Below are 144,179 nucleotides of genomic sequence, written 5' to 3' on the forward strand. Positions count from 1 at the left end.
CTGCATGCTGCCTTCCGAGGGTGGAATCGGACAGTGAAACTAGGCTTCCTGTGTTATGCGCTGCTGCTCAGATCGACCCAGTTTTGCTGTTTGGGTATTCAAGGCTGATCCCATTGTTTATATCCTTTTGTAACTTTGGGCTCTTTGGGACTGCTTCCAATGGCACTGGTCTAAGCCCCTCCTTTGCTCTAAACTGCCGGGGTTGCTCTGAGAATATGAAGGATGTAGGAGGCCCTCCGTTTGGATCTGAACATTTGAACTTCTCTTGGCTGCTTCTCTGGGAGCCTTCCTAATTTGGGATGTAGCTGTATACCCATTTCTATTGTCTCTTTTATTTGCCATATGCTCCTGTTCCTCGTTTTGTGGGGAGTGGGAGCCTCCTTGGAAAGATTGATTATTCAGTGGGGGGTCTTTGGTGTGAGTATTGGCAGTGCCAACCTTTAAGGCCGGTTTTGTATGTTGTCGGGAAAAGATTGAATAAAAGGTAGGTGGGTTCTCTGTAGTTTTCTGATTGCGCCGTTTCCTTCTCTGCTGGTGTCGCTGTTTGGCGTTTGGCTTCAAGGCATACGTTCCTTCTTGGGGCTCTGTCGTCGCATCTTTGTGCCTTCCTGGTGACCCAGCAGATACCTTGGTGTTGGGTCCTGTCTGCTGGTTATGGTGATGCAGCTCTCCGCTTGGGGGGCTTGCTTACGGGTCCAGTTGTTGCAGTCCTCATGTCCCTTAGCAAGTTGTTTAGCACTGAGGGACGAGTAGAAAGTTTGTCAACTATATAGCTGCATCTACAATTGAGTTGAGCCTCAGATGGGGCTCTCTTTATTAGACCATTCAGGGCCCCACATTTCTCATCAATGATTGTTATTGGAGCACTTCAACAGCCAGCTGTATGGTGTTTAAGAGGGAGGCCCAGGTGCTGCTGGCTTGCTCTTTAAGGTTCTCTCCCCTCTTAGGGTCATCTTTGTTCACATTCCTAACCGTTTGACTGAGGCTTTGGGAATACAGTTGAAACTCCTTGGCCGGACTGGCTTTCTGTTGCTGATCAGGTAAGTAGACAGCAAGTATTTCCTCTCATTCTTGTGTGTTCAAGTAGGAAAGGATTGCCCTCCTCCTCTTGATGTATCGGGTCAGCAGACCCTCCTGTCTCTTCGAATGGTCTGGGAGGGTGAGGTGGAGACCAGGGTTTGCTGGTAGTGGCACTGGGGTTGATGCAATTGTTTTTTTATAGAGTTTTATATAGCGCAAACTACACCCGAGACATCTGGTATCAGAGCGCTTTACATAGGTCAAAGCTGTGGACAATACTCCTTGAAAAGGGACTGGACCGAGCACTTGTGGATTTTTTGGCGCGTCTCCACAGTGATTTAAGGGCAACTATCCGCATGTCTCAAGAAGGGACCTGTACCGCTTTTTTTTAAATCGGGAAGGGGAGTGCGCCAAGGGTGCATTTTGGCACCTATACTCTTCTCCCTTTATATTAACTCACTGGGCGAGTCCCTAAAAACTGCCTCTGCAGATGTGCCCCACATGGGTGGTTCCGTGACGCCGGTACTTTTATATGCCGATGACACGGTACTGATGTCAAGGACCCCTAGGGGTCTTCAACACCTACTTAATACATTTGGGGCTTTTATGCAAGATCTGGATTTAGTGATTAATGCAGGAAAATCACATGTCATGGCTGTGGGTAATTGCAAGAGTAATACCAGAACCCTGTCCTGTAATGGTGCCGCACTTACCAAAGTTAAAACCTTCACATACTTAGGAGTGGTGTTCGACGAGAAAGGGACATGGGCACCACAAATCCAGAACAAGACCGCTGCAGTAAAACGATCATCTGCTGCTATATTGGGGTTCGCCAAACGCCTTGGCGGCAAACCACCAGAGGCTATACTATCCATATATAAAGCTAAAACCCTGGCAATAGCCAGATATGGAGCCTCTATTTGGGGATATAAGAACACAACCCACATTCAAAGAGCAGAGAATATATTTCTGCGATCCGTTCTGGGCTTACCAAAATCCACACCTGCTTTCTCAATACATATGGAACTAGGGGTGGGTTATATTGAAGATATGTTGTCTCTGGCACCATTAAGGGCATGGATTAAAACTTGGCTTAATCCCAACTTAACACTAAATCACAAGATTATTAAAGACTGCATGGGGCGGGATCGTGTGTCAGAGATTGAGTGGCTTTCATACATTAAGAAAATAGCAGAATATCTGGGCCGCCCTGATCAATATACTAACCCTGAAGGCCTAAAAAAAGATGATATTAGTTGGGCAAAACTGGAATATACAAAGAAAAGAGAAGCTGAAAGAGAATCATGCGAAATTACGAAGCCAACCGTGAGATCACATTTTTTGACAATTACATCTTTAGCTATCGAACCATACCTGGCGATAGTAAATAAACCTTTCCACCGGTGGCTTCTCACTAAATTTCGCTTCAATCAGGCTCACTTTTTGCTGGGTGAATATAGTAAATGGTGTAAGCCCCATAAGAACCCCCCCTGCAAGTGTGACGACTTCTCAGATCAGGATTCTCTGCATTTTTTCTTTTTTTGTCCATTATTCAGAAATGCTAGAGAGAAATACATTAAGCCTATATTAAAATATCAAATGTTTACCCAAGTCAAACCGGCTTTTCTGTTCTTACAGCTAATGGAAACACCTTTAATTATGTATGGGGTAGCAAATTTTCTTACAACGTCTATTAGGTCCAGACGAAAAAGACTTCAATCACCGACTAACTGATTTAGCCTTTGTTAAAAACTGTACGCTCAGTCGGGGTAGCACTACAAAATGATTGTATTATAGGTTTGTAAATATTACTGTAAATAGATCATCTAGCAAACCCCTTAGTACAAGCTGTATAAATGAAGTGAAATTTTGTAGGAAACTATAGACAGTGTAAATATGATGTAAAATTTTTGTAAAATCTTTGTAAATATACCTTGGTACTATTGAAATTTGTATATAATGTCTCTTGTTTTAATGTTATTTATATAAAAATTCTCTTGTATATCCCAGTGATCAACTTTGAATGTATAGCATACTTTTATGATTTTAACTTAATCGAATAAAGTGCTTTTGACTCTGACTCTGAGCGCTTTACATGAGCACCAGTTTTGTTACATGAGGACATGTTCATTTTTGTTAGACACGGGGAGATTAAGTGATTTGCCCAGAATCACAAGATGATGAGCGTTGTTGCCAAGACTCGAACCTGGTTCCCCAGCATCGAGGTTGACCGCTCTAGCCGCAAGGCTACATTCTCTCCTTGTGCCTGCAGGCTGCAACGGTGATGGAGGGATAATGTTCTTGCAGATCAATAGTAGGGGGCTGCTTTCTGGGAATGTATGTGATTACATCACATACCAATACGACGGGTGCCATTACAACGCGGGTATTACTGCGCGATGTCAATGACAACAACAAGCCATTACATCGCAAACTTTAACCACGACTATGCCTTTACCACGCATGCCATTGCAACGCAAAGGCATGTGTGGTAAAGCTAAACTCGTGGCTAAAGTGTGCAAGGTAAGTGACTACACCACCCCTGCACAACCCTCCCCCGACCCCCAGTCCTCTCCCTACAATAACACTACACTACCTTGCACGACCCCCCCAAACACTACCCTAAAACACAGCACTACACAATCACTACAACACTACCCTAAACCCTAAAACACTACACTAAAAAACACTATAACACAACCCTTAAACCTAAAACACTACACAAACACTACAACACTACCCTGAACCCTAAAACACTGCACTACACAAACACTACAACACTGCCCTAAACCCTAAAACACTACACAAACACTACAACACTACCCTAAAACACTACAACACTACCGTAAACCCTAAAACACTACACTACACAAACACTACAACACTACCCTAAACCCTACAACACTACCCTAAACCCTAAAACACTACCCTAAACCCTAAAACACTAAACTACACAAACACAACATTACCCTAACCCTAAAACACTACACTACAACACTACCCTAAAACACTACACAAACACTACAACACTACCTTAAAACACTACTCGAACACTACAACACTACCGTAAACCCTAAAACACTACACTACACAAACACTACAACACTACCCTAAACCCTTCAACACTACCCTAAACCCTAAAACACTACACTACACAAACACAACATTACCCTAAACCCTAAAATACTACACTACAACACTACCCTAAAACACTACACAAACACTACAACACTACCCTAAACCCTAAAACACTACACTACACAAAGACTACAACACTACCCTCAACCCTAAACACTGCACTACACAAACACTACAACTACACCAAACCCTACAACACTGACACTACCCTAAAACACTACACTACACTAACACCCTAAAACGTAAACACAACCCCACAAAACACAAACATTACAACACTACTTTAACACTACCCTAAACCCTACAAAAGTAACCCCCACCACAAGCGCAATCCCCCTTACCTCTCTTTCCTCGTGGTTCCTCTCCAGCGTCGCCGTCTCTGCTCCTGGTTCCTGCTTCCAGCATCGTCTGAGGGGCGGTGCACGTCCTTTTGAGGAAACAGCCTCAGTTTCCTCACAACTACTTGAATAGCCATTACAATGCATGCGTTATAAAAGCGCATGTGATGTAATAGTATGCGTAGTAAACTCTACGCTTTGTTTCATCGCATGCATTGTAACGCATGCGATGTAATGGCTACGCGTAGTAAAAACTGCGTAGTAATGGCTGTTTCCCCTTTCTGGACCTTGTTCTACCTGCGAGCACCTCGCAATACCTGTTGGACCTATAGCTCTGTTCTCCTTTTGTAACTGGATGGGGCTGTCCTCTGGGGCACGTTCTGAAGCACATTCTAGTTGTTTAGCCTGAGTGTTCCTTTTATGGCCAGTTCCTCTTGTGTGCCCTACAGGGTGTGGGAACGTAAGTCCAATGAGTGCAGAATGTCTTTTTAATATATTATATTTAATTTTTGTAAATATGAATGAGCTAGTATGCTCTTTTTTAGATAAAGTTGAAACGATCAATTGTGGATCTTACTATCTATTGGGCGGGGGATGAACTTGTAAATGTCTTTTATGATTGAAAAATATCGAATAAAGACTATTTTGATTTGATTTGAGTGCAGAATGTCTGTTTTTTTACTACATGTTTGGGGCTCAGCACTAAACCGAGTTTGGAAGGCCATCAATCAGAAGACCAGAGCTCTTAGGCCTTGCCAAACAACATGATTTCAGTTTTGCCAGCATTTAACTGAAGGCAATTTCTGTCATCCATTCGACACTTGCCTTCATCCCGGCTGAAAAACACTCTCAAGCTCTGGTCAGATCTTCATTGAAGGAGATTATTCCATAAGTATCATCAGCAGAAGATATAACCTCGAATCCAAACGCTTTAACGATCTTGGCAAGATATGTAAAAGCAAAGCCCACAAATGGAAAAGAGAAGTCCCGGCCACATGAAGACATCTGGTCACTATATCTGAGAAAGCATGCTTTACTTACGAACTGCTAAATAAATGTATTTTTAGTGCAAAAGACAGGTTGCTTATGTATAGCGACCCTGCCATATGCAACACTGTAGAGGTCTCTGATATATCCCAGGTCCATCCATGAGTAACTCATGTCAGTCACATTTCGTTTCTTTGTATTCTGGTACTTGTAGTCCTTTAATTTATAAACGCATGAATAAGACTACAACTATAAGAATGTAACAAACGAAAACTTGGAATGGATGCGTTTTAATGGGCGGGACCTGGGAAAATTCCAAGCTCTGACACATTCGGATTTACCTGTGAGGATTTTGAGTTAAACCTATTTTCAAAGTTAAAAGAAAGGTACGTCCTGTAAACTGAAAAACGGACCATGCACATATCAGATGGAGGTTCTTGGCATCTAGCTGGGAGACGGGGCCGAAAAGAAAGCGATGTTGGCCTGCCTGGAGAGATTTGTATTTCACTCTTAAATTAAATTATTCTCTTGTCCGATTTGAGCAACGAAAACTGCACCTTTTAATGAAAAAATGTAAAATACTGGTTGGGATTATATTCGTGTTTGTAATTCATGCAAAATCTATAAAAGGGAGGAGACCAGTCTGTCTTCCTTCTTGATTGTGCAGCAAAAGTTAACCGGATCTTTCTTGGAGCAAACTAACGCAATGGGATCAAAGGGCGGGCTACTGGCCGCCAAAGTTGGCTTGTTTCTTGTCATCGTGTTCTACTTGGTGAGAATGTCTCTAACATGTTAATACCTTTTTTTACGTTGTGTTCGATGATTTTTTCCGAAGTTCATTAGCATTTTTGGGACGGATCAGCTAATGGTAGAAATTAGTGGAATACAACATTGTTTGCGAATCAAGCACAAAAGCTGAGAGTGGCGTCATTACCCTGTAGCTTTCCCTTCCAAAAGAAACAAACGGTTTGAAATGTGATAGCTTCCGCTTGCTCTGAAATATTTATTTTTAAGTGTTTGGAGGGGGGTACCTTTCTTTATGCATACTCTTAAAAACGGCGCAGTTTTGTACAGTAATTTTGTCCCACCCAACTTGGTGGTAAGGTGTGCATGAAGGCGTCCTGTTACTTTACATTGTCTGGCTTCTAAATTAGGGGATTTTGTGACGCGAACTCTGACCGGGAGTGTGAAAGGGAAGATTCTAGTATGTCAAACAACAACTTTAAATACCTGTAAATGACCTGAACAGATATTTCAAGATCTGCTAGCTCGGCAGCACAAGCAAAGCGCATTTTTGTTTGTAATGCTGAAGTGCGATACAAATATTTTAACCTGATGAAAACAAATCAAGACCCTTTACTTGGAGATGGGCAAATGATTAATGTTTGTGAAACCCGTTTTCGCACGTTATCGTATGCGTGCTATAAACTGCTTTGCCTCTGCAAATCTTGTGAATATTTCAATGGAAGATGTGCGGTTTGTAAATCAGTGTGATACTACCACAAGTTGCTTTAGTAATATATTTATGGCAATTTACTCCAAAATGCACATCCAGCTACATACCACGCCCTTACCACACTCCTGATGAATGGGTGGCGACTCATTTCCTATACTTGTTATGTGTGCGCATTTTTCAAAATCACTTTGACTTCAGTGACTTACACTGATTTCAGCATCCTCCCCGCCCCTTCCATGTGAAAATTGTTCCAGCCCACAGCCATGCTGCCAAATCGACCCATGTCGAAAAGAACACTGTGTTAGTACTCGCTTTTTAGTGTGCTGGGAAAGCTGAGTGACTGTTAGAAATGGGGGTCCCTAGTTGGCAGAGGTAGGTACCTTAGTCCAATTAGGGAACCTTTTTTCTAGTCAGGGAAAGGAGGGACACACTCTTGGATAAACCCAGCTCACACTCTGGTAGCTTGGCACAAGCAGCCAGGCTTAACTCCAAGGCAATGTGTAAAGTATTTGCAACCACACTCTCATTAACCCAGTGATAACACCACAAATGGACACCACACTGATTTAGGAAAATAGCGGTATCTTTATCAAGAAGAAATACGACGAGACCACATGATTAAAATATCCAGCATATGCGTATCAGTTATATTTCACTGGGCCAGTTATTAAGCCAACAATCACTTGTAGGTTCTTGGGGTATTAACAAGCCGTTCACAATGATCTAATGCAGTCCTAATGCAATGCTATGCAGTTCGTAATGTAAAAATAAGACAGTCCTTAATGCAAGTACTAATGCGAATCGTAAAGCAAGAAATAATACAGTCCATAATGCAAGTACTAATGTGGATCATAAAAGCAAGTAATAATGCAGTTTGTAGTGCAAGTGCTCATGGAGATCGTAAAAGCAACTAATAAAGCAGTTCGTAGTGCACGTACTAATGCGGATCGTAAAAACAATTCAGCACCAATTGCGATGCTCGTGAACGTCTCTATGCCACTCCTGACTGACTCGCAGTCAGCGATGGCCAAAATATGCCCCCAATCCTGGTACAAAGGAAACCCAGTGCAGCTCCCCAATCCGACCCTGGTACTGCCACTCCTCGGCGAGTACGGGCCGCCATACTGACTTGAGCGGAGGCTCTCGCTGCAAAGATATGAAAGGCCGAGAGCGGTCCCTCCTAGCACGCACTCCGCCCCAGGTGGCGACATGCACGCTCACTGAGAGTTACCTGGGGGGTGCAGTCTCTCTCCTCTCCTCAGGACTTGGGCGTCATGCTGTGTGGCTTTGGGTTGGCGGTGGCTCCTCCTCGCAGTGAGGCGACGGCCTCACAGTGGATCGGCTCCCGGCGCTAGTCCTTTGATCTTGGGCAAAGGGACCTCGGACCCACGCTGGTGAAGGTTCACAGGTCTCTCCTTGGCAAAGGCAGGCTCGGGCCGGCGGCAGTAATTTCTCACGGCTCCCTCTTGGGATGACGGTCTGGGCCGATGGCGATAATTATCACAGCACTTCTGGTCACGCTGTTGATTGAAGCAGAGTGTAAGACTGCTCCAGGGCACATGGTCACGGGGCTATTCTCACGAAGGTCTCAGGCTGCAAAAAGCACACAGCATTCCTGAGACACACTTTGAAACTTTTATGTTCCTGAGTTTCCACAACAGGGAGCCAGCTCCTCTCGGGCCCTTGGAGACCAGTTACTTCAGGACATAGCACACAGCAAAGTCCTTTCAAGCAGAGGGGCACAGGACACAGCAAAGTCCCTTGTCCTCTCCTTAGTCAACTCAGCAAACTGCAGGCCAGCCCCAGAACACACAGCAAGGGCAGTCCTTCTCTTCAGTCTCTTCAGCTGTTCTTCCTTGACAGAGGTTCCTCTTGATCACAAAGTAGTTTCAATCCTTTTTCAGGCTTGAGGTCAGTCTTGATTTCAGGGGTTTCAGCTCTCACATTAATACCCCAAATTGCCTTTGAAGTCTTTGTGTTCAGGGTCTCTGAGCCCAGTCTAAACCAGTCCTGGGTGTCTTCCTGCCAGTGCACAGCCTCTTCCTTTGACAGTTAGGGTCTGGGCCCCAGACACTCCACAGGAGGTGGAGCCATCCTTTGGTGGCAGCAGCACAGCTCTTTTTACATCCAGGTGGCTACTCCTCCCCCCACATCAAATGCAGGCCATCCTGTTGCTGCCTCACCTACTCCTCTCTAGTGTCAGAACACTCCCCAGACCCTGTCACATCCAAACCCAGACAGTCCATACACAACCAGGCAGAGGCACACAGGATGGGTTAAGACAAGAAACCAGCCACTCCTAAAAGCGTGGTTTTTAAACACACATTTTAAACTCCATCTCTCCATCTTATGCCTATGGGAAGATATGCTGGAAACATGTGATACCAAAGGGGATGATGGACGGAGCGTTAGAGCAAATCAAACACTCACCCCCAGTCAACTGATCTTGGTTTAATCCATCATCATTCTTTAGCTCACTCCACCACCCAGTTCAGACATGTCTATATGCAAATCAGTCTGCCCTGTGCCTCATGGGAACACTCCAGCCCGAACTGCCAAGCCATGTCTTCCCTGGACCGGAAACTAGCATCCTGGGACCGGTTTCAGGTTCATAACCCTCCTCAGCCAGGCTATCTTGAATCCAGTGGCAAAGTGAGCAAGGGACCCACATCTGGGCATACCCTGCCAACCTAGGGCAAACAAAGCGATACCAAAGGACACACCATTACCCATTCTGTCCTATGGGCAGCAATGGCCTTGCAACAGTGAAAATTGAATTTGGCTATATTTCACTGTCAAGACATGGTACACACCTCAGTACATGTCCTACTTTTCACATACACTGCACCCTGCCCAGGGGGTACCTTGGGCCTACTATAGGGGTGACTGATGTGCATAAGAAGGGAAGGGTAAGGCCTGGCAAGTGAGTGCACTTGTCAGGACAACAAGGCAGCTAACAAACTGCGCGCAGGCTCTGTAGTGGCAGGCTTGAGATCTTTTTAGGGCTACTTGTGTGGGTGGCACAATTAGTGCTGCAGGCCCACTAGTAGTATTTGCATTACCAGTCCTGGCACACATAGTGCACTTTACTAGGGACTTTACTAGTAAGGCAAACATATCAATTGTGGACAACCAATTACCATAACACTTTATACAGGGAGCACTTGTACTTTGACACTGGTCAGCAGAGGCAAAGTGCCCAGAGTCCTAAAACCAACAAAAACAGGTCAAACAATACAGGAGGAAGGCAGAAAGTTCAGGGATGACCCTGCAAAAAGGACCAAGGCCAACAGTAACCATCCCACGATCCAATGCGGTTTAACTAAAAAAATATCAAGGGTGGATTAGAGTGACTCTCATGATGTGGGTATAGTTAAGTGTTTAATTTGTAAAAAGAAAAAAATAACTGCCAGGGCTCACGTCATGATGCCACTTCAGCTTGCACCACACATTGCCCTTGCAATAATGCCAATGATGGTAACACAACTACTTACCACCACACTCCTACAAGGGTGACAATTTGGACTATTTCAGTCTCACCAACACTATAAGAATGGTTTGGGTGGCACGCGATATCAATTTTTAATATATATTGAATGAATAACTAACTGTTATGGTCATCTCTAAATTAGTCAGACCGCACACCTTGTGGCAGACTGTCATAGTACTGATATTGACAATTACTTGCCGGTGCTGATCACGGGGAACCACTGGTTCAAATGAAGCTCTGTCTTGTTCATGGATCTGCTAACTTGCCATACCACCTGGGCTGCTGGGGGTATTTTAAAAATTAAATATCTATTAATATTTTTTTTTAAATCCAAGGGTCATGAAAGAAATTTGTTCAAATGTTGTTTTTCACCATTTAAAAAATTCCAAAGTTCCAAATGAATACTTGGAGCTGTGTGCGAAAAGCCTCATGGCGTTTGATTAGCTCCATGTCACGAGGATCAAAATAAGCCATCCTTTGTTTTTCAGCACCCATCATTATATCTGCTGGGAATTTTCGATTCACTAATAACTTTTTCCCAGATCTAGTATGAACCTACGTGCCCCACTGTATCTGCTTCCTGATTAGTCCAGCTTGGCTGCAGGTTCTTTTACTGTAAAGGGCAACTTGACTGTTGTGGATCTAGTCTTTTTGAAGCCGCTTTTCAATATGCGGTGACTTGTACCTTCCGTGGCAAAAAATCAAGGATAAAGTACCTAACGGTGAAGTATTAAAAAGGACAGAGGGCACTTTATGTTAAAAATCTTTTTATTCAATTACAAAAGAAGATCGTTACTAAACTGTTAGTATCACATTCAGTGAACCATTACCTTTTGTTTTACTATCAGACAGACCTAACTCCACCCTCCAGGGCTAGGCGACAGTAAGAATGCACATTTTGATAACACACAGGACATTAAACCCACCTCTCCTTCCCTGAACCACTAGAACTTGAGATAAAGGTGATAGGTGTGGGGTCAACCCACTGAGTGCTCACACTGATACGCTGACATTATCACCTAATAAGGATTACCCGTCTTTTTTGGGGAAAGAGCTATTAGTAAATGTAAATTACTAGAGCATAGACTGTATTTGAAATTTAGCCCATGTACCGAACTAGAATGATTAACATTAGTCATAGTAGTAAGGGTCTTAAGAGTAGGGAGGGAGTGTGTGTGAGGGGGCCGCGAAACTCCTATGAGTAAAGTGTAGTAATAGTTGCCATGGCATTGAGCCTGCTTTGGGACAGGGAAACCTTGAGTGATTTTGTTCCTGAACTAGCACAGGCACTCTGTTAAGCCACAATACTAGAGGGGAACTTCCTCCTTCAATAAAAGGGCAATGGGCCCCTGCCATATGCGTGGTAAGGGCCCAATCATTTGAAGTCCTTCCCTCTACATTGTCATGTCTAGTTTCAAGCGCTATTAATTGTGAGGTACCCGATATCGAGTAGCTTAGTGTTTTCCTTGTGGCTCAGAATCTCTTTCCAGAAAGTCAAACTCGCCACATGTCAAAATGTGTAGAAAGGTTCCCCTTTCCCTCTACCTTCGCCAGCATTTATCTGAATGGGTTGGAAAGATGTGACCCCAGTGAACCAGTGTCCAATGTCACTGGTAGGTTTGCTTATATGCTGATGCCCAACGTGGGTTGCTATGGCAAGTCTTTGGGATATCTATTCAGAGCTTTTCCCATTGCTTGTGCTTGATCTCCTTCCTTAGGTCTGTTTCTCACCTCTGTTGTAAGGTACGTTTATTGCCTTTTGCTACGTTTGAGTGTCTGCTATACCCTGGATATCAGTCCCTTCAGGTCCAGAGTAATTTCATATACATTTCTCAAAGGGCCACATTGGGCGGGTAAAAGGCCCAAAATCTTAATTGGTAATATTGTAATCGGTTTGATTTGGAGATAACAAATCCTTGTTTGCATTGCTTGAATTTTAATTCTGCAGAGGTTGAATATGTAATTACAAGTTGTACCGTCCCTTGTCTGCCCCCTAGAAATAAGGATCTCACTGACCTGCTGGTGAGTAGGTAGAGTTCTAGCTAGTTGGAGGAATAGGTGAAGTATATGTGATTAAGCCTCCTAGTGTTGCCACGTGGTGCCATATTTGCTGGACTCTTTATTGGGGTGGACACAAGTGTTGCATGGGCGATGGTTTTCTCAAGCCAGGGATATCACTGCCATAACCATTTATTTTCACTTTCCCTTACTGTCCATGCTGAGATTTGCCAATCTGCAAATGTTTACTTAATCGGGACGCGCGAGGCCTCACTGCTCCTTAGGTGCCATTATTAACTTTAACTGGTACTTGTGGTCTTTTATTTCCCCATTCAAATTCCATTAGTATCTTTTGTAATGCCTTTATATCAGTTAAGGAAGTGGAAATTGGAAGAGATTGAAAGAGGTACAGTACCTTGGGGAGAATGTTCAGTTTAGCAATGTGTATGGGACCCAGCCATGAAATTGATAGTGGGCGCCAGTGTCCATGGTCCTATAATATGTTTTTACGGAGAGTAGGCCAGTTTGCTCCTGGCTAGGTTTCTAGGTGGTTTGTAGAGTTTAATCCCATCTATCCTATTGCTTGGTTTACCTGCTGGAAGAAGGGTAACCTTTGTATGTTTAGTTTATTGGTCGGTGAGACCGCAGTCTTGAGTCACTTTTTATGTTTTTTATTCTAACTGGAATGTTGAAACCTCTTCACATTGACCTAATGTATTCACTACCATTGGTAATGATCTTTCTGAATCTATTAGAACTTGGAGAACTTTGTCTGCAAAGAGGCATACTTTGTGTACTTTGACCCCAAAAAGAAATTCCCCTGATGTCTCTACTAGCTCTAATATTGATACCTAGTGGTTCAACACAAGAATGAAAAGTAGATAGGAGGGCAGGCAACCTTGCCTGGAGCCTCTAGTCAGGGGAAAGCTGGATGAGCTGGGCATTAACTTCTCCTCAGGTTGTTAAAGCTTGTAGCCTGCCACAATCCAATCTTTAATTCTGCGACCCATTTTTAGTATGTATAGGACTGCCTCAAGGAATTTCCAGCTGAAACTTTTTAAATGCTTTTCCTGCATCTAAATGTAGTATGACTACTTGATTTCTTTTTGAGTTTTTTTTTTCAAGTGAGACAGTTGCCAGATCTTTTCATTGCCCTGTCTGTTTTTGATGACGCCTCCTGATTGGGACGATGAACTGGGGCAAGAGTCTTGAAGTGATAGCTAGGACTTTGGTGAAAATGTTTGCTTCTGAGTTTAACAGTGCAACCAGTCTATAAGATGCACACTGTCAGGGTTTTTTCATGAATACTCCGGATTAATGTAATCCGGCCCTGGGGTTTTCCAATTTGACATGAAGTTAAGCACTTGGAGTCACTTAGTGAGCTCTGAGTGTTTCTAGTGTTTCTTTTATATCCATAGGTGATGACTAGTTTCATGCTTTTAAGTAAATGTCTAAATTCCCCTCATGTTCTTACTCTGCTTTATAGAGTTTGATGATCTCTAAAAGCTTCTTGTTTGTCCCTCCCTTTTTTTATAATTTATTTGTTTGTTTTTTGTGGCCCGGAAGCCATTGATCTATTTACCCTTGATATGAGTGTCTTTGCCCTTTGGGGGCTGATATTTTTTGGCCAGTAAGGTCCCAATTGTCATCATAAAAGCCATTTCTAAATGTTCATGATCAGATATAGAAATGTCCAACTTATTACTTATATCGAGCAGAGTAAACAGTGGCAAATACAGAAATAATCAATTATTGAGTATGTGGTGTGCCTGTGGCAGTAGTATGAGATCTTTATGGTTTAGGTGGCGATACGTTCACACATCTATTAGCCCTATCGCTAAGATTTCTTTTTGAGCACAGCCGACATTTCATGTTTCAAAATAGGTACTTTTCTATCTATCCATATTAGGGTTCCAGGCTAGGTTAAAGTCCCAACCAACTGTTAGACTTTCCTTTATCCCCCAGTTCATCTCTCAATCAGACAGCTTCTTCTACTTTGTTTGGGGGGTGTATATGTAGAGAAGAATCAGACCAGAATTACAAAGGGATAGCGGTGCTGTAAGGCATCAACCATCCTTCTCTTCTAACTTCTCTCCCCTACAGTCCTCCTCCGACCCCATATGTGCTTTAGAGGATTGATCCCCCGAGAACCCCGATAGATATTATGTATGCCTCATGTGGAGATGGCCTCACTAGAGGAGATATTTTCCCTGATGAAAAATAGCATCTGGGTCCTCCAAGTTTTGAAATGTAGCTCCATATCTGACGTTTAGTTGGGTAATATATATCCTTCAGATTAAGAAATTAGTTTTTCAATTTTTTTCTAGTTTTGTTTGCCATCCGTTCTTCATTCCCTTTTTTGTGCCTTGCTCAGGGATTCTCCTTCCCTTCCCATCGCTTGGGGGTTAACTATCCCCAGCAAGTACTGACCAACAACCAGGGGTAAATTAAAGTGCCTATCAATCTTCAACAAGAAAATGGGAATATTGACCTCTGTAGATAGTAGCATCTCCTATAGTATAGGTATATAGTGAACGAGTGGATTGCAGGGCTTCGCTGTAAAGCCGTTCTCTCCTTTTAGGTAATGAGGTGTGAAAAACGTTTGGTCCCTCATCCTCCCCAGCCCGATGCTCTTACCAATCAGCACTACGCCTGGGTGCAAAGTCCTGGTTACTGAATCTCTTTACTTGTCTCGTGGTTTACATGTGTGCTGGAGTTTCCAGAGACCTAACATCTTTGGCAGCTGTCACTGCCTGCCGTTTTGTTGTTGTGGTCTATCCTGTTTCACTCTGTCAGCCAAACAGGGCGCTGCTCCATAAGTCTGATAGTGAGGTCGGCTTCTTACTTTGTGTCTCTCTTTACCATCCTTTTGATTGGATTACTTGCATCCTACCACTGCTCACATTCAGGGAACTAGTTTTTTCTTTAAGAGCTCGGAACTTTGATTTATTCACCTCTCCCTAGTGTGGTGTTTTGCCCCTCAAATACTGGCCCTTGCATACTCTGTTGCCCTTCTCCATAGCTCATTCATTACTTCCTCCTACCAAACTTTTTTGGTGCATTGTCTGTTTTTCCCTCGGCCTAAAACTCCTCCAATGCTCCCGCACTTGTGGTGTTTCCTCACCTCTCGCGGGTCTTGAAAGAAAAAAAAGGTTTCAACTTTTTGGAGTGCAGTGCAGCTGCAAGTTGCTGCTGAGCAAATCGTTTTTTAAAAAAAAAGTGGTTTGAGGCACGTTGACGTTACTTTATTAAAACTACATTTTAAAAAGACCGCTTTATCATGCCATCGGCATCCAAATGCTTGATGACAAATGCACAGGTTTTCCCTCTGAGCCACAATATCATTATGAGATGCACACATATACGCACGCTCACGTAGGCATCGCACTCATCGGTTATGTTTTGTGACAATGCTGCACAGCAACAGATAAATATTTTTGCTGATGCTTAATTGCCAAAGCAAAACGGTTAATCAATTCGAAAGGTGAGAAAGACCTAGTGTACTTGCCAACAATTTGTATTAAAAAAGAGGCTGAGGAAAGAGGTGAAATTGGCAAAAAGAATGATTAGAGGAAGATTATAAAGGTTAAATCAAACTCCGTATTAATGTATGAATAAATTAATGTCGTCGACAAATGAAATATTGAAAAGAAGGTACACAAAAAATGGAAAAAAGTGTTCAAGACTTGTAAACTGGAAATCGGGAGTATGGAGTTTGTGATTGCATTTGTTTTTTGAGACTTCACAATAGAAGGCCATGTACAAAATTCTTTGCATCATAAATATTTCCTACTGGGCCAACGGACCAGGGTATCTGTAGAAACCTGCCCCAACACTGAGCACCAGCCAAACTCTTTGATTGTCGACTGCTCATCTGATAGCAAACAATCCTTGAAATTAAAAGGATGCTGTGCAGCTCACCAAATTCAAGCATGAGGACAGAACGAAGTGCCTATGTGTATGTATGCTATGATTACATTCGGTAATCCCCATTACTCTTAGTCCTACTCGTCCTCGACCCAGTCATCACTCATGAGGTATTCCACAGACAGGAAACAAAACAGGAAACGCTTTTAGGCTCCACCCCCCCTCCTGCCAGGTGCTATATCAGACCCAACCACCAGAAGCACATCCTGACACACCAAGCAACAAAGGCCTGGACAGGGAGGGAGGGCGGGAAGTATGACTGGGTCGAGGACGAGTAGGACTAAGAGTAATGGGGATTACCGAATGTAATCATAGCATTACCTCTACGTCCCTCGTCCTCGACCCAGTCATCACTCATGAGGCATACCAAAGCAACGCCCAAACAGGCCTTTGGCAACCCAAATACAGCAAAACACAGACCAGACACAAAGGAGTGCAGCAAGCGAAAATCTTTAATACAAAAACAGAACTCAGAGCGGAGGGGGAACCCCCACAGCTTGCAACACCCCACGACCAAAATTGGTCCGGTCAGACAGGGCACAATTCAACCTGTAGTGACGCACAAACGTGGACTCGGAGGCCCAGGTCCCAGCACGACAAATCTCATCAAGAGACACTCCATGAAAAGCAGCCCAGGAGGCAGACACGCCCCGAGTGGAACGCGCCTGAACCCCCGCAGGACAAGGCAAACCAGCACCACTATAGGCAAGAGTGATGACAGCCTTAATCCAGCGACCCAAGGTGAGCTTGGAAGCAGCCTTACCCTTACCAGCCAAACCAAAGGTGACAAAGAGAGAGTCTGAAGAGCGAAACACCCCAGACCGAGTCACATAAATGGACAAGGCACGCCTCAGGTCCAAAGAATGAAGCAACAGCTCAGAAGGAGAAGAAGGAGAAGGACACAAAGAAGGAAGAACCAGCTCCTGAGAAGAATGGAAACGGGAGCGGACCTTGGGGACAAAACCAGGATCCAAGGAGAGCACAACAGCGTCATCCAGAAAACGCAAAAACGGGGGGGAACAACGCAAGGCCGTAAGCTCCCCCAACCGTCTTGCAGAAGTAAGGGCCACCAGAAAAACCACCTTGTAGGACAGAAACTTAAGGTCCACAGACTCCAAAGGCTCAAAGGGGGAAGATTGCAAAACACCCAACACCAAGGAGAGATCCCAAGGGGGCACCAGAGAACAAACAGAAGGGGAGGAAAGAGAAAAACTACGAAACAGACGAGAAACCAACAGGCCATCCGAAGAAAGAAAAGAATCCGGGTCCCGGAAGGCCCGGATAGCGGCCCACTGGCCCCTCAAGGTAGAAACAGCAAAGCGTTTCTGAAAGCCATCCAGAAAAAACTGAAGGATAGAAGACACAGGGCAAGAGGTAGGAGACAAACCAGAAGAGGAACACCACCCTGAGAAGGAAGCCCAGTGTTTCGAGTAGGAAGACAAAGTAGACGGCCTACGAGAGGCCTGCATCACAGAGATGATGTGGTCGGGCAGACCACGGACCCCAAGAGACAACCGTTCAACCTCCAGACCGCCAAGGAGAGGGGAACCAGAAGAGGAGACTGGGACCTCAGAGGAGACGGGTAGCGGGGCAGAAGCCAAGGAGGGCCCACTGTGAGGCCCAGCAGCAGAGGAAACCAGGACCTCCTCGGCCAGTGCGGAAGAACAGCCACCACCTGAGCCCCCTCCCGCTGAACCTTCAACAAGAAGGCAGGAATCAGAGGAAAGGGAGGAAAGGCATAAAGAAGCCAAGGAGGCCACCGGAGAGACAAGGCATCCACTCCCCAGGCGCCCACCTCCGGAGACCTGGAGCAGAACAGGGGAACCAGGGCATTGGACCGGGAGGCGAACAAGTCCAGAACAGGAGTCCCGAACCTCAGGCAAAGCAAGCGAAAAGTACGGGGATCCAGGCACAGGGACAGAGACGAAGGGAACCTCCGGCTCAATGAATCCGCCACCACGTTGTCCACACCCCGAATGTGCTGAGCAGACAGGGCCAGAAGATTCTCCTCCGCCCAGACCGATATGGAGCAGGCCACCAGATTCAGGGAAGAACTGCGGGTCCCCCCCTGGTGATTGAGATAGGCCACAGACACGGTGTTGTCCGACCTCACCAGGACATGGCAACCCCTCAGATGAAGATGGAAAAAGCGAAGCGCCCTCTCCACTGCAGACAACTCCCTCCAGTTGGACGACCTGCGAGACTCCACCGGGAGCCAACGAGCCTGCACAGGCCAATGGTCCAGAGTCGCCCCCCAGCCGGAAGCGCTGGCATCCGTTGTCACAACCAGAGGAGGAGGCAGACGGAACAACATCCCCACGGAAAGGTGGAGAGGATCCAGCCACCATTGAAGAGCAGACACAATATCCAGAGACACGGGCACAGGGACCGCATAATCCAGGACAGGAAAGGGGACCCACCGCTGCACATGCCACAGCAGAGGGCGCAGATGAACCCTGGCCCAAGGCACGGTGAAGACAGAAGCAGCCATGTGGCCCTGAACCTCCAGCCACTGAAGAAGGGGAGAAGAGGGCAGCGACAACAATCTCCTCAGCAAAGACTGGAGGCGGCGAATCCGGGCCTCCGGCAGGAACACTTTGCCCAACACGGAATCGAACACAGCACCGATGAAGGTCCTCCGAGTGGCAGGCTCCAGGTGGCACTTCGGTAAGTTTATCAAGAATCCGTGGTCCCTGAGTGTAGCCATGGTCAAGAGAAGGTGGCGAGACATGACCTCCAGGGACGGAGCCTGAACCATCCAGTTGTCTAGATACGGGAACACCGACACCCCCAGGAGATGGAGATGGGCCACCAAGGGAGCCACCACCTTGGTGAACACCCGGGGGGCGGAGCGAAGACCAAAGGGAAGGACGCAGAACTGCCAGTGCTGGCCCTCCAGGCAGAAGCGCAGGAAACGCTGATCCCCCACAGCCACCGGGACGTGAAGGTAAGCATCCTGGAGGTCCAGAGTGGAGAACACCCAACCGGACTGAATCAGCGGAATAATCTTCTGGAGAGTCTCCATTTTGAACGGGATCTTCCTCACGAACAAGTTCAGACCTCGAAGGTTGATGACCACCCGGAAGCCCCCGGTGATCTTCGGCACCACAAAGACAATGGAGTAGACGCCCAACCCCCTCTCCGCCACCGGAACAGGTACAACTGCAAGCTTGCTGACCAAAGAACGAACCCCGTCCGACAAGGCCAGACGGCGGGAGGCATCCCGCGGAGAAGGGGTCACCACCACCCCTGAGGGGGGAGGGGGGGACAGGAACTCGATCCGGTAGCCCCTCGACAAGACATCCAGCACCCATCTGTCGGTCGTCGTCAGGCGCCAAGCAGGAAGGAACAAGCGAAGTCTCCCACCAACCAGAGGCGGACCACCAGCGAGAACGTCCCCCAGGCTGGCATAGTCAGGAACGCTGCGGACCAGACCCGGCACCCCTCTGAGACTTCTTCTGAAACTTCCTGGGAAAAGACCGGCCAGGGCCTCGCTGACTCCGAAAGGAGGACTGCAGAAACCTGGAAGGCTGGCGAAAAGACCTGGCACCAGAGAATGACGAACCCCCACGGGGTGGAAGGTCACGAAAAGACAAAGAATGCTTGCGTTCCTTGAAGACCTTGTGCAGTTTATCTTCCAGCAAGTCACCAAATAGACGAGCACCAGTGAAAGGTAGCCTCAAAGCCATGGAACGCTGGGCTGCGTCCGTCTTCCAATCCCGCAGAAACAGGTTACGGCGGGCAGCAATAGAGGAACCACAGGACATAGCAGAAGCTCTCACAGTATCAAAAGCGATGTCCGACAGGAATTCTGCCTGGCGCTCCATAGACTCCAGCAACTCAGGACAACCCGCACCCACCTGCATGGATGCAAACAGGGATTTGAAATCGGTCAGCAAAGACTGGGCAACGTACGCCCCATAAACGCCAGAACGAATAGCCAGATGAGAAGCGGCATAGGACTTCTTCAGGGCAGAATCCACCTTCTTGTCCACCCCGTCCTTCAAAATGTTATCATCAGCCATGGAAGGGCGACCCACAAGACTGGCCACCACAGAGTCCACAGGAACTGAATCAGGCAAAGTGTCCGCCATATCCTGTAACGGATAAAGTTTCGACATAAACCTAGGCATGGCAATATGATCCGGGTCCTTCCACTCCTTCAGCAGAACATCAGACACAAAGGGATGCACCGGCAAGGAAGAGGCAACAGGTTTCCGAAACTGCGGCAAGAGCGAATCCTGAGAGGTACTAGGCGCAGCGTCATCAGGAAACCCCATGTTAACACGAACATGGGAAAGGACGTCAGGCAAGAATTCCCTGGAAATGTACTTTCCCTGCAGATCAACAGCAGCCAATGAAGAGTCATCAGAATCAGCAGAGGAGGAAATATCGGAATAAAGGGCGGCAGAACCAGAAAGACCAACAGCATCCTTCCTGGTCGCCTTGATATCAGAAAGAGTCTCCAGGATAAGGCGCTTAATCCGCTCATCATCAGCCTTCCTGGCTCGCTTCACAGGAGGAGAGGAGCCCCCACTAGAACCCGGGGAAGACGGAGGCACAGGAGAGGAATGCTTCCTCTTGCGATGATGTTTACCCATAACGTACACACCACGCACAAAGCAGGAACAAATGAATGCACACCACAAAAGCACACAAACACCCCCACAGAGGACGACTATATATACAGGGAGGACCGTAATAGGCCAAAAAACGGCCAAAACAACCAAGAACGCCTCACAAAACAACGAGGGAGGCAAGCCCACGACCCCCAAGCCAACCAACAAGCTAGGCCGGAAAGAGGGAGGGGCAGGCAAAGTAAAAAGAGAGAAGCAAACCGCCCCCGCGGCTAAAGCAGCCGAAATGAAGAAGCGACTCACCCAGGTACCGTCAGCGCCATCACCACTACCAGAAACTGGACGCAGGGTCGCCTGGTCAGGAGGAGGCGGCACACATCCAAAAATGGCCCTCAAGGACAGGAGCGCCCGGAGCCCACCCGGGCGTCCGTCAAAACAGCCTACCGGGAAGAAAGCCCACCGCGCATGCGCGGAAACAACCAGGCATCGCGAGAGTAGGCGGAAGCCCGGCCGGAGGTAAACAGAGCAGCGGCGCCGGCCAACCCTCGCCGCGACCAGCAGCGCCACCACACCGGGCCCCCACAACCCCAGAGGGGCCCGGGGGAGAAAGGGCAAAGACACGGGGAGGAGCGACGCATCCCAGCGCTCCCCCCATGGCCCCAAGGCAACGAAGCCCACACGCAACATCCCCCGGGTCCCCTTAACCATAGAGAGGCCGGGGGGGGGGGCGAGGAAGAACAAAGGGAGGAACGCGCAGACAAAAAACAGCACGCCCAACCCTTACCTGCCTTGCATCCAGGCACAGCAACAGCGAACAGGGCAGGAAGCAGAGGAAGACCAGAGAAGCCCAGCAGCCCCGGTCAACCAAGCCCTGGAGGAGACAGGGAAGCCCAGCAGCCCCACTCCAAAAAGAATCCCACGAAGGTCCATGGGAGCCCCTCAGAGCCCAGCAGAGGAGGATCCACAAGACAAAGATGGAGGTAAGTGCCCGGCACCCACCCCAGCGTCTCCCATCAAGTAATTCACCGACAGGAAACAAAACAGGATGTGCTTCTGGTGGTTGGGTCTGATATAGCACCTGGCAGGAGGGGGGGTGGAGCCTAAAAGCGTTTCCTGTTTTGTTTCCTGTCTGTGGAATACCTCATGAGTGATGACTGGGTCGAGGACGAGGGACGTAGAGGTAATGTGTTCTATAGCGCAGACCTAGCTTAAAAACATAGGTACGTTCTACAGGGTCGGTAGGAATGGTACGGTCAATGAGTGTCTTCAGCTCTTTATTAAACTGCAGTGGGATTCGGTCCTGGGTGCTTAAATAGACCAGTCCTCTTCCCTTGTTTTCTCTACATTCACTTGTTGAATTTTTTTAATGTTTAAATTTTTTTATTGTTGTACAGATATTCATTAGAACAAATTACATCTGAGTGTTGCGGAGTCAACATTCGGCCAGCGTCAGCTATGATGCAAAGTTTTACTGCAAAACATGAAACCCAACTATCCCCCCTCCCTAACCCTCACTCCTTGGGTGATTGTGTCTCATAGCCTCGTATCTTGTGTCCGTGGCTACAGCTGCGTTTTCTGTTGTGGGTTAGGTGTTTGGGTGATCTGTAAGTCTCAGTAATCTGAGATATCTAGGACATGTAAGGTCAGTAAATCTTTGTGATAGGAGTGTTATGAACGGACGCCAGATTTCCCGAAACGAGTCTCCATCTGCGCTAAGCGCTAATGAGAGCCTCTCCATCCCCAATGTGTCCCATACATGGTGAAGCCGGGCTAATTTCATTGGTGTCTTATTTGTGCCCCGTATTGCCAGTATGGATTGTTGCGCTTCTCTAAGTACTATAGTGATATGTTTACCTCTCCTCGATTTCAGAGGATAAGTAAGCGGGTTGGGGAGACCCAAGATAATATAGGTGGGGAATCTGGGAAGCTGATTATCCAAGAAGGTGTCAACCTCTGTGAGGACTTCGTCCCAAAAGCGTATCAGTTTAGGGCATTTCAAAGGATGTGGTTTAAGGTTCCAATAGATTCCCTGAATCTCCAACATTTGTCCTCCTTTTCTGGGTTAAATCTATGTATGCGCTCAGGGGTCAAGTACCAATATGTTATAATCTTTGTCGCTGACCCCGCACTAGCTGTGTTGTGGGCTCAGTGTCTGGCCCCATAATGGATATATCTCCACTAGGTGTATTTTTTTTGTTTTTATGTTTTTTTACGATTGAACCTTCACACCTGTAACTGAACTCTTTGTAAATAGTTTCCTACTGAAAAAGTAGGACTGGTGCCCATTTTTCTAAGGTTAGTTTAAGTTTGCCTTCTTCACAACGTGAGGTCTGGAATGAAAACAGCATAAAAGTGGCAAAGATGAGATGCAATGACCTATAACACTAAATACATGCAAGCAAATTATTATTTTATGTACTTTGACATGTTACGGTAAGAGGCATGAATTTCCTTCTCAATTGTATTTATTCTACATATACATTTATGAAGAAACAGCTGCGTTGCCTATTTACGGATGCTACTAAAGATTGAAAAATTGTAAGTCAGTTGATCTAATGACACCCTTTTAATAAAGCAGATGTGATTGCGCTGCATTTCACTTTGACTTAAAGCCCCTACGATCAGACTCATCTGACTGTATTTCAGGTAGCCCTCTTCACCGTCATTGAGGTCGCCATTTTAGATCATGGAGGTCGCCATCTTTCTCCCTTTTTTGTAGAATCATTGTCATGTCTGCCATTTGGTGCAGATGTCGTCTGATCTTATCTTTCTAAGAACTGACAGCGTCGGGTCACCCGATTGATGACATAGGTATAACACCTGATGCAACAGAAGTCTGGGTCGGGTGTCTACATATCACCATGTCTGGGTCAAATTAGAACAAGTTCAGACATAGAGTCCAAATAGTGTAGTCTGAATTAACATGTTCTTATGCCAGAAATTCCAATCTGATAAGATTTAGTATATAAGGACTGCCAGTTGACCACTTAATTGAGAGGTCCTGCACCCAGATTACTGCTGGAGATTCAGCCAGAAGACTGTCTCGCCTACTGCCAGCTTACTTCGAAAATGTGACATCTCACGGATGATTAAGCCAAGTCCAGGAGTAAGGCTATTGTAGCGCCAATGTGCCCTTCGCAGGGAACATGGTTTTCACGCCTCCACTCATAACGCCCGCTTTTGCTATCAACAAGGTATGCAGTGCATTACTGTAGTAAGAGGTGCTCTTATGATTTGGCACCCTATGATGACCCTCGACTCCCACCATTTTAACTGACTTTAGTGTATTATTTTACCTTTGCCTGGATATATGAGATGGTCCTGCATATGCCTGCTTCTCTTCTGTCTTGTAATCTTGTTGTCTTTTAGTGAGAGCTGTCATGGAGTAGAACAGTACATTTATATTATACGTTCTTACTATTGGCTTTGACCTGACTGCCTTGCTTGTTATTAGGAGTACTTACTATTGGCTTTCACATGGCCTCATTTCATCTTGCTTTTTGGCTTTGCTGATGAGTTCTGACTATTGGCTTTAACATTGCTTCATGTCATCTTGATTTCTGACTTTGCCTTACTTCTGCGTGCACAGCAGTGCTTGAGATTCATATTCAAGGTCTTTCTGCTTCTCACTTGTTTTTCGCACCTTACTGACCAGAGTGAACTGGATATTATCTGTAGAATGCCACTCTGCCTCGAAGTCAAAATACCGGAGCTTGGCCAGCCCCCATCTTGGCCTTGACGCAGACTGGTACAGCCTGCTCGTTTTTTTCCAATGAGAAGAGGGCGAGCTTTTCTAGAAGCTTCGCTCACGTTGAATAATGATATTTAAGCTGGGAGCCGACGGGGCCAGCTGGGAAGTTCACCAAAGAATAGATGTATTGCTGTGGAAGTGACAGAATTTTGAGTCCTGATTGAAACTCCTTCCTGGGCTGTTGACTGTCTTTCCTCAGCTTGAGCGGGCAAGGATGATTCAAATTCATTCGGTGAGGTGTTCCTAACCACTCTCTTGTATATATTTTCTACTCTTTCCTACTTGTGTATATTATTGCATTCTATTTCAATTGTTAATTTAATCATTCATTTGACATTTGGGAATCTGCATTTACTGATATATTTGGCTTACCTTTCTGAACATTGCATTAATCAATAGTTTTTTTGAGTCTGCCATGACTGATATATTCGGCCTGCCTTTTTAAAATGTTGCATTAATAAACTTGTGTGTTACTTTACCTACATTTGGGTTTGTTTTCTTACCTCCCCTTAAGGAAGTGCTGGGTCTTGCCTTGCCTTTTGGGAGTGTTGGGTTAGGGTGTGTTATTTTAGCGAAAAGCACATTCATTACAATCACTTCTCCCTGAAACTCTAGACTGCAAGTTGCTCTGCTTTCCATGCTCTGTGTATCACAAAGAAGTATATTTTAGGGTGCTAGTTGTTAATGAAATGTTAACCATGTTAGAAATGTTCATTTATTCTTGCTGCTCTCAACATACCTTCTTGCTGTTTTTGATATCCTGTGTGGTTTTAGTTCTGAGAAACCGGTTAATCTAGTCACAAACACTTTTACTTAGTGTCTATTCTATTATTATTATTATTATTATTATTATTATTATTTATAAAGCGCCTGGTTACACTGTACTAGTGTGTCCCAGCGTTATGGACTGCAGCGTTGAAGCCAATCAACTGCTGATACTACCCACTCGAACATACCCTAGCAGAGCCTGGCCCTACTCTTTAGGGAACAGGAATGTTTTCAGCTCTTTACGAAACTTGAGCTCTGATTTCTCCAGCCGGAGCTCCAGAGGGAGTTTGCTCCATTTCTGAGCAGCTGTAGGAAGGTGGCTACCTGACTATGGTTACCCCAGATTTTTTGCCTTGTGTTTAGCTGGTTTTCGACTTAGCCTCGGGCCCCGATTTGCAGGGAACCAGGCCAACTATCTGCTCTCTCTGTAAAATGGATTCCATGTACCCTAGGTGCATTACTAAATTGGCTTGGGTCACCTTATCAGCCCCTGTACAGAGCACTATAGGTGCCCAGGGCATAGGTGCATCCAAGGCCTACCAGGGGCTGCAGCATATCTTTTTGCCACCCCTGGCTGGCTATCCAAAATTGACACAACTGGCTGATCACTCAGCTGGGGCAAGGTGGTGTAATCACCCCTTGCTTAGATATAGTATGCCTATATCTAAACCTATCTGGACACCTATATACCTATCAGTCACTCCTATGGCAGGCCTTAACAATCCTGGAGGCAGAGTGCTTGGTTGTATGTGAGATGGTGCTCTAGAATGAGCTGAGCCTGTCTGCAGCTGTCGGGACCAATTCCCTAAGCTGTTCCGGGATAATGCCATACCATATACTATTGAGTGCATTATAATCCTTGCAGTTATATGTCAACTTTGGTTTGGCTTTATCAAAACATGTCGTGTAAGGTGTCATACGATTTGGAATACTACCCCCTCGCCAGTCCTGGCGACGGGGGTAGCATTCCACCCCTCTAGAGGGAGACAACATGTTACTTTGCTAAAACGCGGTTGATTTGAAAAGAGCCTCAGATCCATAAAATGGATGCTTCTGCCACAGACACGAGTCTGACCTCCTGCTGCTGACCGAAACTCTGCAGAGGAGGCCTGGACAAAGGCTTTCCTGTCGCAGGGAGGTGTTACACCACCCCAGACAGGAGATAGTGGATTGTAGCAGGGAGGTTTGAAAGAAACCAGACACTGCCTGGGGAGCACAAGGCTTCCCCTTGCATAATCCGGCCAAACCGGTTCTGGGGCACTCCAGCCCCAGTCCCAGCGCGGTCTGGATCAAAGGGAAAGGGGTGTATCCACCCCCTTCCTGAGTCCCACCCATAGGAGGGGACCTAGCAGGTAATCCAGCCCCCTAGATTGGTATAAGAATGGGAGCAGTGCCAACGCACTCAGATTATCCTGATGAAACATTTGAAACTAAACTCTGGACCCTTCGACATCCTACTCGACGTAGAAGACTGAAGAATCTCCCTTGTGGTCAAGGAGTGACCACCCTGTGCAAGCAGGCACTACCCAGCACCTCGACGTCTGCTTTGTTGCAGTTCCTGTCGGAACTCGAGCAACAGAGATCGACAAGATCAAGCTTGCCTGCCTTCTACCAGCCTGATCCATAGTCCCTGCAGAGCTGAGACCCGTGGAGGCGACCGGAAGCGTGGGGCACGCCATCTTGAAAAGGCCACAAGACGCTGACCGTGCAGCCCACGAGTGACCCTCGAAGCTGTACACCGGTGTTTGAGAAGCCCCAGCCCTGAGCCACTTTTGCACCGAAGCTCACCCCTCTACACTCGACGAGTGCTGCGTGGGGCCCTTCTGCTTCCTTTGGCTCAACGCGTTGGCCCGGTCAATTGCCAGCTGGCTTGTGGCCCCTGTGCCAACGAAACTTGAAATACAACTTGTGATTCTGGTTGCTCCAGACTTGCACCCGCTCCTCTGAAAAGGAGCACCCGCTCTGACCCTCCTGGTCTGAGTGAGAAAAAATCTTCCAGTCCTACATGGATTGCTCTTGCCAAGTGTTGTTTGCTCCAATCTTGAAGCAGACAGCGCCGACAGTGAGAGCCTTCAATGGACAGCTCGTGACCCGCTCCTGGATGTCGCAGATGCCCTAGAGCCCACGTGGCAGCGGAGAGAAGCTCCTCGACAACCACCTGATTGCGCCCGACATTGCCTGGTTCCGTCCTGGTTCCACCCTGGTCACTGCTGAGTGACCCAGACTCTGTCCCTTCTGCTTTCAGGTACTCTACAACTCTGATCCACCCTTGGATCACACCGGACACTTCTCCTTCACATCGCCTGCAGCATCTTCAGCTTCAAGCACCAACAACCTGCGTGACGAAACCCGACTCAACTTCGACCCTATGCACCCGCTTCCTGTGGGTGAGTTAACTCAACAACGCCGGTGTTCCCACACTGGTACACGCGTCTAGTGTATGTCTTGAATTTCGTCCTTCTAGGTTAAGCGGAAGTCTCCTTAAACAGTAACTCTAGAACTTTTACGCACCATTGACTTTGCATTGGTGCATGCGTGTGCTTTAAGCGCTGCACCCGAATCCCGCGGGCTTTTCCCGACTTCAGCATGCTAGTCCAGACTGCTCCCAGCGATTCCCTAGGCCCTAGGCCTAACCACTGTTCGATTGGTCTCTCTTATACCACTTTCTTAATGTATGGTTTGAGTGGCCACCCGCCCTCATCCATAATTGTGCAACTTTCATATATTATACTGTGCTTTTGTTTAAACGCTTGTGCCCCTTTGCTCATAAAGAGTACTGGGGATTATTCTAGTAATAAATACATATATTTTTATAATATATACTTGTGTGGTGTCCTTTCATTTGGTATTACAGGATTGTGATTGGTAAAACAGCTCGCTTAACACGACCTCTTGAGTTTAGCCTTTAAGGCTGCTTAGTCCATGCTACCACTAGGATAGCTTGTCTATAAGGTTGACTTACAACCAGACACCATAAGGGATTGTTTGGACTGATACAAGGTGGTTCCAGAATTGGAAACCTCACTTATCAGGCCAACTTCTCACAGCAGCCAAGACACGGAAGGCGTGACCTCCAATTCTTACTCTCCTGAACTTAGGCGCCAGCACCATTCCTGTCCCGCTAGATCTCAGTTGACGGGTCGGTGGTATGGCGTAAGCAGGTTGTGCAGGTAAGAAGGTCCTTTCCTTTGTAGGATACGGTGGCCAACACAAAGTGCTTTAAATACCACACGTTCCCTAATTGGAAGCCAGTGCAGTGTTCTCAGTGCTCTCTTGGAGGCGGCTCTCTTGGGCAGCATCAGAACCAAACTGACCGCCGCGTTTTGCACGTGCTGCAACCTCTGTAAGCATCTGGCACTCGCTCCCAAATATAGGACATTGCTGTAGTCCAGCCTAGATGTAATTAGTGCATGGACCATGGTCTTCCTCGTTGTCACTGGCAGATAATCCAATGTCTTCCTAAGGACCCTCATCGTGCCAAAGCATGTGCCTGCCACTCGTTTGGTGTGGTACTCGAATGAGATCTTGTCATCGATCCACACCCCTGGGTTTCGCACTTCATTGCTGGGATTAGGTAATGGACCCAGTGCTGTAGGCCACCATGCCGAAGTCCACACTGACGGAGCTCTACCAACAATCAAGACCTCGGTCTTGTTTTCATTCAATTTAAGACAGTTGTTGGCCATCCACGCCGCCAGTTCCTGCAGACCTGATCGGAAATTGTCAGCTGCCTGCTCCTTCGGCTGGGTCAAGGCCACCACTAGTTGCGTGTCATCTGCATATGACACGACTTCCAGCCCAAATTTTTCTATGATCTCGGCCACTGGAGTTACATATAAATTGAAGAGGGTAGGGCTTAGGCTGGACCCATGGGGCACCCCCTGCTTCAAGCAAATGGGGTTGGATCGAAAAGTGCCCAATGCCACCTGGAAACTACGGTCCGACAAAAAGGACTCCAGCCATTTCCATGGCCACTCCTCCCCTCCTTAAGCAATGTAATAGCGTGTGACAAATGCGGCACTGAGATCCAACAGGATCAGTGCCGCCGTGTGGCCTTTATCAGCATGTTTCCGCAAGGTTTCTGTGGCTAACAATAGTGCTGACTCGGTCGAGTGGAGTGCACGGATACCCGATTGAGTGGGATGGAGCAGTCTATTGGCCTTAATGTGGGCTGTCAACTGGTTATTGACAGCCTTCTCCGTGATTTTAGCGAAGTATGGCAGGAGTGAGATGGGGCGCAAATTCTTCATTTGCTCCATACTGATATTAGGTTGTTTTTTTCAGGGGGAGCACCACGGCCGCCTTCCAGGCTTTAGGAACCCTGCCTTCCTCAAAGGAGAGCTCTAGTAAATATCTAATATAAGGCTCCAGAGTCTCCACACTCCCTCTCGGTGTTTTAGGTGATGCAGGGTCTTTCGGGGAGCCTGAATTGATACTGCCTGCTATTGTACAAATGACCTCCCGAGAGGGAACAGTGAAGATTTTGAGGCAGTCCGTGCCTGCCACATTGGTAGAGATATCACCTCCCGGATGGCCTTCTCTGGCCGTTGCCGGAAATGAGGAGTAGATCTTCTCTACCTTTTGTGAGAAGAACTCTGCTATCCGGTTGCAGGACTCCACTGACCCAGTCACAGGAGCCGTAATACTAGAGAGACTGGAGATCTTTGTAAACGGAGAACAGCTCCTTTCGCTGAATTGTCTGCTCCCTCTATCCTGTTACAGTAATAGGATTTACGTGTTTTCCTAATTAAGGCATGGTATTCTTTCAGCATGCTTTTGTAGGCCGCCCTTTCTCCCTCGAAGAACCCTCTCCTCCATTGCCTCTCAAGACGTTTACAATCCGCTTTCTTGCCCCGAAGTTCCATCCGAACCATGGGGCAGACTTGGACTGCCTCCTCGGTGCATTATTCGACCGAGGCACCGTGCTGTCCAGTGCCTCCATGATGCGTTTGTCCAGCGCTGTACAGGCTACCTCAATTCCCCGACCTCCTGGGGGCCCACCCTGATTTAGGACCTTATTTAATGCCTCTGTAGAGAAGTTTGCCCAATTAATTAATTAATTAATTGTGGGTTTGTAATGCGCTAGAATCGACTCCTGAAGGAGTATCTCTGCGCAGTAGACCGCTGGGGAACCCGTCCTGGCTTTCCCTGTGAGATGGTCCCTACTGGGTATCTCCAAGGTGAAACCAGGCATCCCCGGCGTATGTGGGGGCCGTTGTGGAGATGAGGCAAGCTAATGCCCAGAGATGCCGAGTGTGATCCCTGGTTAGAGTAGGCACTGAGGTGAGAATTATCGAGTCCGCTGACCCTGGTCCACAACCCTGCCGCGTCGGGAATTGAACCCTGGTCCCGGGCCGTCCTCTGCTCTCGGGTCTGCCGCCTCTAACTAGTGAGCCACACCACACCATTCCTACTTCTAGTCGTTGTTCCCTGCATACTCTGGGTTGGGATTGCGGGTGTTCCTGCCTTAAAAGAGATCAAAAAGTGGTCGGACCATACCACAGGTGTAGGGGGCTCAATGTACAGCATCTCCCACTTTGCAAATATCGGGTCCAGGAGATGGCCATGGCAGTGGGTGGGCTTCTCTGATTTGAGTGAGTTGGAGTGCAGCCAGTTCCTGCCGGATTTCCTGCACCTACATGTTGGTAGTCTCATCAAAGTGGAGGTTCAAGTCTCCCAACAGAAGGATCCTCTCATACCTGAGAGCTGGCTGGATTACGTTCTCTCACAAGCTAGCAGCGAAGCGCGCCCCTGGTCCTGGTGGTCTATAAACCAGGAGTCCCTCGAGAATGTGATTCTTTGATGCTGAGATCGTAAAAAGACCAGATTCGCTGTCTACAACATCCGCCCTCTCTAGGGTGCACTGGATCTCGTGCTTACATATTATGGCAATCCCACCACCCCTACCTGCTGTTCTGTCAATTCTGCTGATTTCATAGCCATAAGGGAGAGCTTCTAAGATTTCGGGTGCCGAGGTGTCGTCATCAAGCCACGTCTCGGTAAGGAATAAGACATCCACCTGCTTGTCCCCAGATGGTCATGTATTTCCACCCAATGCTTCCTTAACGATCTGCAGTTGATCAGGGAGAGATTGAGCGTCTGTCCCCTCTCTCTGCACTTCAGCTTGCGGTTTATGGTGTAAGAGCAGTTAGTGCAGGTTTTACCCTGGTTCTCCAGGCTAATGCTATGCTTACACTTCTCCCCCAATCTGGGGCATAATTTTTAAAGCTGTTGGGCACTGTAACGAATTAAAGAAATCGAACCGTCAGGGGTGGTGGCCCCTGGCCTTGTTGCGGACGGGTGCAGACGGGCATGCCTTTGGCGCGCCTTCGGCGCGCCCGCTGCGCGTCCTTGCTGTCATCCGGTTTTATGTCAAAGGCAGGTCGCTCTAACACCACCTGCCCGTGCCGCCGGAAGTGCCTCCTCCCTCCACAACAATCGGAGTGCAGTGCAGTGTATGTGTGCAGTGTATGTGTGATATTAGGAATAAAAAAAAAAAAATGTTACCACGGTGCCCCTGATTCCTTCATAGGAATTGTTGGTAACCCAAAAGCAATAACTCTATTTCAATAATGTATTGGATGGGATTCTTTCACATTCGGCGCTTGTGCATTAAACGGAGTTCACTGGTGTCATTCATGGGTGGGGAAGCAAACCTTGTAGAACTGCCCCAAAGTTTGTTTATGCAACAAGTTCAGGTTCTGTCCTACATTAAGGCCATCCTAGGCTGCTAACATATGGGGCCTTTGCAAACAGCCAATAGAGGGTACTAGATCTCAAAAATAGCTTTGTTGCTGGAGGAAAGACTACCCATTCAGCAAAAACAATTTATTTGAGGCTTGGAAAATCCTTTTAACAAAGTGTGTATGGTTATCTAAGTATGTGACTCTTGGGATTTTTCTGAGCCTATAGATCTAGGCGGTCTGAATACAGGTATGGAAACCCTAATATGGATGATATAAGTAGGACCATTATATCTTAAAGCAGGCTCAGTTGCATCAGAAGGCTCAACTGCCTACCCTCGGTCAAGAGGGCGAACACCTTCACCTTTCACTCCAGTGTCATGTTGTGCATAGGCACTTGTTAGATGGTAGCGGTAACGAATTCCTGGAGGTCCTGGCCGGACTGGAAGCCAACATCAGCACAAGCAAACATGTTCAAATAAACTCTTCACTGCAGGAGGTTACTAATAGAAAGGGGTCATGGGGACGTTCATGGTTGGGTAATGGAATCCCAGCAAGATCAGAAATAAGCTCCAAGCCTGTAGTCCACTGGGAAATTTGTGAAAAGCCAGATCAGCCCAGACTGAGATGCTAGCATCACAGAGCAAGGTAGGCCAGCAAGAAATATGCTGATGACTAAAAAGGAGCACTTGAAAATTGGCCCTGATGACATGAGGTTATCTGACGTTACTGAGATGGTTAACCGTGGAAACACTAACCACAACTCCTACAGCTTTTAATGACCTGCTAGGGAACCCCAAGTTGTGGAACTCGGAGTTTTTGTAGTCAAGATGTTAGTACAGGCAACCACTGCTATGTTTTATGCCCTATTTGCAAGGAGGGAGGCGGTGTGGGGCACAAACACTCACATAAACACACTCAAGCATTCGTGCATACACACATCCAATCTTGACTCTCACTCCCCAATATTCATGCATGCGCCAAATATTAAAAATAAAACTATACTTACCTACTCATCTCTGCCTCTGATATCCCTGGAGGGTTGGGACTTCTGCCTTGAGGGAAGGCAGCAGTTTTACAATTGTCAAGTGGGATGGGGTCAGTTAGACTGCTGACCCCACCACACTCTGTGACGAGGTGTCACGGATTGATACTCAGCCCTCGGTACTTCAGGGCTTGGATCTGAAGCTCCCAGGTCCGAGGCAATCATTGACGCTCCCCTTAGTCATGAAGAGGAGGGCCTTAAGGTGCTTTTCAAGGCTGAAGATGTCCCGCCCACAGGAGCTGTGACTTCAGCCCAGCAAAGTTCAGCTCAGGCAGCCAGGAGCCGGCACATTTAGCACATGTCTAACTCCTGGCTGCCTGACTTTTGCTCAACGTGACAGGCATACTTTACTGTGGCTGAAAGGTGAAGAGGCATAGCCAATCAGTCCATTAGGACAGGCCGCAGCTGACATAGAGCCGTCCATTCCAAGTTGGATTAAACTTGGATGTTTACATTTATGTTGACCTACACATAAAGAAAGATGTAATGGTAATGTTATTGCAATTTATAGAGCGCAACTGCCACCCTAAGGTGTTCTGGCGTTGTGTGAAGTCCTATAGAGGCCCAAAAACAGAGCGACTATGAACGAAGTTTAAGTAGAGAATAACCACGTTTTTAAGGCCTTCCTAAAAGTAAGTAAAGTTGTCCTGCATCTAAGATTTAGCGGAAGGCCATTCCAGGGCTTCGCTGAGCAGGACACAAAGCTTCTGCTCCCCCCCCACCGCCCCAAGCAGGATTTACATACCCTGGGTACTGATATCCGTTTTGCTTCTGCTGAGCATAATTATCTTTTTGGTACATATCAATGAAATTGTTGTTTGAAAAACTCTGGCCAGAAGCTTGGATGGCTTTATAGACCATACACAGGGCTTTACACTGAACCAGTTTTCTTATCGACAGCCAATGAAGCCTTTTGATCTCAGCCGAGATAGAGGCATATCTTGGTATACCGGTGATGCAGCTAGCCACTGCATTCTGTAGGAGTTGCACTTTATTCATAAGTCCCTCCTGCAGGCTGATGTAGAGACCATTACAATAGTCCAGCCTAGACATGGATAGGGCAGTGATAACTGTTTGTATACTGTTTTTTTTTTGCATGATCTCAGGATGTAAGAGGTAGAAGAAACCACTGCATTCACCAGCTGAGTTTGTTATCCATCCATACCCCGAGGTTTCTTGCCTTTTCTTATTGAGGGTGGGAAGGGGACCAGTGTGTTCAGCCACCAGGCAGGAGTTCAAAAGCTGGGGTCATTGCCAAACAGCACAACTTCCGTTTTTCCAGAGTTAGGTTTAAGGCAGTTTTGAGCCATCCAGCCTCCCACGGCGGACATGCAATCTTGAAGCCATGATGCTTTTCCCAGCACCAACCCTGGCTTTAGCAGTACCACAATTTGGATGTTGTCTGCATAGGACGTCAGACTAAAGCCATATGATTCAATCAGTGGAGCCAACAATAACACAAGTATTAAAAAGCGTCTGGCTCAATGAAGATCCCTGAGGGACTCCACAGGGCTAGGAGAATGGTTTGGGAGAGAATAACCCAAGTGCGACCGTTTGAATCCTATTGGAGAGATAGGATTCAAGCAACTTCCAGGCGGTGCCCTGGATTCCAATCTATGGCAGTCTGTCCATCAATAAGACGTGATGGACCATATCAAAGGTCGCCGAGAGATCTAACCTGATCATCACAGCTTTGCCTCCTGTCTAGTATGGTCCTGATCTCTTCTGTGGACTAAATTAGGGCTGACTCTGTGCTATGCCCTCCTCTGAAGCAGTACTGGGAATGGCCCATTGCTTGCAATTCTAACAGGAACATACTAAGTTGTGTGTTCATGAATTTCTCTGACACTTTCGTAGGGAGAGGAGGCCTAGAGATCAGTCTAAAATTATTTGGATATTTAGGAACCAGAGTAGATTTCTTGAGCAGAGGCAATATTGAGGCGCTTTTCCAGACTTTAGGAAAGTATTCTTCAGAAAACATAGTATTTATGACGAAGGTCAGTGCCAATGTGACTGGCTCCGAGGCCAGTTCAGTATGGAAACTGGGCACGAGAACAAGGAGGTTGCCTCCGAAACGCGTCGAGTGACTTTGCTTAAAATAAAAACACACTGAAAAGGAATATTTGTGGCCCTGGCATCGTTTATGGGAAACCAGCTAAACGATTGTGGTTGATATAGATAGGTAGTTATAGTTAGGACCATGTTTCTATTCAAAAAGCGTTTTTTCTTTTCCCAATAACTATGGCGGCGGTTGCTGAATCTTCGCAAAATGTTCAAATCTAGTGGGGCGCTCCAGTCAGCTCCTACTTGAGTTTCGGGGGGATTCGGCAAGCTAGGGCCGAGGAAAAAAAGAGGGTCCCAAAACGTGTTTTCGCCATGTTAATTTCCACAGGAAACTTTATACACTCCTACAGCCCGAACTGCTGAACGGAATTGCACCAAATTTGGCAAAAAGGTAGCTCTTGTTTCAGAAAGAACTCGTTTTGTTAAATGGTGTAAATCCGTTCAGTATTTCCTGAGAAATTAAAAAAAGGTAAAAAAATGCATCTCTCATAGGAAACTTTAGAAACTACTACAGCTCGAACTGCTGAACGGAATTACAACAAATTTGGCAAAAAGGTAGTGCTTGGTTCAGAAAGGACACTTTTTTTTTCTTTTTTTTAAATGGTGTAAATCAGTTTAGTAGTTGCTGAGAAAATCAAAAAATAAGTTTCGATATATAGAGATACGGAGGATCCGCGCACCCTGCCGATCACGAGCTGCATTCTTATTGGCTGTCAACATTTCAAACCAGGAAGTGTTGGCAGCCATCTTGTGCCTCCGTAGAACCAAGGCACAAGAAAGCAGTACAACAAAAGCGCAAAACAAGAAAAGGATACAGGGTAGAAACACCCTGACCCCCTGCTCAGGGGGTCCCACAAGGACCCACAGGGCCCTTTTTGTATAATTTCTGCAGAATTCAAGCTGGGTGCGCTAATCGGCAGTAATTTTTAAAAAATGAATCGGGGGGGGGGGGGGCTCCCGTGCTTCATTTAATTGAGGCCCCCGGGTGGGCCAGGTCCTTGGGGCATTTTCAAAAATGTATGCGGGGACCCACGTGGGCCCCTGCAGCCCGGGACTTCCAGCACCGGGGCTTGATTAGATTTGCGGGGGCTCGGAGCCCCACCCACAGCCCCCAGGACCGCCACTCCCCGGGGCTGTGGTTTGGATGGGAGTGGGGCCACGTGCCCCCCCCTCCTGGAGCCAGTGATGGCCCAGGGGACTGCCACCCCCCAGGGCCGGCTCCTGCGGTGTCCAGGGGTGCCCACCCCCGGGACACTGCTGTTCGCTATGACAGGGCGGGAGCCTCGTGGCTCCCACCCTGTCATACCAAACTGTGATTTGGTTTTTGGAACAGAGAGAGCAGAGAACCTGCTCTCTCTTCCAAAAACCAAACCAGCTTGCTTTTCCACACAAGGAGCTGCATCTTAACAGCTCCCCGTGTGGAAAAGCTCCCCCGCAGGAGGCTGGGAGCCGGCAGGGATCGTGGGGGCATTGGGGCTTCCCCCACAGTCCCCAACGGAGAGGGCTAGCCCCGGGGGATGGGGTCCCTGGGGCTAGAAGTGACCCGGGAGGGGGGGCTACACGACCCCCCCTCCCCTACAAAATTTTTAAAAAACAAAGGCTGGCCCTGGGGGAATGGGGTCCCCAGAGCCATATTTGGCCTGAGGAGTGGGACCATGCGGCCCCCCTCCTCAAATTAAATAAATAACCAATGGCCAGGGCCCGGGGGATGGGGTCCCTGGGCCCAGAAGTGGCCAGGGAGGGGGGCCACATGGCCCCCCTCCCCCTCCATTAAAATATTTAAATTTACAAAAAAGAACGCGCAAAGGCCGGCCCCTGGGGATGTGGTCCCCCGGGTCATAAAGGGCCTGAGGAGGGGGGGCATCGCAGCCCCCTCCAAACAACAAAAAACACTGACCATGCCCCGGGAGATGGGGTCCCCGGGCCGAATATGTCCTCGGGAGGGGTCCACACTGCCCCCTTCCAATATTTTTTTGTATTTTTTTTTTAATAGGGATGAGGCCCTGGGGGATGGGTTCCCCAAGACCAATAAAATAGGAAAGGAAGAGGGGCCACACAGCTCCCCCTCCCTGCAGCACTCTGTAAACGTGCCCCCTGGCACGTTGTAAGATGGGGAACGAATTGCCCTTGAATACTGGGGGTCCCTGGGGGCACCTGGAACATCCAGTATTCGCCAGGAAACTGCGTTGCAGAGAGGTGTTCGAGGCCACTCCGCTTCTGCAGCGCAGCTCTGTGGTGCTTACTGAAGGTACCTGGTGGGCTAGTTGGACCCCAGGGACCCTCAGGATTCAAGGGGACTTATTCCCCCAACTTAAATTGTGCCCCAGGGCTATTTGTCACAGTGGTGAAGCGAGGGGAGGGGCCTGAGGATACATGTGTGCAAACACGCCCTGTGGTGTGTTTTGGGGAATTAATTTCTCTTCAATCCTGGGGTCCAACTAGCCCACCACGTACCTCCAGTAAGTGCCACAGAGCTGTGTGGCAGAGTTGTGTAAAAAGAGGCGTGGCCTGGGCCACCTCTCTGCAACGCAGTGCAATGGAGCTTACTGGAGGTACCTGGTGGTCTAGTTGGACCCCAGGGACCCTCGGGATTAAAGAGGAATTAATTCCATAACTTAAAACGCGCCACAGGGAGTGTTTGCACACATGTCACCTCAGGCCCCACCCCCTCCCTTCACCACTTACGTTATAAGTTGGGAATTGATTCCCCTTGAATACTGAGGGTCCCTGGGCGCGAACAACCCCACCAGGTACCTCCAGTATGCGACAAGGAGCTGTGTGGCAGAGAGGTGGGCCAGGCCACACCCCTTTTTACACCTCTGCAACGCAGCTCTGTGGTGCTTACTGGAGGTACCTGGTTGGCTAGTTGGACCCCAGGGACCGTCAGTATTTATGGGGGACTTAATCTCCCAACTTAAAACGGCCACAGGGTGTGTTTGCACACATTTCACCTCAGGCCCCCCTTCCCTTCACCATTAAGCAAACACACCCGTAGCGTGTTTTAAGAGGTAGTTTTAATACACCTGTGCTATTATGTACTAAGGCCTTACAGAGGAGGTCATGCTAATCATAGGGGTACCCCAACGCATAGTGTTCCATAGTGTATGTAGGTTTTTTCACTGTATTCTAAGTGCCTTTTAGCCTAGCACTGGCTCTAGGCCTGATAAGTCAGTCCGATACCACCAGTACCCGTCTGAAAGTTGTGGGCACAGGATGATTTTTCAACAAGGCCTGCTTCTGCTCCTCTGTTGGTTCTTTCTGTACATGTCTTGCTTCTTCATGCACTTTTCTGTGTCTTTGTGGACTTCTGTTGCTTCTTTCTGCATTTCTTTTGCTGCTTTCTGTGCGTTTTACTTCTTTCTTCACATGTCCTACCTCTGTAGGCATAGTTAGAAACTAGCATTTGAAAAACCTTTGAAATTATCTGAAAAAAACATAGGTTTCAGGCATGTTATAGTTAGAAATTAGCATTTAAAAAAACCTTAGAAATTCACTGAAAAAACAATAGGTTTCAGGGACGTTATAGTTAGTTGGACATTTCACTCATACAAAACCATAGAAATTCCCCCGTTATAGTTTGTTGTGCTAACTATAACTTGCGCCCCCGCAATGCACTGCTGATGACGTCACATATTACATCATTCATGACCTGGTCAGTGACATCACTGAGGACATCATGTTAAAGGCATGCAGGGTTTGGCACCGTTGTAAAGGCTGCTTCCCAGCCAAAGGCCTTAAGCTCCTCAAGTTCAATGTTGAACTTTCATGTAAGAGTTGTTTTGCTTTAATGTTTTCTCCTCTGCAGGTGCTGATACTTTGTTTCGTTAGAGTTAGATATTGTTTGTAGCGATAGCAAGGTATGGGAGGAATCTTTGGCAGTAAGATGTGTTAATGAGGTGTGAGACTAGTTCTCATGGCGGAAAGGGTCGCTTAAGGACTAATTCATGGGCTCGATTGAAAGTGTGGGAGAAGAGCTGGATGTTGCTAAATTCTACCTAGGAATATGGGAATACACTGGAAATTGATAACGCTAGTTACCTTGAATGCTCTGTGGTAATAGATGTTGTATTGTTAGAGAGACATTTAGGGTTTACTGAGGCACAGACCTCATAGGCGACTTCTTACTGTGTAGCTTCATGCTACACTATTCATACTGGAGTGCTTTTAGAAAAGACTCCTTCATGCTGACACCTGTTCCTTGTTTCCCATAGCTTGTCAGGAGTTCCCTGAAATGTATATAGGGTAGAAAAATTTCAATTTTATTTTGAAATACTAATGACTTGGTAGGAGGATCGAAATTATGCAAATAAACCTTCAGATTATTTTTCTTATCCTTTTGTTTTGCAGAAACAGAGTTTTTGGTATGCTTCCTGTTTAGACTGAATTTTATTATATTTAGACTTGTTCTTGTAATACTATATATTTTAGGATATGCTCTATCAGTTTGTTTCTCAGTCTGTAATAAAACACTTTAACTATCCTTGTAGTCCCTGTTTTATTGTGTGACTAATTGGTTACACTGTTAAGGTATGTAATGCATGTTTACTCCTGCTTACCTCTCTAGCAATGGATAAAGGTCCGCTGACAAAGGAGAAAACATCAGCAGGGTTATAGCGTTAACAGGTGTAGGGTGGTAAGTCTGATCCTCCAGGCACAGGTGATCAACATTGGCCTAGGACAGTATGAGTCATATCACATTTTTTAGATCTTCAAATAAAATAAATTTGAATACATTGAATTTAAGTTATTTAGCGTGGACCTAGTACCTAAATGTATGTGGGACCGCCCTGTTTTAGAAAAACACGCTGACCTCTTACACCAGAACGTTTGTGTTGGGAAAATTAAATCCTCAGCTCACCATCCATACTTTTTTTTCCATCTAGACCAGTTGGTCTCAAGACCAGTTGTTTTGAGATCTGGGCCCCCCATCACCAACTTCTGACTATTATATTATCCTTTTATTATATTGCTATCAGACAACATTTGATCTATTGGCTGCAGGTTATGCCAAGCATGGTGCAGGCTAATACCGATCGCCTTCCTTCACTTACCAAGCTTCATCACATAGTTGCTGTTACATTAGCCTTCGATGTTCTCTTTATGATCAATAGCAGTAAGGCAAGTGGGACAATGAAATTCCCTCATTCCTGCCCAATAAAAAAAATAAAAGGTGTGTATTTTTTATTTGTTTTCCTTTTTTGTTCAACTAAACTTTTGAGTTGGTTTCATGTTCACAATCACGGTTTCGAGCACTCACTACTCTGTCTTTAAGACACACCTGAGTGTCTCCGGCAATTCAAATAGCAGCACTCTGATGCCTTTAATATATGAAATGGAAAAAAGGTCATAATAGCTCAATTAAATATCTTGATTTTTATAGGAAAGCGACTGTGTTGTAAATGTGTTTTTTGTAGTCATTTTTTATTAAGAAAAAAAAAATCGGTTGGCACATTTTCGGCATCCTCTATTACTATTTAATGGAATGTGAGAGTGAGTACTGTTTTTTTTTTTAACTATGGAATGGTGAATTGATGGACTTAGCATTTCTTTTTGGAGTGTTGGAGGTGACCGATGAATCCTTTAGATATTTTTATTTATTTATAATTATTTGGATTATTTGTAAAGTTAAGTTTCCTGTTGTGTTGAACATTGCCCATTGACTAAGAATGCGCAATAGAAATCAGTACAGTATAAGATCACACTAGATTCGCCATCTGCATAATTTTTTTAGTCCTATCATATGCATGTATTTCCACCTCGTGTAACGTTATGAGAGCAGAACAGATCCATGTGTATTTTCTTAAATTAATGCTGTATGTTGTGGTTGCTTAACGTTAATGTTTTTCTAAATGAAAGATTGTCTTTGAAAGTTTACTTTACATTTTTTGCTCTCAATTATGCAACTTGTATCATGTGATCTAGGTGACCGGCATAGCATTGATGGGTCTAGGAGTGGTCTGCCAAATTAACCTCTCTGTTAACATAGTCCTCAATGATGGGTGGTATGGAGCCCCTCTGCTCCTCTCTGCTGTGGGCTTCCTGATTTTCATGATATCAACCTTCGGAGCAGTGGCCGTTTTCATAGAACATCAAGGAATGATCAGAACGGTAAAGTCCATATTTCCTTTCTTTTGCTATAATGGAGTGAGTCGTGCATGTTTTTATTTTGAGTTTTAATACAGATTTGTATGTAAATGTCCTTTATAAAGGTTTACAGCAACTTGTTTTTGCCCAAATAGAAGGTAAATTCCCACTATATTGCAGCAGCAGATCCCCCACAATGGTGGAGGAGCCTAGACTCACCAGCTCAGAGCCAGCAGCTGAAAAAAACGATATTTCACGATTTTATTTTTCAGCTGCTGGCTAAGCCAGTGTGAGCAGGGAGAGGTGGGCCCAGGTCATGGGAGAGGGGAGGAGTGGTGGTAGGTGCACTTTTAAATGAGTATGCTGTCTCAAGGCGGCTAAACTGACATGCGCACTTGTTTCTCCAACCCAGCTATATTCCACAGCTGGGTTGAAGAAACAGCACATATTACCTGAGCAAGCATTATTCCAGCCCGCTTTGGCCAATCCCCACGCAGGAAAATTAAGTGGAGTCCATTATGCAGCCCCAGGGCCTGCTGGGCAGCCGGGAGCAACAGTTAAGTCTTTTATTTATATTATAAACTAATGAAAAATCCAAGACCTCCTTTTTTAATATGTCATTCCTAAGTTGGTCATGTCGACCTCTAAAGCAGGGTGCTGTGTATTAAAAAGTAGGATACGTATTTTCGTGTCTTAACTTGTAAAATCCCAAAATTGTTGTTCCTACTATAAAAAGGTTAGTAGCCCCAATGGGTTACACACTGACAGCTCAGTTGTGCTTACTTCTAAATAGGACTATTAAAGTTGATATTTAAAGGGTTATATCTGTTGAATCCCTAGCCCTCTCACTTTTTAATCATGTCCTTGTGACCACCTAATAAAAATTAAGTGAATCTAGAGAGACCTTTTTAAATCACTCGCTTACTTACTTTTTCTGCACTCTGCACCTCATTCATCTGTATTCTCTTATGCCCATTTTTTCGGAAAACACCTCCGCTCCTACCCTCAGGAAGTCGTAGTCCACACAACGGTGTGAGGAGGGAACCCCCGCCAAGTTATGACACAGATCTGTCACCCAGCGACCCTGCAATCTGCCTAACGAGCTGCTGAGAAGGGCCCTCTTGGCAGCTTGGTGCTCCCTCTGGGTTGCTTCTCCATAGTGGCCTCTTGGACTGCGATCTCACTATGCGGCTGCCCAAACTCCTGCGCTGAGGACAGCCTTCTGCCCCCTGGGACGCATCCCTGCCCCAAGGTCTCTTGGGAAGACGCTCCTTGCTGATGCCCTATTAAACTCGGCCCTGTCTTTACTTGCACACCTGCTGACACCTGGGCATTGAGGTTGGGTGTAGGCGTGGGCGGAAAATCCGTTCCGCTCGCGGATTTTGCGGATTTTCGGGAAATCCGCAATCCGCGAGATTTGCGAATTTCCCGCAAAATCCGCAAATCCGCGAGCAGCGGATTTTGCTCGCACTGCTCGCACTGTTCGCGTGAGTTCGCGCCCCGCGAATAAGTGCAAAATTGCAGAAATACGATCTTAGCAAAACTGAAAGTAACTACTTACCAGGTTCAAAAGTTCAGGCTCATCATTAGTAGCCATTTCCTGGAGTGCTTCCTGAGGGGCCCCTCCAGAGTTCAGTTGCCAGTTGAAACTATTATGTGACCCTGCTCTGAACCTCAGAATAGTTACACATATGCCACAAAGGTCCTGAATTACAGCTAAGGGAGACAAGCAGGAGCCAGGCTGGAAGTTAAAATCCATTAATCAGCCCCTAATTCATTATTGTCAGTTGGGGCAGGGCAGGTGTTGTAACTAATTTTGCAACAATGAAAGCACTTAGCAAGTGCAAAAGATCACTAATCAGGGCGCACTAAGGAAGCAGGTGCCAGCTAAAAAAATATTCTGTGACACATGAATCAGCCCCAAATTAATTCAGGTCACTTGAGGCAGTGAAGGTGTGCTTTGCTTTGCCGAAAATAATGTACACTGGACAACCAGAGGGTGTGGTGATGAAACAGAGGGTGGCATGGGTGGGCCAGAGGGTGGCATGAGTAGTCAGAGAGTGGCAGTGGTGACAGAGAGTGGCAGTGATGAAGAAGAGTGTCCCAAACAGGCTGGACACGTAGAAACAACAAGTTCGCGAAACTTGCGACCCGACAGGTAAGTTCGCAATTTGCGAAAGTGTACAAAACCCTCGCGAACTGGCAGAAACACGGGCGAACACAAAAAAAAAAAAAATCCGCAAATTCGCGGGAATTCGCGGATTTTGCGGATTGCGAATCCGCAAATCCGCAAAATTCGCGAACGCGAGATCCGCAAAATTCGCTCATGCTTAGTTGGGTGGACAGCTACACACATAATACGGCGACAACTAACAACATGGCGGTACCTCCCATGAGGCCCACGGTCCCACGTCACCACTCCTGCACGACTATGACTCGTTCAAAGTTTGGGAAGGACCACTCGGCGACCCACAAGGAGGTTGCCAGCACAACCGCAGGGGATAATCCAGGGTCAGCCTCTGCTTCAGTTGAGATGGCAGTGACTGGAGGTCCCTCAGAACCAGTCATGCAAGAATTCATGGCGTTCTTTATGAAGGAACTCCAATCTGAAATTTGGTCCCTACGCAATGAGGTTCTAGCCTGCATCAAAGACCTCCGGAAGGATGTGGGGGAGCTGGGAGACTGAGTGGACGACTTGGAAACGACCCTGGATACTCGCACGGAGGACCAAGAGCACATATGGCAGTGCCTGGCCACCTTAGAAGAGCAGCACATAGAGCTACAAATTAAACAGTAGGATTTGGAAAATAGGGGGCGCCGTAATAACATACGCATACGGGGGTCCCGGCTGGTGCAGAAGGCGCAGATATAATGACCTTAGTGGCGGACCTGCTTCGTGACATCAGGGGGAGATGACGATGCCCCATCGCCTGCCTTGGACCGTGCGCATAGTGACTGGACCTGCAGGGAGACCTGGCCTCGTCCCTGACATTCATACTCTGGTCCATTTTTTCACCGAAAAGGAAGCGATTCTCAAGGCAGCGCGGGATAAACCCAAAATCAGGCTTAATGGGACGCCTATCCAGCTATATCAAGACTCCACAACACTTCGACGTCGCAGAGACTTTCGGCCCATCACTGATCTGCGAGTATTCCCCCCCCCCCCCACCATTGTTGCTTGGGCAGACTTCTGGGGACCTTTCAGCCACGTCCTGTCTTTGAAAGCTAGCGACGGACTAACGCACAACCAACATGTCCCTTTGCAACACACGGAACGCCTTCCCAGAAGTCTCAGTGCTCTCAGCCTTACAAAGCGACCACCTCACCTGGAATTGCTTCCACTCGGCCTGTGATACTTGCCATCCACGAGTCCATACCCCCCAGCACTAAACAATTAGCAGACACTTGAGACACTACACTGTGTGCCCGCTAGGAACTTCAGGAGGGTCCACACCGCAACTGACATGGGCGGAGACCTTCTAGGCTGGGCGCTCCCTTATAAAGGATTGTGACAGATCTTCTCTACTCAGTTGGCAGGCTATCCTACAATGCACAGGGTGCCCTGACCGAGACGTGTCGCTTATAGGTGGCCACAGCTAATTGAATCGCTCTGTCTCCAGTCGTCAGGCTGCATGACTCTCCTACGCCTAAAGGTAAGCTTTAACCCACCAATGAGGCAATGCAACAAACCCCTTTTGCTTTCTTGCTTTTCTTCAGAAGGTACTTTACTGGACATTTGGTGTACGTCACGACAGCGGCGGTCTGGGGCTGCATCCTGGACCTCTTGATCTACTCCGCAGCGCGATGACCGACCCCCACACCTATTTCTGGGACTGTGACATCTCCGGGACAGCCTGTGCTGGTGTGCCTGGCTACTCCCCGAACTGGATTAGGATATTGGCCATGTTGGCCATTACAATTAATACATTGTTTTCTTTGCATCTATCCTCCCCTCCTCCTTCCTCTCCTTATCTGTCACCTTGGCAGGGTGGATACCTGAATGCTAGGGAAGCCCTGTAGGGATTAACTAATTCTAGGGGCCATTTGCTAGCCACAGAGACACTACCCGACAGTAGTTTACGATGTCCTCTGTAGTCTGTTTGAGGGTCCTTTCCCTCAACGTGAAAGGGCGTAATTCCCCCAATAAGCGCCGCCAAATATGGCGCTACCTATTTTTGCAGAGCCCGGACATCTTTTTCTTACAAGAGACCCACCTTCTCAGGCGCGATGTCAAGCTCATGTCACACCCACGCTTTCCACACCAGTTTTGGTCTTCGGCAGTTACCAAGACAGAGGGCGTCGCCATTCTTTGTAGAGCGGGCATCCTACAGGGTGACACTAAAGTAGTACGGGACACAGAGGGCAGATTTCTCACAGTGGAGGTCAGGAGAGGGCATTGCCCACTCACCCTTTGCAATATGTACATGCCAAACCAGGGCCAAGATGCTTTTCTGTACAGGGTTCTACGTGAGCAGATATGGCCGGCGAATACGGACCTCATAGTTGGGGGAGACTTCAACTTGGTTTGGGATGCGGAGATTGATCGTAATGGGGGTGCCTTTCATGGGGTGGGCACTATGTCGGCGGCAACGAAAAACTCCCTTACTGCTTTAAACCTTATAGATGTCTGGCGTTATCATTCACCTGAGAATCGCAGTTACACTTACTACTCTCACGCGCACTGCTCTTACTCTCGCATTGATTTTCTCTTCGTGTCCCACTAGCTGATGGGGACACCCTTTCTGCCGACATCTGACATATCAATCTCCGACCATGCGCACATGGAATTACTCCTCCATGAGCACTTTGCATACCCCAAACGGCCTACAGGATGGCTGTTTCCGCCACATATTTTTAGGGACCCAGTGGATAGGGAAGAACTCCAATCCGCCATCATATCTTACTTTGAAACTAACGACCTCCCTGAAACATCCCTTCCTGTTTTGTGGGATGCGTTTAAAGCTATTTTGAGGTGTGCTCACGTCCCTTGCCATAGCGAAGGCGCGAGAAGCTCGCCTGTAGGAAGCCAAACTTGCGCGTGAAATCAAAACGTTGGAGAAACTGGATCAGGAACGGCCCTTGCCAAGCTACAAGCAATGCCTGGTGGTCCTCAGAGGTCAGCTTAGGGCTCTCAGGACGAATACGGCTGAACATGCCCTGCTTGCATTACGGCATCGCTATTACGAAGGAGGAGACAGTAGGAAAGGTAATGACACGTCGCCTGCGGGTGAGGGCAGCCGAAGCTCACATCGCGAAACTAAAGCTAGGGGACTGATCCTGGGCCACCATGGAAGCTGATAAGCTTCGAACGTTTCAAGATTATTATGAATCATTTTACGCTCGAGAGTCGCCCACCCCAGATCAGATATCCGCCCCCTTGGACGCTTGCGATTGGGATCCCTTGGGCGACTACCACTCTAAGCTCCTAGAGGAACCAATCACTCTGGTGCCTTCAAGGAACTTCCACTGGGGAATACACCGGGCCCCGATGGGCTCCCAGTCCTGTTCTACCGCACTTTCCTGCTGTATCTCCAAACGTACCTGCTGCGTCTTTTTAACTCTTTCATGGACACTGTCGGACCGTCCCCTGATATGGCAATGGCGGAAATAGCCCTCATACTGAAACCTGGGAAAGATCACAAGCTCTGCTCTTCTTTTCGCCCCATTGTTAAAAACGGATCTTAAATTATACACAAAAATCCTGGCTAAACTACTTAGCGTGCACTTACCTTACCTCGTCAGACCAGATCAAGGAGGCTTTATCCAACAACACCAAGGAGTAGATAACATGTGGCGAGTGGCGCATCTTGTAGGGAAGGCGCGGCATTGGGGGATCCCGGCCTGGCTGCTCTCTCTCGACGCCGAAAAGGCGTTAGACCGAGTGGACTGGGGATTTCTTCAAGCTGTCTTGCAGAAAGCAGGTCTAGGACCGTGCATGATGGCACACATCATGGCCTCTTACATTTCTCCCCTTGCTACGGTATGTGTTAATGGCTAACTTACACTGCCCATCTCTTTTCTCAGGGGCACCAGGCAGGGCTGCCCCCTGTCACCCCTATTGTTTGCCCTGGTAGCGAAGCCACTTGCTATTATGGTGCGCGGGTCACCGAACATCCGTGGCATTGCACTTTGAGGTATAGAGCATAAAATTGCCCTCTTTGCGGGCAATTTACTCCTTACCCTGTCTGACAGTTGCACTCACTTCCAGCAGTGCATATTTTGCTCCAATTCTATGAGCAAGCGTCGGGACTTAAAATTAACCACATAAAATCCTGGGCCCTTAACCTTACCACCCCGGCCAATGAGATTAAGACCCTGCAAGCCCTTGTCCCCTATCAATGGGCGACCAGTTCTGTACGCTACCTCAGCCATAACTTAACACCAGATCTAGCTACCTGGACCCAAGCCAATTGGCAGGAATATAAAAACTCAGTTATCGCTGATCTGCGAGCGTGGAAAGCCCTGCCACTCTCTTGGTTAGAATGCCTCAACACGGTCAAAATTTCTCTCTTGCCCAAAATCCTTTATCTGTTCCAAACGCTGCCGACACCTATCCCAGAACATCAGATCCAGGGGCTTCAACGCAAGCTCATCGCCTTTGTATGGGGGAAAAGAAACCATGATTCTATAGTAAAATAATGCTTCCAAAGGATAAGGGAGGACTTGCCTGCCCTAATCTGCTGGAGTATTATTGGGCACCCCACCTTTGCTATATACCGGAATGGGCGGCGTGGGAAAGCGAGAAAGTGTGGTTCCACATGGATAGAGCGGTCACTTGTCGCCCTCTCTGGGATCATGCATGGTTGCCCCATGAAGCGAGTCACTGTAGTGCATACAAGGCGGTTCCTACTAAAACGGTCCTTGAGGTTTGGGATAAATTGGCGGTCTGGAGAGGCCTCACTACCTTCCCGTCCCTGCATTCTTAAATTGCTCGAAACCCGCAGATCCCTCCTGTGTCCCGCCCGCCATACTTTGCAAACTGGACAGATCAGGACTGCAGAACGATAGGCTCCAATATATTTAACTTCTGCATTGGCTACAGGGGTCTTATTTATCACAGGTGGCCACACAACCTTTTACGCCGTTTTGAACGGCTAGCGCACACCTTTAGCTCCTCCAAGGGGTTAAAATCTGGTATATACCAGATTCTCCCAGACTCGCACCGTTTGGACCTTCATCCATACCAACGGCAGTGGCAATCTGGATCGGATGCCGACATCACTCCCTCTCAGTGGGCATGCCTTTGGCGTGACATTCCCAAAACTTTCCATAACATCCCCCAACAGGAATCTGCTTATAAGGTGATGACCCAGTGGTACTATACTCCATCTCGACTTCAAAAGATGTTCCCGAATGCATCCTCTGTGTTGGCGCTGTACACAAGCAGTTGGGGATTTTTCACATTTGGTGGGCATGCCCTCTCCTTGCTACATACTGAAAAGAGGTCCTTAGCCATATTAAGCGGGTGTTGGGCTACCCGTTACCTGAGAGTCCGCTCGTTCTCATCCTGGGTCTTAAGCCAGTGAACCTGCGAGCAATGACCAGCCGAGATCGGCACCTCAGTCTTCACATGCTGGGAGCTGCGAGGCAAACTGTTGCAATATATTGAAAGAAACCAGAAACGCCTTCCATTAATGTATGGTTCACTCACTTGTGGCACAAGGTGGCAATGGAACTACTCACGCGTGCCTACAGCTGTGGGAAACCAAATTCACGAAGCTGTGGAAGCCGCTGGTAGATCACCTAGGATGCCTGGAAAATGCTAGATTGCAACCGCCAAGACTTCGAACCCTACAGCTCTTTGACGACGCAGTATTTCCCATTGAACCGGAGGACTTTTGGAACCCCGCTGACTAGTCATGCAATGCAAAGCCCCAAGGTATGCTTCAAATTCAGGCACCTCCCTTCTTGTCGCGCTGGTCAATACTGTCATCCTTGACCCCCCTCCCCACGCACTCTCAGAGATACTGTTGGCTATTGCTAGAGTAGTGGTCCCAAGTGTTGTGAACAGACTCTGAAGATACATCAAGGCGCTCCTTACCCCCCCCCCCCCCCCCCCCCCCCCACCACCCACTGCCCCATCTTTCCCATTTTCCTCATCCCTCTCTTTGTCTATGAATTCTGGTTATGTCCTTGTTCTCTTTTGCCTTTTTGTTTTTTCTTACTAATTTTATTCATCATTTCCAGCGTATGGAAACATCACTGCATTGTACCTCAAACTAGGCATGTCTATTAGAAACAGAATGCTAAATTGCTAGATGGCGTTTTTGCCCTGTAGCCTCATGCCATCACTACTCTACAATCGAAGCTCTACGATGCCAGTCATTGACGTGAGTGCAGCTGTTGCAGTTGTATACCACTGGTAAGATAAGTCTGGAATATGCAAGGCGGGGACACCGGACAGCCTAGGACTGCCACGCTAACATTGATTGAGATAATATGGGGCCTTGAAGCTCTTGCTATCATTTCCCTCCTTGTGATGCCTTGAATTGTCTGCACAGTATTGCACTGAATATCATGATGTAATGCCGTTTTTGCTTTCCCTTCTGAATATTAATAAAAAAAAGTTTTGAAACAAAAAAAAGTAAATATACTGGCCACCACTGGAACTGTACAGTCAGTTGTTCAACGACCCTCTTCCCTTCAGAGGGGTTCCTATGCCATGAAAAAATTGTAATGTTACATTGTAACCATGTTAAATTGTTGTGAAACATTATACATTGTTTACTCTATTTGACTGTGTATAATCATGCTTACCAATGGTGCGAGATTTCAAGCTCCCACTCCATGCTCTTGTAGCATCTCGTGGTGCCCAGCTGAAAGGAGCATAGAGCATTGTGTCGAATATTATGCCAACTTAGTACATGCATGTTCCGAAGAATGAAGGGGGAACTAACTGGCATTGCTGTTTCCTCTTTTGTAGAGGACATGATTCAGTGTCAAGTCTCCTTGAGACTTTGTAGTGTGCTGTCGCTTCTGTGTTATGCATCTATCTTTCAATAGCCGGTGTGTCAGACCCCATCTTTGAGGGTATGTGCATTCCTAGCAGTTCTTGTCAACCCCAAGAACACTTGACGATAACGCTTTCTAATGCATTAGAAAGCATTAGTGTCAGGTGTTCTTGAGGTCTGACTACACACCGGCTATTGATAGACACATGACACCGAAGCAACTGTATACTACAAAGTCTCAAGGAGACTTAACACTGAATCAAGGCCCCTACAAAAGAGGAAACTGCAATGCCTGTTTTTACCCCCCTCATTTTTTGGATCAACATGTAAGTACTAAGTTTGCATATTATTAGACACCATGCTCTATGCTCCTTTCAGCTGGGCACCATGAGATGGTACAAGAGCAAGGAGAGCGAGTTTGAAATAGCGCACCATAGGTAAGCATGATTAAACACAGTCAAATAGAGTTCACAATGTGTAGTGTTTCACAACAATGGAACACGGTTACAATGTAATAACATTATCATTTTATCACAGTAAATTAACCCCTCTGAAGTGAAGAGGGTCGTTGAACAACTGACTGCCCAGTTCCAGGGGTGGCCAGTATATTTACCATTTTTTTATCACCTATGCAGAGTGACTATTTAGTTAAGGTCCTGATGAATGCCTCCGGATCCCTTTTTAGGGGACCAACAAATGGCAGAAACATTTTGACCTTGAACTAGGGTTATATTTGTTGAATCCCTAGCCCTCTCGCTTTTTAATCATGTCCTTGTGACCACCTAATAACTTCAGTGGATCCAGAGAGACATTTTTAAATCTCTCACTTACTTTCTCTGCACTCTGCCCCTAATTCATCTGTATTCTTACGCTCATCTTTTGAGAAAAAACACCTCGTATCCTTCCCTCTGGAGTCGTAGTCCACACCACAATGTGAAGGAAATCTATCCCGCCTTTTCCTTATACACTACACACTGTATTTTCCCTCTCCTCTTGTTCACATACAGCCAGGCTGACTTTTGTGTGTTTAGGATCAAAAGAATTGTCTCATTAAACCTAACTTGATGCCCAAGTCAAATTTAACTTTGGAATATTTGGAAATTTACAAATTTGCACTCTGTTGCCCCAGTTTTCCAGTGCCCATTTACAATTGCTGGCCACAAGACAGCCTTTTGCCCTCTTGAGGAGAAGTGTGAACGGCTCCCAGGAAAGGGCACAATAGAGGCCTGCCATTGAAAGACTTATCACCTCTACCTGGCAGAAAGCCACACTGAGTGCAAGCCCAAAAGGTGAGCATCAAAGGGCAACCTACCTTTTGAGAGGCAAATGGTGTTCTGGTCAGCAGGTTGGCTTTGGGGATAGGAGGAAACGGTTGCCAAACCAGTTTTCCTGTGGGTGTGCATCCCTAAGATATTCACACCTCTAGGGTGGGCTGTAAAGTTCCACACCAAGGGAAGAATTCTGCCATCTTGGGAGTGGGCAGAATATTGCACTCTAGGATAGTTAGACACCACACATTGCAGGAAGTTGTCATCAGGTGGGAGGGGCCTGGTAGCCCATTGGCTAGTCTTCATCCCCTCCCTTCCCCTGAGGGCAAGTTTTAGGCATGAAAGTCGCACTCCTAGCACAAAGACCTCTGCTCAGGTCTGTACTGAAGAGAGGTCCTAAGGAGTGTTATGCTGTTGCTTGGACCTGGGTAAGAGACTGCTCCAAAGACTGGACTGCACTTGCTGCTCCTGGGCTAGCAAAGAGGACTGATACTGTGCTGCCCTACTCAAAGAGGAGCCCTTCCCTGTGAACCAGGCAGAGAGGAACTCTAAGAATTAATTGGCTGACTTCCTGTTACCGACAGGAAGTCAGCTTTTATGTCCTGTTACAGGACATAAAAGCTGAACAAAAGCTACCAAGGCGAGTTGGCAGCCTCAACTGCTTAATTGTCACTGCCCACCGAAGCGCAGCCTGGGATGCCAAACTCTAACATTCCAAAGTTGCTCCCAAGTCTGCTTGACGCGGAGAGTTGTCCAACTGCAGTTTGCTCACTCAAGATGAAAACAGGCTATGGTGAAAAATCAGTGATTTTGCTGTGACTGGAGACTAGTAGAACCTGATTTTTGACTAGAATTCACCTGGACTTAAATGGGCATGGACCTCTGTGAGCAAAGTCACTCCATCGTGTTTGTGGATCGAGGGGTGGCCCCAGGAAGACCCTGTTGACCAGATCGGCACTCTCCGCTCCTTCAGCATATTGCATCCCTTGCATCACGAGCATTTCATTAATGTCAATGAAGGTATGCCTTAAGAGCCTGGAATTGCACTGGAGAAGGCTTTGACTGCAAGGTAACTGTCCTGCTAAGCCTTAATGGTTGTTTGGTTTTGCTTTGTTCGCCCTAAGTTGGCAGGGTATTCCCAGACGTCGGTCCCTTGCTCACTTTGCCACTGGATTCAGGCTAGCCTGGCTGATGACTGCTGATTAGCCAGAAACTGGTCTCGGGATGCTTGATTCTGGTCCAGGGAAGACCTTGCTTGGCAGTTCGGGCTGGACTGTTTCCATGAGGCACAGGGTCAAGGCTGATTTGCATATGGCCGTGTCTGAACTGGGGTGGCGGAATGAGCTAAAGAATGATGATGGATTAAACCCAGATCGGTTGACTGGGGTGAGTGCTTGCAATGTTTAACACTCCGTCCATGATCCCCTTTGGTTTTGCTAAGCCTTATTGGTCACCCCTGACTTGCTAACTACTGGAGTTGATTGGCCAAAGCGGGCCAGAGTAGTTGAACTCCACTTTACAAAAAAAGGTCAAAGTAACCGCTAAACATGGTAGTTGTCAACGCTTGTTTGTATTTTGAGTGAAACAAGGATTTGCGATTTGCTTAATTTATATCTCCGAAACCCTCTGGTGAATTGTTAGTTTTGATGCCTAAAAATGTATGACAATACCTATTTTCATAAACTGGGTTTGGATATCCTTTTTTGTTATTTTTTTCTTATTCAATTGTTTTGGTACTTTTAAATGCTTTGCATGTTTTTCTTTGTTGAAGCCTGACCGCTCAAAGCTGCAGCAACCCATGGTTGAGCTAAGGTTTTACAATCACATCTAACAAATGGGCTTTCCTCACACCTTCCATATGAGGAGATTGTGCTTGTTCATAGCATAAACAATGCCCAGTAACTAAACAGCCATAAACATAACAATGACTTTATACATAACCAGTTCATAATCCTAAACTGTTCTGAGTTGTATCTAAAACAAAGTGCCTTATGGTGCAGGCTGGCTCCTTAAAATTATTTCTATATTTAAAGAAATAAAATACTGATCTAATTTAGCCTGTTATGCATATGGAATGTGTAGCCTTTAGTACCTAGTATTAAGTAGAAACGGGCCGACGTGACTTTACAGATCAAGAATAATGGAATATTGCCTAAGCTTATCGTATTTTGCTGTAATGTTTTTTATCAAGTTTCAATAAACTTCTCGTACTATAGGAAATTTATTTTGTATCTTTATACTAGTTCACCGTGGTGCTAGCCATTGTCATCTTGTTTGAAATTCTTGCTGGTATCTCAGCCTTTGTTTTAAGAGATAAGGTAAGTACATTCTGGCGTGGATTTATAAACTAATTGTGCATTTTGTTTTATTGAAGTGGTGACCATTTGATGGGTGGTCGGCCTTGGGGTAGATAGAAAGAAATGATTAGTGATCCATTCTACAGTAAAGGTTCAATATGGGCCAGTTCCCCGATATTGTATTATGAGCTGGCTTTATTAGGGCAATGGGAGACAATTTAGATTTTCGGCTGTGTACCTAAATTCATGCTGCGTAGAAAAAATATTCCTTTGATTTATCAAAAATATTTAGAATGTGGTGCTGTAAAATAAATCATGTGGCCACATTTTAAACAAAAACACTTTGGGAGGATAGGGCTTATATCTTCCGAATTCACAGGGAGCAGCAGGCCTGCTCACTCTTTTTTGACAGATGATGCTGATATTAAAAAGATTACCACGGCTGTCTTTACCTCCTGGTTCAGCCTGTTTGAAGGACAAGGCGTGATTCCTAAGCCGAAACAGGTCAAGGGATTTTTTGTGGTAAAGGTGTTAAATTATTTTTACAACATTAACGCAATCCACTACTGTTTCTGGAATTTAGAATTCTGGAAGATAGGTAGTTCATGAGTTGCCTCATTTTCTTTTTACCTATTCAATTGTGACTCTTACCTTTTTTACAGTAACGCCTGTCCCGGGTGAAATGTTACTGGGTGGGTAGTATTATTGGTGAGGCTGTCAGACTGGCTCCATGAGTTAAAGGACTGGTGTTGAAACTTCATATAAACTGTAGTCCTGAAACTGACTCCTTGGGATACCAACAATGCCTTGTAGTACTTGGTATACACTGTACTGTGCAATGTTGCAACATAATTGAGCATTCACTACCGGTAACATTCTCTGATCTGCTTACCACACTTTTTCATGTGGAGGAAGTGTACACACCTGAACTGGCAGCCCATCTTTATCTCAAAATGGTTTTCAAAATGCAAAAGGCCCAGGAAAAATGACCTTTGTTACTACACGCACCAGGTCTCGTAAGAGGCTGTTTACCGAGCACGATTTTGAATAGTGGAGTTTGGTATCATCCCTTCTCCCTCCCTCCCCCCCCCACCACCATAACAAGCCTACCTGTTGCCAGTGCACATATGAGGAGATATTTACATAGAGATAACTGAATATTTTGTATTTTCATATGTCTCCATAATGCCCCTGCAGACTTGCTGTCCATTCCACAGCTTAGACTCTGGTCTAGTTGTCGAATGTGTACTAGTGGTACATTTCTGGGTGCTGACTCCATGGGCTCTGGAAATAGTCTAGGGACTTCAGCACATGGCATTATTTTCTTATTCCAGTGTATTTTTTGGGTGTGACCAACTGAGGGTCTTAAACCGTCAATAACCACTCGAAAATAAAAAAAAAATCTTTGAGGCGTGAGGTCTGTTCCTTGTGTCTTCTAATGCTAGCAGCAAGAAAGATTTCTCCATCAGCCTATCCGCCTTTGGAAAAGCAGCCTTCACTTTAGCTTTGAAGATCCAAAATCAACAAAAGGAGAAATTCCCATTCCAACTGGCAGGCCTTTCTCTTTTGTTAAACCCTTATTTTCAAATTGCTCAACAAATTCTCAGCAGACCAAAGATGCGCATTTTGGTTAAAGTTCTCCTTTTAAGCAAGTCTGGTGTAAATTTATTTTTTGACCTCCCTTCCTTTTTTCCCCCTGCGACATATATGTACAAAATTTGGCGAAAGCTGGCTTTTAACTGACTATTCCAATTGAATCAAATACACAACAAATATCCTACATTCCAAAAGGTACCAGTGTTTTTGAAAGTGGTACCTGTAACGGATCAGGACTCCTATATTTTTTTAAAGGCCTTCACTCACATTCTTAGAAGCACGCTTCATCTGGTCTCACCCTGGCCCTATAAACCAGGAGGGTCTCAATCATGTCGGAGGCAGCACTTTGATATTATCCTAACGTTATGTTATGAAGATAAAAATACCGGAGTCTCACCCCGGTTTTCCTTTATTTTGGATAGCAATGGTGTGGTTTAAAAGCTATGTATCTGGATGTTAATGGATCTCATTGTGCATATGTCCCCAGCACAAAGAATGGCTATTCAGTTACTGGTGCCGTTTTCCCAATACTGGGGGTCTCATTTGAGTTGTAGGGTATTTATGTATTTGATTTATTAAAGGAGAAAATATCTTAGATCCCTGTTTAAAAACTCCTCAATCCCACACTTTTTGATTTTGAATGTTTAAGTGAGAACCAAACTTGATGCAGATCTGTCTACATGAGCCAAAGTTATAGGGAAATCAAAAATGCTGGTTTAATGGAAAATGTGTCTGAACCATAACTACACAGTGATTACTGGATTGGATATAATAGATGTGCAGCTGCGGATATTGGAACATGCTATTTGTTACCATTGTTGCATGTGGGGAAGAGGCCATGATACTCGAGACAAATACTAACAGAGCTGATACCGTATTTTCCATGTATTTTTGTTTTAGCAAAAGGTACAGAATCCGGAACCAATGGGTTAAATTAGTTCAGGCGAAAGTCAGTCATTGGGATATTTGTTTTTCCGTTGTAAAATTATAGTTTTTTGACATCTGTGATATTAAACTGTTTTTATAATGTCAATTTTCTGTCCTGTGGTATTAAACTGACATTTTACCTTGGCACTGCAGTAATAAATGTGAGAAATTGATTTTTTTTGTAGTACAATTGGTCTATATAAATTGGTATTGAGTCCCATTTATTTTCACTGCCACAGCATAACTTATAAATGGTGACAATTGAAAACCAGTTAACGCAACTGGTGTTTTTTCAATTATATGGCTTGTTACTACACAAATTGCTTTATCTATCCCCACAGCTGAGCAAAATCATATTGAAAAAGTTCCAAAAGATAATCAACAATTATGGGGTTGATGATTATGTCACTGAAGGAGTTGATATTCTGCAGCAAAAGGTTGGTGTTCGTGATCGGTTTCTTTTTTCGAAGTGGTGAGCCCCCAGAAGAAATAATAAAGATTGTAATAATGATCTAATATCACTAAGTAATTAAGTAAAACTAAATTCACCAATGGTGCGACCTACAAAGTTAATGTTCTTTCCTAAAGCAGCATTCTGTTTTGCATGTTTGGTTACATTTGGGTGGAATGTGTTTGTCTTTGCATGTGGCATTTTAAGATTATCAACAGTCATAAATGGAAAGTCAGACCATGAGTTCGAAACCGGTAACAAGCTAACCATACCCATAAGTGAATAGCAACAATACACACCTAATCAAAATTAACCCCCGTGGGTGGAAAACCAACTGCTCATAGCATATGGGCCATCATTGTTTTATTTTTTTTTTAATTTTTTGAAAACCTTTATTGTGCATAAAAAGGAGAACAAATACGGGCCTACAACCGTCAGGCCGGCCACGATACATTAAGCACAGGTGCAAGCAATGCGGTTCCCCAGCGGCATCAGGCAAGATAGCAACAATTAGTAGCAGTTACACTGGACAGAGTCATGTCGCCAAGGAGAAGGAGCATTGAAGGTTAAATTTTTTAATTTTTGATCGAAATATAAATCAGTGAAGAATAGAAGCAAGGAGAACTGAGTCCGTACATTAGCTTCACAACATGAGCAGGCAGCATCAATAAGAACAGCAGTAGTGAGAACACCCCGCCAATATGGCAGTACAATGCAAAACAAAGGGGCTTCAGTCCACATTTACGTACCACCCACAGCGCCACCCACTCCCTACTAACCCCTATCTCAGACCCAGAACAGAAAACAGGACAAGAAAGCGCAGAAGTTTAGAAAAATAAGGCCCATAGAAACTAAATAAGGAAAACTAAATCTACCCCCCCACCCTACATCAATCCGGAGGCTACGGCCTACCCCCCCCGGCAAAGTGCCTGTCGCCCATTAAAGAACCCGAAATACAGACCAAGAATAGAAGAGAAGAAGGAAACGATAAAAAGAAAAGATTTTTCACTCTTGAAATATCGGGAGGAAGAAAAGAACAAGCTATTCTACCACTCCCAAAAAAGAAAGGAGGCGGGGAGGAGCCCAACAATAACAGAGCTCTCGGTCCCCCAGCCACGTGTAGCCCCTACACCAAGTGAAACAGTGATATCGAGAAGTACAATACCAGAAGGAGGATTGAATCCGGTGTACCCGGGTCCCCGAGTCAGTACTTGAATGACCACCCCGTCCATAAGGGTAAATAGCAGGATATGCACAGCCCCACCCCACGTGCGAAAGTACCAGGATAGACATCAGTAGCAGAACAAATGTGGGGAGCTACGACTACTACATTCGCCAGAGAGGCGGCACCATCCGAAATCGCACCAGCCAGTCCAACAAGAGTTAACCCTCGGAGACCTCCAGCTCAAATCAGGTCTCTAACGACCACTACACCATGACGCCCGACAGAAGCCCGCCCCAGTCGGAACAAAGGAACAAGATGGCCGCCTTAAGGAGCACCTAGACAAAGGAGAGCAAAATGGACGCTACCCTAAACAAATAGTCCCCATGTCACAATAAACTTCCATGACAAGCAGACAGGCACCAAAAAGAATGTGGCGGAGCCGATAGCTCACAATTTATCAGGATAGCCAGTATATGGTGCCGACTGCGCCATTGACAAAGGTCGCAATACACGAAGGATGCCTAGAATGTGAGGCAAAGCAATCACTAGCAATAACAGAGACAGGCAGGGGAAAACAATCAGCACTAAACACGTGATCCATGCAGCCACTACATACAGCGTTCTAAACCCAATCCCCGCCAGGCAAGAAATCAATACAACCACGAACCCGCCTAACCCTGTCCCGATCTCAGGCGCCCCCCTGATCCCAGCCCACGATGAATGCCACCCCTCTCCTCAGTGGAGAAACAAAATGGGCGCAGGGAAGGAAGAGGAGATTCATACATACAAAATGGTCGGTGCCAAATACCCAACAGTGCAGCAAACACAGCCAAAAGCGTCTCCAAGTTAAAAGACGGAGACTTCAACGAGAGAGTCTTGAAGGGAGCCTGAAGCCGCCGAGCTGGCAGCCTCATAGTCAACAGTAAAGGCGAATACAATGAATCAATCCCCGAGTGCGGAGACAATGTAGCACTGGCAGAGTCTGTAAGCGGTCTTCCACAGGCACCAGTCCAGGCATCACGGGTCTCTCCACCGCTGAAATCGCTCGGTAACACAGTAGCAGCCTCAGGCACCAGCAGGGGACAGTTCAACTGTTGCTGGGAGCAGCCTCTCCGTATCAGCTCCAGATCCAAGGCTACGTCGTCGAGTTTCTTGCCCAGCCTGTGGGAGTTGTGGAGCAGCGCTGATCTCAGTGCACAAAGGGCAGACAAGAGATTTCCGTAGGACAGGGCAGGCTGCGGTCCATCTGCGGCTGGGACAGATGTGGGTGAAGTCAGTGCAGACCCCGGCCCGGCCACGGTGCCGCAGGCACGGGGCGAGGGTGGGCAGTCATCTCCGTCCCATGGAACAACGGGGACATCCAACGCTCCCCCAAGCCGATCGCCAGTACGTGGGGGGGTGCAACAGGAGTCAGCAGTTGCCCCTTCTTCCATTGCGACCAGTATTAACCCAGCGTCTCCAGCAAGGGGCCTCCGCCGGCCCGAACAGGCAGTCAGGGCAAACGGGCGGTCCACCGAATCAGGGGACATCCCGCAATGGAGTACAGGCAGCCCTCACCCAGTATGTAACAAAGGAGCCGGTCGTGCAATATCGTCCGCCTTCCAAACCAATGCAGTCTCAGCGTCCAGCAGTTCTCAACAGGCGATGTACGCGGGCCGCGATCGAGAAGAAGCAGCTCCGCACAGGCAGTGGGTGTCCTGCAGGCAGGCTGGCCGTCTCCGCTCCGTCTAAGTCCGGCATCCGGCGGCGATGCACGCCTGAGTCATGGCGCAGTGCCAGGCAACGGTCTATCTCCGCAATCCGACCGGGCTGAGGTGTCGGAGGAACACGGTCGAAGTCAGCGCGCAGTCCCCATTCCAGCAGCCGGTAAAGTGAGCAGGATGGCAGGCAGGATAGGAACAAAGGGCTCAAGGGCTGGCGGAGCCGGGAGCTCACACGTCTGCTCCGGTCGCCATCTTGGCTCCTCCATGGGCCATCATTGTTGAAGAAGAATCTTCTAGATCAAGCTTCTCCAACTAGTAGCTTGTGAGCTATTGGTAGCTCGCTAGCTACCTGTGAGTAGCTCTACTGTGTGCAGCCCAGCCTACTAAATTAGAAGTTTTTCCTTGGTTGAATTAATATATGCATACCAAAATTGAGAAGAGTTGGCCTAACATCTAGGGCGGTCGACTTCGAATCTGTGGAACCGGGTTCGAGTCTCTGCAATGACGCTGAATATCCTGTGATTCTGGGCAAATCACTTCATCTCCTCGTGCCTAACAAAATATTAATGTGTTTTAACGCAACTGGTGCTTGTGTAAAGCGCTCTGATACCCAAAACCTTTGGGTCAAGTTCACGCTATATAAAACTCTGTTAAAAAAAAATGTCAAGTGTGCATTTGAGGGGAAAATGTGTGTATTCATAACTCATGAGCCGATGTTTGGGGATGACTTATTGCTAATATTAACTTGGTACGGGGCATTAGTGCAATGACTTATGTTTTAGCCATGTACAGGCATTCCACATTAACAAAGCATTTTTTAGCTTTCTACTGAGAACCATGCCTGATGCACTCGCACTGCTGGTCAATAATGTATCTTGTCTGATATGGTCCAAATTAAAAATCTAATATTGGTAGTGTAGGATGATTTTCATTGAACATAAGTAGCTCTTACAGCAGAAAAGGTTGGAGACCCCTGTTCTAGATTAAGCACATGCAAAGGGTAAAGAGTTTGTGAGCTGTGCCAATAGCTATACCAGTGGTCTTCAAACTAGCTGGGGCATTAATTGATCTGTGGGGTGGGGGGGTAGCAACCGGCTGTGGCCAAGAGGAATATACCCCATGGAACAGAGCCAAATATAATGCACACAACAATGCTGTGTATTCAGAGAAACATTGGCAGTGAGCCACGCTATAGTCTTCCTTTAACCTGTTGGCTGCTTCGAACATTCAGCTCCAGTGCTGAACGTTCGAAAAACGGGTGGGGCAGCGTCGGCCAACGGACGTGCGCAGCACTACCAAGGTAGTGCTCGCGACGACCGTTGGCCGACGGCAGCAGCCAATGGGTTAATAATGTCTTTCACTCACTACGTCCTGTCTGGATGTAGTTGTCAGCGTGTGGGAGGGATGAATGGTTCCAAATAGCCCTGAAAGCCACGCAACCCCCCGTAATCTCTAATAAAGGATCACACTGTGGACACCTAAGCCTATAGAGTCCAGGCTGCCACTGGCATGTTGGCAATCGTGCATTTGATAGCATTTATAAAAGGGATATGCTCAGAGCTGTTAACTGTATAGAATATTTATGAGAAAATGTTTGTCATTCTGGAGGGCCCATTGATTTTCTTTTATACGTGGAGGGATGCAGAACTAAAAAGTTTGAAATCCATTGATCCATGCACAGTTTGAGTAAATAAACCTGGACCAGATTATCTAGAACAAGTTATTACCTAAAGTAAAGGGTGAAACAATGTACATTTAGACTAGATGTCAAGCAGATTTGATTTCAAATTAAATGTATGTTAACAGTTTGGTTTAAGATGAGATGACCTAAGTATAAACTTGTTGGCAAACCTAGAGAATTCTTAATTGTTTAGGTCCAATTTATAGTTCACAAAGTTGTCCATCAGGCATGTTGAAGTAACCTAATGCAAACAAAGTAGTGGTTTCTTAAGCAACAAGATTAAGCACCTCCTAAAAAACTATTAAGACATTAATTGTTAGCACAGACACAAAGAATGGTTCTTGGAGACAAAATATAATTGCAAGTAAAGGTGATGGTGCATCTTCAGACACATTTAAGGAGCCAATGTGTTTTTATTGAACCGTAAACACATACAAACCACATTACATCAAGTTCCATAGCGCAACCACTCATAACTTGTGTAATATTCAGTATATACAGACTAGCTCTGGTTGCATGGAAGTACCTCTAAGTAATACATTGAATTTGCAGTTGAGAATTAGATCTGAGATGGTGTGAGGAAAAGATTGAGTATACCCAATATTTGGAAATCGTCAATTGACCACTTCTGTCAATATCAGATGAAAGGTGCTGAATAGGGCTTCATTTCCAAATGAGGGTGTAAGCAATAAAACTACTATAGTGGAATTCCCAGGTTTTGGTTGAGGCACATCCGTCAACCAGCCCTTAAATATAATCCTTCCAACTTAATAAACCTAATTAAATGCTTGATATAATAAGGCGTCCAATTTACTACAGAAATCCTTACCACTCTTTTCATTGTCTAATCTAGTTTCAGTGTTGTGGTGCTCAGAATTCTTCGGACTGGACTTCAAGCCCCTTTACACTGTCTAGTGGTTCTATTCCATCCTCCTGTTGCAAGAATAATCAGATCGCCTGCAACACAGCAAATGAAAATGGAGAATTTTCAAACATAAACACACAGGTTTGTCTGCACCAGCTATGAATAAAGTAATTGCACCCTTAATAAGATGTATGCAATTTAAGCTATGGAATTATCCTGTTTTATTTGGTCTAGTTTAGGACGACTTTGGGTGCTATTGGGCATCCCCTGAACCTTTTTTCCATTGTACCTTGCGCAACAACTGTGAATAATAATGGAATCAAACAGCGTATTCCAGTTTGTTTATCCTTCACTTGAGCAAAGCTTCGCGATTTGAAACCAGAGCTAGCAGGTATAGGTTTGAAAGATGTCATGTAAAATACTGAATATCATCTACACCAACTCCTCCTGTCACAAGCAGCTTGGATGAGATATTTTCCAGCCTCAAGTGGAATTTGAGGCGCATGGATAAATTTGATTTTTGGAGTAAATGCTAAAATCTGCAAAATCTAGTGATGGCATAATGGAGGAGATTCACTAGTTGATTTGTCATCTGTTTTCTGCATGTTTGTTTATGCATCACATGCTCCTTCTCAGATTCCACCACCACAACCAACAGACTAGCATCTGTAGTCTCTACGCAATGGTGTCTTTATACGGGCACTGACCTGGAAATGATCAGAATTGACCAAAACCAGGTGAGCATTTCTTTGCTGGATGAAGCCACTTCGCCAGCTTCTCCCAATGCAGACTTGCTCAAATTGTTAAAGTTAAGTTTTTTTTCAAGTGATATTTAATTTTTAGAGCTAAATTTACATTGCTGTCGTCTTCAGGTGTCTGCATTTCTTTTTAACGGTCTTAAACTTTAAAGGGACTATCTAATAAACCACTCTTAATTCCCCCAAACGGTAAACCCTATTGGAATTCAGTTACATTTATAGATCTAGAGATTCTACTTTAACTCTTTATTTATTTATTTATTTTGTCTATTTTTACTATTTTATATTCCTTTGGCTTGGACCTTGAAGTTATTTATTGCTGGCTTCATGGAATTGTGAACTTTGAATCAAGCACCCCAAGCTCCCATGTCAAGCCTTGGTCTTTAGTGGCTACATCGAACGGTCAAGAATATCATGGAGAGCCCCGCAGGATGTGAATGTTTTGGAAGCTCAAAGTGCGGAGTGTCCCGAACTTTTTTCTCTCCTCTCCAGTGACTTTCCCACAATGTCAGAATTTTGGTACTCAAATAAGACGCCTTCACGCTTCTGATCAACATATGTGTCTGTTACAATAAACAATAACATTAAAGTTTCCAAATGGGGATGATAGTGAATGAATCTTAACCTGTGTCTGCTACGAATATAATCTTGTGGAAATCTATGCTGGACAGAAGCCATGTTGTAATGTCCTTGAATAATACACTATATTGAATTAGTGTAAAGTTGGACACTGACCAATGATGTTTATCTTCCAGGGATGTGTTAGCAAGCTGAAGGTCTGGATTGCACAGAATGTTGGCTTTATCGGAGCAATTGGAATTGGCATTGGAATAGTGCAGGTATCGCAGTGTTAAACCTTGTTTAAAGTCATACCATCCTATTGTTAGAATTTGGTGTATAGCGTTTCAGCAACTAGGTGGTATTGGTATTGTATGGGTACAGCAGTGACACCGTTTACAGAAATGCCAATCTGCCCTAATAGCTGCCTACCTCAATGACCTCTTTGATTGTTATACTTTTTGTTTAGACTGTCACTAGGTGGCGCTGTTAGTAGTGATGGCTCTACCACTTGTCCTTTTTTTTTTACTGTACTTAAGTTCTAGTCGTCTTGCTCCAGGCATTACACAGTGAAGTTTACCTCGCCCAACAAAAAAGATATAGCTACCCTAGACTTTTGAGGAAAACCTCCAAATACACCTAGTCACAACTCTTAGTCTTTCATGCCAGAGTCCTACAAATAAAGATCACACTCTTAAGCCATCCTCATCAACACCAACATTGGTACCCTAGTGGTAACCCAAACGAAAGGTGGGAATGAAGGACTTTTTTTATGAGGAAGACTATGACTTGGAGTAATAAAGATTACTGGTACATAATTGGGTTACTACTTACTCTTTTTTTTCTTGTCACAGCCCATGCAACCAAATTCACCACAGGTAGTTGACGACAAAGTGAGGACATCTTCGAAGCAAACTCAGCAGAACAAGGGGCAGTTGAGAGATCAAAACCAATCCACTACAGATAGAGGGACATGAATGTCTGTGGAGAGACATCCATATGGTGCTTTGGTATATCCCTCATGAATGCACTATTGAAGGTCTCGAAGGTGGACACATTTGGTAGAAAGTTCTTCAGTTACACAGAGTTTAATACTCTCTGAGGCCTGGGGTGAAAGAGAATGTGAAAACTGGACCTAGTGGTGTAAGGTTGCCAAAACCAAAGTAGCAAAACCTAGTCCACTTGGCAGAAGACAGCTGGCCAGGCCTAGTGGGGGCTCTCATTCGCTATGAAAGGATCCCGATGGAAGACCAGCAGCATCTCCATAGTGTGTAAACAGCCAAAGGCACCATAGAAACACTTAGGCACTTAATGTAGAAACAAGAGGCAATTTTCAGTCCAACAAATTGCCCTTTTCTCTTAGCTGGTGCCTTGAGGATACTGCTACAAAAAAAAACCTCCATGCTTCTCCAATTTGAGGGTTATAGCTATCAAAGGAATTTATCACAATATTGTGAACCAAAGGCAGGGCTCAAAAGGTAATACGAGAAGGGAAGATAGTAACCCAATACTAAGAGGTAAAAGCCATTTGAGCAACTTGAGCAAAGAAGGCTTTAAAAGTGGATCGCAATCAAGCAACACATCTAGGAGAAGACAGCCATACTCCACAAGAACCTTTCATAAAGCTATTAGGTAACTAGATATTTTAGGAAAGTGGGTGGCAAGTACTCCACTTGAGGCTCATCAAGCCTACAAGAACAGCAGCCCCTTGGATAGTAGGAGATGGACTTCTTCAGGTTGAAGAGTCTATAGTCCTAGACCTCCTTGTAGGCTTGATACACAACCACTTGGACAAACTTCACAATGCTTCGGTATTGAGGTGTTCAAAGGAGCAAAGATCATTGAAAAGCCTGGGTGCCATAAAAACAATCCATACAATCCCAAAGAACCCTATGAACCCCAGCAAGGGATTAGGAATCTATATATGCAAAGGCATTGAGGGGTTCCATGGAGGCAAGGCAGATAGCTTGACATACAAATGCCTAAAGTAGAAAAAGGTGAGGAGATTGAAGAGAAGATGGTACCAGGAAAGAGAACAGGTTTATTAGTCAACCACCAACAACTAGGTCCCATGAGTAACTGCCTAGCCAGGAACCTTGGTGCCAAAATATTATCCCAGTTACTATGCAACATTAACATTTGCAATACCCAGAACCCCTCCCTCCATACCTTCACAAAATAACAAAATCAATGAGATATAATCTTATGATCTAAGCGTCCATATGAATGTGCAAACATGTAAAATACACAGTTGAGCTAAAATGTCCAATAATGTGGCAATACTGACAGAACAAAACACTCTTGTTACTACAACTTATACAGCAATTACATAACTGAATCCTTACATTTAGCAGCACGCGTTCTCCCTCTACGTGAAAACCATCATTGCCTGTGGTCATATGCCTTTGTTCCCTGCCCCATTGTGTTAACTACCAACTTTTCACATGCATGTGAGGAAATGGAGTCCGGAACAATTGTCACCATGCCTTTCGTTGCATTCTTGTGCCAAACATAGTCCTTCACTTCTCTCACTTGAACTGGCTTTGAATACTGAGAGAATCCCTTTTGGATATTAACTGATTTTATTATTCTCACTGAATCACCTACTTTCACTAGCAATTTTTTTGAAATTTCACCAACAGCAGCATATTTCTTTTGCACTTAATGTCTCTCATCCACCAAGCACCCCACCTGCACAGCCTCTACCACCTTCCTGTTAATCCATTCTACAAGATTAGACCCAGCCACCCTACCTCTTTATAAAGTTGACAGCGACACTCCTGTACTAATGAGGGATGCAGTCCTCAATGGCCAACCCATTTCCCTAATCAGACTTTCAATCCTACCCAATTACCAAATCTAACTGCAGTTATCATTGACATGGTTCATCCTTTCCCCAACCCATTACTTCAGGGATGATACAAAAATGACCTTTTGTAATTGATGCCATTGAATTCTAGAAAGGTTCTCATTTCCCTAAATACCAACTGGCCACCGTTAAGAGTGCCTATTTCTTCAGGATACTTCTCCATCAGAAATACCTCCTTGAAAAAAATTAATGATTCCATAGGAATGTCACATGTTCAACAAATGTAATTTCAGCCCATTTTGTAAATGAATCAAAAGAAAGGCATACTTCAGCACACTACCCAAACCTTTCTTATGGCCCTGAAACTTCGAAGGCTAATTTACACCATGGCAAGTTAGCTGTGACAATGGAAATGATAGGACTAGTTACTTGCCCTTTGTTACTAATAACTTGTGCACAACAATCTCAGACAAAATGTTCCACAGCCATGTCAACTCCAGGCCACCAAACATCTTCCCTAGCTCTGCCCCGAATAGCATGAATCATGTGACCTTCATGAACAAGGGTTAATACTTTGCCCCAAAGGTTTGAAGAAACCACCAACAAGCCACATCTGTATAAAACGCAATTCACTACTGATAACTCTTTTGAAACTTGTTGGTAGGGAATAGGATTTCCATCAATTTCTTTCGTAGTGGAGTTTGGGTTCAACACTTGCACACATGATGTACTAAATCTACCCCATCTTGAAAAAAATTACATTTATCCCTCCTTACAGGCAAACCACTGAATATCAAAATCTTAGGACACTCCTTAGTCCCTCATCATGCTCACATTTGACCTTCCCTTATACCTGAATGTTGTCCTGAAAATAGGCAACATCGGACATCTCTCTGCACAGATTGTTCCAGAATCTCTGGAAAACTGATCAACGGATGCTAATCCAAATGGCATTCATATACGATATGCCCCTTCTGGTATTAAAAAGAATGTAAGATGTGAGTGCTGACAAAATTAAACCTGATGGTAAGCTGCTGACATGATGTAAAAAAAAAAGAAAAGAAAGATGGCCCCTTAAAGGGTAGCTAGCAATTTTGTGGCTGTTGGCCAAAGGTTGATGATCCACCTATATATTAGCGTTCAAATCCCTAAATCAACACACCATCTTAAAGGTTTGTCTGATTTATGTGCCAATACCACAGGGGGAAGCCATTCAAAACTCCCTATTGGTTCAATGATTACTAATTTGCATAGCTACGCAAGTTCTGTTCTCAATTCAGATTCTAAACCCAGAGGTACCTTGTGTGTCTTACGCATAACTGCTTGGTCATTCTTTCAAAACAATCGTGTTGAAAACTCTACAATTTCCCTAACTCTTCCTTGACCATGTCCGTATACTTGCCTATTCATTCTCACTCAGATGGCACAAACAGGAGAAACTGGGATGATAACGTTTTTTTACCTAAAATTACTATATCAAGACAATTTAGGTCTAATATTGTGTTCAGATTTCTTTGATCATCCCCGATTGGAACCATCCTTTACAACATAAACTGTTCCCCTTCTAGAACTGCACTCCATTTCCAATATGGCATCAAATTTACCATCCAGCTTTACTCTTTTCTCTCCATATGCAAGTTTCTTGATGCATGATTCAAGAAATTGTCTATTCAAATTCAACAAAATCCTTTATATTAAGAAGTCTAAAAGGGGAACCTGATTCTGCCATGAATTTGACAATTTTTATTGTTGGCAGCTACCTCTCACACAGGAAGCTTCCTTCTGTGAACATCATACATAGTATATTTCTACAACTTCCTCCCAACCATGCTCTGTCGAAGACCACATCCGTAAGCAATTATCACATAAGTTTCATGACTTTACCATTGCAGAAGTATGGGGTTTTAACCCAGGTGCTGACCTAATCACACATGCAAAGTGACCTTATTTTCTGCCCTTGAAGCTAGTCTGATTAACAGCACCACTAAACTTAGCGTTTCCCAAATGTAACTTGCTACCACACCGAAACACAACATATACTGGCACATGCATCAACATAGGCTTTTGCGATTCCTTAATTGAGATTATTAGACTTTTGCGATTCCTTAATTGCGAATATTAAGGAATCGCAATTAAGGAATTGCAAAAGCCTATGCATGTAGGAATCGCTATAAAAATAGCGATCGCCACACATTCCTTAATAGAGACTCGCAAATTATGAGACGCAATTAAGGAATGCCATCACATTCATTCCTATGGGCCTCCACGCCCATGGGAATGAATTGGATACAGTGGGTTCAGTTGAGGGTTTTCTCGTATGCAGGAAGAACAGCGCCTTGACTGGTAACGGTAGATATATAGTGAAAAGCAACAGTAATGGAACGGTGCTACAAAGTCAGAGTAGATCCCAAAATCTCTGCAGGGAGTGGCAAGGGCCCACTCAGTAAATACAACAAAAGTCCTGTGCACACGTTATGGTAGGTATATGTAAATGTCATAACAAGCGAAGAACAATTCATAGTTAATTAAATTAGATAGACACATATTAATGTTTTTTTTTTTCAAAATTGAAATGTATTAGGCCTTCCTTTCTGGAAGGGTGACATCAAAGAAAACAACCAGCCGACACGTGTTTCGTCACGCCGGAAATGAGCCCATGACTCTTCAGGGCTGTATAATGTCAATGGGTAAAGGTTTGTGTAGCCGGTGATAATTCCTACCCGGCATTAAAGGGTATGTTTAAAGTACCAGTGAAGATGTATCAGTAAAAGCACGGGGGACGGGTGCGTACACCCGTCCAACCAGCAATCTGTAGTTACGCAAAGGAGAGACGGGTAGTGTCTTCCTCGGTGCTGGAGGCATTAATTTGTGTCTACCATGTTCAATTAACTACGAATTGTTCTTCGCTTATTATGACATTTATATATACCTACCATAACGTGTGCACAGGACTTTTGTTAAAGGAATGAATTGGAGATTGCATGATCAATTTACGAGTACCAGTACGTACTGGCAACTTGCTCATGCAATTTCAAGTGTGTCAAAATGACACCCTTTTGCACCCCTGTAATGGATCTGTGCACATATGTTACACACACACATGCCCTAAGGGCATGTGTGTGCACAACATGATACTTTGAAAAATTTACAAAAGTGCATTTTTCAACGTTTTTGCAAAATACTGTGAAGTTCAACTTCATGGTAATTTGCTCCCCCTATTAGCGAAATCGCTATGTACTTTAATGCATTGCATTTAAGGAATCTTAATTTGGGATTCATTAAAGGCAATCTCAATTAAAGTTATCGCAATTTAGAGATTCCTTAAAATTCAGAGTTTTGCATTTGGAATGATGCATCCCAAATACAAAAATACCGGTGGCAAAGGGGCAGATTCTGAGAATCTGCCAGTTTGCGACCGTTTTTTTTTTTTTTTTTGCTTTGATGCATGTGGGCCATAGTTCTTTTCACTGTTAGACTTGGTTTTGAGATTTACTGGTTTCTGTGGAAGCTTTTCACCTTCCATATTACATTTCCTCTTTTCTGAATGTTTAATAATTTATCTCACAGGATCTGGTGGTACCGCTAATCTTTCATACACAGATCAAAATATTCAACGTCTATAGCTAGTGCCAAGGCTGTTTCCAAATCAGGATCTTCCATACTGGAGTCTCTCTTGGACCCTACTATTTTTTGCTTCTTTCTATCAATTGGCCGTGAATAATTTTATCATTAACATCTCAATAATTGCACCACAGACAGAAGTGTAAATGCAGCCACGAAATCAATGTACTCTTCAGTAAATTGTACATGTTGTAAACCTGTGTGATGGCCCAACAGTGTTTTTTATTTGGACCAAGTCTTTTATCAACAGTTCTGATAATGGACGCGTATTTGTCCATAGTATTAATGACCTCACCAGATGCAGTACGGATGTTGACAACGTCTAGCGGAGGTGTTTTTAAAGTGCTCCTTCCTTCTGGACCCAAAGTGTTTTTTGTTTCTTGGAAGTGTTTGTCGATGGCCTCTAGATATTCCTCAAATACTTCCTTCCATTGTGGGCAATTAAGTGGAGGAGTGCCTGGAACAGGTAAAGAATGGTGTAGGAGCTGCAATTCTCTCCAGGAGTATGGCCTAGTGTGGGTGAGTTGCTGCCATCCTTCAGTATGCAACTACCTGTCATAAAGTATGGTACACAAATATTGCAGAGGTGTGCCTGTCACCGTGAGTGCAGGCTTTAAATGTACACATTCAGCAACACTGTGAACACTCATCTGGAACTGTTTAAGTAAATGTTTGGGAATTAAATTCTTTCTAAATTGCTCACAAATGGCTGCCAAAACATTGCGTCCATGAAGCCTTTACATTAGGTTGGTGACAAACTTAATGCCAACCTCCTTAAAATGGCCAGAGGCATAGCACACAGTTTTCTATGTGCAGTTGAGGATTAAGTCCATTCCAAAATGGTCGCTAAGGGCGTTATGTATGCACAAAAATGTCGGTTTATAAGGGAATTATGGCCAACTCCTTGCTCTTGGGCCGGCTCTTGAAACTCTAAAATCCTCCTGAACATCAGCAACATGGCGGAGCAACATTCGCAGCAGGGAAATTCAGTCGGGACTGCTGCCTAACGCAAACATCCAGCACACAACCAGAGAGAAGCGGTGCGTTACCAGGAAATGGAGCGGACCAGGTGCTGATGGCAAATAATTGCCAATGAAGAGAAGACGGTACCAAGTAAGGGAACAAGTTTATTTTTCAACCACCACCAACTAGGTCACCACAGCAGCTGCCTAGCCAGAAACCTTCTTGCCACAACATTCTCCAGTTACTAGGTGTTAGACCTGACATCATTGGCTTGAGTCTCTCCTCCATTTTTTCTGTTTGCCTCCACTGTGTTACGATGTTTTGCTGGTATATGCTTTGGGCGCCGTGTCACTGCTGATCAGTGCCATAGCGCAAGTGCTCCCTATGTTAAAATGATGTATCTATTGTATCCATGTTTGGCTTGTTTTGGTTTACTGTCAGTCCCTAGTCTAGTGCACCAGGAGTGCCGGGGCTTGTAAATTCAAATGCCGCTCGTGGGCTTGCAGCACGTGTTGTGCCACCCACAGGAGCGGCCTTGTAAAAGAATGTCTACGGGTCGGTCATTGCGAGACCCACGTGCAGTCTTGCACTGTCACGTCGGCTGCGCAGGTATACCTACCTGCCAGCCCCTCCAACCTTCCCTTAACTTCATGTTAGTCACCCCTATGGTAGGCCCGTGGGCAGGGTGCATTGTAAGTGTAAGGTAGGACAAGCCTGACCAAGTTGGCATGTCCTTATAGTGAAGCGCCGCCATCTTAGGGCTTCACTATTGCGAGGTAGCCTGCTCCCCGTTGGATAGAATGGGCCGCCGGGATTGTTAACGCGATAATCCTAGCTGGCTCGGGGAGCATGGTGCAATGTCGAGTTTGGTATCCCTGAACTCAGGGTTTAATTACGCATCCGTTGGTGTGGATGGTTTTTGGACTCTGGGTTCGAAAATAGCACTTTTAGAAAGTGTCTATTTTCTTGTCTAACCATATCTGGTCTCTGCTGGTCTTGCGTGTATGTGACAGGAGCTGGGTGGCTCCAAGAGGTCTGGATGAGTCAGTGTGGGATGAGTGGGACATTACGTTGAGAGTAGGGGGAGAGTAGTTGTTGATAGCCTGCCTTGCCTGATACAATGCTGGCTCCACCTCCTGCCGAGCGACTGATGGCTCTGTACCTGCCATGGACGATCCTGGCCCCACCTCCTGCCAGGAGGGCGATAGCTCTGCTCCTGCCAGTGTCAATGCTGGCTCCACCTCCTGCGGGGCGTCTGAGCACCCGGCCCGGCTCAATGAATAGGCCAGGTGCTACTGCCTAGCTCCACCCACCACAGACCCAGGGTGTTGGGAAACCCCCGGCATGGACAAAGGGATCAAAGACGAAAAGGGGTATAAGAGAAGGACCCCTGAACCAAGAATTTAGATCACTTCTGACAAGGAACCCTGTAACCAAGGACAAGAAGCCTGCTGATCTAAAGGACTGCTTACCCCTTCTGCCAGTGTGCTGTTGTTGGGGGAATCCTGCAGTGCTTCTTTATTTTTGCCAAGGAACCAGGAGAGAGGAACTTTGTGTGTACTCTCACGCTTGCTAAGAAAATCTCCAAGGACTGGAAGAGTGCCAGTCTCCTGCCGAAGTCACAGGGCTAAAGGACTTCACCTGCTAAAAAGTGCTATCCGCTGGAAGTGTGAATCCAGCACCTCTGAAAGAGCCAGCAACCACGACGATCGGACGCTGGGCCCGACCGACGCCAGCAGCAACGCCAGTGAGTAGGAGTACGGCTCTAACTCCAGAGGACCTCGGGTCTGCCCCGCTGCTGATCGCATCAACCGTGTGCCCCTCGACGCCGTGAGCGCTGCTCACTCTGTGCAACTGCATCAGCGACAACGCCTGCTGAGGCCTGATCGACACCGAAGACGCGACGCCGGATTGCTCGACGCCGCTGATCATCGTGTGCTTCATTTTCCTAAGGTACTGTGTTGTTGGGGGTCCGTGTGACTCCAGGCCCGACGCAGCGCTCCTCGCGGTCGACGCCGAACCTGTGGATTATCTCTGCCCAGCGTTGTGTAGCTCCCGTGTGAGTTACCCTGTTGCTAAAGAACTGTGTTTCCAAGAAGATTTGCTTGATATAAAAGACTCTTGTGCTAAAGAAGAACTACCTTTGAACTATCCTTTTTCCTTCCTAAACGTATTTATTCCGATTGTGTACAGTTTTGCCGTTATTTTGGTCTTGTGCTAAGCCTTATATAAAAATACTTATTTTTATAATACTACGGTGTCGTGTCCATTTGTAGTGTATTCACTGTATTACTGTATGTGGTCGTAATTGCTTAACACACAGCCTCTGAGATAAGCCTGTTCTGCTCTGCCAAGCTACCAAGGGGGTGAGCAGGGGTTATCGAAGGGTGTGATCCCCTTGCCCTGACTAGAGAAGGAGTGTCCCTATTTGTCAGAAGTGTATACCTCTGCCAACTAGAGACAGCCGGTTCTAACACTAGGTAACATTAGTATTCCACAATACCAACCCCACTCCACCAGCTGCAGAACCCAAGCATCTTTGACAGCTAAATGCCTGAAGCGAAAGAAGGTAAGTAGATGAGCTCCTCTCTCTGTGTAATTCAGTGCTGAGGAGAGTATTCTTTTAAAGGGGCTTTTAGACTATTGTTCCTTTTTTTGCACGTTTCAAACTCCCACACCACTAGCAAGCTTTGCTAGTGGTGTGTGGATTTTGAGGATGCAAAGAGACAAAGGGAAATATACAGATCAGGGAATGGAACTGCTTCCCAAGCTGCATGTGAATTAGTTTTAAATAAAAGGTCTGAGGTGTAATGTAGTAAAGGTAAAAAGGCTAGAAGAAACACTTCTGTCATGGGACAGAGAAATGAGAAATCTGAATAGGCCTGGAGCTGCATTACAGATCTTGCCCCAGGAAAACAGGAGTTTGCACCGGCTTCTTCCACCCCAGGGCACTTTGGTGTGATGCCCCTTATGTAATACAATGTGCCATAGCATACATTTTGCACCGGCACCATCACAATGAGTAATTCCCTCAGTCAGTCAGTCAAATACATTTTATTCGATTAATTAAAATCATAAAAGACATTAATTTACATACAAAAAATTGAGCTATTCATATATTTACAAACTCGGTGCAAGCCCCTTTAGAACAAATAAGCTACAGTTAATCAAGTTAAAATCAGAGTGGTTATTAAAAATCGATCAGGTTAATACATTTAATGGCACATTTTTCATTTTAATTCTAAATGCCGCAACTAGAAAACTGGCTACAAAAAAATGTTGCGGGTGCTACTCAACATCTGAAGATGAGTGAGAGCAGGTCTGACTTGAATAATGCCAGCCTCTCTCAGGATTGGTAGCAGATATGTTTTCCTTATTCCTGAATAAAACCCGCAGAACATAATGAAGTGCATTGTATCTTGTTGCGAAAAATTGTCGCAATTGCAGGGCGGGCAACCTTCTGGTTTGCCCCATGATTGATAAGTACCCAGGAAATAATGTATCAGGTTGAATCTAAATTTCGTCAATAGGACTCTATGAAAGGGTTTGGTCACTATTTTTAGATATGGCTCGAGTGAGGGAGAAATTGAAAGCATATAATGCGATCTAACTGTCGGTTTCAATAATTCCTGCTCCTCACGAGCCACTCTAGTCCTTTCTGCAAAGTGTAACTTGATCCAATTAACATCCTCCTTCCTAATGCAAGATGGGGTAAATAAAGCTCCGGCCGTCCTAACTGTTTGAATGTTTTTCTCGGATATTCTAGCCAGGGTACCCTTTAGCATGATCCAATGCCACAACATCGCTCAAAATAACATCAGTTATTTCTTGGTTGAGCCATGTTTTTACCCAGAATATTAATGGGGCTATTTTCAACTTATCTGTAACCTATTCCAAGCCTACCTCTGAGTGGATCAAAAAAGTAGGGGTAGACTGGGAATCTCAGAAACCTGTTTTCCACTATTTGAACCTTTTCATGAGATACGTAGCCCCATAAAGAAGAGCCATATGTGGCAATTGGGATGCATTTTGTGTTGTATAATTTTAAAAGGGCCTCCATGGGCCTGGCCCCCAACCGTTTTGAAAAGCCCATAAGAGCCGACTTAGATCTTGCCACCAATATGCTCTTGGCCTTAATTTGAGGGCCCCACGTACCCTTCTCATCAAAGAGAACCCCTAAATAGGAAAATACGGGAACCCTGGAGACCATCTCACCCTTACACAAAGATTTTAGATTTATACTTTTTTCTGTGATGACCAACCACCATTGATTGGGATTTTTTTGCATTAATCTTCAGATCCAACCGATCCATAAAGACCCCGAATAGGTCCAACCGTCTCTGTAGGCCCACCCCAGTACGAGCCAATAAGACTGCATCGTCCGCGTATAGGAGAGCCGGTATTATTGCATCTCCTACACGCGGTACGTCCACCCCTGGTGCATACAAGTGATTTCCCAATCCATTAATATAAATAGTAAAAAGGAGAGGGGCCAGAATACAGCCCTGTCTCACTCCCCTCTCTGATTTAAAGTAGCTTGTACACCTGCCCTCTTTAGTGACCCTGACCGTTGCAAATAACTCCTGGTGAAGGGACGCCATGAAGCTTACAAGTGAAGGGTCAATGCCAATCTCCAAAAGAATTGGCCACAACTTGGCCCTATTCACCAGGTCGAAGGCCGAGGAGAGGTTGATAAAGGCCAGAAATAATGACCCCTCCTTCGCAACAGTATACTTGGAAATTAAGAGATGCAGGTTTGAACACTGGTCCAGGGTACCTCTTTTCTCTGAACCCATATTGTAGGTTTGACAAGACCCCAAGGCTCTCTATATTATCCCTTAGTTTAAACAATAAGAGACTGCCTAAAATTCTAACCGCAGAGTCTAGCAGGGAGATGGGTCTGTAACAACCGGGATCATCACGCTGCCCCTTTTTAAAAATCGGTACGATGATTGAGGTGGCCCATGAGGCAGGGAAAATGTTACCATTAGCAGCATAAAAGACATTTGTTAAAACCTTAGCCCAACGTTTGGGTGAATGTCTATAAAGATCTGCAGGGACTCCATCCGGCCCCGGGGGCTTATTTTTTGAGGTCTCTAAAATTGCTCTCTCTACTTCGTCATGATTAAAAAGTAGGGGCGCGGACTCTGGCACCAACAATGGAACACTTGGGGAGCCGGAATCCGAGTCACCATAAACTTCCTTAAAATGAAGAAGCCATTTGTCGTCTGGAATGACACAGTCCATAATTGTATTTTCTGATTCAGAGAAAAAAGGCTGGTTTATCGTTGCCTAGAACTGACCACTATCTCGCAATATATCAATTGAGAATAGTTTTTCCCATGCTGCCTTTTTTATGTCATTTTTCCATCTGGTGATTGTTTGTACGCCCTCTTCAGATCAGCAACAAGTGCCTTATCTCTTGGGGTGTTAAGTACTTGTGCGAGGGCCCTATGGGCCCTCGAGCAATTAGAGTCAAAGCATCTAAGTTGATTGTTGCCCCCATGACGTGGTTTGGTGGTCAAGTCATTCGAGATATGTGCGCATATAGTCTCGAAGGCCCCCATAATTTCTTGATTAGTAGCGCTGGAGTACTGGCAAATCGCCATATTACCCTCACTTTTAGGCAGCAATTCCTCAAAAAAAGTTTTGGGTACTACTTTTGCTCACTTAAGCCTTCTCCTTTGATTCTTGGGGAGTATAGCGGGCCCCACCTGAGAAGAGCTGTTAATGCCCATGGGGTCGCCCCAGCACAACTCAAGCAGCACCGGGTTGTGGTCGTTGTATATCGAAACGATTACTTTGTAGATCACAGCCCTATGTATGATCCCAGGCGTCATAAAAATATAATCTATCACGTGCCGGGGTCAGTATCCTTATAGGTAACTGCTCTTGCCTCCCCCTCAGTATGGCTTGATTCAAATACATTAAAATTGGCCAGAAACTCTTCGAGAGCCTCTCCTGGCCTTGTGTGCTCAAAATGGGAAACCACTGAGCCAATTGGGCCCTCCTGCGTAACATAAGTCACTACAGGGATGAATGTTAAAATCGTCCATTAAAATGAGCTCGAAATTAGTGTTATGATTTTGACTGAAGTTAAATAAAAAGTTTTCCAGAGAGGCAATGTGTTGAGTGCCATCGTCCCTCTCCCAGGAATTATAAAAGTTAATTAGGATGATTTTACGGGTAGAAGAGACTACCCATTCTACTATTAAAAGATTTGGCGAACCAACCTCTACCACGTTTAATGTCCTCATAAGTTTTAAGGAGAAAAGGGAGATAAGACCACCCTTTGCTCTGCCTGCAGTGCTTGGGATGGCCGGAGCGACAAAGCTAATAAAACCATCCAGCCAGAAGCTGGCGGAAGGGTCCCAAGATTCCTGTATAGCTATTATATTGTGACTAGCTATAAAGTCCACCCAAGCTGTGTCTGCTCTCTTCGCTCTAATCCTGGCCACATTCCGGCTGATGATTTTGCAACCCGCTGTCACATCAGGGTTAGGGGCACTAAGCGCGACAGACCGAGTCGGGGGTGTCTGTCAATCATTTTCTTCCTTGTCTGAAAAGGGAGCAAAACGATTGCTCAATACCGGCCCACTACCCTCTAAAGATGTATAAGTCGTCTGGGGGTGGGAGGCCGCCGAAACACCTTGACCCGCCCATCGGAGGCTGTGGGCAACGTTTTCCAGATGGCCTTACGCCTCCAAAGTCTGTTCTCCATGCCTTTTTCATGGCTGGACGACGTGCTCCATAGGGTATATATGAGGGTGGGTAGAAAAATCCTAAAGGGACCCGTCTCATTTGCCCTGTTTGTGAAATTTCAAAACCATCCCAAAACAGTATCTGCCAGATCTGGACTATTAAAATTAACTACAATGCAGTCCCCCTCTGTTCTCTTTGGGCTCTTCCCAATACAAACCACCCTTCTCGCCATAATAATCTTGTTAGAAATGTTCATCCCTCCGCTGCAGGTCTCAGCACACCATACTCTGACCGTGTTCATCAAATCAGTAACTGATTCTGACTCTCCCTCTTGGAGAGGATCAACTGCAGTAAATGTAGCAACCAAGGGAGCAGCATCCGGGGGCAGATCCAGGATCATTTGACATCCCCTGGCCTGCGTAATGATAACTGGGCTTGGGGGCTCTAAGAGGCTATCTGGGGGGACCTAGCCTTGGGTGAATGGTGTTTATAGTTGTGGTCCCTGTATGAGAGTCCCGGGGCCTGCCATTATCAAAAGCCACCCCATCTATGAGGGGCATGGGTACTGAGGGTCTGACGTCATCCTTATCTCTATTACATAGGGGATCAATACCCGACCTAGGGAGTTCCTGGGCTACAATAGGTTTATTGACATGTGTCAATTAAAGCACATTTCATTAATAGGCCAGCAAGACAGGTATTTAAAGTTTCCCCAATGTCTTTCGCTATATCCACTAGCAAAGGCTCAATACGGGCGTTAAACAAGGCTTCTAGCTGCTCACCAAGGTTATCATTAGTCACAGTGACAGTGTTCGGTATAGCCTCAAATTTTTTCCTCATTTTTGTGTTCTTCTTTAGTTCTTGGCCAGTAACCCCAGTACGCTGTTTCAGTGGGGGGCATCAAGGTTTACCAGGCGAGGGACCAACAGTGGGTGCAGCAATGTTATTAGAGTTTGACAACCACCTCCGGCTCTAAAGGTATACAGGGCGCTTGGTCAGTCTCAGTAATGTGTGCTATTTGTAGAGGGCGAGGGGGCCAAGCCAAGCTCCTGCTCCGCATTAGCAATTTCCTTAGTGAGGGCCCCCACTGCAGATGATAAATGGGAAATGATGGACTCCGAATGTCTAGGCACCTTGGCCTTCTTCCCTCCCTCCTCTGCATTAGTTACTTTCTTGCGCTTACCCATTTGGGAATGTCAGAGGTCTGGCCCAGCCCGGCCTCCTTTGTCCTCCGATGGCCACAGACAGCCCGCCCTTTGCCCGGGCTTAGCCAGGCGGCTGCCCGCGCGCGTCCCTCGTTGCGGGAGACCGTGGGTGTTTAAGGCCTTGTGACGATGAGGTGGGAGGAGCGTCAGTCCCGGTGTCGGCCCGCTGTATCCTGGGCCTCCGAGTCCTTCCTTTCGACCCCAATGCTGAGATGCAAATGTAGCCCCCGGTGATGAGGGGAGAGGAGCGTCAGTCCCGGTGTCGGCCCGCTGTATCCTGGGCCTTAGAGTCCTTCCTTTCGCCCCCAATGCTGCGCCTGGTTGCACAGGCGATGCGTCTCCCGCGAAGCGGGAGGCGCGAGGTGCAAATGTAGCCCCCGGTGATGAGGGGGGAGGAGCGTCAGTTCCGGTGTTGGCCCCACTGTATCCTGGGCCTCAGAGTCCTTCCTTTCGTCCCCAATGCTGCGCCTGGTCGCACAGGCGATGCGTCTCCCGCGAAGCAGGAGGCGCGAGATGCAAATGTAGCCCCCGGTGAAGAGGGGGGAGGAGCGTCAGTCCCGGTGTCGGCCCCGCTGGAAGAAACACTTCTGTCATGTGACAGAGAAATGAGCAATCTGAATAGGCCTGGAGCTGCATTACAGATCTTGCCCCAGGAGAACAGGAGTTTGCACCTGCTTCTTCCACCCCAGGGCACTTTGGTGTGCTGCCCCTTATGTAATACAATGTGCCCTAGCATACATTTTGCACCGGCACCATCACTGAGTCATTCCCTCATTTGCATGGGACCTGGCCGCATGCAAATGGGGTAACATTTTGTCTATGTACCCATGCTGTATTACAGACTGTGGCATAGAGGCAAATAATGTATAGATGGTTAACTGTGAATAAAGCAGATGTTTTTCACCCCAGGATTTTTAATGACTTGATAAGAAAATCCTTTAGCTTTGCAGCTTGATACTCCGAGCCCCTCTCTTAAGATATCTCCATTATTTGTTACCCAGCTGTAATTTTACATATCGATGTATGCAATGCAATAGGGGCCTGGTATTGTGTTTAGAAGTGGTGACCTCACAACTAGAAAGCTTGCACCCTGGTGATGGGGTGTTTGTGCCAGAATCCAGTCCACTCCGAATTGCCCCCTTATGCCAACGCTCTAATGAATGTCAGTCACCTGGATAAGTCCAATCAAATAGGCCGGATAAGCAATGTGAAGAGACCATTGTCTGATATTGGGCTGCAGGAAATTAGGGACCGCACTGACGCAGCAACCTCCCCCTCAAAAGACCTCATGAAAATACGGTTTTGGGATTTGGTAGCACAAGCTGAGCTCAGCAATGCACCAAGGTGTGAGGCTTACAAATGAGTTTATGGACTTCCAACTGGATAGTTCCCTGGAGAATTACATCGATATTATCCAGGTACCATATGACCGGAAACTACACATCAAGTCTAGCGTCGGGACACCTCCTCTGAGGTAGCTGCGAGCTCTATAAATGTCTATTACATTGGTACACTTCCTTTAAATTCATTCACAAGTAGTTGGCATTGTAATCCATTGGCAATGCGATTAAGCTGTGGACGCAACACTGCTATCGAATCTGAGCTCATGTAGTGTTTGCTTGCACAGTTTATTTGCTCCCAAGAGCGAACTGGCTAAAACCAATTTGCCAACAGCTGGGAACACGTAAACCTGAAGCTAATTCCAAATTTTAAGATCAGACGGGAGACCTCTGTTTGCTTGCACTGTTGCCAAATTTCTAGGACACGTGTGGTATTGGGAGAAAAGTGCCAACGTTTAGAATGCACTAATTTTACCATATGATTGAAGATTGTACATTTTCGCATTTTATCTCCAGTAGACTGTTTTATATTCTCCTTTCTTTTTTAGCATTACTTATCAGGGCCTGTTTTTATTTCTTTCTGTAGATTTTTTAAATACGATACCAGTTGACATCCTGCTACTGTACCCTGAGTGTTATCGTGTTCTTGCATTATCTGTCTGCTCAATGAAGATTTTAAAACTCTTATGGCGTGTATGCCGAAATAAATATTAAACGTAAACGGGTATTTGTGTTCAAGCATTGTCAGTAAATGCTCTAAACATCTGTCCCATTTCCAAGCATAGGAAATTGATGTGCTCAAAATTGTTTTACCTTTAAGGTGACCTGTATTTGTTCTTTTTCCTTCAGAGTGTTGGAATCATTGGCAGCTGTTGTCTAGTGAAGTTACTGAAAGGAAATTATGAAGCAATGTGACCTTCAAAGACCTCAATTTATAAATTCCTCCGATGGGATCCAGCGTTGTGCTGCCTACAGCAAACATATATTTACCTATTCAGTACCACTGTAATACTTAACATCTATGGAAAGCTAATGTTAAGTTGCGGACTAGTGAAAAATAAAAGCGCAATAAAATAAGACCAAATCTCCTAGTTATTTATTATTTTTGTCCACTTTTTATATAGCGTGAGCTCAACCCGAATGGTCCTGGAGCGCTTTACATGAGCACCAGTAACATTACACAAGGACACATTCATGGTTTTTGTAGGCACAGGGAGATTAAGTGATTTGCCCAGAATTACAGGATGTTGAGCCGACGCCGAGCAAGACACAAGTCGAGGGTACATGTGGGTGGACGGCGTCCATCCTGCTAATAAGTTTGACCCAACTGTAAAATGTGCTGAACTCGTCGGGTGTCATTTTCAAACACCGGGGCATATTCAGCAGCCCCTGCCCTGTCTTCATTCGGCAGCGACAGCAACAGTGGAGACGACTTGGTTATTTTAATTTCCAGCTCGGCCCAAAGCAAAGGCCAAATAGAAGGGCCCAAAAGGCCTCCTTTTGTTCGAGTATCCTGTCTGGGAGTTATCTGAGCCTCACTGCTAGATGTAAATGCAGTGGGGGGAAACAAAGCCACACCGCTTGTTAGCATATCACACATACTTGAGAGGCATCCTTTTGACTTTGTTCATGCCTTGCATATAAGAGATGTTAATGCACTGTAAGAATGTAAAAATATCAGATGCGATGGTCCGTCCCAGTATTTAGTGAAAAAATGTTAATGCAACAATGTTTTATTTCTTTTGTAGCATTACTCATCCTAATGTAGTGTCAGAGCTCTTTACATCGCATGTATACATTATATATGACAAATCAGACAAGTTTGTAAATCATTGTACGGGATATGTTGCATAGGACAGGGAGGGTTACAAGATGTATGGTTTACATATCATCCTTTATAGCTCACTGTGCTATATTAAAAGGATTACAGTGTTACTGCAAGTAACAAAAGGATATCTGTTAAAAGCAGTAACCCTCTTACCTATCTAAATAAAACAAAAATCTGTCATCTGAATGTTACACAATGTGCTTTGTAGGAGACACATGAACCCTCCTTTCTATTTTGAGTCCAATCTCGAACTAGACAGACACAGATCTTTCTTGCAAATGTGTTGACCACCAGAGTTATCCTACTATTATTAATCCCTCACATTTACTGGAAATACAAAGATCTCTGCAGCAGGTGCCTTTACCCACAGAAGGTATGTTAAAATTGAGACAACCCAAAAGAAGTATATATTTACTGTCCCATTTCTCCTTGTCCATTTCTTTGCAGCAGAGTTTCTAAAAAATAAATGTACAAGGTGAAGCCCAGATTTTGCATATGGGTTGTGTCACTTTTCTGGCAGAACCCTGATGCAAAATCTATTTTGGGATTTATAGTGCCACACAAATCGTGTTTGTGTGGCTTTGTAAAATAACCTAACGCAAGGCAGGTCATTGCCCTAACTTGCGGTACATTATGTATGATGGGCGTTACATGGATGGTGCTTGGATGTTAGTTTTGTTAGAAGTTCATGATGGTTTTAAGAAAGTCAAATTGTATCTGCACTGTAGCATGTCAGTCAGAAAAAGTGGCCCCTAGGCCTGAAGGTCCAATTTTCAGTCTTACCCACTCTTGTTGGAGTGGAGGACCAGAGCACCCTCCCGGGCACACGCCTGTTGCCCATCAGTGAGCAGAAGTCTGGATGCTACTATAGAAATGGCAGGCGTCCACACCACCTCTGCGGTAAACCTCACTGAAACCAGGCACGGTTGGGTGCTCCTGAATTGCGGAGTAGTTGAATCGTTGCTCTTCCTCCACAGGTAATGGCTTGTTTCTCCTTCACAGCTGCATGCTGCTGCAGAGCGACAGCTATCTCACTTCACCACGGCCCCCCCTGGCATACAGGGTTTGAAACAACCCACACAGGGAAATGAGCCCTTCAGGTCAAAGCATTGCACAGGGTGACATCCCTCTTCTAGACCGAGAAATGCACTAGGGTGACGGCCCACAATCACCATGGCCCCCACCTGGCATACGGATTTCATGGGCAGTACACAGTTTCTTTGCATTCTCTTTGTGCAATTCAGTCACTAAATGGAACATCTCTTTTTTTTTTTTTCCTCCTTCACATCAAAGGTTCATATTTTGTCTTAAATTCTTGGCTCGTGAGGTTAGAGTGTGGCTGGCAGGCAAGTCACAAAGAAATTCAAGTGTCAAGTGCATCTTATATGTGGCCTAGATTCTGAATATACATGGTGCAAAATTACAGCCTATTAAATTTAACACAAAAGAGATTTGCTTAGGATCACACAATTTGGTCAATCTGGGAACCAGGCATTGATCCCAGATTTTCTGCTTTCACATTGTTCATTTCAGTCATTCGATGGACGTCTCTTTATTTTTCCTATTTCTTCTGTTTTACATTAAAGATTAATGCTTTGTCTTTAATTCTTTGCATGTGAGGTTGGAGCGTGGGTGGCAGGCAGATGCCGCAAATGTGCATTTTTCACTTAAAATAAGGACTGACTTACATAATCGTGCTTGCTCCTCCATGACTCAAAGATTTAAATTTTGTGCAGAAGTATCAAATTCACTCACATCAAAACAATAATTGATTTCCAAACATTGAAATTATATGCTTTATTTACCAGTTTCAATTTCTAAATGTAGAAGAGCTGTTTTCGTTGAAAGGAAGACGATTTGCTCTGGTAATTCAAGAGTGCTGGATATGGCAGCCTTAAATTGTGGCAAGTTGTTACACGGCCAAGGTGTGGGTGGTCCTGTTCTAGCCCCTTCTCACATCTACCTACTGCAGCAATGTGGCAAATTTTGAAATGGACTGTATTACAACAGAGTAGCTTTGTTAAGATGCTCTTTGGTCTGGGAGATTGATGTAATTCAGAGTTTGCTATGTATGAAATGAAAGATCATGTGTGCTTAGGGCTGGCTGCTTCAGGATGAGGTTACAGCGAATAGGTGAGCTCACAGGTATTGTAAACAAGTAGGCCATTACCAGTGCACAATGTTGGCAGTCTAACATATCTAGGTAATGTAAAGTTATTATGAGCAAGGATACTCTAGTGTATATTTTGATTTACTGCTCATGGTTTGTGGTGTATCTCACTGTTCCTACATCTCCCCTCTTGGAAAGGTTTTCTATGCAAACCAGCAATATTTTCGTCTGAAGGCCAATTTTTTTCTTGAAAGTGCTAGTTTGGGATTGGATTTGCTGGTGCCTTTTTCTTCTGAGTTAACTTTTCCACCATTTCCTTCTCCTTGAAAACTGAATGGCTTGCACTTATTTTGATATGGAGCGGATACCTCTTACTGTGAAATTTATAGCCAATTTTTTGTGTTGTGGTTGTACTGATTTCAGGGTGAACTGTCAGGTTGCACCCGTGAATGTGAGAGTAGTTTAGATCCGGTTACAGCAACAATGAGAACATGAGAGATGTCTGCTGCTAAATGTGGAGGTGGTATTTTGAGGGCAGTGTTTAATTTTGTAAAAACATAAATTCAAAGTCTCAAACCTTTTCATAAGGTCCTATTGCTGAATGCCAATGTTGCCATGATTTTTTTCTTTCACTACTCCACAGTTTTCCTATCACTTTCTCCTTGTATTTCTAGCTTGTTTTATTTCATGGTCTGTTGGTGAAAAACGAACCCCATTCTCCTAAAATGAGTGCAGGTGCCCAACACAGACAAATCAAGTGGTGGGTAGGGCTGAGTAAGCATGCATGGCATAGCAGAGCAGTCTCACCTCTGAAGAGCGTGGGCAACTAAAGGAATCATATCTATGTGGGAATGTGCTGCATATGGAATATTATGCCTGGTTGAGTAGGCTAGTGGCGGAATTAGGTTGTTCAATCCTTAGGTAAAAATCTACACGCTGACAAAAGGCAACATTGTTTTAATGTGTAGCTTACAAAAGTGTTTGCCTTCTGCCTAAATGAGTATTTTCAAGCATATTCATAAGGCGCTCAAATGTACTTATGATAGACCTGCTAAACATGTGTTAGGTCTTAAGATCAGATGCCGCTTCCTGTGATGTCACTCTGATGTCAAGCACTGTCATGTCACTTGCATACTGTCTAACTTGGTTAGTCCCTCGCATTTTGGGGAAAAAATTCTTTTTTAGGATTTGTGCCCTTACACATACTAAAATCTGGTTCCAAAGTAGGCCCCTCGTTAAAATTGCCATATGCACTTGAAACCTTAATACAAGGTAAACTTGGATAACTTGGACATGTTTTTTGGTGAATAAGTAAGCAAAACAATGTTGTGGTATTTTCGACAGCTGCAAATTAACTAGCCGCTTCTAATTTGCGGCGCGCTAAATTCTGGTGATTCACTTACTTTGTGCTGGAAAAGGTGGGTAAAAAGCCTTTATAATTCTGCACAGAATAACAAAGTTTTGTAAATCTGCCAAACCCACGTACCATGCAGAATTATTTGGCTGGCAGATTCCATGTACTTCGTGAAATGCTTGCCACCCCTTGTGCTGGGCATCAATGAAGTGGTCACCAGTAGCATCTGCTCCCTCTAACTTGGCATTGGGTACACTTTGAACTGCCTTGCTACCCTGGGCTCGCAAATCATCAACAAGTGCCCTAAGCATACTTCCTGTAGGTACTTTATCAGACAGCTTTATTTGTATTGTGTTGTAACAGCTACACTATTGCTATCCTCATACAGCTAATACCAGCACTCAAGACACCTGCTGCAAGCCAACTAAATACTGCTCACTCTTCTACAAAACAAAGTCACACTATTGCCAAAGCACATTCTCTAAACTGTCTACTAATAAATGCTTGTTCACTCTCTAAAAACAAACCTCGCATCTACTACCTTCTCACTGATTGCAAAACCAAACATACTAATTGTTAGAAATGGGATTTCTGGTTGGCTAGGGTCGCCGCCTTTAACCAGGCAGAAAACACCACTCTTATCAGGGCAAGGGAGTTGCACGCTGAAGATATCCCCTGCTCACCCTCTTGGTAGCTTGGCACGAGCAGTCCGGCTTATCCCAGAGGCAATGTGTAAAGTGTTTATGCAACACACTCCCACAGCAGTTACACACTAGGCACACCACAAAAATTCAGCACAAGGTTATATAAAAAAATATCATACAAAAACAAAGAAGGATGAGGGGGGGGCCCAAGGGGAAGAGTTATTTATAGACCAAATGGTATCTTGTCCCCCAACTATACAGTTAAACACAAGAGAGATGCCACAGGTCTTTGTCTTATTCAAATCTCATGCTGAACCCTCGCAGTATTCTGCATGCATAGATAGAACCAAAAGGTTACTATAGTTGAAAAGAAGCACAGGAGATAGATAGTTGTAGATATAGTTCAAAAAGTCAGAACCCATTGGAAAAGTACCCATCAGCCCACTCAATAGTGGAACTTCGTCATCTGGGATTTCGTATTTAGAATGTGGTGTCCAAGACAGCCCTTCCTCAAAGCAATCCTGAGGCTAGCTGTGGACCCAAAGGTTGAACCTTCAACCATAAAGGATGACTGAGTTTGAGGCTGATAGTGCTCAGTTGCAGTGCTCAAGAAAGTTGTGAAGAAATGTATATAGCAGATAGGAGAAAAGGTGATCCAAGTGATTAAAAATACCTAACTTGATGTCGATAAGAAAACTTTATTGGGTTTGCCCATCAAGTTGGTATTGTTAAAAGCAGAGTGATAATAGCGAGAAAAAATGCTTTTTCTCGCTATTATCACTCTGCTTTTAACAATACCAACTTGATGGGCAAACCCAATAAAGTTTTCTTATCGACATCAAGTTAGGTATTTTTAATCACTTGGATCACCTTTTCTCCTATCTGCTATATACATTTCTTCACAACTTTCTTGAGCACTGCAACTGAGCACTATCAGCCTCAAACTCAGTCATCCTTTATGGTTGAAGGTTCAACCTTTGGGTCCACAGCTAGCCTCAGGATTGCTTTGAGGAAGGGCTGTCTTGGACACCACATTCTAAATACGAAATCCCAGATGACGAAGTTCCACTATTGAGTGGGCTGATGGGTACTTTTCCAATGGGGTCTGACTTTTTGAACTATATCTACAACTATCTATCTCCTGTGCTTCTTTTCAACTATAGTAACCTTTTGGTTCTATCTATGCATGCAGAATACTGCGAGGGTTCAGCATGAGATTTGAATAAGACAAAGACCTGTGGCATCTCTCTTGTGTTTAACTATATAAAAAAATAGCCTTTGTATTGCTCATAAAACACACTAGATCACAAGCTCTCCTCCCCCCTACCCCTCCTTTCTGGGGTTCCGCACTCCTCCTGGGAGAGACACCCTCCGAACAGAAAACTGTGAGGGCGTTGGAATAAGCTCTCCCACACAATTCTCCCACCAGTTCAGGACTTCTGCCCTGCAACTGGTCTACCAACCTAGGATTTAAACCCTCGGGTTGAACCGGGGTCAGCGGCCAGGACTCCCATCTGCACCCCCTTTCAGAGTTCTACACCCTCCCACCTGGAGTGGTACCCCTAGAAGGCAAATGGTAGGGACACTGGTTACAGGTGTCTTCCCCTCCAGGTCAGGCAGAACCTTAACCTGGCCTCCCAACCGAGGTACTACACCCTGCGGCTGAGCACCCCCTTGGTACACTAATGCCCCCCATGGGTAACGCATAACTCATGTGTTGCATGACAGTCTACCTTGTGCTGATCCCCCGACCCCTGTCCATCTAACAGTGCGCGAAGACCCCCCAAAACAGAGGTGGTGTCACCATGGTCACTCCTAGGAGGCTCGGCCCTTATGGCTGACCCCTGACCCACTGGTTCTCCCACTGGGGACTGCATCCCCCTCTTACCCCTTCATCTGGACTTCCGTACCCTCCACTCAGGAGTGGCACCGCCAGACACCACAACTGATGGAGCTCCGCTTACAGATACTCCAAGTTCTCCTGACACTAGGAGATCCTCCCTCAATGGATGTCCTACCAGTATAGCCAAGGCTCCCCACCTGGTGTTCCCCGAAGGAACCCTCCAGGCCCTCAGACTGGGTTTCGGGCACCTTGGGACACATCCCATTCTCACTCCTTCTCCGTGGAGACAGGATGTGAGACCCTAAACCCCTCCCACTACACTGAGACCTATCTGGGCTACTAAGAACCTTGCCCACCACCCTGGGCTGGTAAATACCTGAGCTAATGCTCTTAGGGTCACTCCCCAATGCCTCCTCAGACCCTCTGGCCCTCACCCAGAGGTCTGCCTCCCATGCAAGCTCCTTGGGATCAGAGAACTCACACTCCAACAGGTGTTGGCGTAACCCTGGAAAACAACAACAAAACATGTGCTCTCTGACAATCCGATTAAACAGCACTTCAAAATTGTTTGCTGTACTACCCATCACCCAAACTTCCAGTGCATCACAACATTCATCCACCAACTCCCCCTCTTTCCTTAAAGACTGGTGAGACCATTTCATACTGCCCCTGAACCTCAACCTGTACCCTTCATGTGTGACACCCTCTTACTGGGAACTAGGTACCATGAGCTGGGAGTGGAACATCCTACACTGGACTCACCAAGACCCTTTCAGTCTCTAGCTTTTTCTCCTCCACACCCAGCTGCACTAGCTCCAACCTGAGCCTTTCCAATACCAGCTGATGCTCCCTTTCGTCCCTCCTAACCACCCACTTCTCTGGGGAGAGGGAAAGGGATGGGGCACTTAACCCAGCAAGGGACTCACTCTCTATGGGGTCCTCACTATCTACTGGTGTCACTGCCCTGTCATTTTATACCTCCTGCTCAAACACTCCAGAGCCACTGCCTTCTGGGGGTGCTGGTCGGGGACCCTCCTTCTCAGACCTCTTTGACCTCAGGGTCCTCCTTCCCAGACTCCTCCCTCATGCAGTTTTTGGGATGTCCAACATGGCCTTCTGCAGTTCCACCTTCCTGGCAGACCTACTCACGTGACACCCAAGACAGAATCTTTTTAGGTCCTTCACAGTATTCCTACCCAACATCCTTACGTTACACTTTAGGGGTGTCACCAAAATTTAGAAGAGTAGGAAAACACAATTAAAAAATGACACTTTGAGGAGAAATAAAAATTCTGAAGCAATCCCCAAACCATGTGATTATCTAAATGCAGAGTATGTAGTGCAACCATGAGTCACTGTGGTACTGCGCAAACAAGTCCTATCCTCACCGCTGACCACCAATGTTACAAATAGGATTTCTGGTTGGCTAGGGCAGGCGTCTAAGCCAGGCAGAAACCACAAGTCTAGTCAGGGCAAGGAAGTTACACGCTGAAAATAACCCCTGCTCACCCCCTTGGTAGATTGGCATGAGCAGTGAGGCTTATCCCAGAGGCAATGTGTAAAGCGTTTGCGCAACACACTCACACTGACGCGACAAGCTAGGCACACTACAAAAGAAACTCCACACACGGTTATTTAAAAACAGCCTTTGTTTTACTCCTAAAACACATTAGAATGCAAATCATATATACACTGTGCCACCTGGCGCTAGGTATGACATTACAGGGGATTATATACATCACCGGGCCAATCTGGCCACTGTTATAACCATTAGAATGCACAGTTAGCAAAGCAAGCAGTAATTACTGGCAATAGTACACTCAGCATAAACACATTAGGCAAACATCTTAATCATTGGGGCACCACACTAATGCCTGCCACAATGCACATCTCAGGAGGCATGAACATCAGGACAGTACTTGGCTTTACACTCAGCATAACATAAGTAGCAGTAGTGCAGTACATCAGGCCCACCTTAGGTCTATCCCTCATCCGCTACAGGCACCTATAGTAGCTCACCACAGGGGTCCTGTCCCCCCCCAAGCCAATGTTCCCCAGCAGGGGCCCTGTCCTGGGCTCGCCCCGCAATGCCAACAAAAAGGGGTATGAGGGGTTGCAACTCACCCTTGTCTCCTTCCCTGGAGAATGACCCCGGTGCTGTCCTAAATCTGTAGCTGCCTGCAATCATGCGGCGCAGCTGTAATAATGCTGGGAATGTGCGGAAAGAGACTGCCACCTCAGCACCCACAGGAAACTCTCCCATGTCCCCTCGTGCCAGAGAACCACAGTGAGGCCCGGGACGAGGGACACTCTGTCCCCCTAGGCCAGGGGTCTCCAAACCGGTCCTGGAGGGCCGGATCCATGCCAGATTTTTTAAATAACTACATGTATCTCAATGGGGATATCCAAAAAATCTGGCATGGATCCGGCCCTCCAGGACCGGTTTGGAGACCCCTGCCCTAGGCACTCACCTGCTCACTCTGGGGTGTTCTCCTGGGGCCCCTGTGGACGGTTCCGGTGGAGCCACCACGCATCTTAATGATGCTCCGTCAGCTGCTGCTTCCTGCCAGACTGGAGCAGAACCCAGAGCGAAGTCTCCGGCCTCGACGTCTGCGGAAGGCAGTTCCACCCTTAATCAGGCAGTAGCTGCCGGACTTCCTGGTAGTTGTGACAGGTTCCTCCCTGCACCCAGTTTATGCAGCCTGCAGGGCTCTCCCCTTCCTTCTGGGAGCCCTGCCCATGTCCAGGTATCCTCCACCTGTCTTCTACTTTGTGATGCGGCTGTTCTCGACACCAGAACCCTATCCTTCTCGCATACACGGTGTAGCAGACCATGCCACTCAGCAGAGCCCCGGCTGCGTCCACCGAAGAAAAACAGTGATAGGCAGCCAGGGAGAGGGGGAGCACTTCTCTTGGCTCAGCTTCCCTCTCCCGTCTCTCAATAGCTACAGGCAAGGGTGGCCCGGTAATAAAAACAAAAGCGCTTCATACGCTCCTTCCCCCTTAGGTTATAGAACGGATGAAGGAGCACCCTTGGGTGCTCCACACACTTCCTTTAAAAAAATAACAGGAAGGATGACAGCCCAGTCCTCCTTGTGCTTCAGGCAGGAGCAGCGTGTGCAAGTAAATTCACCCGTCACAGCAGGGCATCTTATAGCGTAGAGCTGGGCCCAGTCAAGCCAGCTCCAGCAGAGTGGGGATTCCTTTGTGGCGGTTCTTCCTGACGCCCAGCAGTCCTCCCGCTCCAAGTCAGCACAAAGTTCGGTAGACATGGGGTCACAGCCCCAATATTTATATTGCACATGTCTTTTGTTCTGCCCTGGCACAGGGTTTGGGTCACAGTTAAAACCAGTTCTGGGGGGCACTTAACAAGTGCACAACAGTCCCCATTAACCGTGTAGGTCCTGGTCCCAGACATAACACAGGGGGGCGAAACCAGCATTGTACAAGGCAGGCACAGACCTATTCAGGGGCTACCCCTCCCACTACTCCAAATGCAGATCAGGCCCATTCAGCCTAGTGCTGACTCACCCAGCCCCTCTGGAGCCACTGCACCTCCCCAGCCCCTGCAGAGCCGACATGCAATACACAACCGGCAGGCACAAAGACACATAGCACACAGAAATGCCCACTTCTAAAAGTGGCATTTCTAAAATAGTGATAATAAATCTGCTAACACCATTATGCAGCATTTGCTACCACTATTCCAAGCATGCCAAACGTAACCACTCTACTCCTCATGTCCGGAATTACCACTAAAGCACATATCCGGGAATCCCCAATGCATTCCTATGAGAGGGCAGCCTCATAGTAGTGAGAAACCAAAATGGCTGGCTGTCATTCCCAGGAAATGCCACATGGTTATGGCACATGTCCTACCTTTTCTTACATCACACCCAGCTCACAGGGCTAGCTAGGGCCTACCTCAGGCCCTGGGTATATGATATACCACTTTACAAGGGACTGATAAGTAAATTAAATATGCCAAACCGCTGTAGACCAATCTTACCACGTTTACCATAGAGGGCACATGCACTTTACACTGGACAGCAGTGATAAAGTGCCCAGAGTCCTAAAACCACCAACACCAGGTCAGAAATAATACCAGGAGGAAGGCAAAAAGTTCAGGAATGACCCTGCAAAAAGGGCCAAGTCCAAGACTATTCATAACTGAATCATAGTTAGGAGATGATATCTCTCGAGTCCTGCCTGAAGCTGTTCTTCTGGCCTATCAATCACCCGAAATCGTATAGGCAAAAAATGAGGTGGCCTAGCAGTTGTGGTCAGGCAAACAATACATATCACAAAAATTGATGACGTCTCCATAAAAAATTGTGAGGCTCTTTTTACCAGGTTCAATCCTGCACCATCTTCCTCCTGAACTGCCTGCTCCTCTACAGACCTCCACCTAGCAATGCGACATTCCCAGACCTGCTTCTAGACACTGTTTTAAACCTGATAACACTACACTTTAACCTATGTGTCCTGGTAACCGCAACATTTGGTTTGACAAACCGAATATGCCCCAAACAAAAACAATTGCTGGCCTAGATGCACTGAACCTGCATCAGATTGTCCATACATAATGCTGGACTCATCCTAGATGTCACATTTCTAATACTAAACTATAACTCCAGTCACATGGTCAGACCACCATTTGCTTGCTTTCCAACATAAAACACTAAGTGACACACCTAAAACCACCTTACATGCATCCACTTGGCTACAGGAAGCTTTTGATATCCTGATACCACTAAAAATCACACAACAGAATGAAAGAAAAACAGCACCTTGGAGAAATGGAGATAAAAGACATAAAACAACTTGTTAGAAAGCTGCAACATGCCTGGCGCAAAACAAACACCAATCAAGACAAACTTTGCCTACAGACAATTAAGACTATAGAAGTCTGCTATCAAAAAAGCTAAGAAAAGATACTATTCAGACAGAATTCAAAATGCTGAATGTGCAAACAAAGAACTCTATAATGTACTAAATGAATTTCTTAAACCAAATTGTCTAGAAGGAGCTCATCCTGTTACTCAAGATTTCACAAACAAACTGGCATATCAGTACATGGCCAAAGCAGAAACGTTGGACTCGTAGTCTTAAAACAAAGACAAAGCACCAGCAGTGACCCTTCTACAAAACAAAAATCTAAGAATACTCTAAGTCAACTTCTCCATTCCTTCCAACACATTTCACGCTATGAATTTGTGGACCTGGTCAATCCAAGCAGGGGTCGAGGATGAGTCAGTCGAAGAGCCCACACCACTTCCCTGGACAGACCATGCCCTCAAGTTCCGCATCCTGTCCCAAATTCTATGCACCACCAGCCCAGCTGGTCGAAACTGGAACAGCATCACTGATGACGACTCTAACACCTCTCTCAATACCCACCAACTCTGCCATAGCAACAGCCTCCCCAAAGCCATCAATTTCAATACATTGATTATCTCCTGCCTCAACTCCCTGGCACCCCTCAGGCACAAGAAGACCCACAGCCCAGACACCAGTTGGTACATTGAGGAACTAAGACTGATGAAACGCAACTGTAAACAACTAGAGCACAATGGAGAATAAACCAGGACAATGCAGACAGAAGCATGTTCAAATCTGCCCTGAGATGCTACCACCAAATGACCCGAACCACCAAACACACTGCTCTGGAGGACTGCATCGATGACCGCACAAACGGAAGCAAAGATACATTTGCCATTGTGAAAGATTTCACCTCCCCATCGGCCACTTACAACTCGATCACTCCCTCGCAGCACCTCTACAACAATCCCTCTCAATTCTTCAACTACAAAATGAATGTCATTTATAGCAACATTAGCCCACAACTGGATCTCACAGATCTCATCAAATGCTTCCTGATCTTATCCAAGAACCAATGCTAACCACATGGCCTGTCATCACACTAGAAGAATCTGCCACATTATTCAGTCCATCCACTCAGGGCCCCCGTTGGGCCACTGCCACGTCTACTCCAGAGGACTGTAATCCATCAGTGCCATGCTCCCACCCATTCTGAATGCCTCTATCTCTTTCATGACTTTCCCAGATGCTTGGAAACATGCAACTGTCCTCCCATCACTGAAGAAACCTTTGGCAGACTCTTCAACACTTGCCAACTACAGGCCAGTCAACTTGCTACGATTCCCGGCCAAGGTCTTAGAAAAAACATCAACAGACCCCTCACTTGATACCTCAATGATAGCCAACGGGTCAACACCAGTCAGTCTGGTGTCTGACCAAACCACACTTCTAAAGCGTGGAATGACCTACCGCTACGCATAAGAGCCTCCTCACTAGAACATGAAGCCGTATCTTTTCAAGTATTTCCACTGGGCCCTATGTGTGCCTGGACTTGTACTTGCTCAGCACAAGCATACCCTCCCAGGGGATAGTGCACTCTACAAATCTGCATAACAGCTTACTTAATCGTATTACTAGTTTTAAGGTGGTATTCATAGCAATTTGCTTTTATCCAATGCAACACTTGTATTGATATCCATTTGCTATGATCCATTGTACACTTTCATAAGTTTTTCATAGTCATGTTGGAAAAACACAAATCTTAAAACAAATTATAGAACTATTTTTGCTATCAACTGTGTTCTTCAGTTCGACCTAGAAGGAGGGCATGGCGCAGTCAGTTACTCTGTCAGGACAGAATCCAGTTTGATGATCAAAGAGTAGATTTTCCTTGAGGAAACTAGGCATCCGTAAAGGCTGCATAATTTGCAGAGGAATTGCCTGCTGGTTATTTGGTAATAATTGGCCTAGTCTTTTAGAAAAAAGGTTTAGCTTCTTCATGATGTGCTTGATGTGTGTGCTCTTGAGGCTTTTGGTACAGATGCCCAGTATTGTGGAGTTTATCATTTTAGTGGCAAATGCAGTGGTGGTGAATAGAATGTCATTGAAGTTTGTAGTGGCTAAATAAATCAGATTTTTAACAGGTCACATTACAGAAGCAGATTGGTATTACACTATATTGGAAACCATGAGTAGCTGAAGTTTTTTTTTGCTGAAATTTGGAATACCACTATGTATTGTAGCAGTATTGCGCTTACAAATCTGAAATGATAAACATCAGCAGGACAGGGATTCAAAATCAATAGGAATTCAAAAAGAACCTAGAGTTGGAGCGGCCTGGCAAAGACCGAGTTGAAGACTAAAAGATGGAAGAATTGATACAGTAGAGGAACCTGACAGACCGTATCAGACTTTCATTATTTATTGAGCTTTCTAGCTCTTTCTGATCTTAATACAGCTATTTAAGAACGATGCAATAGGATTAGTATGCCTAGGTGTTTTATGCAATGTCCATATCTTGGCTCTACCTAGGAATTGTAATTTAGCATTGGAGCTGCAAATAGTCAAGCATGTACAGTTCATACACCCATATGTGATGGGTGTTTGATGCATATGTTAGCTGCACCCTGAATCTATCATGGATTCATCCTAGTTGATATATGCATACCAGCTAAGATTTGCATATGCTTTAATAAGTGTATTGATATTTTTTTATAAAATTGTTCTACTTCAGTGTTGTATAAAATGTCACTTCCTGTGATTTTGTAGTGGGTCAATGGGTGCATGTTACTTTAACTACCTTGGCACTTAAGTTTGTGGTTCCTAGCCCAAAGATTGTCAAGCAATGCACAGGATCAAAAGGGAAGGTGCAGTACATGACTTTTTGGAGAGGTATCTGGGTTCTGAGAGTAAAGGTGGGATGTTAATTTGTAGTGATGCTTAGCTCTTAAGAGGTGTCTTTAGCAGCCTCCTAAATTAGGGCCTGGTTGGGGGCATAACTGATGGATTGGTTTGTCATTCCAGATTTAGGTACACAGATCAAGAAGGCCTCCTGCCTTTTTCTTTTTTCTCTTTTTGGCACTTCATCTCCAGTCTGGTGTTTTTATGGCAGTAGGTGGACTAAGAACAATTGGGGGTGGAACACATGATGGCAAGAAAGACAGGGATGCCAGTCACCATGCCTTTGTAGATAATGGAGCTGGTTTCGAACATGATATTGAACAGCAAAGGGAGCCATTGGATTTCTATCACAGTGTAAATAATGTGGTCCTTCTGCCCTTTGACCCTGCTGTGACATGACTTCAAGGGTGGTCAGTATGGATGCCGAGAGGATGTGGAGCAGATGCTGCCACCATTCAGGTGCAGGAGTACAAGGGCTTGAGTGGCAATTCCGATGTTGCTACCTGGGAGGATTGGTTGAATGTTCATTAGTACAGAGTTTGGGTCCTAGGATGTCCTGCTGTTCCATTTTTAAAAAAAATGTTTTATTGAAACAATTAACATGCAGTTACTGTATCGTGAGCATAGTACAAGCAGGAAACTAAAGGATAACCATAATTTGTGAGAGCTGTTACATCAGCCGAAGTCCTGTGAAGTCAATCATCAGTGAGCTGTGTGGTCGGCTGTATTGGAGGTAATCCCGGTGTTGCCACAACATAACAGTCTCATCACACATCATCATACGCTGCGTTATCTATCTCGCCAGAGCGTCCGGCACGCCCATTCGTGCAGGGGGCGCCCCTGAGCGGAGCTCCCCGAGGTGTCCCCAACCCTCCGTTAGGTGCTACATTGCGCCATTTGTTCAAGGAACCTACTTCGCCTGTCAGAGCTGTCAGTGTATTCAGTGCTATCGTGCTGGCGTCTATGTAAGCTTCCCGATTGTGAACTCGGTGTAATGGAGGGCTGCGGCCCAGGATGCCGCGTGGCGTGTATTCGTGTACATGTTCAGCTCGTTGCTAGAGTGCTGCACAGTCAACTGGGGGGCGACTATCTGCAGAACTAACCTTCGAATCAAGGGAGGAAATAATATTGAAATCAGGGGAATAAGGGAACCTGAGTTCCAAAGCGGGAAGGGGGTGCTGCGTTGCGGTTCCTATTGTCTAAGCCCCGTGTCCTGGTGTCGTATGTACGTGAAGTGATGATATGGTACACATGTGAGTCGGTGTGAGTGGATGAGTCGAGGGGGCCGCCAGCTGTAGGATAGTATTGCTTCGAGCGTGTCGGCTGCCCGGGGGGGGGGGGGAGGGTCCGCGGGTGGGGGGGGGGGGTGGGTTAAAGGCGGCGGCGTCCGTGTGCCCCTATGTGTGCCCGTCATCTCGCTCCCACCCTGTGTCCTACCTTCCTGCAGTGTGCTTCCGCGATGCTATGAGGGGAGGGGAGGGGGGGGGAGAGTCGCCCCGCCTGTGTTATCCCCTGTTCTTGGCAGGCCGCACTGAATGTCTGTAAGATGTCGTCCCAGATCTGTGCTATCGGGATGGCTCGGCGTCCCGCGGTCTCTTCCCTGAGGAGGACCGTGCTCTCTGCCGTCGCCCAGTAGATGAGAGAGGCACACCAGTGTTTCATCTGTGGTGGGTGTGTGTCCTTCCAGTGTCTTGTTATGAGTCGCTTGGCGGTGATCAGTCCCAGATCCCAGAACCTGGTATGAGCTTTGTTTTGTTTCGTCCTTTTAAACAGGCCTAGCACGCAGAAGTCGCAATCGTGCCGTAATTCAGTATCTGTCCCCTTAGTCAAGAGTGTGGTCACATCCCGCCAATACTCCCGGAGCCTAGGGCATGCCCATAGCATGTGCAGGAGGTCTGCATTGAGCAACGGGCATCGCGGGCAACAGGTGGTGTCCAGTGCGAAGTAACGGTTGATCTTGTCCGGGGACAGGTACGCCCTGTGTATGATGTAGAATTGTATAATCTTGAACCTGGAATTGCGGGGTATGTGACGGGGGCTTTCTAGGATCCTTCCCCACTCCTTGTCCGTCCAGTCCCTCCCCCTGTCGGCCGTCCATTTGTCCCTCAATGGCTGTAGCGTGCATGTGGTGTGGGATTGTAATGCTTGAGTTAGCCAATGTATCACGTGGGAGCCTCTCCCCATTATGTGGAGGTATTGTATCAGTAGGTGCGTCTGTGGTTCCTCCGTGATGTCTCCCCAATGTCTCGTGAGTTCCCGGACCATGGAGGCGTGTAATAGGAACTGCCCCGCCGGAATGCCGGTGTCCTCCACCAGGCTCTCGAACGGTATCAGAGCGCCTTCATTGTACAGGTCCGCCATCGAGACTATCCCCGCACTCTCCCAGCTGTTCAGCTGCGTCGCGGTGATCGCCCCTCCCGGCCTGGGCATGCCCAGTAGTGGGAGTGCCGGAGCATAGGGGGTAACCTCCCGCGTGAGTCGAAGCGCACGTCTGTAGCATTTAAGGGCCACCGCGAGATGCAGTTGTGTCCCACGGGCAGCCGTGTTTAAGGGGTGGAAAATCGCTAGAGCCCTGCGTGTGTCAGGGCCGGAGTCACCGAGGCCGTGTCGCTTAGGTTTCTTCCCGCTAGCCAGGCCACCACCCATTGAAGCTGCGCTGCAAGGTAATAAAGTTCCTGATTGGGGACCGCGAGGCCCCCCATTGATGTTGGGGCGTACATCTTCTTCAGGGCTACTCTGGGTCTCCCTTTGTTCCATATGAGTGTTCGCACCATTGACTCCAGTTCTTTAAAGATCCGGGCGGGGACATATACCGGTATGTTCGAGTAGTAATAAAGGAGTCTCTGCAGGACGATCATTTTCGTGAGAGTGATTCTGTCCGGGACATTTAACGGGAGTGTACCCCAGAAAGCCACCTGGGCCCGCAAGGATGATGTAGCCCTGACCAGATTGCCGTCCAGTACATCTGCCGGAGACCGATATATATGGATGCCTAGATATTTGAAGGTACCCGCGTGCCAGGCCAGGGTCGTGCCCCCTAGTCGGACCTCGCACTCTTGCATGTCGGGATGAAAGGGATAAACCCCGGATTTCCCCCAGTTAACTTTTAATCCCGAGTGGGCTGTGAAGTCTCGCAGGGTATCCGTGAGGCCCTGCGGTATCTGAGTGAGGTCTCTAACGTAGAGGAGCAGGTCATCCGCGTATAGCGAGACCGTGTGTGTGCCGTCTATCAGAGGGATACCCCAGTCTGTGCCCCGTCTCCTCAGCAGCTCCGCCAGCGGTTCCATTGCCAGGGAAAAGAGCAGAGGCGATAGGGGGCAGCCTTGCCTCGTGCCTCGCCTAACTCGTATGGTGTCTGATAGGAGGCCCCCAGTCCGGACCCGGACACTAGGTGTTTGGTAGAGGAGGCCCACCATTTCCAGGTATTCCTCTCCCAGGTCGAATTTTTGCATGACTGCTCTGAGGTACGGCCACTCGACTGAGTCAAACGCCTTTTCCAAATCTAGTACGAGGCATCCCGACCGTGGCCAGGGTTCCCTCGCATACTCCTGCACTCTAAAAAGCCGGCGGATGTTGCGCGACGTGCTACGTGCGGGGACAAAGCCGTTTTGATCTGTGTGTACCAGTGTGGGTGTGTATTGAGCAAGCCTTCGGGCCAGCGTGGACGCCAGTATTTTATAGTCGGTATTCAGGAGGGCGAGTGGCCTGTACGAACCCAACAGTGTCATCTTTTCCTGGTTTCAAGAGGGAGACCAGGGTGGCTTCATTCAAAGAGGGCGGCAGGGAGGAGTCCTCAATCGCCGACTCATACATTTTAATTAGTTCGGGAATCAAGAGGTCCGGGTACGCCTTGTAGAACTCCGCTGGGAGTCCGTCTGGGCCCGGGGATTTCCCATTGGAGAGCGCTGCTATGACTACCCTGAGTTCCTCGGTGGTGATGGGCGCCGCTAGGTCAGCGCGTTGTGCGTCTCGCAGCGGTATGCAGCCGAGGTATTCCTCCATGTCTGGGGCGGGAATGGGTAGTTAGGAGCGGTAAAGCATGTCATCATGTTCTATAAACGCAGAGTGTATTTCCTGTCGGGTGTGTAGGAGCGTACCATCGGCTCCCAGCACTTTCGTGACTGATCTTGTCTTCTCCTCCCTGCTGATGAGCCAGGACAATAGCTTGCCAGGCCTATCGCCTCTATCGTGAGTGCGCGCTGCATGGGCCGCATAGTTTAAACATCGCAGCCTCTCCAGTAACTTTTCGTGTCTCGCCTGCGCGGCTTGCAGTTCAGCGCCGTCGCCCTGCATGGAGTCCTGTTCTTGTTGCATAAGCTCCTCCTCGACCCCTCGTAGTTCTCTCTCTACACTCTGTTTAAGGTTGACCTGCGTGCCCAGACATTGCCCTCTTATGACCACTTTGAACGCATCCCATTCAATCCGGGGGATGGTGGCGGAACCCTCGTTCTCCTCAAAATATTGCACTATGTGTGTGAACAGTGAGTCCCGAAAGGGGGCGTCTAGCAGGAGATCTGGTTGCAGCCTCCAGGTGGGAATAGGGGGTGGTGTGTTCGTCCAGGAAACCGTCAACATGTGTGGGTTGTGATCCGAATGCGTCCTCCCCATGTAGTGTGCATCCGTCACCAGCGGGAGTAAGTCTTCAGTGATAATGTACCTGTCAAGCCGAGTATGTAAGGTGTGTGCCCCCGAGTAATATGAGTATATCTGAGTGGACGGATTTCGGTGTCTCCACACATCCCAGAGGTTCCAATGCTCAGCCCAGGCCCTGAGGGCCTTCATGGCACCCACCACTGGAGCATTAGGAAATGGCGGGAAGGAGCGGTCCAGTGTGGTATCCAGTACACAGTTGTAGTCCCCTCCCAGTATCCAGGGTATCCCATGCCGGAGGGATAGAACCGACGATACTTTCGCAAAGAAACCCTGCTGGTCCGTGTTGGGAGCGTAGACCGACGCCAATACCAATGGGCGCCCGTCCAGTCGCCCCTTGACAGCTACCAGTCTCCCCTCCCTGTCTATGTGGGTATCTTCAATGGCAAACGGGATCCCCGGCCTCACCCACACCAGTACTCCCCTCGCATAGGAGGAGAACCCAGTCGCATGTAACTGTCCGCGCCACCGTCTGCGTAGTGTGTGTACCTCAGACGTCGTCAGGTGGGTCTCCTGTAGAAGTGCTATTTGGACCCCGTGTCTCTTCAGGTAGGAGTAAATCATATACCTGCGCGATGGTGTGTGTATACCACACACATTCCAAGTGCAGATTCTAACCTCAGCCATCATAACATGTCAGATGGGTCACATCCTCCCCCCCCCCACCCCCCCAGTCCCACACAGCCCCCCGCAGAGCCACCCGCCTCAACAACATTTCCACAAACACCCGTTGGGCACAGTAATAAGTACAGCAGAGTTATCGCCAAGCTGTAGATGCAGCATGTTTTAACAGAAGGGAGAAGGAAGAAAACTAACTGGGGATAATACCACAGGGTCGGCTGCCAAACCTGCAGCCGTCCAAACACTCTGCCAAAATAGGCAACAATCAAGTCTGGGGGTTTGCTGCTCACCACGCGGGACGAATGGAATACAATCATGAAGCAGTGCGTGGGTGCGTGTACAATCACACATGGGGGGGAAATACGAGTCGCCAGCTGGCCATCTAGTGGCTCCCACCAAGGGCAGAGCAGTGCACCCAGTAAGTCATATTGGACCAGTGTTACCTAAATTCTGAGTGTGTCGGAGGGCCAGACCCACCCGGAGTGCCCCCCTCGGCAGCACGACCAATGAAGAATGGGCGCCTCTGGCCATCTGCCCGTCAGTAGTCAGCTGTGTAAATGTCTCCGTGTCTCCTCACTGCGTCCCAGGTGATGCTTCCGTAGGAAGGGCTGGTGGCCCGTCCAGTCCATCTCGTGCAGGCATACCATACCCCGTGCCCGCCCCCCCGGTTGCCTCCGCTCGTCTCGATCGGAAGCTGTGCGGGGGGGAGAGGTGGGGGGGGGGGCATTATGGACGGGTCGCTAATGCGTTCCGCTCCGTCAGCCGAACAGGTCCGACGTTTGCGGTGTGATATCAGGTAGGTCGCCTGAGACTTGCGAGTCCGGTATTCCATTGACCGCCTCATCGTCACTTGGTAGTGTTCTGGGGCTGTTGAGTGTCTGGGAGCGTTGAGTCGGCGAGCTGCTGAGCTCCGTGACCATCTTCAGAGCTTCCTGTTGTTCCTGGCGTATTTCCTCCTCGGGTGGGCTTGCGCTGAGTTGTGTACCACTTGCCGCTGGTGAGGGAGATCTGTTGCCGCGCCTCCGTTTAGATCCCCTGCGTCTCCTCGTCCGGGGTTGGTCTCCTTGCCTCTCCGTGGTTTTATCTGTCCCATTGTCCAGCCATGCTTCCACCTCCTCCGGTGTGTTGAAGAAATGGGTCTTTTTATTAGCTATGACTCTCAGCTTTGCCGGGAAAAGGAGGGAGTACGTGAGTCCGAGCTGGCGCAATCGCCTTTTCACTATCAGGAAAGAGTGCCTCTGGCGCTGCACCTGGATGGTGTAGTCTGGGAAGAACATAATGTTCGCATTATCCACCTGGATGGTGCCAAGTTTGCGGGTTTCTCTCAAGACCGTATCCCTGTCTCTGTAGTTTAGGATCCGGATGAGGAGCGGGCGTGGGTTAGAGCCAGTTGGGAGCGGTCTGGTTGGGACTCTGTGCGCCCGCTCAACCACAAAGTGGGGCGACAGGGCGCCCTCCGGCAATAAAGTTCGTAGCCAGTCCTCCACATGTGTTGTCGGGTCTCTCCCTTCCCATTTTTCAGGAAGTCCCACTATACGGACGTTGTTGCGTCTTGCCCGTCCTTCCGCATCCTCCGCCCTGTCCTCCAGAAACTCCACTCTGTTGAGGAGGTCCTTTATTTGTTTATCCGATTGTTTGACCCGGGGCTCCAGTTCCGTCACTGTTTGTTCCAGGGAAGTGGCGTGCTCAGCCAGTTTTTTGTGGTCCGCTTTCAGATGCGTCAGGTCTATGGCGACCCCGTCTATTTTCGCCTCGAGCGATGACCTAGTAGACTGTATGGAGTTCTCCAGCCGCTCCATGGCCGCCAGGACCGAGTCCAACCTGGCCGTCACCGGGACCGTGTCGTTCGATTTCTGAGGCTTGTCCATCTTGCCCTTCGAGTTTGTGCCCCCGGCTCCCGTGCGCTTTCCCGCTCCTCCAGACATGAGCAGAGTCCCGTGTCTTGATGCGGTCGACGGAGCGGTGTGTGGCGCTTTTGCTTGTCCAAGGCCCGGAGCCTGGGGTCGCCGGGCAGGGGGGATCCTCCGGCTGCAAGGTGAGGATTGTCGGGTCCGATCGGGGCGTGTGGGATGTCCGTCCCCGGCGCCCGGCCAGGCGCGGTCCGCCGCGACCCTCAGCCCCGGAGGTCGTGTCCGCTCGGTCTGTGGTCCGCTCCCGTGCTATTCCGCTGGCAGGGCAGGGATGTGGAGGGGGCCGGGTCTGGTAGGCAGCAGGCGTGTGCTTCGTGAGTACAGTGCCCCAGTTGTGCGTATGGTTCCCGGGCGACAAGGCTGCCCGTGGCCGTCTCCCCGTCCCGATCCCGGCCGGGGCGGTGCGGGGGGTCCCCCCCTACTGTGTGCCGTGTTAGACTCCGCACTCCGTGCTGCCGTGACGGCGTCTGGCGTCGCCGAGTGGTGTGCTCTCCGGCAGATGGCCAATGGCGGCTGGCGTGTGCGCGCCCCGCACCCTTGTGGCCCGTGCCTGGGTTCGACCCCGGCACTCACCGTAACTCGCCGTCCCTGTCCAGTGGCGTGAAGGCAGTGCTGTAACACCGAGTGCTCCCTGGTGTAGTGGCGCCTTCCCAGCTACTTGCTCTGGCCGGTAGGAAATGTCTGCAGGGTATGGCCGCCGGCCTGGGCTGTCACGTGGGCAAAGGTGTCTTTTCCGCGAGTTGAGAGGGTGCCCCAGTACTGTTTGTAAGCGTCCTCACGGCCCCCGGGTCCGATTCAAAGGAGCAGGGACCCCCAACGGGTGGGCCGGGTGCTCCTGGTCCCCCGGAAGTCCCCACCGGTTCACTCTGCCAGCAGGCGCGGGCAGGCGTGTAGGCCGCCGAACGGCCGGGTACCGCACGCCGTCGCCGGGGTTCGTTGCCGTGCTCCCTGGGGACTCCTCCGCTGGTGCTGTGGCCTGTGGGCGAGAGGGGGAGGGGTCTCCGTATGCCTCGGGGGCTCTGATAGCAGCCCGTGTCCCCGTCTGCGCTGGTCCCGGCTCTGCACAAAATTGCGCCGCCCGTGCGGAGGTGGCGGCCCCCGCCGGTCGCCACAGCTCTCGGTAGTTACCGGGGGTCAGCGACGGCCATCGGCAGCCCAGCTCCACTCTTCTTGCCTGGTCGCCAAGTGTCCCCGGCCTCCGCGGCCCACACTTCTGGCGCAGTCCCCGGACTTGCCTGGTGGGTGCTGCCCGTGGCATCGCTCCTTCCCTGGCCCGGCCAGGCCCCAGAGGACCGGTGCGGCCCCGGTGCTCGTCGGAGTCTGTAACTTGGTCCGCCGTCGGCTACCAATCTCGAGGTGGGTTGCCCCGAGTTTCGGCCTGCCAGCTGTTGAATTTATCGGATAAATCACCCCCTATGAGGAGGGTCACGCCGGAGCTTCTCTAAGACTCGGCCAGTCTCGCTGCGTGCGTAGCCACGCCCCCCATGTCCTGCTGTTCCATATGGTCACCTCTCTAACGGGCTGAGTGGTCGCTCCCAGTGTCCCTTGCAGACATCTGGTATCGTAGCGCTGCATTGTTCATTTAATTGCCATTTATTTTCGTGTGCTGTGTGCTGGCTTAGCGCTTTGCCGAAGTAGCGCTTTGTGTATTTAATTTGTGCTGTTTGAAATTGTATCAGCGCGTTTGCCGCTAGCGCTCCGCTGTGCTCCCCCCCTCCGCCTCCATTTTGTTTGTTGTGGTCGTCCTCGTGTGCCCGCCCCGCCTCCCAGCTGAGCCGCCCTCCCACTGTCCAGAAATAGCGCTCCTCTCCCTGCAGGCGCCGTGACTCGCTCCTCTCTAACGGGCTGAGTGGTCGCTCCCAGTGTCCCTTGCAGACATCTGGTATCGTAGCGCTGCATTGTTCATTTAATTGCCATTTATTTTCGTGTGCTGTGTGCTGGCTTAGCGCTTTGCTGAAGTAGCGCTTTGTGTATTTAATTTGTGCTGTTTGAAATTGTATCAGCGCGTTTGCCGCTAGCGCTCCGCTGTGCTCCCCCTCCGCCTCCATTTTGTTTGTTGTGGTCGTCCTCGTGTGCCCGCCCCGCCTCCCAGCTGAGCCGCCCTCTCACTGTCCAGAAATAGCGCTCCTCTCCCTGCAGGCGCCGTGACTCGCTCCTCTCTAACGGGCTGAGTGGTCGCTCCCAGTGTCCCTTGCAGACATCTGGTATCGTAGCGCTGCATTGTTCATTTAATTCCCATTTATTTTCGTGTGCTGGCTTAGCGCTTTGCTGAAGTAGCGGTTTGTGTCTTTAATTTGTGCTGTTTGAAATTGTATCAGCGCGTTTGCCGCTAGCGCTCCGCTGTGCTCCCCCCTCCGCCTCCATTTTGTTTGTTGTGGTCGTCCTCGTGTGCCCGCCCCGCCTCCCAGCTGAGCCGCCCTCGCCCCTCCCCCTCCACTATCCATATGACAGATGTCCCCGCGCGCAGCGTTCACGCGCAGCGACCGCGCCCAATCCGCGCCGAAGGTGCGCCAAAGGTAAGCCCGTCTACGCCCGTCCGCGCCTGGACCGCGCCAAGCGCCAGTCCCCCTGCCCCTCGCGCTGCCCAGACATCCCGCATTACCTACGATGCCGCCACCCTCCTAGCCCTTAACCCCGGTCGCGCCCCCAACTGCGTCCAAGCCGCTCCTGGACACACCCATGGCCCTTTCTCCTGCTACTCCTGCAAATTCAGAGGCACCGATAACATCTCCGCTACGACCACACCACAGATTCCCGACCCCAACCACCTACAATGCATCCTTCTCAACACCCGATCGGTCCACAGACACGCCATTGACCTATGGAATCTACTAGATACCATCTCCCCAGACGTCGCCTTCCTAACTGAAACATGGATGAACGCTTCCTCCGCCCCAGACATCACCATTGCCATCCCTGAAGACTATAAGATCACACGCAAGGACCGTACCGGCCACACAGGAGGAGGAATCGCTATCGTCCATAAAAAATCAATCCACATCTCAACCAGCTCTGACGTCAACCTCGCCAACTCTGAACACCTTCACTTCCAGATCCACATCGACCCCAAGACCACACTCAGAGGCACCCTCCTCTACAGACCACCAGGACCCCGCGCAAAATTCAGTGAAGACATCACGGACTTCATCACTCCACACGCGCTCCCCTCCAAAGATTACATCCTTCTGGGAGACCTCAACTTTCACCTTGAAAAGGACAACGACCGCAACACCACCACCCTCTTGGACAACCTCGCCAACCTCGGACTTAAACAACTGGTCACCTCCCCCACCCACATCGCAGGTCACACACTCGACCCCATCTTCACCTCCAGCAATCATGTCTCCTTCAGCCACACTACGGATCTCCTTTGGACTGACCACAGCTGCGTTCACTTCACCTACAACAAGCCGAAACCCACCAACCACCTCCAACCAACTCTGCAAAGAAACTGGAACAAAATCACCATCGACCAGATCTCCTCATCGCTCCTTCTAAACACCCCAGCCCACTCTTCTAACCCAGACCAAGCCGCCGCCAACTTCACCCTATGGTTATCCAACACCGCCGACATCCTAGCACCACTGAAAAAACGTCAAAGCAAACCTGGCAGCAAGAAGGCCTCATGGTTCAACGATGATCTTAAGAAATCCAAGAAACTCTGCCGCTCCCTTGAAAACGCCTGGAAAAAAGACCCAACCACTAGCACCAAGGACGCCTTCAAAAACGCCACCCGCACACACCACCAACTAACCCGAAAGGCCAAGAAAACAGCTTTCAAGGATCGACTAGACAACAACGCCCACAACAGCAAGGAACTTTTCAACATCGTCAAGGAATTTACCAACCCCTCGGCCAACTCCAACGACATCACCCCTTCTCAAGCCCTCTGCGACTCCCTGGCTTTATTCTTCCACAACAAAATTGCAGACATCCACAACAGCTTCGACAACCAACCCGGAGACCAACCCACCCAACCATATGCTGAACATTCTCCCCCTTGAACACCCTCAATGACTGGAACCCAATCTCCACTGAGGACACCATCCGCCTGATGAACTCCATCCACTCAGGATCCCCCACAGACCCATGTCCTCACCACATCTTCAACAAAGCAGACTCCGTCATAGCACCGCACCTCCGAGACGTCATCAACTGCTCCTTCAACTCCGCCACCTTCCCGGAAAGCTGGAAACACGCTGAACTCACCGCCCTTCTGAAAAAACCCACAGCGGACCCCACCGAACTCAAAAATTACCGCCCCATATCGCTCCTTCCTTTCCCGGCCAAAGTCATCGAGAAAGCTGTCAACAACCAACTCTCCGCTTTCCTCGAAGCCAACAAATCCCTCGACTCCTCACAATCTGGCTTCCGAGCAAAACACAGCACTGAGACCGCCCTCATCGCAGCAACAGACGACATCCGAACTCTACTGGACAATGGAGACACAGTCGCCCTCATCCTCCTCGACCTCTCTGCAGCCTTCGACACAGTCTGCCACAGCACCCTTTTACAACGCCTCAGAAACATCGGAATACAAGGAAAAGCACTTGAATGGATCACCTCGTTCCTCACCGGAAGAACCCAGAGAGTCCGCCTTCCACCATTCAAGTCCGAGGCCACTGAAGTCATCTGCGGCGTACCACAAGGATCCTCACTCAGTCCCACCCTCTTCAACGTATACATGAGCCCCCTTGCGGCCATCGCCCGCCAACACAATCTCAACAGCATCTCCTACGCGGATGACACTCAACTGATCCTTTCTCTCACCAATGACCCCAGCACCGCCAAAACCAACCTACACGAAGGAATAAAAGAAGTTGCCGAATGGATGAAACACAGCCGTCTGAAACTGAACTCAGATAAAACAGAAGTCCTCATCTTAGGTACATCCCCCTCTGCATGGGACGACTCTTGGTGGCCAGAAGCCCTTGGAAAAGCACCCATCCCGACAGACCACGCACGGAACCTAGGCGTTATCCTGGATTCTTCACTTTCAATGAACAGACAAGTCAGCGCCGTATCATCATCCTGCTTCAACATTCTTCGCATGCTCAAAAAAACATTTCGCTGGATCCCCACCGAAACCAGAAAAACAGTCACCCATGCTCTGGTCACGAGCCGACTGGACTACGGAAACACCCTCTACGCAGGTACTACCGCTAAAATCCAGAAGAAACTCCAACGAATCCAAAACGCCTCAGCCAGGATCATATTAGACATCCCGCGTAACGAACACATCTCTGGCCACCTGAAAGACCTCCACTGGCTGCCCGTCGATAAGAGGATCACTTTCCGACTGCTGACCCACGCACACAAATCACTCTACGACATCGGACCAGAATGCCTCAACTCACGACTGTCCTTCTACACCCCCTCCCGCCAACTACGTTCTTCCAGCCAAGCCCTCGCCACTGTACCCCGCATCAACAAGACCACCATGGGAGGAAGATCCTTCTCATACCTGGCAGCTAAAACTTGGAACTCACTCCCCATTTACCTTCGCCTTACCCAGAACCACCTAGCATTCAGAAAGCAACTTAAAACATGGATATTTGACAAGTAATCCTCCTCCCCTCCCTAAGCGCCTTGAGACCCTCTGGGTATGTAGTGCGCTATATAAATTCTTTGACTTGACTTGACTTGACATGGTAAATCCAAATTATTTAGCAGTGGGTGAAAGTTGTGGTCTGAATCCATCTAGGTTAGTTGTTGAGCCAGATTTTTAAGTATGTGATATTTGATATGGTGCACACTTAGGCGAAATGCAGCTAGATGTACATAGTCCAAGGTAAAATCAGTCTGTGTGTAATAGGAGTGGTGGATGGTTTCTAAGAATGAAAGGGGAATGATAAGGCATCCTGATGTACATTTGTTTTTTAGAGTTCTGATTGTTCAAGATCCTCGGGGAATACATGAAGGTTATTTTTCTTGTTTGTTGTTTGCTTCTTTGTTTCCAGTCGGATTGTGTCCAAGCTGCAGTTGTGCTGAGAGCCACCGGGCATGGTCCACTTGTTAGCTAGAAAGTCAGGGATTGCAGTCTTGATGGGTTTGGATAAAAAATAGTAGGAATTCTATTTTGATGGGGGTGATTTCAGGTAGTTAAACATCGGTGTTTGAGAAGTTGGGTTTCTGAAGCGGAGGAGACTTTCCAGCAAAGGTGTTTTATCAGCATGTTTGTGACTTTTGGTGCAATTAATGATGAGTAAAATCTTAAATAATAAGTTCAATGTAGTGGAGATGAGTGGGAGCAAGGTGAAACCCTAAGGGAACCACAGTAAGGGGGGGGGAGGGGGAGAACTTGCAGAATATGCCTCCAATGAGTTGCATAAAAATCTTTCAAGATTCCACAGAGTCCTGCGTATGGGTGGAAAATGCCAGTCATGCTGCGGTTCAGCGTTGGTAGCGCATTTCATGCTGAAACAGCAGCAAGTACTGCGCAATCATGGGTCCATTTTGTTTTGCCTACTACTGCTGCCTTTCACCATGCTTGAATCTTCATTCCAATCCAACCCAGCCCACCCCATCTGATAGCCAGCTACCCAATCCCACCTTTACTTTAAGTATTTTTAGGTCTCTCGAGACCTATTGCTGTGGTGTTGGCTCTGAAGGGAGACAGACCTGGGCACACGCGTCGATTTCACATCGTGGACGCGCATGCCCAGCCCCCCGGAGCCGTGCACATCTCCAGATTGCCAGCCATGCTTCTCAGTCGCGCGCACACACACTGCATACACTCACACACACACACACACACCCCCCCAACCTACTCACGTGCACACACACTGCATACACACACGCTCACACACACACACACACGTGCACACACCCCCCCCAACCTGCTCACGGGCGCACACGCAGTCACACACAGTCACACACAGTCACACACAGTCACACACAGTCACACACGCGCATACACACACTCAAAGGGCCCATCTCCTGTCTAGCTAGCCTGATGCACCAAAAAACAGTCCCCCCTACTCACCGGGCTGACTCAGGACTCCCCCGCTGCTCTCCAGGCCGGTCTTTCCTCCTCCGGTGTGTAGGGTCAGCGGCTCAGGCTCGGCAGCAGGCGGGGCTCTCCATGAGCACGGGAGCCCCGACGTCAGATGTTCACGCTCACGGCACACGGAAACGCGCGCAGCGTGACTGTGAGTGTGCACCCGTACAGCTGAGGTGCATGCTCACGATGTTATCCTTCACTTGTTTAATCGTTTTTTAATTTTTTTAAATGGCCTTCGTTTAACAGGTTTTTTTTGTCACGGGGCACCGTTTCTTACTGCAGAATCCTCTTTATTGGCACAAGTGCGTCACTGAAATATGAATTAATAAAATTATTTTCATTTTGCCGGACGGCGCACGCTCCCGCCCGCCACTCCCCCTCCCGCGCTCGAGGCTGCACAAGGAGGAAGCACACGAGCAGTTGGTGTTAGGAGCTACAAAGGGGCAGGCGAGTCCGTTGGTGAGATTTATGTTCCTTTGTGGGGAGCCCTGGGCTGGGAATGTTGTCTGTGCGGCTGATTCCGTAGTCTTGTTCGTGCAAAGTGCACCCTGGGGCTGCCCGTGTGTTTTGTCTTTTAATTACCTATTGTGACGGAGGGCGGCCTCACTGAATGCTCAACATATATGTATGTACTTGTGTGTATATGCAAATATATATAATTGGGGTCTATTGTGGTGTACTGATGGTACTGATCTGTTGGATTTTCATGATGCGCTCAGGTTGACAGTGTAATTGAATCCTTTTGTGACATCCTGAAATAAGGAAATTTATCGGACGTATAGAAGGGGGGTAGGAAGATGCTGAGCATACTGTGGCCGAACTGTTAATGTAGCGCGTGGCGTGCGGGCAGCCAGCTTCAGGCTCCATGCGACCGTGCCATAGCGACTCTTGTAGCGCGCTGGTCTAGTGGGCGTTTTGTGGGGCCCTTGCGTCTCAGTAGGTCAGTCTGTCTGCGGGCGGGGGGGGATGCTCCGCAGCCTCCCGCATAGGGATGCTTCGGCCTCCTCTAGTGCTTCGAAGTGCACGCGCTGCTTCGTGGCACTGAGGTCCGCGTGTCTGACGAGCATCTTGTGGGGGCTGCGGAGCCGGGGGCGATCGGGCTCGGGCAGCGTGCTCCGGCTGACTCACGGGGTAACCCGGGTCACCCGGCGCAGACTCAGATACATGCCCCTTTGTGTTGCCGGATTAGGGGCCGGGCGAGAGGCCGCCGGACCCTGCTCCTCGCGGGCCAGCTGAGCGCAGGTGGGAGTGGCACTGCGACCCAGGCGCCGCAGCCAAGATTAACCAGGCACACCCATCAGTGACCCACTTTGGCATACATGTATTTTGTATTTGACTTCATCCGAATTGTCATAGTGGGGTAATGCATTGAAGGGGCATGAGTGCTTGGGGGGGCCTGGGTTGCTCGAATGTCTGTCTGGATCATGTATGTCGAGGACGCGCCCAGATGCAAAGGTGCAGGCTTTGCTCGCCCACCGTGGAGGGAGAAGGAACAGCATCCCAACAGATGGCACAAAGGCGGCTGCTGCCTCAGCAATCGCAACAAAATGGTGGCGGCCTCGGGGGCAACAGGGGAAGAGGCTGAGCTGCGCAGGGAGGGCGATCAGTGCCAGGGATCTGGGACTGCACACGTGTGCACCAGTGTGCGCGCTCTGGGGCCTGCCTGTCACAGGGGTGACGCAGCGAAAAAACCTGGCAGCGATGGGGGAGGGGGGCACTAAGCGGGAATCATAAACCTGATTCCCAAAGCTGGCCTTTCCCCTCTACCGCCCCATAAAATGGGAAGAAGTTGGCACTTTATGCTTCGTTATACTCACGACCGCCAGGACCAGCTGCTAGACAGGCAGTGCCTTCAAAGGCTCATGAACTCGCGCCTGTCCTCGTTCCTCTTCGTTTGAGAGTGGCATACCCGACGGGGGTGGTGACGAGGGCACGGTGTCGGGGGGAGTGCTGGCGCGTGGTCAGTGAGCACTTGTGCGTAACGCTATAGAGTTGTACACTTTTTCCGTTGCCTGCTGTTAATTACACTGTTTTTGCGCCAGACGATGGTCCATAATACTCCATATGGGAGCCCACCTAACGTATACATTTTCTTATAGTTCACTGTCTGGCCCCTGTCACTCAACATCTACTGCTTTCAAGTTAGAAAGTCAAACAATTATCTTCTAAAACTAGCTTATCCAATCTGAAACAAGGTGGTTAACTGGGCTAGCGCCAATTCGAGACTCCAGCTGAGTGGCGATATTTGTTAGTTTAGCTACAACTTTTTTTTCTCTCCTTCATTCTACCAGTTGTAGATTTTTTTGGGGGTGGTGGTGTAACTTTTTTTTTAGGTCTCGCTCTCGAAACCTATTGTCCGTTCCTTTTGGCGGAAACCCCCTCCTCAGAGCTCTGCAGATGTGCAGCGCGCTGCAGGGGCCAGCGGGAGCCCGTCATCCCTGACGCCTTGCCGCAGAGACTGGCGATAGGCGATGCTGCAATTTCTCATGGAGGGAGTTTATGCTCCCCCGATTCTGTGCCTTCTTGTCTCCGGCCAATGCCCAACATATATCGGGGGAACAGGACGAGGCTCGGGAGGAACGACGCATGGCACTCCCAGTGAAATGTGGAAAACAAACCGGGCTTTAGACGTTAACAAAGAAGTGTTAATGGCAAGATTATTATTATTACTGCACTTACTATTAATAATAATATTATTATTTGCATAAAATACAAGTGTTATTAACAGTAAGGATGTGATTGTTGTTATGCCTATTATAATATTTATTATGATCAATTTCTGGTTAATAGTAATAACGAAAATAATAATAATTGTATTATTACTATTACTTTTAATAATATTATTATAATTATGCGCCAGTTGCAGTACTTACAACAAAAGTGATTTTTTAATCGCATATTGTGCCACATTTCACAGCTGTGATTTCATTTACTAGTATTCGTTAATCATTGCTTTGTTACTATTAATTTCATTATCGGTAGGGTTTTTTCATGCTCGTGGTTTTTGCTTGTGTCTATGCGCCGTGATGTCACTTCCATGCTAGGGCGATGCTCGCCTGAGTTGAGAAGGATAAAAGGCTGAATGAACCCACTACTGTTCAAAGATTTGACCTTCTGGTTAGAGACCTCTACAATGAATGCATTAGTCCACTGAGCTGTCTTACCGGATAAGTAACCGAGGAGAGTTTCCTTTCCCTTTTTGGGAGCACTAGACCTGCTTATATTCATTCCCTCTGCTCCCTTCAGTCTTCAGGTCACGGGTTCATACTTTTCTTCTTAACCATTTGCCCTTTCCACAAAGACGTGGACACCATCTCGAGCCCTCAGTGGTGTTAACCTCCAGCGGAAAGACCACCCACACTCTGTACCAGTGGCTTACAAACCCCCACCCTCCTCCTTGGCTTCATGCTCTTCTAAGACACTGCCCCATTCCTCTTTCATCACCAGCTCATCCCTCTCACCCGGATAAAATACACCTGTCCACCCTTATCGCCCCATCCACACCCACCCAATGACTCCCATCGCTTGAAAGAAGCACGCACGCACCAACCCTCACCCTTACTCCTGCTACTTACATGGACAGTCCGTGAATTAAACCTTACAACCGGGATTGGCTTCTTTAAAAACAAGCAATTGCAATGCAATAGGTCTCGCATTTACGCGACTTTAAGCTATTGGCATTGTAAATGACTATGCCTTTTTTCTATGATTTAAAAACGAAAACAAAAATAAAAAGCTTCATCATTTGCAATGTCAATAGCTCAAACTCGTTTTCATTTATTTTTTCTTTAATCCTACCTTTTTCTACGCAACTTTTTAATAATTGAAATAAGCAAACTTCCTTTGATATCGTAACATTTTTATTTGATTTGATTGATTTGATTTTTGTATTTATAGAGCGCAACAAATGCCCAGGGGCGTCTTGGCGCTAAGGACTAGGACAAGAGTGAAATAGGCGTGTGAATAAACATTTAGAGGTCAGATTGAAATAGCCAAGTTTTTACTGCATTCCTGAATGTTTTCAAATCAGCGCTATTTTTACCTGCTAGTGGTAGGAGATTCCAGGATTTAGCGGCTCTCAGCAGGAAACTCCTGCCTCCCCATCAAACTTGCTTGAATCTTGGGACTTGCAACAGTTTTTGTTGGGTAGATCTAAGGTTCCTGAAAGGTGTGTAGTATTTTAGACGCGCTGTCAAGTACGAGGGGCATTTCCCCTGTAGTGCTTAGAAGGTGATACACAAAGCTTTAAAAACTAGTCTTTTATTGACTGGAAACCAGTGCAATCCCTCCAGCTATTGAGACCGACTCGTATCTAGGTATATCCAGGATCAATCTGGCTGCTGCATTCTGCAGTCATTGTAACTTTGTCAAGAATTGATTTTGGATCCCCCAAATAAAGGGCATTGCCATGGTCAAGCCTGGAAATGGCCAGCGCCATTACCACGGTTTTTAGTGCCTCAAAATGTATAAAGGCACAAATCTTCTTGATCATTCTAAGAATAAACCAGGAGCTGGAAGAAAGGCAGTTAATTTGGCTGTCAAATGTCAATCTACAGTCAAAGGTCATCCCGAGGTTTTTGACCTTTGAAACAGGTGTATGACACTCACCAAGCTCTGAGGACCACCAGTTTGGGGACCAAGCAATGGGATTAGCGCCCAGCATCAATACTTCAGTCTTACTGCCATTAAGTTTAAGTCAGTTGGATTGCATCCACAAATTAACGTGGCGCATGCAGTTATTCAAGCGGGCGGCAGTTTCCTCCACTTTGTTGGTGACTGAAATAACTACCTGTGATTCATCCGCGTAACACACTATTGAAAACCCATACTGTCTTATCACTGCTGCCAAAGGTGTCACATAAATGTTGACAATTTTGACAATGTTTACAAATCTGCACAAGATCCGTGGAATATTAAACACATTTTTCAAAAACGATGTGTGCATTGTGTCTTCTGTGATTGTTTTATTCTGCTCCACACTTACTCAATTCACTAAAATGTGCAGTAGTGGACAGATCACTACATTTCCTTGTGCCTCGTGTCCACTTCTTGTGAAAAATAGATGCGGTTCGAAGCACTCCTACGCTACTGTTAAGCGCCATATCAATTAACTGGCGACAGGACTTGTTTATTTGGGTGTTTATTTTTTTGTTTAAAAGTTACATGGGAATTACTTTACCTAACAAGCACTTCACGTTTAAATGGTACTCTCCGAAGACCGCAGTAGGGGTAGAGTGTATTTCTTTGGCGCAAGAGGTACTTTTTTCTGCTCTGGTTTGTGTCTCTGTGTAGCAGAGTTGTGTACAGTGTTGACAAGCTCAGTGGTAGGTTACATGAAAAGCGCATTAATCTGCAGAGCTGCCAGTGTTTTGTTCCCAGGTGTTCATTCCCGCTGTGGCCTCAACATAGAGACTGTGACCAGGTAGTAATATATGACAGGGTGACTTCAATAACATAGTGTGACATCACCTAACCTAAAGTGAGGTTTTAGCATGAAATAAATAACACGGCATAATACCACTACACGCAACATCATTCACCTGCACATAATTATACTCTACACAATACCACATAAATACAGCCCACATAAACCACTGTCACATAGCAACAATCCACATAGATACTACAGACTATGCCATACAATTCCAATCAGCATAATTCTACTCAACGCTAGTTTCACCCCACACAATTCAACTCCACACCTTTCCATTTCACACCACATAATTGGACACCAAACCACATAATTCAACTCAACAACACAATTACACAACACACCACATATATCCAATCCATAGCACAAAATTCCACATCATGCCACAAAATACAACACACCAAATAATTAAACTCCACGACATACCACACCACAAAATACCATTACACATAATCACACTTCATAACTCACAATCCCATTCCATATAATTCCAGTATGCTCAATAACACATAATTAATATCCACACAATCCCACTGCACACTATGCCACTGAATTCCACTACACAAATCCACTCCACACCACACAATTCCACAACTAACAATACCAATTCAACCCACATAATTCCTCTTCACACCACATGGATTCATCCACTCCAAACAAAAACATATGGCTAAAAGACATTGTCATTTACAAGGCCAATAGCTCTTAACTCTCACAAATGCGAGACCGTTGCATTGCAAATGCTTATTACATGGCTTTCCCTCTGTGCATTTATGATTGTGTGTGTGTGTCTTTTGTCACTTTTTTAAAACTTTTTTTCTGTTATCCTTTTTTCACACACACTCTCTCTCTGTCCCCCACCTCCCCCCATCATGGCAGAACGATCAGCACTCCCTATAGGTGATGCAAGTAGGCAGAGGTGCCTGCCCTGCCTTCGATGCCCATTCATTTCCTGGGTACAGCACCACCTCCCTCGCATGCTGGCAGCAGGCCTGTAAAGTTTACGCCCTGTTGGAGCGTCGGTGCTATTTGATGAGTGTGGCGTTCTGTGCACCGGTATCCAGCAACAGCTGACGCACCCCTGGAGACACATCCTAGATATGGAACAGGACCGGCTAAGCGTCAAGTTTGTGTGGCTTGGTGAGTAATATTTTTGCTCTCTAAAAATTCTTAAAGGTGAAGTTTGTATATTTATTTTGATATGTTCTTTTCTGTAAGGAGAAGTTAGAGTTCATATACATATATGTATATGTATATATATATTCACTGAAAAAACCATAGGTTATAGACCATATATAGTTAGGAATTAGCATTTACAAAACCTTGAAAATTCACTGAAAAAACCATAGGTTATAGACCATATATAGTTAGGAATTAGCATTTACAAAACCTTATTTTACTCGCACAAAACCATAGAAATTCGCATATATAGTTAGTTGCAATAACTATATATCGCGCACCCGCAATCCACTGCTGATGATGTCACATATTACATCATTCATGACATGGTCATTGACATCACTGATGACATCACTGATGACATCTCAAATGACATCACTGATGACATCACTGATGACAACATCCAGTGACTGTATGTTTCTGTAAAATTAAAATATGTCCTACATATTGAAGAATGAGTGGATGTATAAGTGTCTGGATGAAGGATTTAGTAGGTGCGTGACTGACTGAGTGAGTGAATAAATGTGTCTTACTGAATGCATGGATTAGTGACTAAACTGTCTGAAAGTGTGCATCAATATGTCTGTTGTTGTGCAAACTGCTGCATGGTTTGATCAGTAGCTATATGAGTGGCTATATGGGTTATTGATTGGTTGCCCAAGTATTTGTATGGAAGACTGAGTGTGTGTGTGACTGGCTGGGAGGTGTGTGACTCTGTGCACATCAATGTGTACTTGTATCAGTAATTGTATAAGAGAGTAAGTATGTGTTAGTATATGTTTGAATAAATAAGGTGTTCTGTGTTTAACTGTATAGATGAGGAAATCGAAGTGTGATTGATTATTTACAGGACTGACTAGGTGTGTGAGTAACTCTATGGATGAGTGGCAGTGTTTGAGTGTCTGCATAGGTGTATGAGTGCATATGATAGTGTTGTAATAATGAGTGACTGTATGTATGAGTGATTGTATGGGTGAATGAGTGAATGTGTGTGTAGACGTAGGAATCAGTGAGTGCGTATGTAGTAACTGGTATTGGTGTGTCAATGGTTCAAAAAATGAAACTCTGTATTTAACACTGGGTGTAACAGAGGTTATTTTAGAGTGTGAGGAGGTGCATTGTATTATCACATCAATTATATCATCAGTGACGTGATTATTGATGTCAAATGAGATGTCATCAGTGATGTCAATTGAGATGTCATCAGTGATGTCATCAGTAATGTCATTTGAGATATCATCAGTGATGTCATCAGTGATGTCATTTGAGATGTCATCAGTGATGTCATCAGTGATGTCATTTGAGATGTCATCAGTGATGTCATCAGTGATGTCACTGACCATGTCATGAATGATGTAATATGTGACATCAGCAGTGGATTGCGGGTGCGCGATATATAGTTATTGCAACTAACTATATATGCGAATTTCTATGGTTTTGTGCAAGTAAAATAAGGTTTTGTAAATGCTAATTCCTAACTATATATGGTCTATAACCTATGGTTTTTTCAGTGAGTTTTCAAGGTTTTGTAAATGTTAATTCCTAACTATATATGGTCTATAACCTATGGTTTTTTCAGTGAATTTCAATGGTTTTTTAATAGCAAATATCAAAAGCTGTCAAATGTCAAGTACGTGATAGGTAAAAACATTTTCGTGTTTATGCACGCTGATGTGCTTTGAACGCTGCCCCCCCCCCTCTTTTCTCTTAGTAGTACTCTCTCTTTGCAGATAGTGAAGGGTAGTTAACGCAGGCCTTTGCCCCCGTTGTAATCCGTCGTGCCTGCTTGTCTCTCCATTTGATTGATTGTTATCCAAGCATTTACTGTTTTAGAATTGATTCTCTTTGGTTCATTCTCTATTTACAAACAAGCACAGAGTCGCAATACTCTGTTTAGTCTTTGCAGATAGTGAAAAATCGTGTAAAAAAACAAAAGTAATCGAGCAAAATCAGTAGGCCACTAATGGGATCTCTTTTTGACCTCGCTAAAATAGAAACATTAGGAACAACCCTTCATGAGAAATACGAAACTAGTGAGATGAACTGAACTCCACACCATGATGGCTGCAAGACAGCTCGGCTCCGCCACCCACCCCGCCCAAAATAACGATAAACTCTATGCCTATATTATAAATATATACAACACACCAGCAAAGTAACAGGGTAAAACATTTTATTAAATAACTATTTACATAACTATTTTATACTTTTTGTTGCCTGATCCGGCTAGCTCAATCGATCGAGCATGAAACTCATGCACTCTGATAGCAAGCGTTGCTGCTGATGCTATGCAGACAAAAACTGGTTTTCAGTTTGTACATTCTTCAAGATTTATCCATCCAAGGCTGGTTGAGAGTTTGTAGAACGATGGCTTCAGATTTTCAACATACGGTGTGTTGGCGCGGACTGGGAGGGGGCGCTTGGCTCCTGCCCCCTCCCCAAGTCGTGTTGCCCTGGTGTGGCCTAAGATCGCCCTCGACATAGGCGGCCGGCTCCCGGGGTCCGGCGGAACTTTTTGCCTTTTGATGACTCTTCCATTCTGGACCTTGTCCCACAATCCGTTTGACCTGAAGACACGCTGTAGTGGGACGCCCCTTTACCGTTTCAGTTGCCATTCCGCCCACTTTTGCTACACTGTGCCTCTTCCGCCATTCAGCTGTTTACCGCCCGCTCTTGCGACTACAGCGTCTCGCTCACCATGTAGTTGAGTTGCTCCCGCTCTTGCGATGCAGCGATAGGCGGCTGCCACAGGACTCTCAAAATGGCGGCCGGCTCTTCAGATTTGGGCGTGGTCCACTAAAATGGCCCTGGGACACCTTGGAACTCGGACGCTTGTCTGCTAGGGCTTGGGCCCCATTCTCGAAAGCGTCCCCTCAGCCTTGAAGATTCTACAAAAGTCTTGGGGGCCCCCGACTCCCGCAGGCTTCTGGTGGGGAGCGGCTGCCATGATTGCTTGTGGAATGGCCACGACTGAGCTACGAGATGGTGGTGCTCTCATGCTGACGCCAGCTTCAGTCTGAAACATCCAGAAACACTGTTGACTACCAATTCGATCAGTTCCGGTAGCGCCCCAACGTGACCCGGTAGAGAAGAACTTGCCCTCCCCTCTTTGACTGATGGTTCTTGTTGCCTGTCCCTTCTGTTGTCATTTAACAGAACTTTTTAGACTGCTGAAAGGGGTTGTGTTCCGACCGCTGGTTGGTGGAGACATTTTGACTATATTCTGGACCTACGTTGTCGCATAATGCGTTATATGACACGCCGCGTAAGCGCACCAGGAAGTGCTCCGGTGCGCGAAGCGCAGCTTCCCGGAAGCGATCCGGGGCGCGGCGCGCAGCGCGTAACGTAAGCATAACAGGTCATGTGACTTGTTAATAAAACTTTTCATTGGTTCATTTTACTTTAGTTATTCTAATGATGAAAGGCTTGGTCATATGACCTAAAAATTACGCTTTTTATTGCTTTCGAACATTATTTTTTCTTAAACATATATGTTATAATGTTCCAGGCTAATGTACTTTCCCGGAAAATTTACAACTGTCCTGCAAGTAAAATATATTCCTTTTTCGAGAAAAAGGGCGTTTCTTCGTCCCATGACAGAGCCGTTGAGCAAAAGAGGCTCGGCCTGCTGTCTTAGTCGCCGATACGCCTGAATATCATATTCTTATCGATCACTTTGTTGCAGGAGTAGAAAACACAACAGCCCTTGACCATTTATCTTTACTGCGTTCCTGCGTATTATACCTTTTATCCGTCATGTAATTGGACTGCTTTATTTCACTTGCCTTTTACTGATTCGAAAACAGTGGCTAAAATTAAAAACTTTACCAATGTAAAAACTGATACCATGTTTTGTTTTAAAAACCTTTATTGTGAACATTTCAGTATACAAATATGGGCCTATAACCACGTGGGCCGGCCACGGAGCAAACTGGAATCGTATATGATGAGGAGACATTTACACTGTAGAGGAACGTAACGAGCGGGCCATTAGGTTGCAAGAACTAAGGTGTCTAACAGTTGCGGAATCTGTGGACGTACATTTTGTAATTAAAATACGACAGGGCCACTTACAATAAAATTATCTAGATATACATTTGCGGGCAAGTACCATGGGTGACGTTAATTCGAACTTTCAATAGTACAGTAATCAATAACACATCAGAACTTAATATCAATAGGGATGTCGAAATATTCAATCAATTCTCGTCCCCGCCCGCCATGTGCTTCAAAACTGCATACGTATCTCGTGATATCAAGGTTGGAAGGTTCATTGGTGGATGTACTGGCAGGTCGGGGGTTGTCCACCAAATCTCTCATTTGTGCAGCACTATAATTAATCGGTGCCACCTCTCCATATGACGATGCATGGTATAATTACCATAACTATATTTCGGCTCGTTTGCGCCGTTCCCCCCCCCCCCTTCGGGCACCCCACGCCGACTTTCGGCGCAGCATTGTAGGATGGCCACACCAGTGCGGCAACTTGCTGGACACCACCTCGGTGCCAACCGGATCTCAGCGCCTTGTGGTGTCTTCCATTCAGAAAATATTGTTGGCAGCATTTTGAAAGGAAAGATAAACAGCTGTTCTCCTAGTGAGTCTCACATTGTTACATTTAGGAAGAATGTTGAAGAGTAGTATGTTGAAAATCTGAAGCCATTGTTCTACAAACTCTCAACCAGCCTTGGATGGAAAAATCCTGAAGAATGTACAAACTGAAAACCAGTTTTTGTCTGTATAGCATCAGCAGCAACGCTTGAGTCAGCTTTGTGTGAAGCCGCCATTTTGATTCAATCAATAGCGTCCCCCTGCACACATTCAGGGACCTGGTCGTGTCTTCAGGTCAAACGGATTGTGGGACAAGATGCAGAAAGGAAAAGGAAAAAACTTCCGCCGGACCCCGGGAGCCGGCCGCCTATGTCATGGGCGATCTTTGGCCACACCAGGGCAATAGTGAAGCTGCAGCAGGTGCAAATAAGCTTCAGACACTGTTACAAGCGCTGCTCAGAACTCTCAACTATGACACCACCTTGGTGCCATCTGGATCTTGGCGCCTTGTGCTGGTTCCGGCCTATTCACACATCGGTCCGCTACTGACACCACCTCACAGGCCAACGGGGCACCCCACTCCGACTTTCGGCGCAGCATTGTAGGATGGCCACACCAGTGCGGCAACTTGCTGGACACCACCTCGGTGCCATCCAGATCTCGGCGCGTTGTGCTGCCTTCGGCCTACTGTAGCCGCAAGTGCGGACGCAACTCAGCTGGATAGCGAGTGAAACACCAAGGGGCGCCCCACTGCAGCCGAGGAGCCTCCATCTTGGGGGCGACGCACACCACCTCGGTGCCATCCAGATCTCGGCGCGTTGTGCTGCCTTCGGCCTACTGTAGCCGCAAGTGCGGATGCAACTCAGCTGGATAGCGAGTGAAACACCAAGGGGCGCCCCACTGCAGCCAAGGAGCCTCCATCTTGGGGGCGACGCACAGCATCGCATTGCTTTCCAATGCAGTCAGATCCTCAAACAGCCCCCACTGACTGACGCGACCTCACAGGCCAACGGGGCGCCCCACGCCGACTTTCGGCGCAGCATTGTAGGATGGCCACACCAGTGCGGCAACTTGCTGGACACCACCTCGGTGCCATCCGGATCTTGGCGCGTTGTGCTGCCTTCGGCCTATTCGCACATCGGTCCGCTACTGACGCCGCCTCACGTGCCAACGGATTTTCTACGCTTTTTATAGCCCTATGCCGCATAACAGGTCATGTGACTTGTTTATAAAACTTTTCATTGGTTCATTTTACTTTTGGTTTCCTAATGATGGAAGGCTTGATCATATGACCTAAAAATAACACTTTTCATTGGATTAAAACATTTTTTTTTCCCAAACGACGAAAGCCCCACCTTGTTTCTGGATGTTTCAGACTGAAGCTGGCGTCGGCATGAGAGCACCACCATCTCGTGGCTCCGTCGTGGTCATTCCGCGAGCAATCATGGCAGCCGCTCCCCACCGGAAGCCTGCAGGAGTCGGGGGGCCCCCAAGACTTTTGTAGAATCTTCAAGGCTCAGGGGACGCTTTCGAGAATGGGGTCCAAGACCTAGCAGACAAGCGTCCAAGTTCCAAGGTGTCCCAGGGCCATTTGAGTGGACCAGGCCCAAATCCGAAGAGCCGTCCGCCATTTTAAGAGTCCTGTGGCAGCCGCCTATCGCTGCACCGCAAGAGTGGGCGCAACTCAACTACATGGTGAGCGAGACGCTGTAGCCGCAAGAGCGGGCGATAAACAGCTGAATGGCGGATGAGGCACAGTGTAGCAAAAGCGGGCGGAATGGCAACTGAAACGGTAAAGGGGCGCCCCACTACAGCAGACGAGCCTCCACCTGGGGAGGCCCGTTCACGCCGCCTCCCCCCCCCCCCCCACCCGGGCGCCCCACGCCGTTTTTCGGAGCAGCATTGTAGGATACCAAAACCAGTGCGGCAACTTACTGGACATCACCTGGGTGCCATCCACATCTCAGCGCGTTCTGCTGCCTTGGGACTATTCGCACAACAGACCGCTACTGACGAGGCCTCCCCCCGCACCCCCCGGGACGCCCCACGCCGTTTTTCGGAGCTGCATTGTAGGATACCAAAAACCAGTGCGGCACCCAGGTAACATCACCTGGGTGCCGTCCAGAACTCAGCACGTTGTGCTGCCTTGGGACTATTCGCACAAAACACAGCTACTGACCATTGTTGCTTCTTTTTTCAAAAAAATGTTTAAATGTATTTACTGTTTTTGTTGCGTTGTATATATTTATAAGTTATTAAAGTGTTATAATCCTACTACTTTGTTGGAGTGCTATATATTTTTAATGTGACACATAATTGTAAAAACTTTGATGTACAAAGAGGCATCCCTGGAATCTTCCGCTTCAGGCTCGGACCCACACACCCTCACAGTGAGAATCCCCTCCCCAAGCACAATACAGGATGGTTATCAGATAGTAGGAACGCGTGTGGTGTGACGGATCTCATCGGGTGGGGGCCTTGATCTACTGTAACTCCTTTGAAGAGGGGTGATTCTTTACAGCTGGGGCCATAAACTACATCTGCAGGGCTAGGTGATAGCCTGGGACCGGCCTGGACAATCGGACACAGAGGAAGAGGAGTGTCAGAGGGTGCGGTAGTGAATAGGGGGAAAGGGAGGTGTCGGGCGGGCACAGGGTGTGATTCTCAGAGAAGAACAGCGCAGATGGGAGGAGGTTTCTGGCCCATGCATGAGGGAGAGAGCGGGGGTGACCAGTGCATGGGGGAGATGCTTGCGAGGGTGGGGAGCCATGCTGAGGATCGGCGGCGTGCAGAGAGTGGGTCTGGTCAAGGCATCTAAAATGGCTGCCGTGCTCAACAAAAGTGTGGCATTGCAAAAAAGGCAAGTTGGCGCAGACAATGTTTATCAATAAGGATTAATTTATAACAATTATTTTTAACAAAATATTTACTCGCAGTGACAAAATGGCGGTCAACAGTTCCTGATTTCCATCGAATCGAACGTTAACAGACGTCACGCAGCAAAAAAAAAAAAACGCTCACGCACAGCCGCTGGAAGACATGTATCAACATATATGAGCCTCCTCAGCCACCCTCAGAAAACATAAGGGGTCAGGATACGTCTCCCGTACCCCCTTATACCCTGTAATTTAATTAAACCGAAACACAAAATGGCGAATTCCCGTTTCGCTACCAGTTTGCGGCCCGGTTCGCGAACCGGGAAGCGCTTCTACCGTGAAAAATCAAATTTTTTTTATTTTCCCCACGGGACCCTTTAATAACCCCAACATCATTCCTAGGGGGTCAAGAGGGGTCTACCTTGCCCCCTTTCATGAAATTCCCCCTTCGTTTTTCTCCTCCTTGTCACTCGATCCTACCGAGAGACAAGATGGCGGCCGCTCCGGACTGTTTAGAATGTTGACAGACACCGGAGAGCCAATCAGCTTCGCTTCGCAAAGCTCCGTTACGCGAAAAGTAAGCGATCTGGAGCGCTATCCAGGACGCTGTCACAGATATATCTGTTTTTTAATACGTTAATTTCTCAAAATCCACTGGAGCACATATATTGAGACCCAGCAAAGGCACATCGGGCTAACAGTCCCTACAATTTTGCCAAGTTTCGTGGAAATCCATTCAGCCGTTCGAGCTAAAAGTGAGGCCAAACGCCCTATGGAAAGTAACATGGGAAAAACGCGTTTTGGGACCCCCCTTTTTTCTCGGACCCCCCTTGACGAAACCCCCCCAAATTTTCAGGGGCTGCTCAGAAACAAAATGTGCCATTTTCCTGAAAATTGCAGCCGATTCCGTCCACAAACGCCAAAGTTATTAGACATAGAATTTTCAAAAGTCCCATAGAGAAAAAATCCTAACTATATATACCTACTGGCGACCGCCAGTAGGTAATATATATATATATATATATATATATATATATATATATATATGTATATGTATATGTGTGTATATACACAACGTGGCAGTAGCTACTCTGTAGTAATAGTTAGGGCAACCAGAGATAAGGATCTTGCAGATTTTTGCCCCTTAATAACTTTTTGTTAATGTTTGCAGCTGTATGGCACTTCTCCATGGAAAACATCGCTACTGTTGCATGCCACCAAATGCCCTTAAATATTTCTTTAGTGCTGAGACCTGCAGCTAGCTGTTGCCTGACCCACACAAAAGTGATCCAGTGTGCAGTGATATATATGTAATCAGTTGCTTGACAACTGGTCCACATGTTTGTCTTCAGGTGTGAACAGCACTCTGCTTCATAGGTTAGGCCAACCAATCACAACACATCATGCTAGAGTAGAAACTTGGGCAAAATAAGACATGCGGTGACGGATGACATCAATTTGGAGGGCTCTGGAACAGGAATTGCATCGACTGCATTCAGAGCGAAATCAACCTTTTGCCCACTAATGATTAAAGATAGTATTGATTATTACCACGAATTGGTAATTACGGATGTAAAAAAGTTGCACCACAAGGTGTCACGGTGCACGCTCAAATATTCCAAGCAGGACAAAATGTACCATGATTTGATTAAAAAATTTCAAAATGAAAAATCTGTGATTATTCGCCAATCAGACAAGGGGGGGGGATATTGTTATCTGGCCCAGGGACATGTACTTAGAAGACGACTGGTGACATCTAAATGATAAAAAATGTTACAAGAGGATAGATTTGCCTACTGTCAAGACATCCTGGAACAACTTTTATTCTAAATTGGTGGCTTGGAAGAGCTTAGAACTGCTAAGTATAGATTAATTTAAATTCTTAAAAAATGACAACCCGGTCTTTCCGTGTATATACTTTATACCTAAGATACACAAGTCTACACTGCAACCACCAGGCAGACCTATTATTTCAGCCTGTAAAAGCCTCTTGGAAAACACTTCAAAGTACATTGATTTTTTTCCTACAAGAACATGTAACTAAACTGCCATCCTATGTACAAGACACGGGAGACTTCCTACGAAAATTAAAAGGTACAATATGGCAAGATGATTTAATACTCATCACGCTTGACGTGACTTCGCTCTATACGAGCATTAATCATCTTGACGGTCTCAAAGCCATCCAGTACTTTTTAGACAGGAGACCACTACATTGTTACACACACAATAAGATGCTGTTGAGCATGATTGAAATATGTTTACAGAATAACTTTTTTATGTTCCAGCAGAAGTGTTTCCAGCAAACTAGAGGGGTGGCGATGGGATCCTGCTTCTCCCCTAGTTATGCCTGTTTGCATATGGGACTATGGGAGAAGCAGGTTCTCGGGGTCCTACATGCGGAGACATTACGTGACCATGTAGTTTGTCTATACAGGTACATAGACGATCTGTTTATTATCTGGAAGGGGGAGGAAAGTGTGGCCGTTTCTTTTATTAAGGAGCTTAACAATAATTCCTTGAATTTGCAGGTTACCTCAAATCTGAGTACTACTTCCGTGAATTTTTTAGATGTGGAGGTTTATATTGATAACAGCATTCAAATCAAGCTACATCGCAAGGCCACTGCAGGCAACACCATGCTGCATGCCTCGAGCCACCATCCTAAACATCTAATCCACAGCATCCCCTACGGGGAGATGCTGCGTATTAAGAGAATCTGCAGTAGACCGAAGGATGTTAAAGAGGCTCAGGAAGCATGTTGATTACGCTTCCTGGCTAGAGGCTATTTTGATAAAGCTGTTAAAGCAGCTATGATCAGAACTGAGGCTTTGACTAGAGAAGAGGCGCTCACTACAAAAGCATAAAGAAATTAACCAGCCCCGTGCCTGAGCCAGAACCTGTTAGACTGATAGTGACAATCAATAAACAGCATCACGCAATTCACAATATCATGGGTAAACATTGGGCATTGATTAAAAATGACCCTAGTCTTAAAATGGGGTCTTATTCCTCTCCCACTATCACTTACAGGAAAGCAGCCTCTATGGAAAACAGTTTAGTGAGCAGTAGTCCAGAGATCTTGGCCAAGACAAATTGGCTAGGCTCACGTACAGGATTTTTCAAGTGCACTTCCTGTAAGGCATGCAAATATGGGGTTAACATGACATCTTACTCCACACCTTTTTCTGACAAAAGTATTTCAATTTCTAAATACCTTACTTGTAAAACGGAGTATGCCATATATGTACTGGAGTGCCCTTGTGCCTTGAGATATGTAGGGAGCACAAAGCTTCTTGTGCACAAAAGGGTGCTCCTGCACATGAGGGCAATCACCAACTGCGACGAGGCATATCCAGTCATCAGACATTTTAATGACTGCCATAAGAGGGACTTGAATCTCTTGAAGTTTTATGTATTTGATGCCGTCATGCCCCTCAGGAGGGGGGTAATAGAGAGGGGATCCTAAGTAAACTTGAAACACATTACATTTTGAACCTGGACAGTATATTACCCTGCAGGTCTCAACGCTAGCGAGGATTTCTACACATGTCTTTAGGTTGGTGTGACTAACATACAACTTTGCCCGGGCACACACTCACCCTGTTTACTGAGGTATATAGGTCTGACGCTGAAGATTGTTTAACAATTATAACTATGAACAAAAATATTTTTAATATGTTTTTCTTTTCCATTTATGCAAATATGGGTTAATTTTTAACTGAATATTGCAGTATTTTGCACATTCTTTCATAACATTTGCACAAGCTCGGGTTGCACTATAGTAAATATGCACATTTTGCACTTTATTGTGAGCATTACTCGCTTCCCCCCCATGTTATGTCCACTTCTCTCACCCTACGCTCCTCGACGCACTCTACTGTCGGAGGGACAGAACCTGGCCACTATCCCCCGCATTAAATTAAGCCGAATGGGCGGTCGCTCATTTAGATACTTAGCGGCCACGCTCTGGAATGGACTCTCAGCCCAGATTCGTGAGATGAAGGATCTTCTATCCTTCAGAAAAGCCATTAAAACTCACCTTTTCGGTTAGTTATGTTGTGTTCACTTCTGTTTACATCTTCAGCAGTCTCCTTTGGACAATGGCAGCTAGCTCCGAGACGCCCCTTGGCTGGGGCAGCCGTGCGCTATACAAACACCTATAACATAACATAACATTATCGAATGACTGCCCATTCAGGGCTGATATTAGGCTTAAGTTCTGGAATTCGTTGTGTAATTCTAAAATATTGTATGGATTGTGCACAGGATTTGGTAATTTAAAGGTGGCCAAATCAATATGTATTTTACAGGGATGCACAAAAATAGCCAAGCCGATCATGCATTAAGGATGATTAAATGGGTCTCTTTTTAATTCTATTTTAGAATTCATTTTTATTGTTTTTTGAGACAATGTTTACATATGAAAATATTTTATCATTTGTAAATAGGCTATTGTGGTTTTAAAACAACATTCGTTTTAAAATTGAATGACAAATTCCAAATAAGTGTTGCTATTATGTCTATGATGACGCTCAATGAAGTATTTTGCACTGTCACTTTAAAAATCCCGAGAACCTCCATAGCGTGTCATGTGATCAAGGGCCGTTGGGGCTCGAAACGCGTCATGGCGGAGGTGCGGGGACTAGCACAATAAAATTATAGCACCTTCAATTTCTGGGTTCGCTGTCATCTTTGGAATGGATGGTTGACAACTGGTTGCTGCATACATATATTACCTACTGGCGGTCGCCAGTAGGTAGTTACAGTTAGGACCTAGCTACCATAGGAAATCCGCAACATTCTATTGGGAATAACTTTGGCGCCGGTTGAGGAATTTGCGTGTAATTTTCCAAAATTTAGGCCAGCTCCGCTCCGTCCCTGAAAGTTTCGGGGGGATTCGTAAAGTGGGGGCCGAGAACAAAGGGGGGTCCCAAAACTTGTTTTCCCCATGTTAATTTCAATAGGACGAATTGACAAGGCTACAGCCCGAACCGATTAACGGAATTACACCAAACTTTGCAAAATTGTAGGGACTGGTACGCAGAAGTGCCTTTTCTATATTTGGTGAAAATTGCTCCAGTGGTTTTTACGAAAATTAGGTTAAAAAACACATATATATCTATATGCGCGCTTCCAGCGCTTACCGGTACGCGTACCGGGGAGCGCACCCGGCCCGACACGGGAGTGCGTGAGCGGAAAGCTGATTGGCTCTCTGGTGTCTGTCAACATTCTAAACAGTCCGGAGAGTCCGCCATCTTGTGTCTCGGTAGAATCGAGACACAAGAGGTGAAAATAAAAAGGGGGAAATGATTATAAGGGGGCAGGGTAGACTCTCCCTGACCCCCTAGGTTTTCTGAGGGGGGCCTAAAAGGACCCTGAAGGGCAAAATAACTATTTCTTTTTTTTCCGCAGGGTAAGCGCTGGGTGCGTTCCCATGTACACTTCCCGGTACGCGTACCCAGAGCGTACCACAGGGAAAAACAGTGAAAGAAAATAGTGTAAAATAACAATTTGGATTGCTTAGAGGTAGGGCAGCTCTAAAAAGAGCTGTTGTGTGGGTGATTTAAGTACCTACAATTAGGTACCGATGCAGAGTCTAAAATTCAAGAGAAAGACTGTTCCCCCTCATCTGAGAAATGCACACCGTCTCCTCTGTAGATATCTTGCATGTTGTAATGCAAGTTATTGTGGTATATGGAACTCATACCATAGTCTCTCAGGAAAGCAGAAACAGATCCTTTTTGGACCCCCTGAAAAGGTCTAGGGGGTGAGGGGCACTCTACCCTGCCCCCTTTTCACGTTCTGAACTATTATATTTCACTCTTCTGTAACTACACAAAATGGTGGCGATAGAGTGCATCAGAGACAGACAGTGAGTGAAAGGAGACAGGAGATGAAGAAGAGATGTCAAATACACATTGGAGAAAATATAGTGGTTGAAGGGAAGAAAATATGAGTAATCTTACTATCTAACATAAAAATGTTGCACTCTATACTATAAGTCTCACATTATACTACAATCACTTCGCTACTACCTCATAAATTAGAAATAAAAATGAATATTATGTCAACTAATTTTTAATTTGTAAATATTAATTTATTGTTCAGAATTTTCATAATTTAATAGAACGTGCAGCATGTCCTCATCTGGAATTTCCTTTTCAATCAAATCATCAGGAATCTCCTCATGAAATGTCTGCAATGATGATTGTTGGAATTCAATTGTATCCAAACATTCGATAAATTCTTCGTCAAGAGATTCATCCAAAAAATCATTTGTCATCTCCTCCTTGATAACATTTTATTATTGGTGCTGTCGATATCCGTGACATTTTGATTTTCAATAAATGTAGTTGAAAATTCAAAAGAAATTTCCGTGATCTCCTCATTCTGATCCATTTTAATTTCAAATTTCTTGCTGTAAATTGCAGAAAAAAGTAATCACTTTCATTTATCGTTTTTAGTAATACATGATATAAAACTAGCTTAATCAAGTATTTAGTTCTTTAAAATTAATTGGTCAGTGTATAGTATCGGGCAGGAACTAGAAATATAAAGCACTGCATGTGCTGAAGCCTATCTTAATGCATAATTATAACAGAATGACTGTAAATAACGAACAGAAAACATTTTTCAAATTATCTTAAAGTGTACAACATAGTTCCCCTTACAAATTAACAACTCACCTTTTTTTAAAGTAGGAGAAGAGTTAGTACTGTGTTATTCAAACACCTGAAATTGAGCACCAAAAATTTCTCTCAAATGTACCTCAGACAGGAGTATCACAAAATGGCCGTGTTTTCCTATCATTTAAGATATATACATAACCAATCGTACTTCATCAGACACAAATTCAAAACGAAAGTAACATTTTGATTGGTTCTAAATTTCAATACTTTCAAATGTGTTTTCCCAATGCAATTTTCCATAGGACATTTAGACACGGCTAGAGCCCGAATGGCCGAATGGAATTACACCAAACTTGGCAAAATGGTAGGGACTGGTACGTAGTAGGGCCTTTTCCATATTTATTTAAAATTGCTCCAGTGGTTTTTATGAAAAGCAACTTCAAAAACACATGTATATCATTTTGCGTCTTCGAGCGCGTGCCGGTACGCGTACCGGGGAGCGCACCCGGCGTGCCACGGAAGTGCGCGAGCGGAAAGCTGATTGGCTCTCGGGTGTCTGACAACATTCTAAACAGTCCGGAGAGTTCGCCATCTTGAGTCTCGGTAAAATCGAGACACAAGAGGTGAAAAAAAAGGGGGGAGATGATTAAAAGGGGGCAGGGTAGATACCCCCTGACCCCCTAGGTTTTCTGAGGGGGGCCTAGAAGGACTTTGAAGGGCTAAAAAACATTTTTATTTTTTATTTTCGTGGGGTAAGCGCTGGGTGCGTTCCCATGTACGCTTCCCGGTACGTGGAATCTGAGCGCACCACTGGGAAAAACAGTGTAAAAAATTAGAGCAAAAAAATAAATTAGAGTGCTAAGAGGTAGGGTAGCTCTGAAAAGAGCTGTTGTGTTATGTGGGTGTTTTTATACCTACAAGTAGGTACCAATGCAGAGTCTCAAATTCAAGAGGAAGACTCTATTCCCCTCATCTGTAAAATGTACACCATCTCTCCTATAGATGCCTTGCATGTTGTAACGCAAGTTGTTGTGGTATATGGAACCCATACCATAGTCTCTGAGGAAAGCAGAAACAGATGTATTCACATGTTTCCTTGCTTTCTCAATCTGTGGACAGTATTGGTTGGACCAGTTACATTTTTGCCTTTGGCATATATTAGAAAATACCAAGGCAGTGTTTGGAAAAAGTGACATCAATTGCCCAAAGATGTCCTTTAAAAGCATTTCCAGACCTACCCCAGTCAAAGTGCCCAGGTCATTGCCACCACAGTGCACAATTATGAGGTCAGGGTGTGGTAGATGCATAAAGGATTTTACCAATGGTATCGATTGGTGACTTCTTAATCCTCTCTGTCCAATCCACACAATGTCCACATTTGGTAAATCAAGGTTGCAAATACCTCTGTTACTTGCATATTTTTCACTCAGTGAACAAAGCTATGACCCACAAACCAGACTTTTGGCATCTTGAAGGTAGATGTGCAAGTATTCAGATGAGTTGTGGAAATGAAATGGCAGTTTGAATGTAGGAGTTATGAAAACAAAAGTGGTTGAGATTCAGTGCACTTGAAAAACAAGAAATGATTGGTGGTTTCTTAACATTCTCCACTGAAAATTAGGGTGTATGCATCTGTTTTTGAAAGAAGTAATTGTAATGGTTGAGAAAGTCATTGAAAGAAACATTGCACATGATTAGCTACTTCGTTGAGAGGTCAAACACCCTTGCTGGATTCTTTTGCAACATAGTATGATGAACTTTTCAACTCTGTGCTGAGTTAAGTGGGAGTTACCATGGTAACAGGGTGAATGAGCACTGGGGGGGATGGGTGAATATTATGTGAGTTTCAAAGTGTTGAAATGTAGAACCAATTAAAATGTTAGTTTGGTTTTGAAATAGTGTGGGAAGAATTTTAATTGGTTAAGTCCAGGAAAATGTCTGAAGAATTACAGGGAATCAGGGCCATTTCTGGTTGCAGTGTTTGAGGTGCATTTAAGAGATTCTGCTTAAGAAAATCTGGTGTGTGTGACTGACACTGTTCTAAATCTTCCAAAGCATTTTTAAAGGCGAGTAATGATTCTTTTAATAAAGATAGACTGCTGTATGCACTATGGGAAATATTAAGAAGCATATTGTGCTTCTTTATTCTTGCATTGTGTGTCATGTTTTTTTGTAATGCTGTTTAAAAATGTAATGGTGCATATTGGAAATGTATTTTGGAAATGAGTTAGGTTTCTGCCTTGTTTTGTAGTTGTCATTTAAATGGGCTGTGCTCTGTGTCAAAAACGATTTACTATGGAAAATGTTTTCTGGTTAAATGTATGGGTTTTAAATTTTGGTCAAGGATCACACTGAGTGTCTGTGTGAAATAAGGAATTACATTCTCACATTTTTCAATAATGTCACCTGTGCCTGCTGACAGTTTGCTTCTCTTAGCTTAAAGGGTACTCTGTATTTGTGTCTTACCTTACTCTGTGCCTGTGTGTTATCTCATATATGATTCATTTAATGAAGATAGACTGCTGTATGCACTATGGGAAAGATTAAGAAGCATATTGTGCTTCTTTATTCTTGCATTGTGTCATGTTTTTTGTAATGCTGTTAAAAAAAAATAATGGTGCATATTTGAAATGTATTTTGGAAATGAGTTAGGTTTCTGCCTTGTTTTGTAGTGGTCATTTGAATGGGCTGTGCTCTGTGTCAAAAACGATTTACTATGGAATATGTTTTCTGGTACAATTTCTGGCTTTTAAATTTTGGTCAAGGATTACTGGAGTGTCTGTGTGAAATAAGGAGCTATATTTTCACATTTTTCAATAATGTCACCTGTGTCTGCTGACAGTTTCCATCTCTTAGCTTAAAGGTTGCTCTGTGCTTGTGTCTCATGTCACTTTGTACATGCACAATCTTTCTTTTTCTGTGTATCATTTCTCTCTTTGTCTGTGTGTCATGACATGTGTCTCATGTGCCTAAGATCACACTGTGAGTCAAGCTTGATTTTAAATGGATCTGGGTGAATAATTTGCTTAGTTGATGTGTTTAAAAGTATGGCAATACATGTATTCTTGAAGTCAGTTAGGCTTTAGGATATGTACCAGTAGGGAATCTTAGGCAGTATGTCTGTTAGGCCTCTTACTTCACAAATAGGCTCTCAGCTGTGCAATCAAGATCCAGGGTGTGCTGTGGAAATGAAAAAGGAATGTTATGTCTTGCTTATATATATGTGGTCTGTTTTTTGCCAGTAGAGACAGTGAAATAGTATGAGCAGAGACACACATATTGTATGCAGAGACAGACATGGTAGATTACATGTAACATCCTGGTCATGTGCCTAAGATCACACTGTTAGCCAAGCTTGATTTTAAATGGATCTGGGTGAATAATGTGCTTAGTTGATGTGTTTAAAGGTATGGCAATACATGTATTCTTGAAGTCAGTTGGGCTTTAGGATATGTACTAGCAGGGAATCTTAGGCAGCATGTCTCTTAGGCCTCTTACTTCACAAATAGGCTCTAAGCTGTGCAATCAAGATCCAGGGTTGCCGTGGAAATGAAAAAGGAATGTTATGTCTTGCTTATATATATTTGGTCTGTTTTTTGCCAGTAGAGACAGTGAAATAGTATGAGCAGAGACACACATATTGCATGCAGAGACAGACATGGTAGATTATATGTAACATCCTGGCCATGTGCCTAAGATCACACTGTGATCTTGATTGCACAGCTTAGACCCTATTTGTGAAGTAAGAGGCCTAACAGACATGCTGCTTAAGATTCCTTACTAGTACATATCCTAAAGCCTAACTGACTTCAAGAATACATGTATTGCCATACTTTTAAACACATTAACTAAGCAAATCCTTCACCCAGATCCATTTTAAATCAAGCTTGACTCAGTGTGATCTTAGGCACATGACATGAAATAGTCACACAGGCTCAGAGTGAGGTGAGACACAGCACAGAGTACCCTTTAAGCTTAGAGATGCAAACTGTGAGGTGACTCAGGTGACATTATTGAAAAATGTAAAAATATAATTCCTTATTTCATACAGACACTCAGTGTGATCCTTGTCAAAAATGTTAAAGCCATGCTTTTTACCATAAAACATTTCCCAGAATGAGATGAGACAGACGCAAACAGACAAATGACACACACAAAGAGCGAGAGATGGGGCAGGCACAGAGTGAGATGAGACACAGACACAGTGAGATGAGGCACAGGCATAGAGTGATATGAGACACGCAAAGAGAGAAATGACACACACAAAGAGAGATGGGGCAGGCACAGACTGAGATGAGACACAGGCACAGAGTGAAATGAGACACAGGCACAGAGTGAGATGGTGCAGGCAGAGAGTAATATTAATAATAAAACTGTACTGCACTGTTGCTGTGACAGTTGTGGTATAAACTAACTTATGTTGTAAACTAGTGTTTATATCGTTTACTTATTGTAATTGGTATGTAGTATGTTTGTAGTGGTCTATAATATGTTATTTTTTCTTTACCACAGATTGTAATCATCTATAGAAATATAAAAGAATATGCCGACAAAGGAAAGACGACAAAAAAATATAAACAAGATTTAAGGTCCAATAAAACACAAATACAAGACTCATCCAAAACACAATCTTCAGTGAAAAAAAAATAATGCTCCTGGTAAGCAAACTAAGGACTTTTAAAAAAAGTTAATGAAATGTCAAAAAAAAGATGTTCTTTCAAAGAAAAATAACCCATCTGTAAATAGAAAGAAAAAACTGTGCCCCTCAAAAAATGTTAGACCTGTAGAAGGAGATGATATTGTCTATAGCAATAGAAGGAGAAATCAATTTATTGACATTAGTAGACTAATGTTTTATAACAGAATAGTTTCAAATTTATTAAAAAATGTAAAGATATATCAAAAGAAGACTGATTTTCATAAGAAAAAAACCATAGTGAAGATTGTGGATCAGGCATTTAAAGTAAAAAATAAATTGTATGGTTTAGTAATCAATAGAATTCCTACACTAAATAAGGTAATCAATGTGTTCAAATCAAAATGTAAATGGAAGAGAGTAATTAATCGGACTAATTTGTGTGATGTTTTTTCTGGAGAATGGAAGCATAGTTCAAGTTGTGAGCCATTTTTTAATGAAGAAAGTTACTTTCAGGATAATGATTTGGTGCATGCAGTTGACACCAGTGGTCGAGCATATGAGGTGAAGGACGGTTGTCCGGTTAAAGAAAAAATTGTGCCTAGAAATACAGAAGAGGTGTTAGCTGATGAAGTTTTAGGGAGATGTCCTAAGGCTCCAGTGTGTACTTGGAATTGTAGTAGTATTTGTAGTGTGCGACAGGTTTCAATTGATTTGTTTCTCAGTTTCTCACGGACATATACTAAGAAAAGTCTAAAACAAAAAATTAAGATTTTGCAAGAGTTAGATCCTTGTATAGTGAGAGAAAAAACAGGTTTGGATGGGCATTCACTGGCTTGTCTTTCAAGAAAAGTATGTCAGTGTCTTTCACCATTCTAGGATGTTAGCAGTGCATCATAATAAAGTGAGGAAATTAGTGAGAAGGTTGTATTATGCAAAAAGTCCAGCACTTAAACTAAAACAGTTAAACAGTGTTCTTTTGCATGGAACTGAATTAGATGTGAAGAACATTTGTGAAGAAATTGAGTTTTGTTACTTTGGTGAAAAAGAGGACAGTATAGAAACTGATACAGTAATAGAAGGTAATGTGGAAGAGAATGTAGAGATTTCAAGTACAGAAACATTTGAACATGAAATTACAAAGTTTAAGGTCAATTCAAGTGAAAGGCCTAATTTTTCTTGTGTGTGTTGTCGAAGAACTCATTATAAGAATCAGACTAGGTTAGTTGATTTATATGTAAAAATTGAAATGGAAAATAATGAGTGGAAGGATTTTGCAACTTATTTGTTGGTAGAAAATTGTTTCGATTTGGGTTCTAATCAACGTGTTTGTAAATATTGTTATCATAAATTAAATGAAAACAGAATGCCTGCTAGAGCTGTTCATAATAATCTGGAGTTGGTAGACATTCCTTCTGAATTGATGGATTTAAATACCTATGAGTCTATTCTGATTCAATGTGTGCATCCTTTTCAGGCTATTGTTTGCATGGAGCCTAAGACAGGGAAATTGCCTCCTTCAGATTTATAGAGAGGATTAAAGGGAAGAGATGTTTATTTGCCTCTAGATTATAAGAAACATATTGATACAATTGGTGTAAAAAAAAGTATTAGAGGAACCTCTGGTTATTCTAGTTAATGGTGTTCCGACAAAGAGTAAAAAAATCTGGCAAGAATTAGTGGAAGTCAAAAAGGCAACGTTGTATTTGGTAAAAAATAATCACTACTACAAAAATGTATATGTAGGAGAAGAGGAAACCACTGTAGAAGAGGACGGTGATTTCTCAGCTGGGCAAATTGAAAAAGTTGATGTCTCTAGAAGTGAAGAAATGTATGAACATTATAGTGTTCATCCATTGCATTCCAAAGAAGTAATGGGGAATGCTATTGACTTGTTTCAAATGAAAGAAGCAAAAGGAAGTCCCATTAGTGTATGGGAAGAAAGTTTGGAAGCTCGTTGTTTTCCACAGTTATTTCCAACAGGTCAAGGTGGACGATGTGACGACGGACCTGTTCAAATTCCTGCTTCTGAATACCGGACTTTAAGATTATATCCAAAACATCCAAGGTTTCGTCAATGCATTCCATATTTGTTCCATCTACTGTATGAGAGTGACTTGTCTGGACTTTCTTATGCAGTGAACCATATACTGAAAAGTGGAGTACATCTACAAAATGTTTTGGCAAGGGACTTTATGGATAAAGTGAAACTGCAAGACAGTGTTTTGGAATCTCAGCTAATTAATCTCATGGCATGCCAGCGTGGTACTAACGAGTATTGGTACCATCGTCATGGGGAATTGAAATGCATGCTAAGAAACTTAGGAACTCCTACATGGTTCCTCACTCTTAGCTGTGCTGAGTATGCTTGGGAAGACTTACTTCAATTTCTACGAGAGGCAAATAAAAACATTGAAAATATTGAATACAAGACATCTGGAGAACTGTGCTCTTTGGATCCAGTTAATGTATGCAAGTATTTCAATCATAGGTTTGAAGCTATGATGTCTTTTATTACAAACAAAAAAAATCCTCCGCTTGGAGAGGTTTTGGATTTCTTTTGGAGAAAGAAGTATCAAACAAGAGGTGCTCCTCACATACATATGCTGCTATGGATTAAAGATGCACCCACATTTGGAACAGATTCAGATGAGAAAGTGATGAGTTTCATTGAACAGTATTCTACATGTGCTGTTCCGAAAAGTACAGAAGAAAACAATTTAAGACATCAAGTTTTACGCTTTCAAACCCATCGTTGTGGAAAATACTGTCGTCGAAAATACAAATCCAAGGTCAAGTTCTACACAAAATATCGTTTTGCATTTCCACGTCCAGTAACATCGAAAGGAAGAGTGAACAATTTTATGTCTTCTCTGCGACATACCTTGACAAGAAAATCATCGGAAAATACATACAACCCAAGAAGAAATGAAGAGTCCAAATACATAAATGACTACAACCCAGTCATTTTGTCCATGTGGAATGCTAACATGGATATTCAATATGTTGCTGACAACTCTATTGCTGTGGCTCGATATGTGACATCTTACATCACAAAATCAGAAAAGACGGAACTAAAGGAAAGGTGGGAGGAAATTTCACATGAAAAGAGTCGAAGTAATAAATTATACAGTTACAGTCTGAAGATGTCACATCGAGAAATTGGAGCTTATGAATGTTCTGATCGGTTATCATCCGCAAGTCTATATGCCAAATCTAGAAAAATCATTTGGGTGAGTCTAGGTCTTGCTGCAACACGAAACCGAGTTTTGAAATCTGTACAAGAAATAGAGTATTTGGCGGAGAAAGAAACAAACAGTACAGATATTTTGAAGACAAACATGTTGGATACATACTATCCAAATAGAAGTAGACATCTTGAGAACGTTTGTCTCTATGAAGTCCTGCAAACCTATACTTATAAGAAGAACATCACAGAAGATATCAATAAAGGTGTATATGCTGTAATTGGATGTGAAGGCTGTCTGGTGAAACAAAGAAAAGCCCATTTGATTAATCATCAAAAATTTAGTTGTGAATCTCCAGACAAAAGGGAATTTTACTATTTAGCTCTTTTGCAACACTTTAAGCCATGGCGTACAGAAGAGGAACTATTTGGAGGTTTTCTTAGTTATGAAGATTCGTTCAATGCAACCAAGGATACCATAGAATGTCCTGTTTTTTTAAATTATCTGCAAATGTTGAACGAGGAAATACAGCAAGAGGCTACAATTGCAGCAGAGATTGCTAGAGACAGTTCTCAAGACAGTCAGAGTTCTGCTTCATTGAGTCAGGATCCACTAGGAGGACCAATTATCCGAAATGAAGCAGCCACTGCCATGGATGAAGTGGAAAGAGCCATGGAACAAACTCAGGAGGATGAAGTTCACTTAGAAGATTTGGAAAAAGAACTGAACGTTGAGCAGAAACAAATATAGGACGAAGTCACAGAACAGATTGAGCATGGTTTATGTCATGAGAAAAAAGAGTGCTCATGTATGTCATTTATGCCTGTCTGACTGTACGTGAGTGGAGAAGCAGGAGCTGGAAAAAGTTTTCTGATTAAAGCAATTGCAACTTATCTGCAGAAAAGAACGGAGTCATCGCTGTCTTGTGGTGTTACTGCTCCAACTGGGTTGGCAGCACCTAACAGTAAAGGAATTACTTTACATTGTTTACTGATGCTGCCAGTAGAGCATGATAATAAATTACAATACTACAAGCTATCTGGAGAAGCTTGTTGTGAAGTTTCCAGAGTTCTGAAGAAAATTAAACTTCTTATCATTGATGAGGTAAGCATGGTATCAAATATAATGCTTGCTTTTGTGCATTTAAGAATGCAAGAAACTCTTAAAACAGAGTATGATGTGTTATTTGGAGGCAAACACATCATTGTTTTTGGAGATCTACTGCAGCTAACTCCAGTGAAAGGACAACCAGTGTTTAAAATGCTTACGCATGAAGATACCAGGAAGTGCCTAGGAAGCATTGGAAATGTTAACATATGGTTAAATTTCAAATATTCAGAACTGGTTCAAAATATGCGACAGGCAAAGGATGAAGATTATAAAATTATTTTACAAGATGTAAGAATTGGAAAAGTAACTGAGCATGGCAAAGAAGCTTTACATGCACGATTCATTTCAAATTTGTTTCCAAACGAAAACATTCTCCCAGAGAATATTTTTAAGAGAATTCCTGAAAACAAATCTTTCATATGCTTGATGCCAACTCTGCAAGAATGTTCAATCTTCAACAACAAAATGTTAGTTAGAAAATCAAGAGACTGTGAAACTGGAAGCTATTGATAAAATAGAGCATGAAGGAGCAAATATTATTTTGTCAGAAAAGTTAAAATCAAAATTGGATTCTTTAGAGAAGACAATATCTAAAACTGCTGGTTTGGAAAAGACTCTGTATACATCTTTAAATTGTCGTATAATTTTACAACTTAATTTAGTAAATGGAGCAACTGGTCATGTTGTTGATTTTGTGAATTACCGAAATTGAGATGGAATTGAATTTATAAAAATGAAATTTGATGGTATTGAAGAAGTACAACAAATCAGTCGTTGTGCTCGATTTTTGCTTGTGAAAGATGTATGTGTCCGCCGAAAACAGTTTCCTGTTTCTTTGGCATATGCGGTGACTATTCATAAATCTCAAGGTTTAAGTGTAGATAGTGCTTTGGTGAATATTGGAAGTTCTGTGTTCAAGGAGGGTATGGCATATGTTGCTTTATCTCGAGTTAGAACTTTATCTGGATTGTACTTGATTGATTTAGATGAGACAAAGATTAATGCAGATCTAAATTGTGTAAAAGAATATAATAGGTTAAGAAGAGAGTATGCTCCAAATTTACCTCAATATCCTCTATTTGAAAAGCGTGTGATAGGCCGAAAAAGAAGAAATTAGAAAAATTGTAGTGAAGTTGTAGCAAAAAGAAAAAAAGTAGATGAACCAGTAATTGTAAGCAGAAAGGAAAAGGATTCAGTTGAAGATATTGTTGGATTTCAGTTTGAAACAGTTCTGGTGTCAACTGCTATGCTAATGTAGTGGTTAATGTTGTTTTTTTCTTCAAACTTTACAAGAACAGATTGTTGAAAATCAGGATCAAAGATTTTGTTTGTTGAATTCTGGGTTTGAGAAATGTAGCCATGATAGAAATCTGAAATTCGAAATCTTTTAGACATATGTTCTGGTCTAAATCAATTTTCACAGAATATTCAGCAAGATTGTCAGGAATTTCTAATGTATATGCTTGTTGTATTGCAAGATGAAGGTATAGATGTAGAAAATCTTTTTGGCCTTTCTTATGAATGGCAGCATAACTGCGACAATTGTTTCTTTTCAAGTACTACTACATTATACACTGAAAGATTTATATATTTGACTTTACCAGACTGCAAATCAGTGTCTTTTAATAATCTAGTTAGAGAAGCAAATCAAAACATGGTCTGTACTCAATGTAAATCTGCATTGCTATCAACATTATTTATACAAAGATATGGACAGTATGTAATTTTAATGTTCCAACGATGTAGACTTGATGGACCTAAATTGACAACTTTAATTAAAAAATTTGTGGCTTCTCAAATATCAATTTCAGGAAGAACCTTTGCAACTGCAGCAATTATTTACCATGATGGTCCTTCGACAACATCAGGACATTACACAGCTTATTTAAAATGTCAAAAAGGCTGGACTAGTTTGGGAGGAGCCAAGCAGGCATTCGAAATGGCCGCATAGTCGCTCGGCTCTGCGAGCCCTTTCGCCCCACACGTCTATCCTGACGACTATCCTGAGCCACGAAGGCATACTTTGATAGAGGAAAGAAAACGAGCACCTACCATTTGCTCCCGGAGCTCCTGCGTGCAGCCGATCCTGAGAATTATCCCCGACTGCTCTGCGGCCCACGCGATGATGAGACCGGGGCGTTGATTCGGCGGGGCCTCCGGCCACAGCTGCAGCACCAACGGCCGTTGATGGCGGCGGGGAGCCTGCCGATGGGTGCCGATGATATGAAGGACCGCTGCTAGCGGTGAAGGCCCAATCCGCTGGTCGGCGACCCTTGAGGGGCAGTGTGGTGGCACAGGATCGGAGGGGGTGCATGACTCCAGCCCCCTCCCCAAATTTTCTTGCCCGGGCATAGCCAAGGACTGCCCCCGACATAGGCGGGCGACTCCCGGGGCCCGGCGGGACTTTAGCCTTTTGGTGGCTCTCCTTTCTGGACCCTGCCCCACAGTTTGTTCGCCTTGGAGACGCATCCCGCGGCACCCTCACAGTGAGGCCTGGTCCCTGAATATGGTGAAGAGGGACGGGGCCAACTGGATTAAGATGGCGGCCGGTGCCCTTCTCTACGGCCCACGTCTATGTCCGACGGCTGTTACACGGATGGGGCCGAGATGCTTGCAACGCACGAAGGAGTTCACATCCTGGGACGTGTTGGCTGCCTTAACAGTTTTGCACGAGACCATTGACTGCCATGTCCGAGACCTGGGTGCAAGGATTGATGCCATTGCTGTTTCGCCATCTATGGCGGCCACGGTCCTATTCCAGGGGTCGGCCGATGAACTTGGTGCTGAGTCCATGGAGGAGGTTTCGGCTCCCCGGGGGTACCGGGGGCCGCTTGAGGACCGGGCTCCCGTGCTCGCGCGGGCTGACTTGACTGATCGTGCGGATGTATCCTTGGGACACATGTCCGGCCGGCGGCGGGGGTGGAGCGCTGTTTTCCTTCTTGGACTGGCCTGGCTGTGTCGCGGCGGTGGCCGGACTGTGTGACTCTCCTCTCCTGGATGGTGTTGTTATTTGTCAGCTTTGGGAGGTTCATGGGACCGGCGTTGCTGTTGCCTGTTCTTTGCTGTCTAGATTTGGATCGATTTGGATTACTATGCTCTTTTATGGCTACGCCCCGTCCGGGCCCATCCATACTGTTTGGACCCTCAGGACTGTGCTTTACATTGATTAACGAGAGGACTTCTGGCGGTACTACTGCCAGACAGGGTCAGGGATGAGGTGGCTTACGATCTCTTGGCTTTATTACTGACAGGCGGTGCGGTGGGTATATTCGATCGATATTTCATAGTTATTGTGCTCGGGATTTGTTCTTCTTCATTAAGGTATTATTTGCTTTTTGGGATTTCCGAGGTGTAGGGGTGAAGGGCGGGGCCGGGCGGCATGATGAGGGCCCTCCTCCGCTTCTTTTCTTTTCTTTTTTTCTTTCCTCTATCTTTCTATATTTCGGGTTCTATTAGGGCGACAGGCACGCGACTGGGGGGTAGGCCATGGCCTTCTGCGGGTGTGCAGGGTGGGGGGTTGCGGGATGGGTGTTAGATTAGTATTTGTTTCTATGGCCCTTTAGTCTTTCTTCTCTTTTAGTGTCGTCGTCGCCCATGCTCCTTGCGGTGTGTTTGGAGTTGAGGGGCGGGGGTTAGACTTGTTACACGATGGGATTGTGCCTCCGCCTCTCCTGTTTTGTATATTTTATCCCCTGATGCTCCCCCGTATTGCTACTGTTCCAGATGGTATGCACCTGTTACAACGCATTTTTTACTCCGCACTACCACTACAACGCAGGCATTACAACGCATACCGTTACAACGCATTGCGCTGGGGGGCGCTCTAGGATAAGAGGTAAGCTTAATTTACTATCCAACACCTTCCCTAGGGTCCACGGGGACTGGAGTTAGAATAGTAAATTATACTTACCACTATCCAGAACCCCAAAGCGCTATGCGTTGTAGCGGTATGCGTTGTAAATACCGCGTTGTAATGGTATGCGGAGTAAAAGTATGCGTTGTAACGACATACATCCGTTCCAGATATCCTGATTCGCACACTATCGCGGGACTGTGTGCGACTGTGCGGCACTTCTCCTAAGTTTTATATCTGAAAATGAACCTCTTAAATCCTGATTCAACCTGTTGTGTTCGCTTACAACTATGTACTGCTATTTTATTATCCTGGGCTCCGAACTGTTACAACTATGCATATTGCTTGCAGTGTTTTAGTTTTGTCTAGCGGCCGGCAGGGATGGTTGTAGGCCCATTCCTGTAATCGCATGTACTACAAATAAAGGTTCACCAAAAAAAAAAAAAGGCTGGACTAATTGTAATGATACTCAATTGACTTTCAAACAACGCTTGCCTTCTGACTTAGAAAATTCTTACCTAGTGTTCTTACAACCAACATTTTAGGAAAGGTAATTGGCCTATGAAGAATGGAGCAGTTAATAAAACTTAGTTTGCTGTTCAAAATTACTTTGTGAGTGAGAGTGATCTAGATAATAAAAAACTTGTAGTTGTCATAGAGGTAGTGTAAGTGTATCAAACAGTGAGGGATATCAGTATTATAGGAAATGTTGATCACGAGTGAGCCACAGCTGGAAATATAACTATTGTTATATGATGTAAAAGATGTTTGAGCTTTTCTTTCAGAAACTCTGGTAAATGGAAGTTTAAGAGTACTATTGAGTAATTTCCAAAGAAAAGGACTTTCCATATA

At 45.9% G+C, this 144,179-nt stretch overlaps 1 protein-coding gene across 2 annotated transcripts; it reads left to right on the plus strand.

Moving 5' to 3' along the window:
• Positions 1-5,932: 5,932 nt before the first annotated feature.
• On the plus strand, positions 5,933-81,280 carry LOC147732560 (CD63 antigen-like). 2 transcript variants are annotated; one of them, XM_086958826.1, is made up of 7 exons: positions 5,933-6,255; positions 41,165-41,350; positions 53,789-53,863; positions 56,707-56,802; positions 62,219-62,371; positions 63,744-63,827; positions 81,036-81,280. In XM_086958826.1, the coding sequence occupies exons 1-7, from the start codon at positions 6,190-6,192 to the stop codon at positions 81,099-81,101; spliced, it is 726 nt and encodes a 241-aa protein (XP_086814952.1). In that variant the 5' UTR covers positions 5,933-6,189; the 3' UTR covers positions 81,102-81,280. The 2 variants fall into 2 exon arrangements, with proteins under 2 accessions (XP_086814952.1, XP_086814953.1); XM_086958827.1 differs by lacking the exon at positions 56,707-56,802 and having other exon boundaries at positions 5,934-6,255; positions 81,036-81,239.
• The last annotated feature ends 62,899 nt before the right edge of the window (positions 81,281-144,179 follow it).

This window comes from Lissotriton vulgaris, chromosome 2_1 (assembly GCF_964263255.1).
Source record: "Lissotriton vulgaris chromosome 2_1, aLisVul1.2, whole genome shotgun sequence".
Taxonomy (NCBI): Eukaryota; Metazoa; Chordata; class Amphibia; order Caudata; family Salamandridae; genus Lissotriton; species Lissotriton vulgaris.

Bases quoted from the DNA above. Each gene is read 5' to 3' on its own strand.
- LOC147732560 (XM_086958826.1), top strand. From the start codon at position 6,190: ATGGGATCAAAGGGCGGGCTACTGGCCGCCAAAGTTGGCTTGTTTCTT. The intron at 53,864-56,706 runs GTAAGTACATTC...CTATCCCCACAG, and splicing joins CCTTTGTTTTAAGAGATAAG to CTGAGCAAAATCATATTGAA. The intron at 56,803-62,218 runs GTTGGTGTTCGT...TGTCTAATCTAG, and splicing joins TTGATATTCTGCAGCAAAAG to TTTCAGTGTTGTGGTGCTCA.